At 39.2% G+C, this 127,500-nt stretch overlaps 7 protein-coding genes and 1 non-coding gene across 14 annotated transcripts; 3 read left to right on the top strand and 5 right to left on the bottom strand.

Moving 5' to 3' along the window:
• Positions 1–12,842: 12,842 nt before the first annotated feature.
• Positions 12,843–13,418, top strand: LOC138357052 (high mobility group nucleosome-binding domain-containing protein 5-like). Its single transcript, XM_069313593.1, has one exon. It carries the CDS (start codon positions 12,843–12,845, stop codon positions 13,416–13,418), a length of 576 nt encoding a protein of 191 aa, XP_069169694.1.
• Positions 13,419–23,561: 10,143 nt separating this feature from the next.
• LOC123771728 (mediator complex subunit 6) lies at positions 23,562–52,938 on the bottom strand. Of its 6 annotated transcripts, none has more exons than XM_069313287.1 (12): positions 52,783–52,938; positions 49,732–49,894; positions 47,668–47,842; positions 46,632–46,772; positions 43,535–43,745; positions 41,527–41,670; positions 40,682–41,139; positions 37,898–37,978; positions 37,275–37,459; positions 34,366–34,528; positions 31,600–31,698; positions 23,562–23,657 (listed from the first exon to the last, which is right to left on the bottom strand). In XM_069313287.1, exons 1-6 carry the CDS (start codon positions 52,799–52,801, stop codon positions 41,534–41,536), a joined length of 846 nt encoding a protein of 281 aa, XP_069169388.1. In that variant the 5' UTR covers positions 52,802–52,938; the 3' UTR covers positions 23,562–23,657; positions 31,600–31,698; positions 34,366–34,528; positions 37,275–37,459; positions 37,898–37,978; positions 40,682–41,139; positions 41,527–41,533. The 6 variants fall into 6 exon arrangements, with proteins under 6 accessions (XP_069169388.1, XP_069169389.1, XP_069169387.1 ...); XM_069313288.1 differs by having other exon boundaries at positions 37,275–37,403; XM_069313286.1 differs by having other exon boundaries at positions 37,275–37,978.
• An 8,911-nt stretch (positions 52,939–61,849) lies between these two features.
• LOC138356896 (proteoglycan 4-like) lies at positions 61,850–70,913 on the top strand. The gene is made up of 5 exons (XM_069313284.1): positions 61,850–62,118; positions 62,541–62,847; positions 64,165–64,427; positions 66,108–66,231; positions 66,820–70,913. The coding sequence occupies exons 2-5, from the start codon at positions 62,724–62,726 to the stop codon at positions 68,637–68,639; spliced, it is 2,331 nt and encodes a 776-aa protein (XP_069169385.1). The 5' UTR covers positions 61,850–62,118; positions 62,541–62,723; the 3' UTR covers positions 68,640–70,913.
• An 85-nt stretch (positions 70,914–70,998) lies between these two features.
• LOC123771729 (probable methyltransferase-like protein 24) lies at positions 70,999–83,007 on the bottom strand. Of its 2 annotated transcripts, none has more exons than XM_069313285.1 (8): positions 82,906–83,007; positions 76,023–76,298; positions 74,924–74,964; positions 74,586–74,671; positions 73,548–73,703; positions 72,592–72,729; positions 72,057–72,234; positions 70,999–71,415 (listed from the first exon to the last, which is right to left on the bottom strand). In XM_069313285.1, the coding sequence occupies exons 2-8, from the start codon at positions 76,094–76,096 to the stop codon at positions 71,243–71,245; spliced, it is 846 nt and encodes a 281-aa protein (XP_069169386.1). In that variant the 5' UTR covers positions 76,097–76,298; positions 82,906–83,007; the 3' UTR covers positions 70,999–71,242. The 2 variants fall into 2 exon arrangements, with proteins under 2 accessions (XP_069169386.1, XP_045620405.2); XM_045764449.2 differs by lacking the exon at positions 82,906–83,007 and adding an exon at positions 81,426–81,775.
• A 1,219-nt stretch (positions 83,008–84,226) lies between these two features.
• LOC138349806 (techylectin-5B-like) lies at positions 84,227–90,830 on the bottom strand. Its single transcript, XM_069313283.1, has 5 exons — positions 90,707–90,830; positions 87,866–87,961; positions 86,190–86,340; positions 85,453–85,938; positions 84,227–85,177 (listed from the first exon to the last, which is right to left on the bottom strand). The coding sequence occupies exons 2-5, from the start codon at positions 87,951–87,953 to the stop codon at positions 84,985–84,987; spliced, it is 918 nt and encodes a 305-aa protein (XP_069169384.1). The 5' UTR covers positions 87,954–87,961; positions 90,707–90,830; the 3' UTR covers positions 84,227–84,984.
• A 1,269-nt stretch (positions 90,831–92,099) lies between these two features.
• On the bottom strand, positions 92,100–121,903 carry LOC123771731 (trypsin-1). The gene is made up of 6 exons (XM_045764451.2): positions 121,697–121,903; positions 96,388–96,574; positions 95,271–95,388; positions 94,952–95,111; positions 94,587–94,744; positions 92,100–93,842 (listed from the first exon to the last, which is right to left on the bottom strand). The coding sequence occupies exons 1-6, from the start codon at positions 121,782–121,784 to the stop codon at positions 93,657–93,659; spliced, it is 897 nt and encodes a 298-aa protein (XP_045620407.2). The 5' UTR covers positions 121,785–121,903; the 3' UTR covers positions 92,100–93,656.
• On the bottom strand, positions 107,932–108,003 carry TRNAQ-CUG (transfer RNA glutamine (anticodon CUG)). The gene has a single exon. It is a non-coding gene; the product is annotated as a tRNA-Gln (tRNA).
• LOC123771732 (uncharacterized) lies at positions 118,001–120,279 on the top strand. Its single transcript, XM_045764452.2, has 4 exons — positions 118,001–118,253; positions 118,928–119,300; positions 119,511–119,694; positions 119,927–120,279. The coding sequence occupies exons 1-4, from the start codon at positions 118,167–118,169 to the stop codon at positions 119,964–119,966; spliced, it is 684 nt and encodes a 227-aa protein (XP_045620408.2). The 5' UTR covers positions 118,001–118,166; the 3' UTR covers positions 119,967–120,279.
• Positions 121,904–127,500: the final 5,597 nt, after the last annotated feature.

Below are 127,500 nucleotides of genomic sequence, written 5' to 3'. Positions count from 1 at the left end.
CCACCACAACAACCTCCACCACAATACTCACTGGACAAGATCAGTGCTGACTCACCCTTTTGAAATGTCCCTTTGTGCAGGTACTTCACTACCCCCCTCCTTCAACCCCCCCCCCCCCCCTACCTTCAAACCCCCCTACCTTCAACCCCCCCTCTTACCTACAACCCACCCTACCTTCAACCCCCCCCTCTTACCTACAACCCCCTACCCTCAACCCCCTAACAATCAAACCCCCCTACTACTTGGCTCCAACCCAAGTTCCTTACCTTTAGCCCCTTATCCCAAACCCCACACCACTAAACCCCTAACCCGAACCCCTATCCCTAGCCCCTTATCCCTAACCGCTATAGCAACCTACCCCTTGCCCCTTCTACTAGCCACTCCACTAGCCCACTATTACTAGCCCCTGTCAATACAACAGTTAGGGTACGAGTTTTAAAAATACCTCCAATAAAGGAAGGAATGTCATTATTACAAGCTAATCTAAAACGGAGCAAACACACAAACACAGTCTAGAGAACGAGGGTAAAACCAATTACACATATAGGAAGAAACACAGAACAAATACAAGTACAAGAACAAGTTTACGAACAAAAACAAGAACAACATCTTGTTCTTGTAAAAGTACAATAACAGGAACTACCACAATAGTAAGAACAAATGCAATAATATGAACAAGTAGAAGAACAAAACCGACACAATAGCAAGAACACGTACAAGAACAAGTTCCACCACAAGCGCAAGACTCAAAACCGAACCAAAATGCAAGAGCAGTCTCAATTTCAAGTGCAAGGCCAAGTACAAGAACAAGTACAAGAACAAGGACATATAAAAACAAGAACACTGAGAAAGCCAGGTACCAAAAAAAAAAAAACCAGTAGAGGAGCGAGTACCGGGCGACCGCACCAGAGATACTGGGAGCGTGGTGAAGAGTTCACTACACTTGGAGTGCGGCCAAAATTCATCCAGGTTAAGTACTCTCTGAGCTCTGCTGGGGGCGCTCCCTGCTAGGCAAGCTTACGAAACTAAGCCAGGCGGGGTGAGGGGGAAGAGACAAGCTTAGGAAAGCAAGCCAGGGGAAGAGACTTGCTTGGGAAACCGAACCAAGGGAGAGACAAGCCGAAGAAGTCTAGCCAGAGAGACACGTCAAAACAACCCAGCCAGTGAGAGGTAAGCCATGACAATCAAGCCCATTTGAGGAGCCAAAGTAGCTTCGAAAGAGAGACAAGATAAGGCAACCATGCCATGTAGAGAGAGAGAGAGAGAGAGAGAGAGAGAGAGAGAGAGAGAGAGAGAGAGAGAGAGAGAGAGAGAGAGAGAGAGAGAGAGAGAGAGAGAAGCCAAGAACAGCCTAACCTGGGAGACAGAAGCCAATGCTACGAAGCCAGGGTTTGACAGCCGACAGGCCTAAGAAAAAAAAGGCAGCCAAGCCAGAGAGAGAGAGAGAAGTCAAGGCAATCAAAATCCAGGGGTGCCAATTGAAAGGGAAATCAACCCAGGGTAGGATTAAGTCACAGGTAAACTTAGTCAGAACTAGCTAAGCCAAGAGAAGGCAAGTCAGATGAAGGTAACTAGGAGAACCAAAGCTAGAGGGGGAACCAGTCCAGTGAAGCTAATAGGAAGTCAAACCAGCCTATTAGGGATTAAGCCAGTAAAGTCTTCTGCAATATTAAGCTTGTGGGGGAAAATTCAAGCCAGTAATCACAACTAAGTAATATCCTTTTAATGTCTCATAATTTGCAATATTATTATCAATATTTTCACTTGTTTACAGTGTGAGTTAATAAAACACATATATACATGTAAAGATAATACAATTCTATAATAACGCACCACGCTTATAAAGGCGTCAAGCTTGAACTAGTTGGAAGCTGCTCGCAGCCTCATTGCCTGTACAGCTTCTGGGCAAGTTTTTTTTCCTTTCTGTCGAGGTGAATAACTTGAACTGAAGCCACCTGTTAGAGGGTGGCCTTCTCGAACAGACGGTTGGGGAGGATCTAGACTGTTAGGTAAGACTTTTGGTAGCCTCTTGAGGGTGGCCTGTAGAGGAGGGGACGTATATATATATATATATATTAGGCTTCCATATTAGCTTGCTGCCATCTAGCAAAGTATACCTTAGTTCTGGATTTAAAGCCAGAATAAAGAAAACTCAAAAGTATATACGTCAAGAGGAACATACTTGATAATGTACATATCCTTGTTAATAAAAAAAACTTATAGATTCAGAATGGGAAAACAGTTTCAAGTAGCACAAGCTCTGTACGCCTGTAGTGTATTTGCAAACTATAACCTCATCGTTTAGGTGATATGATTTAACTTTACTGCAGACTATAGTCAGTGCCAAGTGTATTATAAGCAATATAATTTAAATTTGATTTAAGTAAAATAAAATAAGTATATTATCTTAAAATAATAATATATCATTTATTTTACATTAACTTTTCCAGATATTAGTCAATACTTATTTTTAAATAAATATACGTAATTTTGTTGCACTTGTATTTTTCTTATTTGTTTTTATTTTATATTTTTATATATACAAGAAGGTACATTAGGTTTGTAAGAATACATAGCTTTGATGTTTTTACATTCTTGCAAAGCCACTAAAACCCACTGCGTTTCGGGCAGGTCCTTAATCTAACAGATAATTTTAAGTAGGTAATTTGTAGCAAAATTTGTACAATATTACCAGGTACATTGTAAGAAAATTTGAAAGAAAATTAATAGGTACATAATAGTAAAATTTGCTTTCAACACAACAACAATGATATCAGTTGATAATAGTGAATACAATGGTGAACTTGTATAAATATATTCATTACAATACAATGAGTGAGTTACAAAATAAATTGACATTCATAATAGGAAGAGAGACAAATGTATTTTTATAAAGCGTTTCTAGGTAAAGACGTCCCATTACAAAAAATATATATGATCTCAGATACTGCTGAATATCATACAAGATGTACATGAAGAAAATTGACTTCATTTTCTGCGGAGACTGTAAGTGACTCGGCCCGTTAACAAGGCCTCAACTACTGGGTAATTACAGCTGCCTTGTCTCCTGGTGGCTGTACTCGCCAAGGGCGACACAATACCTTAGATAAATACATACTTTAGGGGATATCAACCTTCTGATTACTACATTCCATGAACAAATGTGGAGTGAGAGAACATAGTCGTTAGTAAGGAAGAACAGCGAGAAAGAGAATTAGGAGATACTCTTATTTTTGACTGCGACGCTTGAGGTTATGCAATCTAGTTAGATAAATACTCTTGCCTATTTATGAATTAGATATATTGATATGTATATATTACTCGCTTTCATTGCACATTCTGGACTAATGTGTGTGGCAAGTTATAATCTTCTGGCAGCCTGTCTCAAATTTAAAAAGCCAATTATCTAGCTACATGTCTGTGAACAAATATTTAGGTTTATTAAACATGATTTCAGGAAGAAATATACATGAAGGTCGGTCACGCAAGCTGGACTTTAATAGCCTGCAAGAGTGACTGTCGTCATGCTATATTAAGTTTAAATGTAATATCTAAAATTGATGTACCATTATGTATTAACAGTTGACAGTTAATTATAAATGTACTCGAATAATTTGCAGATAATGCATATAAAATTTCAGAGGGGTGACTAATATGATCCGGTAACATGTATTTCTCGAGTGTTGCCATGAACTGGACACAATATTCCCTGACTCATTCCGATCATTCTAAAAAAATATAGATCTTTCAGATAGGTGAGATTCGAGCCTTTCCTCCAACCCTTCCAGCTAGACGACAAAGAGCGCATCTTGGGCAGTGTTTCAAGAGATTTACCATATGCTAGAATTTTATCTTCGTAATGCGAGTAAACTCCAGGTAAATTTTTGGAATGCTGCAGGGAGATGGAGGAGGTATAGTTATAGAGAAGCGGTGAGGGGAAGCATGGTTAAGAGCAAGGGAGAAGGGGAGGAGGGGGGTTAAGAACACTTAGAGTGCCGGAGGGGAGTGACGTCAGAAACCTGAATACAATCCTGCGAGAGCCTCAAGACACGACCGAGGAGTCTTCGTACCGGACGTACTCGCTCCTCTTCCGTCATTCATCGTCTCCTGAGCAGCCGGAACCCGTCGGGTCCAGCTGTGTTCCACCGGATTCCACACGAGTCCCAGCCGGGTTATATACGAGTTCCAGCCGGGTTCTACACGAGTCTCAGCCGGGTTCTACACGAGTTCCAGCCGGGTTCTACACGAGTTCCAGCCGGTCCACACGACTCCTGCCGGGTTTTACACGAGTCCCAGCCGGTCCACACGACTCCTGCCGGGTTCTACACGAGTTCCAGCCGGGTTCTACACGAGTCTGCCGGTCTCACGTGAATCCCTTGGATCCGCACGAGTCCTGTGTGTCCACACGAGTCCCGTCCCCATGAAGGAAAGAATCCTCGGGACTATAATCCCCCATCAGCCTCCTCCTTATAGGAGTCCTACTGAGCACAGCCTCCTCCTTATCTGAACCCTCGGCTCTACATCCTCTTATCCCCTTATATGGAGGTTCTTGTTAACTTTTTTATTTAGCTTATGCGAAGTTTCCCTCCCGTCACCATCACGTCCATAAATTCCTACGGGTTTCGGCCCTGTTTAGTCCACAGTCTCATTATACTTACCCCATTATAGTTTATACCTCATTATTAAGCTCGACCTGAGTTGCCACAACCGACAAAAATCGGTGAACAAAAACTTGAGACCCTAACTAAGCCCACCCAGGCATATAAAATGTGGTTGTAAGCCTCTATGATTCATAGTTCGATATATTTTGTTCGTTCTGGATTTTGGCGTCAAAATATGATGTATTATCTGAGAGGACAGATTACAGCATTAGTAGCTGAATAAGTATGATTAATATTACGAATATTCGCGGCAATCACAATATATAAGATGATGAGCAAACAAACCCTACTGTTGTCTGTTCCTGTATGACCCATACATAGTAAGATCCGGCTAACATTCGGGAGTTGAAGTCGACACAACAACAACAATATTGTAGGTCATAAAACACGGGCTGTCTCCTGTTGACGAGTGAAGTCTTGTGACGACATTGGGAAAACGAGGAGAAATGCAAGTTAGGATATTTGAAAGGTTAAAGAATTTAATAATACGAGACACCTTGAATTGATAAGAGTCAGGCATATCAAGAGAAAGTGACGTTGAATATGACTATATAGCATTTGGAAGGGATATGAGGAGAAGGAACTGGGATATGAGGACGTCATGAAGGAGAGACTTCCGACTACTTGGATTACAAGAATATGTTAAATTTGAATAACTAGGGGAAATAATTAATATCCAGTAAATGGGATACCGGACCTTAATTTGGAGCTGGGCTGAAGGCCTATCAACTTCTAGAGGATTAGTTGGGCTAACTCAAGTACTTATTGGTCAACACATAAGCACTTTTGTCGTGATCAAAGTTCAAGATTAATGAGAGCTCAATGTAATATACAATAAGCAATAATGAATAAACAGAAATATTAAATAAAAACAATATTTTTACAAATAATCTATAATAATTAATAGGAATAATAATATAAAAGAATGTCATGTAGCGTTTTAAAAGGGTATTGCATTAAGTACAGACAATGGTAGACATTATATAATAGAGCTTGACAGAAGCATTAAAGTGTGGCATTAGACTAAACGCCCGACATTTGTGTTGTATATTAGTGATAAATTAGCAGGCAAGTGGATATATAATTTGTCTGGTTATCACGTTGTTTATGCAATTTATACCAATGTACGAAGGCTCAAGACGAGAAGTTTATTGACAACTGTATGTCTTACTAAGACAAATAAAAGAGCAGATGAATTTATACAATATAGCACCATTAGTAGGCAAGAGGGCATAGTGTGCATGCAGTATGCTTAACAAATAATGTCGTATAGTGTTCAGTAAACATTACATAGTAATATATATATAATTATATATATATATATATATATATATATATATATATATATATATATATATATATATATATATATATATATATATATATATATATATATATATATATATATATATATATATATATATATATATATATATATATATATATATATATATGAGGGCTTACTTTATATCTGGGCATGTTCAGGTGTAAAGTATTCTTGCTGGTTGGACAATAAGCTATTGTGGTGACCTTTATAACCACCCAGAGGCTGATAGACGATAAGCCCAAAACTAAATTAAACCGAATCGCGAACAAATCATTGTACAACTTACGACATCGTGAAGATAGCATTCGCAACAGCGATAAATGTGTTCTAGGAAAAGTAACACCAAACAACGCTAATGTTCTTCAACAAACACAATCTCTCCAGTGAGCAACATTCAACGAGGACAAATCTCACTCCAACGAGTGGAATCAGCAAGGTATTTCCCCTCAAGTGATCAGCATCATCAAAAATCATCTGAGCCATTGAACGAGACCTCCATCCCAACCCTCCATTGGTCGCCCAGTCCAGATCTCCGCTAGCGAACGCCAAGCTGAGCGAACATTTCTGGACCTGTCGGATAAATCACAAAGAGTTCGGTCACCCGCTAACCTATGAATGAACCAACCCCCCCTGGCCTATCCCCCCAACCCCTTCCCATTACCAACGAGAAACCCCCTCTCCCCCCCCCCTTCCCCCGCTTCCACCCCCAACCATGCACCTGCCGCGCGCGCCAAAAAAAAAAAAACGCAAAACAAAAGAATTGCCAGACGCGCGTCCTACAGGGTGCCGTCGGTGGGTCCCCTACTTGTACCGACTGAGTGGCAGATGGCACGTGTGTCACTCCCCCGCCGTAATTAGCCAGTTAGCACTAATCCCACACTTCCTCTCCTTGCACTTGAGAAACGCGCGAGAAACTTTGATCGCCATTGTCCGGATGGTCGCCTACGGCCACGGCTTCCGCCTCGAGATAATAGACTGTGCAATTCCGAACACTCGCCAGAATTGAAAGATAGAAGCTCTTATGAGTGGTTTCCGGAAGTGATAGATGAGTAGGTTAGAAGTCTGAGCGATATATATATATATATATATATATATATATATATATATATATATATATATATATATATATATATATATATATATATATATATATGCAAACAAGCCTGAATGGTCCCCAGGACTATATACAACTGAAAACTCACACCCCAGAAGTGACTCGAACCCATACTCCCAGGAGCAACGCAACTGGTATGTACAGGGACGCCTTAATCCGCTTGACCATCACGACCGGACATAAGGAAGTGATAGCCGAGGCTATTTGAACCACTTCCCCGCCGGCACTCGGATGGTAATCTTGGGCATAGCATTTTATCAAATCACCTCATTCTTTGGGGCACACGTGAGGAACACAAATGCAAACAAGCCTGAATGGTCCCCAGGACTATATACAACTGAAAACTCACACCCCAGAAGTGACTCGAACCCATACTCCCAGGAGCAACGCAACTGGTATGTACAGGGACGCCTTAATCCGCTTGACCATCACGACCGGACATAAGGAAGTGATAGCCGAGGCTATTTGAACCACTTCCCCGCCGGCACTCGGATGGTAATCTTGGGCATAGCATTTTATCAAATCACCTCATTCTTTGGGGCACACGTGAGGAAGTGGGTTCGAGTCACTTCTGGGGTGTGAGTTTTCAGTTGTATATAGTCCTGGGGACCATTCAGGCTTGTTTGCATTTGTGTTCCTCACGTGTGCCCCAAAGAATGAGGTGATTTGATAAAATGCTATGCCCAAGATTACCATCCGAGTGCCGGCGGGGAAGTGGTTCAAATAGCCTCGGCTATCACTTCCTTATGTCCGGTCGTGATGGTCAAGCGGATTAAGGCGTCCCTGTACATACCAGTTGCGTTGCTCCTGGGAGTATGGGTTCGAGTCACTTCTGGGGTGTGAGTTTTCAGTTGTATATAGTCCTGGGGACCATTCAGGCTTGTTTGCATTTGTGTTCCTCACGTGTGCCCCAAAGAATGAGGTGATTTGATAAAATGCTATGCCCAAGATTACCATCCGAGTGCCGGCGGGGAAGTGGTTCAAATAGCCTCGGCTATCACTTCCTTATGTCCGGTCGTGATGGTCAAGCGGATTAAGGCGTCCCTGTACATACCAGTTGCGTTGCTCCTGGGAGTATGGGTTCGAGTCACTTCTGGGGTGTGAGTTTTCAGTTATATATATATATATATATATATATATATATATATATATATATATATATATATATATGTATATATATATATATATATATATATATATATATATATATATATATATATATATATATATATATATATATATATATATCACTTAATCTTTCCATTTTTATTGCTCGACGTTTTATCAATAATGTGACATATTCTGGAGTACTCAGTAGAACTGAGTAGTATAAGTAGAACACTCAGTAGCGCCGAGCTTACAGGAAAAGTTTATCCCTAAAGATATCACATTGCTGACGACAATAAAAATGTAAAGATTAAGCAATCTAGCGTTTCTTCACCCTCCAGATGGAAGAAGATATTTCCGTAGAATACAAAATATCCAAAAGAAAATTAATAATAGTCACAGTGCTGTTGTGTTTAATGATATGTATGTATATATGTGTGTGTGTGTGTGCACAGATAGAGAGACATTCATGTTTTGCTTACAATAAACAGTTTGAGTCCCAGTGAGCGACCCTGAAGCAACACCTGCAGTAAACGGAAGTCAGGAACGGAACGAGCAGCCTGACAAGTTTTTATGTTATTTATGTACCAGACAGAATAAACATTCTTATTTGCTTTCAAGAAGTCGTGACATCATTAGAGACGCGACTAATTTTAAGGTAAATTTGTTTTTTTATTTACATAGAAATCCTTAGTTTTGCGTTGGGCTTAAGGCCTATCGAACTTCTGGAGGGTTATTAAGGCCACCACAAATGTTACTGACCAACCAGCAAGTATACCTTTGTCCTGAACATGTTCTAGGACTAAAGTAAACTCACTATATAAATACAATGAAGCGTGTACACCTTTCAGTTTATATATCCATTGAAAATCGTATCGTATATGTATATGACAGCTGAACAGAGGCTATGATATATTTTCGGTAACTATATAAGATTTTGAACCAGAGTATTTCTGCATACTGCCTGTTCGTGATTTCTTAAGTTAGATTTAGTTGCTTTCTCGCCGACTTGTAAATCTCTGACTGATTCACAAAATTTTAAGGATGATAGGTCTTTCTGTCTCACTCTAAGGACGCGAGCCTGCAACAAAACAATTGCATAATAATTGCTAAAACGAGTGCTACTAGAGTTCAACCCTTACCATATATGCAAGGTTATGTGGAACGGATCTTGTGAACGGAGATATACAGTCCGTTGCCGTTCTCTGAGGGAAACACCTTGCATTAAGGTGAATGTTACACAAAATCTGCCACTGAAGACGTCTGTAAATAACGGCAGTATGTTTTAGATTCAGCTACTCGAAACAAAAAGAGTTGCAAGTAGCACGGGCTATGGTGAGCCCGCAGTGGACTTACCTGGCACAGGAGCGGGGCTGTAACTTGAATGGCAATAGTACATGCAAGTTTAGGTAAAGTGGAGACGACCTTCAGGAATCTCAATAAAGTATTCTTCAGGGATTTGTTCACCAGAAAATTAATTATAGACTTTGTTATAATATGTTGAACAGAAATATAAAGTAAACTCTTATGTATATCCACCCTAACTCATATATGTTTAATCAACGCTTGAAGGACTCCACATGTAAATTACTAAAGAGAAAACACTTGTGTAACTGTTGCAATATGTATGCAATGGTTCCCCGATATTCTCGACAAATTCCCTTCACTTAAATAAATTTAAAAAATATTTAGAATTTATACAAATATTTAATGTCAGAATGACAATATATATATATAATACTTAATTTACTAACACATTTATTTGCTATCGAACGCAATTGTAAAGACAAAGGATCTTAATTAAAATCGCAATGCGCTAATAAAAATCACATTCTTCATAAACAATTAACAACTCCTGCAGAAAATAAATTAAATATGAATTAAACAGTATTAAGATACTAATACTAGAAGAGGCTTGGGTCATCGTCGCTTCTAAATCAACAGTAAACACAAATTTCTAGTTTTTGACTAGTCTCCTGTTTGATTGTCCTCATTTTCTATGAAATTGTTAGCTCATTCTCTAGTAATGTTGAGGAACAGTTAAGTAGGGTCGGAGTCGTTCAGTGGCGCTGTGTGCAGTTGACATTCTGTGGCGGCCATCGATCAATCAATCAATCAATCGGGTGAAAGGAAACTTGCCTAACCGTTTCTGTCCCGCACGGCAATAATAATAATAATTCAGCAAGGATGTGCAGGTCTATCCCGTCCTCAGATAAAGTCCATTCCATCCAGCGGTCGACCCCAGAGACGCATTCATCAATTTTAACATGTTCATTCAAAATAGGAATTTTTTCAAATATAAATTAATAGTTATGTATTAGCATACTGTGCATATTTAGGCATTGGTTAGGTTAGGCATTTAGGTTCTGTTGGCGATTATTTTTATTTGTAGTACGTGGGTGAAGCATTTACAGCATTGTGGTTTGAACAAAAGTCGTCAGCAAAGCACTTGTTCCGGAATTGTTTCGACGTTATCAGTTGAGTATCAACGTTATCAGTTATCAGTTGAGTTGTTATCAGTTGTTTCGGACGTTATCAATGCTTAGATGGCGTTAGTCCTCATTCTTTACTTAGATTTCTAAAGGCAGTAATTGTGTTGGTCAGCCTAGCATAAACCGCTCCTGGTATACGTAGGATGAGGGCTTTGGGAGATTGGTTCGGCGTGAAACCCAATCCCCCAGGTCGTGTCTCTGCGTGATTATTAAAGGGTTTAATCATTCATTTGGTCCCTTGTATCTGGTCTCCTCTTCCTAGCTTCCAGTTTCATTGCTTTGAACTTGTTAGCATTAGACTGCAGTAGCCACTTGTTGGACTAACTATTTGTTTGTTTAGGTCATCAAATAGTTTCTTGCAATCTTCCTTCTCGACGACTCGGCGAACACCCTCCTCAACCACCTCCGCAATTAAATACCCCTTTTTCTCGTCCATATCTTTTCCCCGTCTTTTCTTACTTATCTTTCCTCGTGTTCTTGATCGACTCCATTTACAAGTTCTCCAACAACGTACCACTATCGTTGTGAAAGACCACTCGGTTCCAGAACTAGGCTTCAAACCAGTGCTACCATTCATAAATACTCACACATTGTGAAGGGTGGGCGCTTTTCCTAATCATCTAATGAAGCTGTTCACCTAGCAGTAAATATAGGTGTACCCAGGATTTGGCTTGATGTGGGGTTGCATTCCTGGGGAGGGTCAGTAAATTATACGCTGGGGGCTGGGGTGGGAAGGGGTAGGGGATCTCGATATAAGTAACATGTTTATATATATATATAAAGACTGGCCATGCCCCGACACAGTGAATTATATACATTTATACTAATGATTTGTAAACTTCCATAAAGCTTAAAGCTTCCTCCGCAAATCTATCCACTGCCACAAAAGTTACATAACTTTATCTATTGGTCGCGCCATGATAATTTTTTTTTAGTTTATCATGCTTAATACAAAGCTACCAGCCACAGCGATTCATCCCACTGTGTCCTCTCCTCCTGTACCGTGTTCCTCAGTTAGACTCGAGCTCCTATCAGCTCCAGGAACACGCAAACAAGTCTTGTATATTAATTGACATATTTTAAAGTAGCGCCTTATTTTATGTCGAGTCGTAAGGTGAACTGTGGTAGAATTATCTCGCGCGAGTGGTAATCCTTGTGTAACTTGGTTGTTATATATGGTATACTGCACAAAGCACAATAATTATACGTTGATATAAAGTGTTGGATGCTCTAGTCACATTAACTTCATAGATTAGATTTATTCGTAACATTTAAAATTCATTTTAATTCTGGCTGGACTCTCGGTGCACTGGCCAAGTGTCCTGGCCAGTCATGGAGGGTATTATTGTAATGGGCCAGGTAGTCAATCGTGGATATTCATTTATGGAACAAGTGCCAGTCTTCATATAGCAACTAAACAATCTAGCTTTTCTGATAGAGAGAAACAAGGTAGCAGCTTCTCTGGATGCGTTGTTGATAGAGGATCGTTGTTAAATTTTAGGCCCATCAACCTCGAAAGAAAGGTCATTACAGTAGCTCACTGACCACACAATAAGAATATTTTAACCCTGAACGTAGTCAAGACAAAAGCAGTTTATATATTAAATGGTGCATTTATAAATGCTGTGGCTAAAGTTTCCTTAAGTTATTCGTGCTTATAAAACTGCTCCTTACGGAGGTACAACCCTGTTTTGTTTAAGTGTTTCCTAGTAAATATAATGTCTTAATACACAAAGAACTCCCAATGTGATATCTATTAGAAAATCTTTGGAGCAGAATGGGGGATCGAACCAGCGTCCTGGGTACTCCCAGATACGCACCTTAACCTTTTCTTTGTCTTAATATATGGTTAGTGTCCAAGATAGACCGAAACGTCATCACTTTCAATTGATTTCATGTGTTGCGTTATTTGTTTTAGCGAATTGCTATTGTGATTTATTCCCTGTACTGTCTCGTTATTTCACACAGTTTTAGAGACATTCTACCATGTGTTTGTATACAAGACTTGTGCTGACACTGGCAGCTGTCATAGAAGAGGGATGCAACAATGTTCTAGAGGCTGTTACTCTGTTTTCATAGTTATCTGTAGTTACCTTTATGCGTAAGACAAATCACTGACGCCCTTAGTCTTACAGGTCAGTATGGCTCCAGGGGGGAGAGGGAAGGGTGCGGCCGGTGGCTCATCAATGGCAACCGGTAAGAAAGGTGACGCTAAGAAGGGAACCGACGCTAAGAAAGCAGAGGACGCCAAGAAGGCAGAAGATGATAAGGACACCGATAACAAGGAAGCCAACGAAGAAGAGAACAATAAGGATGATAATGACATGGAAGGAGGAGACGATGAGAAAGACGGGGAAGCAGCTGCTGGTGACTCTCCGCTCACTAAAGACCAGACTGAACTGCCACGCCCTGAGAGTAGTACTGAAGGAGCAGCATCACGTGAAGGTCCTGAAACAGCCCCTTTAGGCAGGAAACAACACACAACACGTGTCATGATGTATCCCGAGGACAGAGACCTAATTCCAGCTACATACACTAATCCAGACATTGGATTTGCTCCACATGGACAGACTCAAACGTTTTCCGAAATGATTACAGAAGGTCAAGGGTCTTCATCATCTAAAGTCACACCTGGGTCACCTACGAAAGATTCGTTCCCCCTCGCTCCCAGGATCGTCATACATGAAGCAGACACACCTGCTTCATGTGTCTGCTAAGGATAGCAGACACATGTACCTGAGTTTATTAAAATCTCGAAGGAATCTACGCAAGAAACCGCTGTAGGTGGATCTTCGGTGAAAGAAGCTTGTATGCCTCTAGGAACAGGTACAGCAGACGATCGCTCGCATCAGTTTCCAGGACTCGTTCCTCCAGAGCATGCAGACATGGCATCTGGAACAACACCCTCTCAACGACCAGCACAAATTCTGCATGGATCACTTACTGGCAGTCATGTACCTACTGCTTCAGGAACCATTACATCTGAACGTGGTCCTCAGTGGTCTCAAAGTACCACCACAACAAAACTAGCTCCATCATCTCTTGAAACCTTTACAGTAGAACATGAACTACAGCAGTCTTCTGAAATCATTTCAACAGGTCACGAGCCATCAACTGGAATCATTTCAACAGGGACCATCACGGCAGGACCTCCTCCGCTATCTCATGGAAACCTCACTGTGGGACATGCGGCACAAACGGGAATCTTCACAATAGGACACGACCTACAACCATCTTCAGGAAGCATGACAATGGGACACGTCCCCTCATCTGGAGTCTTTACAGTAGGACTCCCACCACAAGCAGGAGGAGTTTACCCAACAGGACCCGCACCACAAACAGGAGTTTACACAACAGGACCCGCACCACAAACCGAAATCTTCACAACAGATGGCGCCCCTCAACTCTACCAAAACACGACGTGTACGGTACCTGGCCCATCCCTACCCCCAGGGAAGTACACCTCCACAGACGGTAACAGCTACGTGGTGATGGGAGGCCAACAACGTGCCAATGATCAGGCCGCCGACGACCACGGCGAGACGTCAATTATCAGGAAGATGCTGATGAACATCCAAGATGTGGAGAAGACCACCACTTGGACGGAGATGAGTTACCTGAAGGTAAGGCATGAATGAAACGGGTCGTGATACTGAAGGAAAGTTAGGTTAAATGGCTCCTTCCAGCCTATGTTGATAATGTATTAATTTCCACCTCTTCTTCAATATTTTTCCCCTAGGCTATTTCCTCCATTCCTTACCTTGACTGTTCCGTCGTCGTTGTCAACCCTTTCCACTACTTCTTCTCTCCACTATTAATTTTTTTTCCGCTCTATTCCTCCCTCCCTCAACCTGGCCATTTACTCTTTTTTTTCTTCACCTTGCACAGGTGTCATACAGTGACGTAATCGTGATACCAGAGGTTATGTATGTGCCAAAGTTTCTACGTCTCTACAGCGCTTGTTTATACACGTGAGTATTAACTTCTCTACAACACTTGTTTGTACACGTAAGTGAAGTGTTGTACCACCACCTACAAGTCTTCATCCCAGTTCTACAGCTCTTGTAGAGGTTGCTTTCAAGTGAGGCCTCTGTATAGGTATCAAAATTATAACACATAGTTTCTAGTTTTATCCTAGTGCGCCGGTCCAAATTGCTCCACATAAACATTGTTTACCATATCTTCACCTCTGTTATTAGGGAGCTAGTTCCATAGACAGTCCTTTAATTTACATGGAGTGTTTGCAAAGATTGTCTGACAATAGGAATATCAGATATTTAGTTCTGGTGTGGTGCTCTTGGGTTCCATGAAGGAAGTTTCAGATTTCTTTAAGAGTCGGGGTCCGTCTAATTACCAAAAACTACCACATACTACACACGCTTCAGAAAACTTCCTGGCAATACGTTAGTAATGAATAAATATGATATATTAAGTTAGGCTGACCTAACCTAACCTAACCTATCCTAACCTATCCTAACCTAACCTAACCTAACCTAACTTAACCAAACCTAACCTAACCTAACCGAAGCTTGGATCGTCGACTTGATTTGGCGTCACCAGCTTTTTATTTTCGTCTAATTTCTTTATAAAAAGATACTTTTTCGGATTAAAATTATGTTTTTTCATGTTGTATGTTCAGCACCAACATTGTAATGAGTAAATATATCATATTTATTCATTACTAACGTATTGCCAGGAAGTTTAATGAAGCGTGTGTAGTATGTGGTAGTTTTTGGTAATTAGACGGACCGAAGAGTCGAGCTGAAATTACGAACTATTTTGGTTAATATTTGTATTCATGCAGCACTAAAGACTTTTACTGTTAGTCATAATAATTACTAAATCGTTCTTTCAAGTATTAACTGGTACCACTAACACGAGTAGACTAATATGTTTGGATCGCACAAATATTTTTTCGTGTTATCAAACAGTATATATGTTCCGAACCTTAATGGAATCTGACCCCAGGTCAACCCATGTGTTGCGTTTCCAAAAGGGTCGCCCATGTTAGAATCGGTGAACGCCCTAGTAATATTGTTGAAAACATCTTAATAACTTATTAAACCAAAGGTCTTTTTATGTCAGAAGAACGGCAGAAACTGTATCTATATATGAAAACTCTTTCAGGACAAAATTTAAAGTAAAACTAAAGATATTTGCAGTTGTATAAAAGTTGCATTTTTCATCGGTCGTAGAGCCGGAAATCCGCAATATTCATCTCAGAACAATGCTTATTTCACGCAGAATCGTTAATAAACGTAAGATTTGTATACGTCTCAAGAAAGATAGAAACATAATCTTCATTTTAAATGCCTTACCATGGGCATATTTGTATTTAAAGGGAAGATACGTGTATTTTTCTAATCGGCGAGCTCCGATCCCGCACAGATCGAGCAACGGAGTAACTCTCTCTCAGAACAATGCTTATTTCACGTAAATTCGTTAATAAACGCAAATGTTTTTATATGTGTTGAGAAAGATAGAAATATAAGCTTCATTTTAAATACTTTACCATAGATATATATAAAGTTCTAATGAAGATACATGTGTTTTAATAATCGCCGAGCTCCGACCCCGCACAGACTGATCGACAGAGCAACTCTCTCTCAGAACAATGCTTATTTCACGTAAATTCATTAATAAACACATATGTTTTATATGTCTCAAGAAAGATAGAAATATAAGCTTAATTTTAAATACTTTAACATAGACATATATAAAGCTCAAGTGAAGATACATACGTTTTTATAGTGGCATTCAGTAGCTTGTCGGTCATGGAATGCATAAGCCTACGCACTTGCCAATATAGTGTGTAATTAACAAAGATACGCTTATAAAGCCTAAAATATTATATGCCTTCAGAAAGACAGAGATATGCTCGTTATTGTGAGTGCACCAAAGGAAATATATCTTGTTGGAGGACAAAGATATATCAATTCTAAAATAAGTTTCGACTCTCGCTCGGGCGAGAGATAGCGCGACTCTCGCCCCATCTATTGGAGATTCTGTTCACCTAATGACCCAAAGCTACTCAAAGCCTCCTAGCATTACTTAAATAATGAAGAAATATGGTATATTTATTCACTATAATGTTGTTGCTTAATGCAGAACACGAGAAAACATATATTTACTATAAAATAATATACTTCCATTATGAAATAAGTAAATATGTGGCCTCATAGGAAGTCAACGGTCCAGGTGTCAATGTTGTGGAGCGACTTATCCAAGATATATTGTTGTCTGGAAAGTGTTTGTTGGCGTATCAACCTTCTGTACACAGTGATCCAGTCGTCGCACTTCTCTCCTTAAATGATCGCAAATTTAGTTTATTATATTAACAAGTAGAATACGTATTTCTAATAATATCTAACATAACTAGCCAGAAAATATTTAAGACTTATTGAAAAATACATGTCTGGAAGTTAAATCGACTTCATAGAACAATAGTGTTGGTCTATACTAATCGTTATTCGTTAGTATGCGTTCGCTACTTAAAACATTTACTGTACTGATGTAAAATCTCCCATGTCTCTTCGCACATGGAACACCGAACCTTACACACTCTCTGATATATTGTTTAATTAATAGAGATTCACTAATAAAGCTTATAATTGTATATGTTATCAAAAAGGCATAGATAAAGTCGTTCTTACGTTTTAGTCACAGAGATTAGATATTAGTAAAGTAAAGTTCATTTTATTCAGGAAAGTACATAAATAGTCGATTTACAAACATAATATTGGATTTATAGATAGAGCTAGTACATACAATACCTAAAGCCACTAGAACGCATAGCGTTTCGGGCATATTATTGAGAGAGGAAAGATATTTATATTTAAACAATTTTTTTTTTTTACCGACGCTCTCCCTATTGATGAGAACTACAACCTAATGAAGATAAATGTTAATTTTATATAGATACTGTAATAAACGAAAGTTTTTAATGTCATCAGAGAAGCAGAAATATAGGCAAATTTTAAATCCCTTGTCATAAATATAACTGAAGTGAAAGCAAAGATATATGCATTTTGATAGTTACAAAGACAGCTCTTTAACACGGGTGGAACACGAACAAGGAGAACTTAGTACCCAAATGAGCCACAGAGATATTAGAAAGAATTTTTTCAGTGTCAGAGTAGTTAACAAATGGAATGTATTAAGCAGTGATGTGGTGGAGGCTGACTCCATACACAATTTCAAATGTAGATGTGATAGAGCCCAATAGGCTCAGGAACCTGTACACCTGTTGATTGACGGTTGAGAGTCGGGACCAAAGAACCAAAGCTCAACCCCTGCAAGCACAAATTAGGTGAGTACAACTAGGTGAATACAGCTGAGGGGCGGGACCAAACAGCTGAAGCTCAATTCCCTACGCATAACTAGACGAGTCCATAGGAATTACCGTTTGTCCTGGCGCCATCTATGTTTTGACAGCAGTACTACTAATGTTCCCACGTTATGTGATCGCTATACGGGTGTTACGGTCAGTTGCTCTTCTATATATGTTTATGGACAACGTAGGTGATTTGAGGCAATTTGCGGCCAGAGTGAAGTAGTATCCACGCGGTGAGTGATGGAGGAGGATATATACTGCTGTGTACTCGACCAGCGGGTGAGTTTAAGTCTTTATTTACTAAAGTGGAACATTACATTATGCCTTTAGCTGAACAAGTCTACTGGTGGGGGAAGTAGACGGGTTTTATGAAAGTATTTTACCTAAATATTTGTATTTGGTTAACTAGTTGAGCCGTTACCAGGGAGGGTGTTCCTTTAATCTAATAATTCTAGCCGGACAAAGTGATTAAATAAGCAGCAGTCTCCAATATTTAAGCAGCAGATTAAATATTAGCAGTCTCCGTGGTGTAGTGGTAAGACACTCGCCTGGCGTTCCGCGAGCGCTATGTCATGGGTTCGTATCCTGGCCGGGGAGGATTTACTGGGCGCAATTCCTTAACTGTAGCCTCTGTTTAACGCAACAGTAAAATGTGTACTTGGATGAAAAAACGATTCTTCGCGGCAGGGATCGTATTCCAGGGACCATAGGATTAAGGACTTGCCCGAAACGCTACGCGTACTAGTGGCTGTACAAGAATGTAACAACTCTTGTATATATCTCATAAACATAAGAACATAAGAACAAAGGTAACTGCAGAAGGCCTATTGGCCCATACGAGGCAGCTCCTATTCTATAACCACCCAATCCCACTCATATACTTGTCCAACCCGTGCTTGAAACAATCGAGGGACCCCACCTCCACAATGTTACGCGGCAATTGGTTCCACAAATCAACAACCCTGTTACTGAACCAGTATTTACCAAAGTCTTTCCTAAATCTAAACTTATCCAATTTATACCCATTGTTTCGTGTTCTGTCCTGTGTTGATACTTTTAATACCCTATTAATATCCCCCCGGTTATGTCCATTCATCCACTTGTAAACCTCTATCATGTCACCCCTAACTCTTCGCCTTTCCAGTGAATGCAACTTAAGCTTTGTTAATCTTTCTTCATATGAAAGATTTCTAATTTGGGGAATTAACTTAGTCATCCTACGCTGGACACGTTCAAGTGAATTTATATCCATTCTATAATATGGCGACCAAAACTGAACTGCATAATCTAAATGGGGCCTAACTAGAGCAAGATATAGCTTGAGAACCACACCAGGTGTCTTGTTACTAACGCTGCGATTAATAAATCCAAGTGTCCGATTTGCCTTATTACGAACATTTATGCATTGATCCTTTTGTTTTAAATTCTTACTAATCATAACTCCCAGATCCCTTTCGCAATCCGACTTCGCAATCACAACACCATCTAGCTCGTATCTTGTAACTCTATCATCATTACCTAACCTCAGAACTTTACATTTATCAGCATTAAACTGCATCTGCCAATCCTTTGACCATTTCAAAACCCTATCTAGATCAACTTGAAGTGATAGTGAGTCCTCCTCCGAATTAATTTCCCTACCGAATTTCGTATCGTCGGCAAATTTGCAAATGTTGCTACTCAAACCTGAATCTAAATCATTTATATATATTAAAAACAGAGGTCCAAGGACAGAGCCTTGAGGCACTCCACTTACATTTTCCCACTCTGACTTGACTCCATTTATACTGTTTCCTTTGGTATAGCCATGCCCTAATCCAGTTTAATATAGCACCCCCAATACCATGAGCCTCTCTTTTTAATCAGTCTTTCATGTGGCACTGTATCAAAAGCTTTGCTAAAGTCTAGGTACACATCACAATCCTTACCACTATCAACTGCCTCAACTATGCTAGAATAAAAAGGTAACAAATTTGTTAAACATGAACGGCCATTTATAAAACCATGTTGCGACTCGATTATTTTGTTTTTCAAGATGAAGACGAATTTTATTTGCTATTATAGATTCGAGTAACTTTCCCACAATAGACGTTAGGCTAATTGGTCGATAGTTAGACGCAAGTGATGTATCTCCTTTCTTAAAAACTGGTATCACATTAGCAACTTTCCAAAACTCTGGCACTCTGCCTGACTCTATTGATTTATTAAATATGGTTGACAGTGGGTCACAAAGCTCCTTTTTGTATTCTTTAAGCACCCTGGCAAACACTTCATCCGGCCCTGGGGATTTGTTTGGTTTGAGTTTTACTATTTGTTTAAGAACATCTTCCTGCTAACTGTTAAACTCGTCAACCTGTCCTCGTCCCCACCCACATAGACTTGTTCGGCTGAAGGCATATTGTTAAGTTCCTCTTTAGTAAATGCAGATACAAAATATTTATTAAAAATACTACTCATCTCTTCATCACTATCTGTTATTTGACCTGTCTCGGTTTTTAATGGACCTATCCTTTCCCTAGTCTTAGTACGATATAACTGAAAAAACCCTTTAGGATTTGTCTTTGCTTGCCCTGCTATACGAATTTCATAGTTTCTTTTTGCTTTCCTTATCTCTTTTTTTTTAACATTTCTAACCAGTTGTACGAATTCCTGTTCTAAAGTGACCTCCCCATTTTTAATCCTTTTGTACCAAGCTCTCTTTTTACCTATAAGGTTCTTCAAATTCTTTGTTATCCACTTTAGGTCATTAGTATTCGATCTATTAAATTTGTATGGTATACTACGTTCCTGTGCTTTGTTTAGAATATTCTTAAATAAGTTATATATTGAATCTTCATCGAAATCCCCATTTACGTCACCTATCGCTGGGTTCATGTCTCGCTCCAAGACCGGCCCCCACCCCATACCCAAGACTTTCCAATCAATTTGACCCAAAGAATTTCTTAGGCTATTAAAATCAGCTTTTCGAAAATCTGGCACTTTAACCGAATTTTATCCTACAGGTCTATTCCATTCTATGCTAAATCTGATTTCTTTGTGATCACTGTTCCCTAGCTCACTCCCTATTTCGATGTCATTAATTTGTTTCCCTGTTAGTTAACACTAAATCTAAAATATTATTTTCCCGTGTTGGTTCCTTAATGTGTTGCGTAAGAAAGCAATCGTCAATTAATTCTAGAAAATCTTCAGCTTCACTATTCCCTGTTTTGTTCAACCAGTTTATTCCACTAAAATTAAAGTCACCCATGACGTAAATACTGTTAGATCTAGATGCCCTAGATATTTCATCCCATAGATGCTTTGCTTCCATTGTCTAAATTTGGTGGCCTATATATAACTCCTATTATAATATTATTTGCTTTTTCGTATAATTCTATCCAAATAGTTTCTGAGTGTGACTGTTTTGATTCCCTCTTTGAGACTACATTTCAAATTTGTTGGGAGAAGTGTTGTAAGTAGTGCCTAAAAGCTCTCCTTGGACCTCGGTTATTAGCAAGATTATGGTTTAGACTGCAATAGTTGCAGAATTGGCAAATAAAAAATACCGATGCCCTATATAGTTTTGAAATGGTTAAGACTACCAGATGCAGTTTAATGCTGACAAATGTAAGGTTTGGGGGCTAGGTAAAGATGAGATAGATGGTGTAGATTGTTAAGTGTTAAATTTTTTGCAGGTGGTAAATTCTCCCCGAGCTGGCACTGCTCTCCAGCCTGGGATGTTGATTGGTTAGTCTTCAACTGCCTCCCAACATGGTAGTGAGGTCCTGAGCTGACATGCAGTGAGAACGTGGAAAGCTTCCTGAATTTGCACGTGGTATGCCTCTTTCAAACCAGCAGCTGGCACAAATGTTCCAGCTAACATCAGAATAGTGGATGAAGCCCACACTAAAATGTAAGTGGTATAGTAAATGGACTATATAGGATGTATAGTATAGGATGTTGACTTGAAATGACTATAGCTTTGTTTGTAATTAATAAAAATGGGACAACAAGATACTTAGTGTGCCATTTAAAATGGCAACTGTTAAACTGGTGGTACAGGTATGAACAAAATAACATCACTATGCAAATAACTTTTTAGTAATATTTACTGTTCACATGACAGGTTGTGGAAGGTCCTGGCAACAAAGAGCTGCAGGAAAATACTTGCAGATCTACAGTAAGTAGTGTTGTGTACATTGGAATTAGAGGGTAGAAGTTAATTGCTAAAAACCTATTAAATATTAGGGTATGGAAGTCTAGGCTTAAGCTAGTGGGTACCATATCTGCAAGTTTAGTCCTTTCAGGAATGTATTGAAATTGTGAAAATTGTAATGTGGGGCATTAGATCTTGAACAGCATAGTTGAGGGTGTTTTATTAATAATTTTAATGAAATATAAATCTTGTTTAGTTAACATTAAATGTTTGTTAAATAAGCTTTAATCTATACCCTTAGTTATACATTTAATCATGAGTCCAAGTTAATGGAAGGAAAAGTTTTGTTCCAAGTGATATTTTTCCCTTGAAATTAAAAAAAAAATATTCAATGATTACTTTAGCTTGGTTTTAAATTTATATAGTTTTCCAGAATGTGGTTTGGAAAGTCCAGAAGTTCCTGTCAGTTGGAAGAGTTATCAGGTGAGTTGTAGTAAAGGTTAATCTGAATAGATTTGCATAAAAGTAAAAAATAGTAATAACTTAAACAATATAGCATTGGCTAAAGATAAATGTAAATTGCCATTGAAGTGCTGTTGTGGATAGTTTCTGAAATGACATTTACTGAAACTTGGCAAATTGATGCCATATATATTTATATTGCTAAATTAGATCTTTACTACTGCTACTAGAATATGTAGGAAAGGTAAATTCCTTAAAGAAATTTTTTCCATCTGAATTTGCAAAGTAAAGCAAGATTGGCTTTAAATCTGAAATTAATTTGTTGAAATATTTTTCAGGTGAAAGTGATTATGATGCATGGACTGAGGCTCCTTTACTCTGCAAAAGGACATCTACAAAAGTGGGTGAGTTTGAATTTGATGTTTTAGCTATATCAATGACCTAATCTTAATTCTCTTATCTAGTCCATTTATAGGTGTGTAACCATGTCCTACTGTTACAACCCACAGGGGATGATGCAGTTTGTACTGATCCTACCCCATTTCATAAAAGGGGACCAGGCAGTCCTGCAGACTTCCCTGGCTTGGCTTTTTCAGAGCTTTGCTCTACTACCCATCTAGTAGATGGACTAGATTTGCATAGGTTTAGGGACCCTTAACAATGGTTACATTGTTAATTCTCACAGGGCTTGTTTGCTGAATGGGTGGATGCATCTAAAACTTTAGTGCCTGGCATGCATTGTACAGTGCTTTCAGTAAAGCATATGTACAATGTGTTGATGGCACTGAAGTGGTGGATGTAATGCACCCATTCAGGGAACAAGCTCTGCACTAAAACCAGAGGAAGGGATAGGCCTTGCTGAGCCTATCTTGAAAGATAGGCTGTTAGGATTTTTTGGCTTATTAGGCATTGGTGATAATAAAAGTAGTGTCTCTGTTTAATGTTTATTTTTCTTTTACAGGTGATTGTCTCTGGAGTTGTCTTGGCCTTTTGGATCTGTTCATCTAGGAGCATCTGTCCCACAACCTGAAACAGTAATAAATATTAGATGTATTATAAATACTATATGTAAAACTTATTAAATAAAAATTTTAATGAAACTACTTTATACCTTATCCTGAAATTATGCTGGAAATTATTGTTTACTACTATTGATGCAATGTTTAAACATCTGAAATTTTTTTTTACTTTGAAAATAAATACTTGGTAAACACCTATCTGTAACTTGTTACATAGGTGCATGCAAAATGCATTGAAAAGATGTAAAAGTGGACTACCTAGTCAATTTACATAAACTGACAAATATTGCAAATTAGTCTGAAATATTAAAGAGGAAGAAACTTTAGTCAATATTTTAGTTTTCATATTTGAAAGTAAATTTAAAGCTATGCAACACCTAAGCTTTGTACAAATTATGATTAAATTAACTAAAGATCATTGTTAAATTTACAAAACATTAGAAAAGTGACACTGAAGCATCTATACAACATGGTTTTCAGTCTTTATTAACTTAAATTTAATCAAAGCTCTTAAATGATTTGTCTGCCAAACTTCTGAAATATTTTACCTAGATTAAAACCATCATTGTTTGAAAGGGCAAAACAGATTACTGTCAATTAGTTTGACCTAACATTTGCAAGGTCCTGAAGGAATGGAATTTTTTGTAAAACTTTGTTTGCTAAAAACAAACCCTGCCTAATGAACCTGCTCATTATTTTTAGAAATGGTAATTGCAACATTACCAAAGGCCATTGTTTTAATAGCCAAAGTACCAAATGAAAGGCCAAGAAGCAACAAACAGGTACATGGTAGAAAGGACAAAAGAATGGTTATGAGGACCCTTTCATTTGTTAAAGAAATGACTGGGAAAAATGCTGTCATACCACAAGGGGTCTTAACCCTTGTCATATACATCACTGACTAATCTAAATATTATCAACCACAAAAATTGCTGATAACATGTTATAAAAAAAATAAAGTATAATATTGAGGCCTTAATGCAGATCTCTAACTCAATATAAGTCTTGTTACTATTTATAAAGAAATTGCCAAACAGAAAAAAATCCAAGACCTTGCACGTGAGCCAGAACAATCCATATCACAACTACCACATTAAAATGAAACAACAATGAAGGGAAGGTAAGGTAATTACCAAAAGAAGGCACCAAACCCGGAAGGCCATGTCGCACCATCAAAGTGCGAAATAATCAGAGGGCGCTAAATATCGCCAAGAATGCCAATACGAGAACAAAAACGCATAAGGCGAACGATATCAAAAGTATCCGATTCACCTAGAATTCTATCGAGGGACAAGTGACTGCGAGGGACGGTCGGAAAGCAAGACACACGCTCGTTCTGGAAGTCAAGACATTCAACAAAGATATGCACAACTGAAAGAGGGACAACGCAATTCGGACAATAAGGAGCAGGGCGGCGCTCCATTAAGTTGGTTGGTTGATCAGTCCGGCAACCAGGAGGCCTGGTCGACGACCGGGCCGCAGGGACGCTAAGCCCCAGAAGCACCTCAAGGTAAGGTGCCAAAGCAGTGTCCCACCGCCGGTTACTGTGGTAGGAGGAAGGCCACGGGGACACACTAAGTTTGAGAGTACGCAGCTTGTTACCAACCACAGGGGACCAACAACCCTGCCAACGGGGAAGAATGAATAACAGGATAAAAGTCGGAATACCTTTACGGGAGATGGGACAAGAACGGATAGTTTCCTTAGTGGCAGCATCCGCACGCTCATTGAAACATCAATATGGCGGGGAACCCAGCAAAACTCTACTGATTTAAATTTACTAGAAATAAGAAACAGCCAATGTTGAATCTCAATGACCACCGGATGGACAGGATTAAAGGACCCTAGAGCCATGAGGGCACTACGAGAATCAACTACAACCACAAAGGAGGAATGAGAATGAGAAAGCAAGAGACGAAGAGCATAGAGAATAGCATAAAGTTCTGCCGTAAAGACGCTAACCTCCGAAGGGAGGCGACACATGTAAGTACGGTCAGGAAAAACAACAGAGTAGCCCACACCATCCGCAGACTTAGACCCATCAGGGAAGATGGAAATAGAGTGGGAGTGCGAAGAAAAGTGCTCAAGGAAGAGGCTTTTCAGAATTGTAGGAGGGGTAAAGGCTTTAGTAATACAAGTCAAGGACGTACAAAACTTGGGAAGGGGGACTCTCCACGGAGGTAATGAAGGAACAATACGAGGAGAAACATTAGAAATATGAACAGAAAGAGAATCCTGTAAGCGAGATAACTGGACAGAAAGTGGGAGACAATGAAGAGGAACAGGAACCACAGGAGGAGGAAAAGTCAATGCACGACAGAGGCCAGAGGAAGGATGTTGGAAGGACCGCGCAAGATAGCGAAGACAGTAGCGATCACGGCAGTCCTGAAGAGAGAGAAAGCCAGTGTCAACATACAAACTAAGGGCGGGAGTCGAACGAAAGCCACCAGAGCCGAGATGCAACCCAGTATGGTGCAAAGCATCAAGACGGCGAAGAGTAGAAAGAGAAGCAGAAGAGTATGCAGGGCAACCATAATTGAGTTTAGACAGGACGAGAGAGGAGTGCAAATAGAGGAGCGTGCGCCTATCCGCTCACCAAGAAGTATGGGACAAAACCTTAAGGAGATTAAGGGCCTTAGAGCATTCAACTCGGAGGCAAGAGATATGGGCTGACCAAGACAAACGAGTGTCAAAGACTAACCCCAAAAGCTTCGCGGAATCCCTGTACACAATGAGATGACCATAAAGCAACAACAATGAAGTAAAGGTCCTTTCAGTAAGAATCTATCATTCACTGAAAGTTGCTGCAGTTAAAAATAAAAGAAAATACAAGTCCCTAGAAATAAACAAGCAACCTTTTTGACTAAGGAAAAGAAGGTAGTTATTCTACTGTATAAATCTAAGTATTCACTTAGATAACTGTATCCAAGCATAGAGGTCCCCCCCCCCATTCCTTTCAGAAAAACATCTACTTTCGAAAAAGTTTAACATTGGCCAACAAAAATGATTCCAGAACTAAATTGCCTAATACCAGGAACAACTGAGAGCCATGACAAACACTGCAACCCTCTCCTACCCCCAAGTCTTATGCTATTTATGATCCTAGGTAATTTGAGATACTATACTGTACTTCCTACAGACGAGTCTAGTGAGAGGATGATCTCCTGGCGATTAAATTGAAGCACGATACAGGTGTCAACGAACATCAGTCAGCCCACTTGTCAGCACAGTGGATAACTAATGACATCATAATCTGCAGTGTTGTATGCCTCCCTGTGGCCATTTAAATCAATAAAACACAGGGTTGTGGCAATGTTTACAGCATAAGGCAAGGTATAGAGGAATCCTGGAATGCCATGTAATGTGTAGTCCTTGAATGTGCTTTAGGCAACCAAATTGAATAACAACATTTCTGGTGTTCGGCTATATAATCCGAGTTTCTCATTCGGTATAATGTTTTAAACCTAAATAGGAATTCACTTTAAAGGTCAATTTATTTGGAAAGTGCTAACCAGATTCCAAATTACTGAGCTCTGAAAGTACTACAAGGCAAGTTTAACCGAATGAGTGTTTGCCTATCCATACCCCCATGAGGTATGTGACAACACTGAATAAAGAAAGGGTCTTTGAGCATTCACCGTGCAGGTATTTGACATGACCAATATAGCCAAGTGTTAAAGATCATTCTAAGCAGTTCTGCACAATCCATTTACTATCAATTAATATAATTGTACAATGGTGCTTGGTGGATGATATTTCCTATTAAAACTCATTGGACAACTGTTTGTATTAGACATTTTAAACCTACAAATGCTAGCCCTTGATATCGCACTACAGTATTAATTACAAGATGAACAATGTAAAATCAATACCACAACAGCAAAGGATGACGGCTTTTCAACAACCGACAAACACGCAGGTCTAACACCAGCCATCCCGAGAGAGGACGTCCCAAGCATGTACACCCCACAACTTTACATCACCTTTGCTACCTCACGCGAGCACGCAACAGCATGAGGATGCCATACTCCCAAACCAACTCCATGCACTTTGAGGCTTTAACAACTCAACATTTAAAAAGTTGATTTAAAAAATCAAACACCTGAATTTTTCCCTAATTAAATTTACTAGGGAAATGCACACCAAGCTATGAAACTTACAATGAAGATGAACAAACTACATACAACAGTCCCCAAACTTCCACATACCACCCCCCCCCCCCCTCTCACTCCTGCCCTCCCTCCTTAGGTGCTCTGATTGGCTGAGCACCTGAGCCACCACCACTCACCTCTTGTTGTGAGAGCCTAAAGCATGTTTGGTTGCACTTTAAAAGTTCCCGAGTGTACTCGCCTAATTGTGAGTACCGCCTGCCCAGTTCACCGTTTTGTTTTTCAATCTACCTTAATTTACCCCTTTACAGTCAAATATTATGCAAAATTCTGTTTAAGACTTGTCCCTTCTTAACTAAAATAACTGCTTTGGCCATCTGCAATCTTTCTAGGTGGGTAAAAATGACTCTTGAGGCCAGAAAGGACTTATCAGATGGCGATCATAACAATACGGTACACACACAAAATCACAACCTGATATACACCAAGCAGAAAATCCACTGGAGCTGTGAGGCGACGTAAACCCTTGCCCAAGGCACTGGCAGCTGCATACTCTACCACAGTATATTACTGACTTTGTAAAAGTCTTACAACCAGATTTCCCCATAAATCACAGCAAGTTTTGAGGCCCCTCCTTGAGTCAACGTCTTACGTAAGACCTACAAGCACTCGGGTGAAGGCTGAAGCAGTTCAACACCATACGCCCCAACTTCAAATACACAGTTGAGAGGCGGGACCAAAACGTGATTTTCTGTGTGTGCCTGAAGTTGGGGCATACGGTCTTGCTTCACCCTTCACTTTACCCTTCACCGGCGTACTTCAGGGGTTTTATTTAATACTTGGACTGGCTTCAGTAGGGCCTCCAGACTTTCTGTGGCTTCACAAGTGTCACGTGAATCCCCTGCATAGCAGTGGAACTGCCTTTTCCCTTCACCTTCAATGCCTCTGCACTGGAAGTATACATCTACACCAGCCCAGAAGAGTCATCAGTCCTGCCACCTCTCCATACCCCCCAGGGCCTGGCACGGCCTGGTACGACTCAGAGGCAAGCCAGGCACCACTGCTAACTGGCAGTTTGTCCCCACAAACAAGCAGTTAGCCGCCTTCAACTGACAGTGGTACAGCTCAACACAAAGGCACCGCCAGCCACAACGAGCAGTTTGCTAGTTGACCAGATGTCCACCTCGTGTTGACACTGGATGAGTCATCACCGCTGGACTATATAAAGAGCGCTGCCTCCCTGGAGAGGCAATCTCTCCCTTAGTGCTCTAGGATCACCTTGGTGTCTCTAACCCGTCGTCCACTTCCAGCCAACATCATGTGACTGATGCCATGGTGGTATGGTAGCTGTCTTCAGAACACCAGTATATCTTCTTGAAGTTATCTTGAAGTTATCTTGAAATGATTTCGGGGCTTTTAGTGTCCCCGCGGCCCGGTCCTCGACCAGGCCTCCACCCCCAGGAAGCAGCCCGTGACAGCTGACTAACACCCAGGTACCTAATTTACTGCTAGGTAACAGGGACATAGGGTGAAAGAAACTCTGCCCATTGTTTCTCGCCGGCGCCCGGGATCGAACCCAGGACCACATGATCACAAGTCCCGCGTGCTGTCCGCTCGGCCGACCGGCTTCATACTTTTATTCATTGCTTATAGTTTATTTTTTGCATTTAAGGTCATACTAACTTGTTCACCTTTGCATTACATGATAGTCAAGTATTGTCATGTGTTATTTTTGTTCATTACTATTTCAGTAAATTGTTTAATTATTTATTTGATAATTTTCATTTGTTTCCATCTGCAACTTACACACTGCAAGGCCAATAGCAGCATTTCTTTCATTTATGTGAGGGAGAGCCATACCATCTTGGTTCAGTATAGCTGTGATACCATAACCCGTCACACAAGATATCCAGTTGTAAGACTTTTACCATCAGTGGTGGTAGAGTATGCAACTGGCAATGCCTTTGTTACAGGTTCGCTTCATCTCACAGCCCCAGTGGATTTTCTCACACATTTGAATACATGAAACAACTTTATTTGATACATTCCAAACCAAAGTACTGTACAGTACAGTACAGTAATTATCAAACCATCAAATGTGTGGGATAATCATAGTGCGCTAAATATCACTAACGTCGCCAATAAAAGAACAAAAACGCATACGGCGAGCAATATCAAAGGTATTGAATTTACCAAGAATTTTATCGAGGGACAATTGACAGTGAGGGATGGTCGAGAAGCAAGACACGTAAGTCCTGGAAGTCAGGACATGTAGAGACAACGGTTTGGACAATAAGAAGCAGGGCAGCGCTCCATTAAGTGCCCGTGAGTTAAACGTGTATGACCACTATACAACCTCGCCAGAGCCGTTTCCCACCACCGGTTACGGTGGTAGGAGGAAGGCCACGGGAACACACTACTCTTAAGAGCACGCAATTTGTTACCAGTAACAGAAGACCAACAACCCTGACAACGGGCAAGAATGGGGAAATGAATAACTGGGTAAAAGTCATTATAAGGAATACCTTTACGGGAGATGGGACAGGTGCGGATAGCTTCCTTAGCGGCAGTGTCCGCACGCTCATTTAAGAACACACCAATATGGGTGGGAATCCAGCGAAATTCCACTGTCTTAAATCTACTGGAGATAAGAAACAGCCAATGTTGAATTTCAACTACCAAAGGATGGACTGGATTAAAGGATTCTAGAGCCATGAGGGCACTGCAAGTGTCAACTACAAACACAGAGGAGGATTGACAGCGAGAAAAGAGTTGATGAAGAGCATAGAGAATAGCATAAAGTTCTGCCATGAAGATGCTAGTCTCCAGAGGCAGGAGACACAAAGGTGCAGTCAGGAAAAACAACAGAGTAGCCTACACCGTCTGCAGACTTAAGACCCATTGGTGAAGACGGAAATAGAGTGGAAGTGTGAAGAAAAGTGTTCAAGGAAAAGGTGATTTAGAACTGTAGGAGGGGTAAAAGTTTTAGTCATGTGGGTCAAGGCTTACAGAATTTAGGAACGGGGACCCCTCCATAGGGGCAAAGACGGAATGACACGAGGGGAAATATTGGTAACACAAACTGAAAGAGCATTTTGTAAGAGAGACAACCGTATAGAAAGAGATAGGTGGTGAAGGGGAACAGGAACCACAGGATGGGTAAAGGTCAAGGCATGACATAAGCAAGAGTGAGGGTGCTGTAAGGACCGTGCAAAGTGGAGAAGACAGTAGCGATCATGGCGATCCTGTAGAAACAGGACGCCAGTTTCAACATACAGGCTTAGGGTAGGTGTCGAAGGAAAGGTACCAGAGCTGAGCCGTAACCCAGTATGATGCAGTGTGTCCAGATGGTGAAGGGTAGAAGGAGAAGCAGACGAGTAAACAGGGCCATAATCGAGTTTAGACAGAACGAGAGAGGAATGTAAAGAGAGGAGCAGTGTCGATTAGCTCCCCAAGAAGTATGGGACATGACCTAAAGTTAGTTAAGGGCCTTAGAGCATTCAACTCGGACGTAAAAAATATGGGGCGACAAAGACAAACGAGTGTCAAAGATTAGCCCTAAAAGCTTTAGCAGATTCTTTGTACAAAAGGGGATGACCCCTGTTACCTAACAGTAAATAGGTATCTGGGAGTTAGCTGTTACAGGCTGCTTCCTAGGAGGGTGCGTGTGTGGGAGAAAAAAAAAATTAGTAGTTAACCACTGAACTGCTCTGTCTCCAAATAACACCCTGGTGCACAAGAAATAAATTCTTTCCAAAAAATTTTTTTCTCTTCTTATATTGTTAAAATGCAGAGTCTGATCACGGGGAAACTAAACAAAAAATATTGTATGTGACTTACTTTAGCTGCGATGGAGCTGGGAAGTTGAGCAAATTATGGGCGCTGAGCGTTGGAGCGATGGGGGTCTGTCGGCCCTGCCACCCCGTGCGACGGCAGTTGCTGCGAATAAAATGTTGCGCAATTATTTTGAAATTTCTCATTCATTTCTTCTTTTTTTTTGCGGTAATATTATTTAAAAGTGTGTAATTTGTGGAATTTATATAATTCAAAGTATAGAACATCGCTATGCTCAAAATTATGGGCCTCATATATGCGACATATTCTACAATCAAACAGTGTTTTTGCTGTTATTACACTATATATAGATGATGATACTACTAGATGATACTACCCTCATTTACTCCAACCCCAACCCACATACACTAAATGATGTTGTTAATAATGATCTAAAAAAAGTCCACTTATGGATGTCAACCAACAAACTAACACTTAACATAGAAAAGACCTACTACATCCTATTTGGAAGCAAATCTACAAATGCAATTCAGCTTCAGATTGACAATGTAAACATTAGCAATAAAAATGATGGAAAGTTTCTTGGCATATTCCTAGACAAGAGACTCAACTTCAGTACCCACATACAACACATAACTAAGAAAGTCTCTAAAACAGTTGGTATACTCTCCAAAATCAGATATTATGTTCCTAACTCTGCTCTCATCTCTCTATATTATGCACTAATCAATCCCTATCTCAACTATGGTATCTGTGCATGGGGTTCAACCACTGCAAACCACCTCAAGTCCATCATCACCCAGCAAAAATCTGCTATCAGAATAATATCAAATTCTGCTTTCAGACAACACACAGCCCCCTTGTTTAACTCCCTAAACATGCTAAACATAATCTCACTCCACAAATTCTCTTGTATCAACTACATTTACAAAACCCTATTCTTAAATGCAAATCCTTGTCTGAAACTCTTCCTGGACAGATGTAATAGGACCCATTATCACCACACCAGAAATAAATATCTCTTCGATATCCCCAGAGTTAAACTTAATTTGTGTAAACACTCTCTGCAAATAAAGGGACCCAGTTTATGGAATTCACTCCCTCCTGAATTGAAAAGCTGTCCAACTTTTACATCATTCAAAATTAATACTAAAAAGTACCTAATTTCATCTTCATAGATTTTCTCTTTTTGCCTTAAAATTGCACTGTATCTATTGCTACCCAATCTCCCAACCTTTTTGTTCCCAATTTGAACATCTTTACCTTTGAGATCATTGCTGTTTTCTTATATGTGCTGCCATTCTATTGTATGGTGTTTATAAATCTTGTTTATCTGTATCTTTTGCTACCCAGTCTCCCAATCTTTATGTACCCATTCTGAACATCTTTACCATTGTGATCATTGCTGTCTTATATGTGCTGTCAATCTGCTGTAAGGTGTCTATTAATCTTGTTTAAATTACTAATCAAGCTGTCAATGTAATCAATCAGAGCTTTAATATAACAATGTGCTTTAATATACTTACTTATCTCTCTCATCTCATTTTTCTCTTGTAATGTATCTTTCATTTATCAATTCTGATTGAACTTACCTACTTAAAATTATCTGCTAGATTAAGGACCTGCCCGAAACGCTGCGCGTACTAGTGGCTTTACAAGAATGTAATTACTGTACTATCCAATGTATTCTCACAAACCCAATGTACCTTCTTGTATATATATAAATAAAAATAAATAAAAATAAAAATAAAATAAAATATACACACATTGTATATACCCATCTACGTATGTATTCACCATAACGATCCACTATGTTGGTATGGTGAGCCCAAAAAACATGAGTGAGCTGCCACACCCTGCCAGTCCTCCCTCCCTCCTCCAACACATTACTCGCCAACATTCCTCCTCCCAAAATACTGTTATTGTGTTTATTACACTATTTACACACGTTATGTATAAGTATGTACATGTTTTATTCATGTACATACGTACATACTTGCCATCTCCTCACCTCTCTCTCTTGCCTACTTAATGCTCTTGCTTCCTTCATCTCATCACAATCGACTTTATAATGGTCCAGGACGGATCGAAATGTCGTCGTCTATTCAATTTCCAGTGTGTGGTTTGGTCAACAATGAAATCTTCATGCAAGATCTTATAAAGAAAACCCCTAGAACGAGTTTTGCAGATACGAAAGAGTTTAAGGTGAGTAGGGGATGGTTTGAGAAATTTTGAAAAAAGACGTGGTATTCATAGTGTTGTGAGGCATGGTGAGGGTGCCAGCTCAGACAAAGTAGGGGCTGAAAGATTTGTTCGTGATTTTAAAGATTTTGTAGATACTGTACTGTATTGATGGATATATTCCACAACAAGTGTTTAATTGTGAGGAGACATGGCTATTCTGGAAAAAATTGCCGAAGAGGACATACATTACCCAAGAGGAGACGTCACTGCCCGGACACAAGCTAACTTGGGCTAACTTGTGTCAGGATAGGCTAACTCTTGTGCTGTGTGGCGATTTGAAAATTAAACCCTTGCTCGTGTATCATTCCGAAAATCCAAGAGTTTTAAAAAATATATAACGTGCAGAAAAACTGTGATGTGGAGTGGTTTGCCCTGCCATCAAAAAATATCTTCAAGAGAAAAGTTTGACACTCAAGGTCCTGCTTCTCGACAATGCTCCTGCTCATCCTCCAGACTTGGAGGATGCATTGTTGGGGCCACTTTTTTTTTTTTTTAGGGATATTCCTACATGAGCCCTGAGTTTCTGGCTAATGCACCAATGACATGAAGGAGGAGTTTTCAACCTACCTTGTGTTAGGTGTGCAGAGGTCAATGGTTGAACATAATGTCAGGAGCAAAGGGGGGCGTTTGCCTCTTCGAACACAATTGCGACCATCTTCATCTCTTCGAACTATCCTAAATGCTCTCTTCACCTGTCTGACCAAATTGGGTGTCCAGACCACCTTTGAATCTGAAATTGTAAAATTAATAGTAATTTCAGAATATTCAGTCCATTTATACTAACAAAATTATACATACAGTACTGTAATTGAAATTTTACAGAATGATAAAGGCAATTTAGCAACTTTGTTAAAATGCACATGGGGGAAATACATGAAAATAGGTTAATATTGTTTGTAAGGTTGATGGGAAACGTTTATTACTTTTATGATTTAAAAGATGAATAGCCCTAATACTCCATCCTGGGTGCATTCCACCAGGTAATGACCACAGCAAAAGTTTTCCACGAGGCTCTATTGTCACACAAACTTTTCACATTTTCAAACTTGATTCATCTTTTTCCCCCTCGTTCCAGGGGTTTTCTTTAAAAGGTCTTCATGCAAATGCCTTGGTTTCTCACAAATGATGGCCTCTGAAATGCTATCACCTGCTAACTCTTTGTTGTGTATCCAAATTAATAAAAACTTTTTAACATCCTCAAGTGTTTGTGTTCTTTGTTTCGGGATTGTTGATATGCCTTTTGCCACTTTAATGTTCATAATGTCCTTTTTCTTAGCAAGTACAGTGCATATTGTTGACATAGATTTGTTGTACTGCCTAGCTAGTTCAACAACCTGTGCACCATTTTGATGTTTATGAATGCTCTCTTGTTTTTCCTCTATGGTCATTCTCACATGTGTTTTCTTGGCTTGAACCTTACCACTGGCTTTCTTGGGACTCATGGCAAGATATATCATAACAAATTTTATGTTCAAATAGCCAAAAATCCCAAAACAAATGTAATGCTTTACAAAGAATTCTGGCGCGATACTTACTAGGCAGGAGACACTGGTAAACTGAGGCGCGATCACCATGCCACCACGCGCTAGGTCAGCCCATACGTATATCAACAAACTCCTTTCCCGAGGCAAAGTTTGTAACCCGATTCAAATTTTTCGAAGAAATTAGGCTCGTAACCCGAAAAGTTCATAAATATTCATTCGTAAGCCGAGGTGTCACTATATATAACTAAAAAATTAAACTCAGGATTACTTTCAACCCCCACCCCTTTTGCTCTACTCCATCGCCACCTACCTTCACCCCCCTCTATGATGTACTCTTCCATAGACACCTACCTTTGCCCCCCTCCTCCCCTCTACTCCTCCATCGTCACCTACTTTCACCCCCCCTCCGCTCTACTCCTCCAGGGTCGCAGACAATTTCACGAGCGTGAGAACTACGAGTTCTCTAACCACTCTCACACTCCTACTCTCTCACCAGTGAGGGGGAGGGAAGGAGGGAGGAAATGAAGGAAGAAAGGTGGGGGAGAGAGAATAGGCAGGGGGGAGGAGGGCCTAGATACATTTCATCCATATAGCTAGGTAGACTGAGGGAGAGCTGCTTGCCAAGAGCCCTATCAGACAGGCTTCCTATTCCTCAACCCTCCCTAATATGCCACATCCTGGTCAGGACAACTTGCTCGATTGTTATTCTTGGTGTGACTCGAGAACTGACCTCGAGGCGGGGCATGGGCATGGATTATCTCCCTGGGGCACGCACCTCCCTGCCCCAGCTCTCTCTCTCTCACATAATCTATCAAGGGTCTAACATGAGGTCATTGTGCCTACCAGAAGTGTATATGTCCAAGGCTGGCCACCTGTCTGGACCATTCAAATGTATAAACACGTAATTAGTCTATTAAAATTATATATAATGCTACAATTATAAATTAATTTGTTCATGGTCATTCGTTTATCACTATTTTAATATGAGGTATATATACGCATGTATGTATACGTTGACGTACACATATATGATTATGTGTATAGAATGATTATGATTATGTGTAATCATATATGATTATATCTAATGGAATGCATTAGTAAGTAATGTGGTGGAGGCTGACTCCATACACAGGTTCAAGTGTAGATATGATAGAGCACAATAGGCTCAGAAACCTGTACACCTGTTGATTGACGGTTGAGAGGTGGAACTAAAGAGCCAGAGCTCAACCCCAGCAAGCACAATTAGGCGAGTATATGAACGAATGCACATGTACACTTTCAAATGAATTAAGATACCTTGAGATACACAATGACTTAGTTTAAATAGTTTAAACACATTATGGTACTGATTTTGACATGCTGATGTCTGGAAGGGAGAGGGGGTGTGGGGGGTTATTGTCTGAGGTGGCGGACTAGAGGAGGGGGTCAGTGGAAGGATGGTGGCTGGAGGGATCCATTGTTCTAATGGTTATGAAAACAATTATTGATGGCAGGAATTCAGTGGGTGTGTACTTCACCCGCACCATCACCATACTGTGCCCTGCTACAACCCCCCCCCCCACTCCACCCATGCTGTGCGGGGCGTATTACACATTATGGGATAACCGACAGTCTGTCCATTCCTGTCTGCTCGTTATGCTGCCCTTCCTTTTGAAAATTGTCTGCTTTATCGACTTCCTTCAAGACCACACGTTAGCCTCTTATCACGCCCTCTTACCACTCTCAGGGAGCCGGCTCTTCTATACAATAGTTACCACTCAGTCCCCAAGGTGAAAGAGTGTCCGGGCATATGACTTGTTACGTGTACTTATTTGCGATTCGTTTGGGCTGTCACGTGTGGTGATTAGTGTTGGGTAAGGCTAGGCCAGGTCAGACTAGGCTAGGTAAGGCTAGGCCAGGTCAGGTCTGGTCAGGTCTGGTCAGGTCTGGCTAGGCCAGGTCAGGCCAGGCCAGGCTAGGCAGGGTGAGAGAAGTAAAGCGGCAGGTACTTACGTTTCCGAGAAAGTAGCGGCGGTAGTATATTGTTGATTTAGATTCGACGACATCCTGAAGCTAGTAGGTGGCGGCCTCATCGCTCTCGAACTTCTTCTTGTTGTAGGGGATACGAGGCACACCCACACCCTTACATTGATCACATCGCACACTAATATTTTTACTATTTCGGACACCAGATTTGTCTGTTTCGTATATGTATAATTGTTCAATATTAAAACCACAATAGAATGCTCTAAGTACTTTCGTATATTAATACATCTTCAGAAGGAATGGTTCGCTCTGAAGATGTATTAATATAAGAAAGTACTAAAGGAAATTCCTGTTTCAATTCTTCCTCCGTGGTCTGAAACTCTTATTATATATTGTATATACTGAATTATATATACTATGCTTATATAATATATACTGAAATATTGTTACATTTAACGTATGAAACAAAGTGTATATCTGTATTTTTAATAAAATATAAAACATTAATATTTATCAACGTATCTCTGTGAATTACATAATTTATCAGTATTGTACAGCCTGTGATCTCCACCTGGCTGGCCACTGATACCTAAGTAGCTATAATGTAGGAAGCATTGAATACACAGTGCCTAATGTAGGTGGATACATACCTGTTGGTTAGCTTGCGACGATTTCGGGGCTCAACGTCATCACGGCCTGGTCCTCGACCAGGCCTCCTAATATTGTAAGTGCTGCCAAATAGTCATCGTATAATATCATAATGTGTTTACTTTGTTGGTTTATACAAGATTTCATTATATGGTTAAACTTAACCAAGAATAAGTAAATGCACTGGATGTTTATATGATTGCACGGCATTTTTTGTTTACTTAAATTTACATCCTTGCAATATATATACATTTTTTTAAATTAGCAGGCTTGAGTCTCATTTATGTGTTTGAACCTGTCCGATTAAATCTGCCACCCCCAAAATGCCTACATCCAACCCATATCTTCCTTGCCCCCTCACTATCCTTTCAATCTATCCTACCTCACCATTGCCACCTCTCTTCATACCCCTTGTTCTAACACCTTCACTCCCATGTTCAGTTCCACCTTTCAGAGGATGTGTGTGTTTCCAATTCCAAAACTAAGAAAAACCTAAGTAACTGTATTGGGCAAGATGATTGTGTAGAAGTCATTCTAATGGCAACACTGGATAGTGTCAACTTGTTCACCTTCTGTTGCAAATGTGCATGTCTTGCAACTATGTCCCAGAACAAATGAACAAATCCACAAGGGCCGTGACGAGGATTCAAACCTGCGTCCGGGAGCATCCCAGACACTGCCTTAATCGACTGAGCTACGACAATTTGTTCATTTAATGCATCACGTTATTGTGATCTCTGTGTGTGGTATGTCCCAGAAGTGCATCACCTTCACTTCTGGGACATGTGGGTGTTCATTCATATATATATTATTGTCAGATATGCAGGCATCCACTTTAATGGAGAACATGTAATATTTTTCCTTTTTGTAACATGTGCTTGTACAGTATTAAGCATGTTCTCTACAAGTAAGTGGTATTAATCCACTCCTATTTTTGTGTAGAGTTTGTGGGTGTTATTGCAGAACATTTAGGTTTTCATCTGTATATATTCTCTTTCAGAATATTTCTTTTGATAATTATAGAATTGTGGGTGCTTACATGTTTCTTTTTCTCTGAGAATTTTCTTGTGTTAATATGTTCAATTTCTCTTGCAGAACATGTGGGAATTCGGGCCAATTTTCAGGTCACTAAGGACTGTGTTGGCCATGGTCTATTTCTGCTCGGTTTCAACAATGCTGTCTGGAGTGTTGGTCCTTAAAGAACTACGCCACTGAGACACATGCACACCCTAATACTTGTAAGTGCTAAATACCTTAAGATAAGGTTTAACTTCCACAATTACTTTCAAATATTCTACTGTAACAGTTTATTTCAGTCAGTATTAGTTATAGATTTTGGTAAAGTCAGTCTTGTTTAGAGGTCTACCAAGACAATAAGTCGGTTTCCTGTAAATTTAGTAGAAGGTTACTACTGGTTTTGGCTGCATAATAGTTTTTTGCTTTTCATGGGGTCAATTATGAGATTTTCTTGCCAAACTTTAAATATTTTCTTTATCAGGTTACTCATTACATTTGTGTGGAAGTCTTAACACAAAGAAATAGTGCTGGGTCAAGCCAGCACTATTTCCTTGTGTTTGCTTCTGTTGCCTGCTTGATGCCAAGTGTGGTGACTGGTACTACAGTACTTGCAGCAACTATATTAAGAAGTAATATACTTGCTACATACTCATTAGGTTCATGACATGAGAGGTTATGTAGAATTAACAGATCCATATCTCTAAGTGTTCCACATTTCCAAGAAGTTGTACGCTAATTCTTGGTCCACTAATTACAATTTCAAAGTGTACAACTAACTACAATTATTCTCTTCCCAATCTGCTAGATGTTGGTCAGTTTGGCCAAGGTGGCCAACAACTAGCAGGTTGGGAGGAGAGATTAACTGTAATTAGTTGTAAATTTGGAAAATGTAATTAGTGGACCAAGAATTAGCGTACAATTTCTTGGAAATGTGGAACACTTGGAGATATGGATCTGTTAATTTTACATAACCTCTCATGTCATGAACCTAATGAGTATGGAGTAAGTATATTACTTCTTAATATAGTTGATGCAGGTACTGTAGTACCAGAGGATCAATGTCCTGTTATTAGGATCGATGTGAGACGACGACGACACATCCACAACTTTTTTAACGTTCAATTGTTTGTTGCATCTCTCATGCATGTTCTAGTGAGTCCAGCCCCAGTTTTCTAACACTTGGGCTGCACTAAGTGATAGTGGCACTAGAATGCATTATACAACCCAAAAATAACTTTACCAAAATCATGTACTGATCGAATAGACCCCTGTACCTTGAAAGAAGGCCCCTACATTTGTACATGTTATTAGCAATTGGCAACAGAATCGAATATCATCCCAAGCAGTGGTGCCAATAATTGGCAATTGGCCTTCCTTGAAAACCCTCACACTTACCTTTTTCTACCATATGGTAAGTGTGTGTTAGTTTCAAGGAAGGCTAATTGCCAATTATTGGAACCACTGCTTGGGATGATAATAGATTCTGTTGCCCACTGCTGATAACGTGTACCAATGCAGGGGCCTACTTTCAAGGTACGGGGGCCTATTCGATCAGTACATGATTTTGGTAAAGTTATTCTTGGGTTATATAATGCATTCTAGTTCCACTATCATCTAGTGCAGCCCAAGTGTTAAAAAACTGGGGCTGAACTCACTAGAACATGCTAGATAGAGATGCAACAAACAACTGAAAGATGTGACAAAAACTATTAGGGTTATCAGCAATTTAAGACCTAAATGCTTCTAGCCAAAAATAAAAATTGACTAACATTTTTCTGCAGGTAGCGTTGAACTGTGATGTGAATGAAGTCACGTGTTGCAGGCAGTTGCCGGAGGTAAAGTTTCCTTGACAACTACAAAAAAAATCTGTATTCTTGACAAGAAAATGGAAATTAATAAAATATTTTATTGGTCTTTTGAAATGACAGTATAAGAACGTCAAATAAAGCAGATTGTATGGAAGTAACGTTGGTTATTGTCCCCACACGCCTTGCTTTCTAGATCAATATGATCAAAATTATTACACTTGATTTGCCCTAACAAAGCTCATTACTGTATACATGAATTATATTGAAATTCCAAGAATTATAGTTACAACTTTGTTTGCCATGGGGAATGATTTCAGGCATGTGAAAAACAATTCATTTAGCAACGTTACTGGCAGCCGTTTCAATAATCTTGCACACGTGGCTCCAGAGGCAGCTTTTTAAGACATTACTACACAGGGCTGTAAATGTAAGAATATACATTAGGATCAAACCTTCAAATATTATTCAATATGGTAAGATGAAGAAATCTGCTTGGAACATTTTACAAAGATAATGCAGTTCAAAAAATACTCAATACAGGGCAAAATCAAACTAATTTGTAATTAAGATGACAAAATATGCACCCTGGATAAATATGCCTTCAATACTAGTGTTGGTATCTCCTGTCACAATATTAGACCTTTTTATAAAGTTTTGAATTAACTAGATACATTTAACCAGTGACTGGTGGGGAAAATCAGGTGTTAGCCATTCACGCACATGATAAAGTGAATAATGGTTTTCCATTAACAAATAATCATTCTAAGAATGTGTGTAGTGATTAAAAAAATAAGAATACAATTTACCCAAGGGCTAGGGTCCAGTACGCTGTCTCTTCTCCGGTGGAGGCTTGACAGAGCGCTGTGTCACTGGCTGTGATGACGGTTCGGTCTTCACCTCCACTTTCACTTCAGTCTTGATATCTGTTTTTATGTCCGCTTTGGTGTCGTCTGTATAGGAGATAAACCAAAATTTTATGAACACTCCAAAAACTTTGACTGACAAAGCCTTGGAGGAAGGGAGCATGGGCAGAATTACTCGGGTCCATACAAGCCATCAAATCTAACTACCATGCATTATACTCTGACCTATTTGCTCCAAACATACAGTACAGCACTACCAATTTCTATGAAGTGATGAGAAGACAGTCTGTCCAGAGAAGCTAGACTAGCAGTATTGGGTAAGGAGGTTAAAGATACCACCCATCCAATTACATCTTCCACACTCGCCAGTCACATTATCTCCTGTCTCAGAAGGCTCGCCAGCAAGATTGACCCTTCGGAGACTACGGTCTCTGAAGGGTTCACTGTGATTGTCAGCCCTACAGAGACTACTTTCACATTGATGAGCTCGTCAATTATCAGAGAGGATAACCTAAATTGACAGTCTGTACGACGACAGATTTCAGCAGTGTTAATACCAAGTATTAAAAATTTTAACTTTACCAGGGAGTTACATGAAAATGCCATGCTTAGTAAACTTGGCTTATTACATATGATAAAACAATCCACAGAAATCAAGAATCAAATATCTAAGTCAAATATGCACAATACAAACATCATTTGTACCTGATATATCCTAATTTTTCATGATGTGAATGTCTGTCTCTTATAATTCATCATTTTCTAATATTTTTAAAATCTGAACCATGCCATACAATGAATCAGTCAAGTAGACTGATTACATTAGGTTATATGGAAGCCATGAGTGGTATCATAGCTCAAGAGCCACAAAATGCCTCATGGACTAACCAGGTTGTAATGGTGATGTGGACCTACAGGCTGCTCCATGCAACACACTCTTAGATCAAGTTATTGTAAAACGAGCCTGGTCCCAGAGTAAGCATGGAGACTACAACAACTCTTGGAACTGACTCCAAGTAATGATATAAAATCCTCAGGTCAAGCTACATAATAATGTTGCTGCATATTTCTTTATATTCAACAGCTCTCGATGGTTTTAACTAATCTGTCAAGTGCCAGAGGTACCATTTGCCTACCAACTCATTAACAGAGCTCTATACAAGACCTAGTACTCTCGTTAATTCCCTTCAATAAAAGCTTAATCCATGCATATGAATAAAATGTAACTGATGACTTGATCCAACCTTGATGTTTATCAAGTCCAGGACAGACATCGTCACTTTCATTTGCTATGTGTAGGTTGGGATATTTGTTGCAGCCATGTTATTGTGAATTATTCTCTGCACTCAGTGGCTGTTATTAATAGTGCTGCTAATGTTTATTCTATTAAGAGTAGCTTCTGCAAGACAATCCGTTAGTAGCTACAGTGTGGCCATCTCTCCATTCAGAAGTACCACCTGACCTGTAGTCAGTTTATGCTAGATGCCAGACTAAAACTGCTATAACCATTTATCATTATTATCATTATTACGGTAATGCCCTGCCTAGCAGTGGGCTGGCCTGTTCCTTTACCGCCTATTCACCAATGTATCTACATGCTTCAACATCAACAACAACAATACATGCTCAAACGCATTGGGTGTCTAAATACACCCCCCCACCCCCCCTCCTCCTTCCACCTGAGTAACTGGTCAGGGGCCCCAGAAGCTACTCGCTAACCACTTGTTTAACTGACGGCCGATGGGTACCCACAAGGTTCGCGCCATCTCTGATGTCATTGGCCCGTATATATACAGCTCGCCGGCGTCCAGTCATCAGAATATACTTCGTGCTCGTGACTAGATGCCATATGACCATAAACTGATGACTAGTTATTTTATTTTGAATATAAACCACTTGATGGGCTCTGATGAAAAAGCAAAATCTTACTGTGCAAATATGGACAAAATACCTGTCTTCACACCATCCTGTTGTGTTGGTTGCTGGGATTGCTGTTGCTGCTGTGATTGCTGCTGTGCTGGTTGTTGTGCTGACTGCTGTGCTGGCTGCTGTGCCTGATTTGGGAACTTGTATGGAAATTTGGCATGAAGGTCTTCTAACAGAGAATCCACCCGTCGACGCTGGAATGCTGATCCTGGGTCTACCCGCCTTCCCTGTCCAACCTGAAAACAGTTTTTGGTACTGTATTTTGGTACAGTATTAACAGTGAGCTTATGGACAGAACCTCGAGAAAACCTTCATCAAGGAATCTTGAGAAAACTGTGAAGACAACAAACTGTGCAGAGCAAAGCTCTCAAGTTAACCAATGATAACTAACTCACGTTAATCAATACACCAGAAATCTTGTTTGCAAAATGAATAAACAAAAAAACCATACTCTGCAACTGGTGTTTTTCCACAATCTGTCTAAAGTCAACTTGTGTTTAGGATCAAGAATGCTGATAAAGCATTTAGCTATACAGGAGTTGCAACCATTGTAGGCATTAAGCTTTTTGACTAGTCACAACAAGAGTACAGCATTCAGTACTCCAATGTATGGATGAAAACTAAGAACCTAGGTACTAAAACCACAAGGTCAATTAGATCCAACAGAGTACATGGGATGCAAGAAGAATGGAATTGAATCCTGTTTGACTCAAAATGCATGAAAAGGTTCAGTAACACTATTTTAAAAGTTTACACAGTTAAGTGAAATATTACCTTGAGTCTATCACTAGCATATGAACGTGAGCAGTGTACAATGGAAGTATTATAGACAAGAGATGTGGATATGTGTATTAAACTAAAACACATCAGCCTAGTAATTGATCAACATGTCAACACTTTGGGTATAGAATGGTAATGTGCAATTGAAGCAAGAATGTAGGGGTGGGGGGTACCTAATGCATGTAATGTGTATGACCCAGGGAGTGGGGCATATTATATATGTAAGGATATTCCTAACAAGCTAAGGAATCCTAACTAAGGAATCCTAACAAACTAAGGAACATCCTAAGGATGTTCCTAATATGTAACGATATGTTCCTAACAAACAGAACCCAGAATGTAATAGTCAACAAAGTAAAATCTGAATCATGCACTGTTAAAAGCTCAGTTCCTGAAAGTACCATGCTTGCTCCGCTACTTTTCCTCATCCTCATATCTGATATAGACAAGGATATAAAATTTATAATACTGTACCATCCTTTGCAGATGACACTAAAAATTTTCATGAGAGTAGACAATATAGAGGACATGGCACACTTCCAATCTGGTGTTAATAAAGTCTTTCAATGGGCCACAGAAAATAACATTTAATGAGGATAAATTCCAGTTACTGCATTATGAAAAAACAAAAACATCAAAGCAGAAACCACTTGTATAAGTCAAACCACACTATTGAAAGAAAATGTGATGTGAAAGATTTAGATGTAATCTTGTTGGAAGACCTTACATTTAAAGAACACAGCAAAGGTTGTCACAACTGCAAGAAAAATGACAGATTGGATAAAAAGAACTTACCAACAAAAAAAATGTCATGACAAACATGATACTCTTTAAGATGGTGCTCGCTAGAGTGGAATATTATTGCACACTAACAGCCCCATTTAAAGCTGGAGAAATTGCTGACCTGGAATGTGTGCAAAGATCTTTTACCACTAGAATCCACTTGCTAAAACTTCTCAATTATTGGGACTGCCTAAAAACTTTAAATCTGTATTCCCTAGAGTGCAGGTGGGAGATGCATAATAATTTACATTTGGAAAATATTAGAAGGGCTGGTTCCAAATCTGCACATAGAAATAACACCGTGAGATCAGAAGGCATGTCAAGATGAGCAAAATAGCTCGAGTGAAAAGCAGAGGTGCAATAGGTAAGTTGAGGGAGAACCCGATGTTCATCAAATGCCTAAACTTTTCAACACTCTTCCCCCTATATGAGGGAGCCGGTCGGCCGAGCGGACAGCACACTGGACTTGTGATCCTGTGGTCCTTCGTTCGATCCCGGGCGCCGGCGAGAAACAATGGGCAGAGTTTCTTTCACCCTATGCCCTCTGTTACCTAGCAGTAAAATAGGTACCTGGGTGTTAGTCAGCTGTCACGGGCTGCTTCCTGGGGGTGGAGGCCTGGTCGAGGACCAGGCCGTGGGGACACTAAAAGCCCCGAAATCATCTCAAGATAACCTCAAGAAGGAAAGGGGCGGGTTGCACACAATTTACATTTGAGCAAGGCATGCAACATATGTGGGGTTAAGTATATAAAAAAGTGCTGTATATACCTGTAGTAATGTCTTATGAATATTTGATAAGCATGAAGAACAAAATGAGTTGAGTAAATGTTCAATGAGTAGTTTGTGCAAACAAACAGTATATATGTGTCAGCAGTACTCGAGATGAAGAGTGTAGTGCAGAACCGAGAGGCAATGCAAGCAAGTAAATGACCTAACATAAGTTATACAAACACGACAGGTAGTCAGAAACACCAGTCCTGAAATTTTTAAAATGTCTTGAATTTGAAAGGTCTTTGAAAATGTGAGGAGTTTAGTGATCTTATTAAATGCATCACTAGGCATCAGACCCAATAAAAAGTAAAAATGAACTTTGGAGAGTTAATTTTTCAATTTCCTGCTTCAGTGAAGAAAAACATGAACAATGTGACTATTCTTAATTTTCTTTTGGATATTTTCCATTCTATGCAAATATCCATAAGCAAATTCCAGTTAGTTATGGAAAGAAATTCCTATTGGTTTGTATAAATAAAATTATTTTAATAAATGTGCTTTAATTAAGGAAAATAAAAATTGAATTTGAAGTAACAGCTGATACAGTAGCTTCATTAACACAAATTTCTGGATAGTATTAAGAAAAATGCAATATACGAAAACAGGAGCTCTATAGGGGATAATTTTCTCAATCTTCCGAGCCTTCTCAAATACGTATGAGATGTACATACACCTATCTTCTACCTCCACCCTTCCCCTAGATGCACATATACGATGACCTTTGTAAACACAACATATACCCAACATTTAGCAAATCTAATCTAACACCAAGATAATGTTTAAGTTACCTTCTTCTCCTTATCCTTTTTCTGCTGCTCAGCCTGCTCTAACTGATTTCGGAACTGCCACCAATATCCGCGCGATGGGTGATAGTGTGAGAAGGACTGCATCTCTGTGAAAGCGCTTGTCAGGTTGCTTACCGCTGCCAGCTGTGAAGGATACATTTATGACAATAATGATAGAAGAGAAGCAAATTACAAATGAGAAGAATTAAACAAGAATACCTAGTAATGATGTAATCAAACAGAAAAGGGCTACAAATATAAGAAAAAGTCTTTTGTGGTAAATTCAATGAAAGAAGAAGAGAAAGGATAAGAAGGGGAAAAGGAAGAGCAGGAAAAATTATGAGCAGGAAAAGGAAGAATTGGAGGAAGAATAGAAGGCAGAACTTCAAAACATAGTGTACCAAGAAGTTAAATTAGCCAAAGCTTTGCAATAGTTAACAGTAAACAAACTCAGTGTAAGCACTGATCAGAGGACCTCAATATGACTAACAGCCTTCCTGTCCTTGACAATGGTACACCACAATCAATATAGATATATAAATATGAAGTACAGTAATGGTAAATCCATTAAATAGATTTACCATACAGTAAATCCATTTAATATATGGTAAATGGATAAAAGGGTATAACCAAAGGGGACATAAATGAGATTTTAAATATATCAATACAAAAAAGAACTCAAAACAAATTATATTAATTGCAGACGTTTAGACTAAAAAAAAAACTGGGTAAATACTGGTTTGGAAACTGTGTTGTCAATTTACAGAACAAATTGCCAAGCAACATAATGAATGTGGGATCATTAGATTGCTTGAAGCATAGGTTAGACATATATATTAGAAGTTTGGGCAGAAATAAACAGCAGTGGCCTCATGTAGGCAAATAGGCCTTCAGTTCCTTGATTCTTATGTTATGGGTGTAAGTATGAGTGTATCAAGTTTTGAGAAAACAGGAATGGTTGGATACTCCCTTCAACTGCCTACCTGCATGCTCTTGTCAAGCAGGAAATAACATACTGGAGACAGAGATATTATCTCACCACTCTAGAGTTGATGACAGAGCCCAAATCTGGCGTCTGAAATACTTGTCCGCCGATGATGTGGTAGTTGGCAAGAGGATTGACTTGTGTTGGGGAGAAACGCTGCTGCTTGCGGATGATGTAGAGAATGGGCTCCTGTGTGTGCAGCAGCATATATTCCACTCCCTGCATGTGGCTGTGGGGAGAAGTGAACATATTTTATACTGCATTGCTCCAAGTAAAAAGTATACAAAGTTGTGCAAAGATGCACTCAAACTAGGGGGGGGGGGGAGGGTCTCGACTCAGATCTCTCATTTTCAAAATCAAGCATGCTAACACATACACCATGTGCAAAGTATGCTCTCTAAATGATTCCTCAACCTCTTCACATTCTTCTTCTTCCCCCATTTGCAAATGATGGAACTTCTTCAGTAAATATGTGGGGTAGATTCTATTATAGTTCAGCCCCTCAAAAATGGATAGTTCTAGCAGGAGCTTGACATCAGACAGAACAGTAGAGTCCCAGTTCTGTGCAAGGGGATTTAATATAGACTGCCTTCATGCACCTTTAAAATGTAGATGATTGATTAATTTTAATATATAAATTTTACCTTGTACGACTCCGATATAAAAAATATTTCAATATTCTCCTCTCCATATGCACATACCAATAGTTATTTTGACTTTCTTTTTTTTTCTTCCATTTAATGACTTGCATTCTTAAAATATGTGGCTATTAGTAATTCATAACTTCTTTAATGTTATATAATTACCATTGTTGGGGGACAGGAAGACTGTATGTATGTACCTTAGGCTTGTATCAAAGTCCCCTTAAGTCGAACTACTGACCTTTTCAAGGGTGCAACCCCATATACTGTATATCTTACAGTCTGCAGTCATTGTTGTTTACTCTTTGCACACCTTATCATCCATCGTTTCATTCTCAGGAAGCAATCGCACTTTCCCATTCAAATCACCTGTAACTGATTCTATAACATGTTAATATCAAACTTTTTTTTTCCCATTCTCACTTCTGATGTCAAATGGGACAAATGCAATCATCACCTTTTCAAATCTGAATATTATGCAAAAAACACCAAAAACTACACCAGTGACATTCATTGCACTATACCAATTTTAATTTATTAGGAGCCCAACTATCCCTCTCCAACTCCTACCCATGTACTGTATGTAAAGAAACACCTAATTTCAAAGTAGACTTTATTGAAGTTGATTCGCCTGTAAGGGGTTTCACTGTTCTCTTTATGTTGCCTTCCATGAAGGTGACAGATTCCTCATTTCACTCTTCATTCTTATTTCCTCCAGGCTTTGCTTCAAACACTTTACCCATCAAACATTCCCCCCCCTTAAAACATTTCAACACTTCCAATGCTTTTGGTTCATTTATTTCCCTCACTCTTCATACAAGCCTGCTGTTATTTTCTAGGGCTCAGACAGGCATGAGCCCTAGAACAGAGGCTAAGTTTACTATTCGTGTGAAGAAATTTTGAAAGACGAGTTCTCAAAACAATCTCCCCAGCTGAATTTTGGTGCAAGTTTAAAAGCCTGCATATCTTACTTCACTTCCGGTAACTAATGTGTTAATAGATAATGTTAACATAAAAAAAAATAAAAAAAGTACAGTAATTTAGTATACAGTACAGTATTTGGTAACTTCTTCAGTACATTCTTGATTACCTAAACTAATCAAGACTTATCAGTGCAACAATACACAGTACATATAATCTGGAGAATCAGAAAATCAAAAAGTTTCCCAGTCGAGGCTCTCTCCAAGATACCCTACCACCTTTCACATCTCGAGACCCTAAACAAACTGGGCCCCACTGTCTCACTAGGTTATGATACCCTATTTATCCAAATTATCTTTGAACATTATCCATCCACTAGACGGATGATCTGGAGACCTTACACAAACCAGACACTGGTTGGTTATTCTAAATATTTCTAGAATCAAGTACTGTACCTGTATAAATATTTTCATTATTAAAATGTATAAATACAGAAATAAATTTCTTGGATCAGAGCTCATTTTTATGGGGTTGTAAAAATTAAACAAAAGCTTACGTGAGCTGATCGACCCTCGTGTTTTGCTGCATCTTGATGAATTCGTTGTTGCAGTCCCTTGAATAGAAAGGGTTCGTCCTCTCACCGAAGTACTCCATGATGTTGGTCGAGTTAAGGTGAGGCACCCACATGCTGTCATGCCACGATATGTGTAATGGGTTGTCTGCCGGGGATACAATGTCTTACTATTCACATGACTCATTAAATACTAGAGACCAATTAAAATTGAATTACAACAAAATTAATAAAATACCTAATTGAAAGATGCAATCATTTTCTACTTTTCTATAATTATTAATAAATTCAACCATATTTACTGTATTATAAATCTCATTGTATTTACCTTAACATCTGTACAGTATATGAATCAATCAATCTAAAGCTGTCCAACTTTAAGCTTCTCTCATTCAGTGTTATGTCACTGCCAGCTGGATGTAACAGTTCTGCCAAAATCTTAAGTTTAATAAATATCCAATTTACCTTTTTGTCACTCTAGTGGATGAGAAGGAAGGAAAAGGAAGAGAAAACCAAGGCTAGCTGTAAACACACTACAGTATTATAAAATAAATGCGACAAGATGAACTCTTGACTTGAAGGCTCAACACAGTAACCTGTCAGTCTCTCAGTCTATGATTATGCCTATTTGGAGTACAATAAAGTAGGCACAAATCCAATTAGACAATATGCAGAAAAATTGTGTGCAGAATGCATGACCAATTTCACACTCCCCTAAGAACAATGTCATATGTTTATAATGCTTTTTCCTCAAATGCCAGAAGCCTAATAAATAAATTTGACACATTGTGTACATGTACCAAGGCTCAGAATCCTAATATTATTGGTATCAGCAAACATAGGAATGAGAAAAGATAATGGAAGGGAAATTCTATCTACGAGGCTACCACTTGCCTTTCCAAGAGCTTGACTGCAAACAAGAGCATTAGGATTTGACTGCAAACAAGAGCTGGATTACTTGACTGCAAACAAGAGCTGGAGGACTTGACTGCAATCAAGTCCTATTACACTTATATAAAGAGGAACCCCGCCCCCCTCCAAAAAAAAACTACATTATGACCCTTGAGATGAGAGAAACCAAGTTATAATCGACAACAAATGGCAGCCAACATGCTGAAGGAATACTTTACCTCAGTATTTGCCATAAAACAAATGACATCCCAATACCCACACACATGTTTGAAGTAGAAGAGAATAAATTAAGGGCTAGTCATATAACATGCTTCATACCTACCATATTAGTAATGTGAGCATGTGGCAGATTGAGAAAGATAAGAACAGAATTATGCCACCAGTCATTTCAAGTTGCTCAGTAAGTCAAGAGCTGAAATATAAAACAATGCCAAAAATCCCTTAGGAATAATGAAACGAGCCATTGACTTTAAAGAAAAGAAAGTGGTTATTGAACGGTACAGATCTCTGGTGCACTCCAAAGCTAAGCCAACTCTCATACACGGAAAGGGTGAGGGCTTTGGAATTAACACTAAAAATCATGTATGACAGGGCTGATCTCATGGCTTCCTTTAAGTACATTTCTTAGGAGGAATAGGGGGGAGGGGGATTCTCTGACAAGTTGTCAAAGCCATAAATAATAAGACGGCACTCCGGTTAAAAATTCTACTGGTAAAATGTCTTGAGAATAATGAGGGAACCTTTGACAAGCTGCCAGAGTCCTCTCTCCATCTAGGCCACTGGAGATGATGGCTCTCAGGTAAATTCAGGTAAATACAGTTTTTTATACACTGGTCATATCATTCATAAAACCTACTTTTAAATACTGTACTATAAATTTCATATTTTGCAATATGAATTGCAAAATAGAGCTATTAATAATTAGAAGCTTTATTTAATTTAGGGCAGTCCCCGTGGGGCAGTGGTAAATCACTCCCCTAGCACTTCACGAGCACTTTGGCCTAGGTTTGTATCCTGGCTGGGAAGGATTGACTGGGCCCCAATCCTTAACTGTAGTCTCTGTTCACCTAGCAGTGAATTGGTACCTGGTTGCTAAACAATTTGGCGGGTCATATTCCGGGAAAAATTACTATTAAAGACCTGCCCGAAATGCTATGCGTGCTAGTAGCTTTACAAGAATGTAAGAACTCTTGCATATATAAATAAAATAAAAAAATAAAATAAAATATGCAACTCCTGTACCTTTAAATTTACTTCTAACAATCTTATATATATATACTGTATGCATATTTTATGAATAAACTATTAGTATTAGTATTATTATCTATATTATTAGGGTTGGTAAGGTCAGGTTTTAAAATCTGTATGTGAACTGTTACCTGTACGAAGCAGCTCGTATCATTTCCAGTCTGAGGTCAGCTCTAAGACCGAGTTAAAAATTTCAGATTCAAGCCAACCTAACCTAACAAAAGATATACATTAGGAAACTGTAATCATTAGCCAGTTGAGTGCTCGATGAGTGGGACGTCAAATCGTGTATGAGCATTTTGAGCAAGCTCATTTTTCTATTATTTTTATATTTTGTTTATTTTTTTTAAATTGTTAAAAAAATTAATCTGTTTAAATTTGATGCTTTTTTCTTAATTGTTAAAACTGCATATAAGGCTGGCTAAGCTAAGACTTTGTAAGGTTGGTGAGGCTTTAAAAATCCCTTGGCTAACCACCTGGAGAATGAGACGACGTGAATCCTGACCACATCCCCCCCAAAAAATTTACTTGGCCTCAGCCGTGTCTCCCCCACACCACAATTTATCGCACAATGGTTACCTTGAGGTGTTTTCGGGGCTTAGCGACCCCATGGCCCAGTCCTCGACCAGGCCTGGGGTCTCCTATGTTGGTTGGGAACTAACATAATACAACTAAATATATCCCCAATTATATAAGAGTTAAAAGAGAGGGAGAGATTCAATCGGATTAGGTTAACTGACAGTGAAGGAAGGAGTCAAAAGGAAAGAGAGTCGAACCCCAGACCAGGAAAAACTCGGGTCTAAAACACCATAACAAAAAATAAACGAGATATTGCTGTCACAACATCATAAGATTGACATTCCAAGTGTTATTCACCTTTAGATTGGTCAGCCATGATCGCAGCTGTGATAACTCGACTCTTATGGCGAGAGATGTATGCTTATACAACAGGAAGCTGTTATTGTTGTTGTATGTGAGTTGGGGGGGGGTATAAGTCACTTGGTACACAAGACGAATCGTACACATATTTGGTTATCATTTCGGACTCAATATCTGTATGTTTCGTATAAATATGATTGATCAATATTAAAAACCATAATGCTATTAACAGTTGAAATCTTCTAGTTAAAAGGTGTATAATTATTGAATGACGTTGAGTGATGGACATACTCATAAGAACGACGCTCGCCAGCGTTAACATCACTCATCTGAAGGACCACAAACATGATCGAACGCACAAATCACTAGACTGTGGGCAGTTTTTTTTTATTTATATATACAAGAGTTCTTATGTCCTTGTAAAGCCACTAGCACGAATAGCGTTTCGGGCAGGTCCTTAATCCTATTTTTTTCCCGGAATAAGACCCGCTAAATCGCTTAAAACAACACATTCACTGTTTCAGAGGTATGCCACCAGACTAGTCCTAGAACTGAGAGATATGAGCTACGAGGAAAGGCTAAGGGCGCTGAATCTCACATCCCTGGAAGACAGAAGAGTGGGAGGAGACATCAGACAATTCCATGATGACATGGAATTGACAGAGTGGACAAAGACAAACTATTTAGCACAGGTGGAACACGCACAAGGGGACACAGGTGGAAATTTAGTATGCAAACGAACCATAGAGACACTAGAAGCAATCTTTTCTCAGTGTCAGAGTAGTTAACAAAAGGTGAAGTGATGATGTGGTGGAGGCAGACTCCATACACAGTTTCAAATTTAGATATGAGAGAGCCCAGTAGGCTAAAAAATCTGTACACCTGTTGATTGACGGACGGTTGAGAGGCAGGACCAAAGAGCCAAAGCTCAACCCCCGCAAGCACAACTAGGTGAGTACTGCTGGGTGAACAGAGGCTACAGTTAAAGATTAGCGCCCAGTCAATTTTCCCCTGGCCGGAATACAAACCCCAGGTCAAAGCTCTCGCGAAGCACCGGAGCTGAAACAGAATGTCATAACCTGATGTTCTGTCAGATACCATTTCTAGTGTGGGGTTTATCTATTGATAGATATTAGGATACTAGATAGACAACTTGTAAATATTGCATATTGCACCAAGTAATGCCAAGAAAAACAAAAAAAAAATATATATATATATATATATATATATATATATATATATATATATATATATATATATATATATATATATATATATATAAGAGGTGGGTGAGGGCCTCATTGGGAAAACTAGAGACTCAAGAGCGGCCAATTTCATGTTGAAGCGCCTCAGTGTCGCAGTTCAGAGGGGAAATGCGTGCTGTATCTAGGGTACGCACCGGACCTCCGAAGAGCTGGACGAGGTCTTCAAACACTGATTGTTATATAAGTGTGTGTTCTCTGTAAACTGTAGCATTGCAATAAAATCAAATAAAACTAAATTAATAAAATATAATAGGCGTGGTTAGAGAGGAAAAGATTAAAGTGTTCATTGAGTGATCTGTGTATTTGTACTCACTGAATTTGTGAGTTCCTTGACGGACTTGAAGAAGAGGGGGGCAGAAATAGCCTAAGCTACTGTATTCCTTTGAGATAGAGTAGCATCCATATCAGAAGATATTTAAAAAAATTGTATAACTCCCTTTCCATAAAAATCTATTACAAAATCCACCATGAGCTCTTTTTAATGGCAAAATTTAGCCATTTTGTGTAGCAACTGTTATAATCTCATACATTTAATAATCATAGTAATCGAAATATTCATATTTTTTATATACAAGAGATGAAACAGAAAGCCATAAGCTAGATCTGTGTGTCGCTCCTGAGGACGTCAATAAGGAGACGAACTTTTAGCAAATACCTTCCTGTGATTGGCTGTTGCTGGGAATGCCAACACTCTTTCTATAAATTATATGCAAACTAAGAAATAAGTCTTTTTGCACAACAATCTCTTTATTCCAAACACAACCTCTTCGTTATGTACAAGACAGAAATTTCCATCTAACTGAATAATCGAGTTCAATTAGAGAACGGATCATTGTATCATCAATATTAATTGCGTGAGGCAACCCCCACTGATGACGTCACAAGTCAGGTAGCCAACCCATGTTTCTGTAACACCCGTTACATCCTGCAATATTTAATTATCACTTTATTAATGCTTATAAATACTTAACCCTTCACTTTTTAGGTCGATTAAAGTTGAAACAGAATATCATAAGCAAGGATGGTGTGCTGAATAAAGATGATTTATTAAGTGGGTGGAGCCTTTACCTGATCCCTTCCTGTGATTGGCTGTTGTGCGAATGTCAACAAAGAATATCTACCAATAATATGCCATTTATTATGCACCCCATACCATCTTGGGGCGGAGCTTGGAACCTCCTACCCGAGCACAACAACCCGCCTTATGGGTTGCTGTTTGGCTATTTATAGTGCGTTGGAAAAAAAAGAGATGGCGCTAGTTGTATTTTGTGGAGTAATTTGTTATAAGTGTAATTTGATGTCAACAGATGGCGTAAGCTGTATCTTATGGCTACTATTGACCAGCTAGTTGTTAGTGTTCTCTTTTGCCGACAGATGGCATCAGCTGTATCATTATTACTTCCGATTTCCTTTTAAACACTGATCTGCAAATCCCGTAGCTTATATTAAATTTTATACTATTCTGGTATTAGGTAACAATTACTTTTCTTTTATCTGCCGTTGAGAATATTATTATATAACGTCTGCTTAGGATGAACTGTTCTTTGTTGAGATGGCCGAAATATTATTAAAATAACAAATGATGCATAAAATAACAGCATTTCACACTAAAAATACTTTGATATATTGAAATTTGGTAATAAATTCCAATCTAGGAATCTCTTATGACGAAACTGTACTGTGTTCGCTTTAGCCAGGTATACTGTATATAGTAGTTAATATAATAATAAATCATTTTGTAGGGGACAGGCAACCAGTGTATAGCCCGGCCGGGGCCAGACTTGACTTGTGAGAGTTTGGTCCACCAGGCTGTTGCTTGGAGCGGCCCGCAGGCCCACATACCCACCACAGCCCGGTTGGTCCGGCACTCCTTGAAGAAAATAATCTAGTTTCCTCCTGAAGATGTCCACGGTTGTTCCTGTAATATTTCTGATGCTCGCTGGTAGGACGTTGAACAACCGTGGACCTCTGATGTTCATATAGTGTTCTCTGATTGTGCCCATGGCACCTCTGCCCTTCACTGGAGTAAGACTGGGTGATGCCGGGGCTGAACTTTATCACCCTTACAAGCACAATTTTTTGTTAAATCTTCACAAGGAAGAACAACTGTAAACATTGGAATAGTTTATTACAACATACAAGCTAAAGAAACCAGTTCAGAAACTGAGGAAATAATGCTGCCGAAAAAAAACATTAAAAAGTCCACTCATGCTGATTGGTAGACATTTTGGTCAAAACAGGAATTTCACACTGATCTTAATGCTGATATGTTGATGTGATTATCATAATATAAAGATGTTAAGGCAGGCTGGTCTAGTTCATTTATTATGCACCCCATACCTATCTTGTGGGCAGTAGTGGAAAGGGTTACAGAGGCACATAATGGGCTCAGGGACTGAACCCCACAATTAATTTAGCTAAGCAAGTAACAATCTTGATGAGCTAGTTACAAAATTCAATAGACATCGTCACATTAGGAAAGCCTTTTATTCATTAAATTGTATAAGAACAAATTAAAAGAACCTAACTTAATTTGTGTTGCTAATTTGTTTTGCTTACGTGGCTCCAAAAAATGAAGTGATTTGATAAAATAACTATGCCCAAGATTACCATCATAGTGCCGTCGGGATGATGGGCAAATAGCCTCGGCTACCATCGTTTGTTGTACGGTCGTGATGGTCGAGTGGTTAAAGTCTTCTGTACACCAGTTGCATAGTGCACCTGGCATTATGGGTTCGAGTCACTTCTGGGGGTGTGGAGTTTTTAGTTGCATATATGCCTGGGGACCATTCAGGCTTGTTCGCATATATATTTTACAATATTACAACCCTCGTTAACAGGCATATAGTTATTAAATGAAGTTGAGTGATGTGATGGACATAATCTTGGCTTAATAAGAACGACGCCCGCCAGTGTTTACACTTAGTATCTGAAGGCCCACAAACATGGTCGAACGCACAAAACACTTGACTGTGGCCAGTTTTTGGGTAGACTCCTATTACATTTACTGTGTGATAGTTATACTTATATATATTAATATGTATTAAGAGTAAACGCTTAACATGTAATATTAATTAATAAAAACAAAGTCAGAAGCTACACGCCTGTCTCTCCATGTATTATGTGGTAATTTTGGGCGCTCTTGTACTTGTGCGCTAGCTGGCGTTCACAACTGATTTCGCCTGCAAGGACTAGATTTAGTCAATCATAATGATAATAATGTGCATTTATTTAGGGGAATACATTTTTGGGCCCATTTAGAAATAATCGAAACATTATATTAATTCATTTTTTTTGTATTAAAAATATAAATAAAGCCCATTGGTACTCTAAATATGAACACTAGAAAACCTTCAATACCACAGGGAAACTTTGCATCTACTGCAGATACATCGATAATATATTCGTATTTGTGAAAAAAAACCTCCTAGAATTGTCGCTACTAAAGGATCAACTTTTCCGAGTTAACTTTACTCATGAACTAGGCGTCGATGGTACACTCCCTTTCCTCCATGTCTACGTGAGAACCTAAGACAACTTTCACTACAGAAGGTTATACTAAACCCACCAACACTAGAATGTGTATGAATGGTCAGACAGATATAAGAATAGTGTAATAAACGCAATTATACTGAGAGCCCTTACTCATTGTGCTGAGAGAAGCCTTCAAGTATTAGCTACACAAATTGAGAAGTCAGCACCATTAACTGTTTAATAAATATTAACATAGACAAGGATTTACTCCTAAAATATATTATTTTTGCAATGTTAAATGGGATTCTTGTACTGTGATTTGTGTATCTGTATTCACTGAATTTGTGAGTTCCTTGACGGACTTGAAGAAGAAGGGGGCAGAAATAGCCTAAGCTACTCTATCCCTTTGAGATGTATTTTTTCTTGTCTCAATAAACATACTTGAACTTGAGAAGTCAACACCCATATCAGAAGATATTTAAAAAAATTGTATAACTCCCTTTCCATAAAACTCTATTACAAAATCCACTATGAGCTCTTTTTAATGGCAAAATTTAGCCATTTTGTGTAGCAACTGTTATAATCTCATACATTTAATAATCATAGTAATCGAAATATTCATATTTTTTATATACAAGAGATGAAACAGCAAGCCATAAGCTAGATCTATGTGTCGCTCCTGAGGACGTCAACAAGGAGACGAACTTTTAGCAAATACCTTCCTGTGATTGGCTGTTGCTGGGAATGCCAACACTCTTTCTATAAATTATATGCAAACTAAGAAATAAGTCTTTTTGCACAACAATCTCTTTATTTCAAACACAACCTCTTGGTTATGTACAAGACAGAAATTTCCATCTAACTGAATAATCGAGTTCAATAAGAGAACGGATCATTGTATCATCAATATTAATTGCGTGAGGCAACCCCCACTGATGACGTCACAAGTCAGGTAGCCAGCCCATGTTTCTGTAACACCCGTTACATCCTGCAGTATTTAATTATCACATTATTAATGCTTATAAATACTTAACCCTTCACTTTTTAGGTCGATTAAAGTTGAAACTGAATATCATAAGCAAGGATGGTGTGCTGAATAAAGATGATTTATTAAGTGGATGGAGCCTTTAGGTGATCCCTTCCTGTGATTGGCTGTTGTGCGAATGTCAACAAAGAATTTCTACCCCTCCTACCCGAGCACAACAACCCGCCTTATGGGTTGCTGTTTGGATATTTATAGTGCGTTGGAAAAAAAAGAGATGGCGCTAGTTGTATTTTGTGGAGTAATTTGTTATAAGTGTAATTTGATGTCAACAGATGGCGTAAGCTGTATCTTATGGCTACTATTGACCAGCTAGTTGTTAGTGTTCTCTTTTGCCGACAGATGGCATCAGCTGTATCATTATTACTTCCGAATTCCTTTTAAACACTGATCCGCAAATCCCATAGCTTATGTTAAATTTTATTCTATTCTGGTATTAGGTAACAATTACTCTTCTTTTATCTGCTGTTAAGAATATTATTATATAACGTCTGCTTAGGATGTACTGTTCTCTGTTGAGATGGCCGAAATATTATTAAAACAACAAATGATGCATAAAATATCAGCATTTCACACTAAAAATACTTTGATATATTGAAATTTGGTAATAAATTCCAATCTAGGAATCTCTTATGACGAAACTGTACTGTGTTCGCTTTAGCCAGGTATACTGTATATAACAGTTAATAATAAATCCTTTTGTAGGGGACAGGCAGCCAGTCTATACATACATGTTAGGCTTATACCAAGGTCCCACAAAGATGGAACTATGGAGTAAGACTGGGTGCTGCCGGGGCTGAACTTTATCACCCTTACAAGCACAATTTTTTGTTAAATCTTCACAAGGAAGAACAACTGTAAACATTGGAATAGTTTATTACAACATACAAGCTAAAGAAACCAGTTCAGAAACTGAGGAAATAATGCTGCCGAAAAAAACATTAAAAAGTTCACTCATGCTGATTGGTAGACATTCTGGCCAAAACAGGAATTTCACACTGATCTTAATTCTGATATGTTGATGTGATTATCATAATATAAAGATGTTAAGGCAGGCTGGTTTAGTTCAGTTTTCTGCACCCCATACCCATCTTGTGGGCAGTAGTGGAAAGGGTTACAGAGGCACATAATGGGCTCAGGGACTGAACCCCACAATTTATTTAGCTAAGCAAGCAACAATCTTGATGAGCTAGTTACAAAATTCAATATAAGTCGTCTCATCAACAATGGGTTCGAGATCGACCACAAGTACAGTTTCTAAATTACGCAACTGACATGTGGAGAGGTAGTGTCAAAATTGATATGTTTGTCCTGCACACCGCCCCCCATCCAGTGGGCAGCGGTAGATAGATTACAATCACTTAGTTACTACCTACAGTTAGCAAACTGGGGATATTTGGCTAAAATTTCTGGTAGCAGATCATTTTGAATGAAATATTTACACATCGTTGGAACATTGGTTATAGAATTGTCTCTAAATTCACGTATCTTTTCGCACTCCATCACATAGTGACGGAGGGTGTGCGAATAATTTTGTTGACACAGTTTACATTTGTTTCCATATAGTGAGGAGGGCAGATAAGATAATAACAGGCCGTTTGATGTAGTAATGAGCAGAAATAAACGGCGAAATATTCACAGACAGAGAGACAGTGAGAGTGAAGATGAAATAACAAAGAGACCAAAAAATGAAACCCTACTCAGCAAGACTCAAGAGAAGCAATTTAATAGAAGGAAGAGGCTGTTGTTCCCTACAACATGCCGACTGAACTTCCACCAAAAGCTGGAGTGGACGGTACGTCTGGCTAAGGAGTGTATGGAATATGAACCACTCTTCAAGGAGGGTTTTCACCGGCCCTACATAACAGTTGGGACAGAAAAGGCCGTGGAACGCCTCACGACGGTTGGTTTTCAGAACATTGTGTTGGTTACTCCGGAAGAAGGTATGGTGCACACAAAGATCATAGTTTTTAAGTATCCAACTTATTTGGATCCTGACTGTCTTCTTCTCAACAATGATAGTGTTGTATGGGTAAAGAGGAACAGTGTTCGTGGTGACAAACAAAGCCAGGTTGTTGCCTTGGTAAAGGGTGAGGCGCCGGAAAGAATTTTTGTGCAAGGACTAAGCTACAGGAAAGTTGCAAAATACATTGAGGAGCCCATATTATGCATGAAGTGTTCACGTTGGGGACATATGGCATAGAAATGCCAGTTTGACCCCAGGTGTCGGTATTGTGGTAAGAAACACGACTCGCGAGAGTGTAGAGTCAAGATTGAAAAAAGTGAAAAAATCGTCCCAGTTTGTTGCAGCAGCCACAATGCTGGTTCCTATCTATGCCCCATGAAGCCTCATCTGAGAGAGACTAGGACGGGTCCTACAAGCAGGATACATGTATCCTCGAAGGAAGGAAAGATCGTGCAGCAGGATATACATAGCGTCGAGCTAATGATAGACATTCTGCAGCCCGTCTCACTAAAAGATAGTGCTTATAGCAACCATTTGGTCAAACGTACAAAATTTCACTATTACTGAACAATTTGGAGGACGGTGATCCAGACAACTTCCTCAGAAAGTCAGATATAACGCAGACAAGGAGCAGCTGTTTCAAGCTCATCAAGCCACGGTGTAAGACTGACAACAGGAGACGCTTTGATGATTGATTGATTGATGAAGATTAAGCCACTCAAAAAGTGGCACTGGCATGAATAGCCCGTAAGTGGTGGCCCTTTTGAGCCATTACTAGTGTCATACTGGAGATCTGTGGAGGTGCGACTGCACCCTGAGTGACGGGAGATGTCTCCCGTGTGAGGAGGAGACACTTTCTTACCCACAGGGTTATAAACCCATGGAACCGCCTACCTGCCGAAGTCGTAAATGCCAAAACTCTGCTAAACTTTAACATTCAGCTTGAAAAAAAATAATCATGGCAAACATGGAGACCTTTGACAAGCTCCTTGTCCTCATCGAGGCCACTAGGGTGTTAGTGGCCCTCAGGTAAATTCAGATAAAGTACTGTGAGGGTGCATGACATTACATATGGGAATCAGAGGGAAGTGTCGAAGGAAGTCGTACTCACACTTTGACCTACTGGAGGTCAAAGGTCACTACTAGTCGTCAGGGCTCTCCTCGAGAGTTCATACATCATTATATCAGATCAAGGAACACCGTATTGGAGGTACTCGGCCGCTACTGGAGGTCAAAGGTCACGGTGGGAGGTCAGAGATCAGGCTGTGAGGTCAGAGGTCCCCACTGGATGCCAAGATCACCGGAGGAGGCCAGGCGATAAGGGGCCAACAGGAAGGGACCGAACCGGGGTCTAGTGAAGGAAGCTGGAGATAACACCGACAGACGGAAACAGGGCGTGGGGGAAAACCTTAGTTAGTATCGAAGAGTCACATTATCTCGGAGGTTCTCACCATTCTTGCGCGACGTGGTGGCTCTGGATGTCTGTGTGTGCGTCTGTGTGGCCTGTGAACCACTTTGTGAAAACAGGAGATCCGTCTCTGTGAAGATAAACCCGTGCTCGGTCGTTGAAATCGTATCTGTAGGAGGTAAACCATTTTGTGATTTATATAAATCAACTGATCGGTTTTAAGCCCCGTTTTGTGGGGGGATTTATAAGTTCGCTCTGTACGATCTGTAAAATTTTCGTTCCTTTTATAAATCAATCTCCATTTAATTCTCCATTGTAGTAGTATGAATTCATGTAGCCTATGAATCAAAGGTTCATAGCCTATGAATCAAATAGGCTACATTCAGATTCTACAAAGATCCATGTAACCTATGAATCTTTGTGTGAAGTTTATAAACCTCTTTGTGGGGTTTGTAAACTTGTGTATGTGTGGGTTGTAGACCTATGTGTGTACTTCTCCGACGTTCTCGCTTGGTCTCGGAAGAAACCATCCCCCAAGTCTGACTCGGCTGTTCTTTGTGCTAGAAACCTCGGTGAACAATCCCTTTTCCCCTATTCCAGATCTAAACATCCGTCCTCCGACTGGGTTCAGGTATTATTCTTAACAACTCTGTGTTGTTATTCACGCGAGAAAATGCACCTATAAACTCCCAAATGAAAGCTTGAACACACCTCTTTAAGTGTGGATGAGTGGATAGCCGGTACAGGTGTGTGGACAGCTGGTGTAGTGTGCAAACAGCTGGCATGGTTGTGCGGACAGGTGGTGTGGGCGTGCGTACAGGTGGTGTGGGCGTGTGGATAGTGCTGGTGATGGTCGCGTGGTGTCAGTCCATCTCTGAAGTCAGAGGAACATTCCAAATTGGAACTTGTAAGTATGGTTCTAATTTATAAATTTACATTTGTTATATTTTTTCCTTCTAAGACATTTCCTTCCTATACCAGCTGGTCTTCACTCTTTCTCACATTTGTCAGACAGTATAGTACAAACAATATATATATATATATATATATATATATATATATATATATATATATATATATATATATATATATATATATATATATATATATATATATATATATATATATATATATATATATATATATATATGAACTTGTGTCCTCTGCACTGGGCCACATCCTCTTCCATTATCCTAATTGGATAAGAAACCAAAAACATAAAGTTTTAACTCGAATATTATGACTTATTTCATAAAATAAAATGTATATTTAAACATAAATGAAAATTCAAAAGACTTTCATGAGAGGTTATAAGAACCTATTAACTGTTATGTTGTATTAACATTATTAAATACATCCGTATATAATTTTTTAAGCAGTCTTAAAATAAGACATACATGCACTAGGAATGTACCATAGTAAGTAGTGCATATCTGAGTCGTGTGTAAACCATTTTTATTCATAAACAGGGGGTTTGGCGGGTGCAAGGAATGGACTTTGGCCGTAGTTTATGAGGACGGGCTGGCTGATTGGTCTTGTGGTTTCTGTTGAACTTTGTCTGCTTTTCTTGAAGCCATTGTTAGTCAACATGAGTTATTTTTGTTTGAGATATTATCCATAAGATATTCTGAATCCTATATTGTGTGCATTTATTTATCACATTAATGATTTGTTATCAATTTTTATTATCTTATAAGTAAGGCTTTCAAGGGCTTGAATCACACGAAATTACTTCTCGTATTTTGTTAGTGTATTGGTAGGTAATTGTTATGCAGCTAGTTCTGTGCGAGTCGCAATGAGCCAGTGGTGTAGTAAAACGCAAAATTTGTGTGTATGTGTAGTTCTGTCAAATTTATCGACTGCTAATTGGGTTTAAGGCCTATCATTAAAGGGAGCACTTTCATAGTTATCACAATAGTTTACTAACCAATACGAAGGTATACATATGTCCTGAAAATTGTCCTAGACTAAAATAAACATAAAAGTGTTTAGAATCCGAAAGGCATGTTATACATTGCGTTTTACTTAGGGATGCCAATTTATCTCCAATTATTTTAAAAAATTTAATAAGTTTATATTGATTTTATTAATTAGTGAAAGGTAGAATCTCCTTGTTTATGGCGTAAGCATTTTGTTATATTTATGTTTTATTGTGTGGCTCTGTTTATAGTTAAAAAAAATCACTATTTTTTTTACTGATATGAATTTATGCTTTTTTTTTTAGCGTGTGGGTACAATGTATCCCATTTGGAAAATTTTCTTGTGCCAACATCAGGAGGTTGGCTCTATATCATCAGTAACTCGACACTACAGCCAGAGAAACTTGTTCCTATGGTGGGAGGTAATCTCAAATTCAATAATCAGCCGACACAGGAGCTTGGGAACTATGCTGTGAATACAGTGAGATTACAGCACCAGGTCATCAGTCATTCTTCGCCCGAATTTAACAATACAGAATGTCTTATTCCAAGCGAAGCAACGTTAAAGGTACATAACTTTTGTCTGCTTAGTTCCAGTAAGGACCATATATTGCTAAGTAAACAAATTTGTAACATAATCATAAAACTATTTTGAGAGTTTTCTTAACTAAATACATTATATTGTACTGTTTCTTGGATATACAGAACTTCACATTAATTAAATTCTGATATCAGTTCCTGAACTTGAAATTTGTATCAAAAGGTATCTCTTAATTTTTCCATTTAACTTTTTTACTATCACGAGAAAATATGCATAACAAAATTGAAGTACTTATTTTCAGACACGAAGGTGTCAAAATGCATTTAAGAATCGACTTCTTATGTATTATAACAAGATTTTCCATGGTATTAGATTATATTAACTATATATATCAGATTTTGATCTTGCATACTGTTATAGAACAATTGATGTATGTTGCAAGATATGGGTTAAACACTTGGAGATGTATAGGTGGACATGTAGTTGATTATAAATTTTAAACACGCATGTACATCATATAAACATTTTAAAATTTGCAATTTATATTATGTCATCTATATTTGAAAACAATGTAATTGCTCTACATATTGGACCTGCACAGTTATTTTGGTCACTGAAGTTAGATCTGTTACTTAATGCTGTCTGTAAATGGTTCGCAATATTGATGCCGAAACGGTAATCTCAAAAATATTTTTAAATACTCTGAGGAAGGGTTATTAAGTCTAGCAAAAAAAACAAGAGTTTCGTCTTTGTCACAGTCGAAATACTGGAGAAAATGTATAAAATAATACTTTTATCTTGCATAGGCCTCTCCAAGAAGCTTTGTGGACATAAATATGATATATGCCTAAGAAACGAAATATAAGACCTTATATTTTTCATTCGTTTGAGTTAAGGTAGTTTTTCATTTATAAGGCGCTACTGTTTTACCAATAAATTAAATATAACGAATTGCAAAAGGGGAGAGAGATATATGTTCAAAAGATGTATATATATACAATTTCATAATGTCACTGTTAATAAGTGTATAAAATTAAGAAAAAAAATTCGCTAAGAAATAAATATATCATATAAGTAAACAAAACGAGATTACCTTGCCCATATCGTCAAAGGAAGTCCATGATCTGTATACCGGATCGCCGACTTCCTCTGACGTTACGGCGCCTTCTATTTTTCTCTTATTTCGTAAAAATGGTCATATTTCTCAGTAAAATTTCTAGTTTAAAAAAATCTACATTCATTTTGTTATAGTATCATATGGTTCATATCCGTATCTATCTATAAAAAGAGCTTGTCAGTTCGAGGTTAGAGACCAGACGCTTGTGGCTAGACTATTTTATTTTATGGAGAGTGTTATAGGAGGGTCGGGGTCGTCACCCATGCATCCCTTGAATGTGATTCGATTCCTATTCTCTCTTTACAAAGTCGAGGGATATGAAATGTGCCGCCCAAAGTCTATCGATTTTATAAAAAAAAAAATATTAGCGTATTTTAGATAGTAACTTGAAAAACTTATGTTTGGCAAGTTACTCACACAACCAAAAGGCACAATCTTTTGGTTGGGGGAGACTTGGGCCACGCCGGGTGATCCAACTAGTTTGATTTATTTACATAATGAAAATTGGAGTTGGATCTATTTGAGTACATTTGCAGGTGGGGTTGGGTAATAACAGAACTTATAAATATATATCTCCTTGTTCTCTCCAGATCTCCGCGAGTGACGATAACGTCAAGGTGTTCAGTGTTGAGAACACAGTGAACAAGGAGAGACTGTGCCTTTTCACCCGGGAAAATGTTCTTCGGGTGAACGGAGGCCAAGCTCTATTTTCTTGTAAGTGGCAAAGTAATCACGAGTGAAAACAGGGAACTCGATCGAAGTAAGCTCCAGCAAAAGTGGAAAAGCATAAACAAATTAATCATATTTTAGGAATGTAATCAAACTTAAATTAGGTATGTAAACTTTAAGGAAGTAAGCAAAGAAAGTAACATTCAGAAGCAAAGTAAGCATCAGTAAAATAAGCTTAAGCAACGTAAGCAAGCTTTAAGAAAGTGAGTTATCTTTATGATAGTGTGCCTGATCGTTTATAGTTAAAATCTCGGTGAAGACGCCAGTGGTCGTAGCCTATCTAAAGAGAATGCAAGGGAACCTTCCCGGACTGTTGAGTGTGTATCTGCATGAGCTTAGACGATCTATTCAGAAGTCTATGCTCTCTAAACGGATAAATCTTCATGGACTACAGTGTGACGTTGTGCATTAGGATTTTAAAATCTCTTTCGAATTTATACATGTAGGCCAACCTTCGAGTTATCCTCCGTGTATTTGGGGCTGTGTTAGACTTTAGGATGTAATATCAGATTAGTGTTGGCCGTGGATTTGAGAGATTTATACACACTAATATTGTCTTTCTGCATGTTCCAGGCCGTGAGTCTGTCGTGGGGGCGTTGAATGAGTTTAAAGTCATGAAGCAGACAGTTGCAGCCTCATTGGGACTGATAAACAGAGAGGGTAACGCAGAAAATCTCACGTTAGCCGTGTCGACGGTTGAAGCCACATTCGCTGATCACATTGGTGCCTTGAAACGGGTCGAACCAACGATGAAGACCTCTCCAAATGTGGCTTCCTCGTCAGGAAGGGACGATGAGGTTTCCTCTGTATCAAAAGGAAGTGCAACGGACACACTCACAACTTCCGTGGCAACCATTACTACACCAACAACATTGCCACCAAAAGCACTAGAAACTCTACCACCAGCAGCAACACTTGCACCAAAAACTTTAACGTCAACATCACCTGCATCAAAAGCCTTACCACCAACAACAACAAAAGCCTTACCACCACCAACAACAAAAGCCTTACCACCAACAATAGACTTACCACCAACAACAACAAAAGCCTTACCACCAACAACAACAATAGCCTTACCACCAACAACAACAAAAGCCTTACCACCAACAACAACAAAAGCCTTACCACCAACAACAACAATAGCCTTACCACCAACAACAACAAAAGCCTTACCACCAACAACAACAAAAGCCTTACCACCAACAACAACAATAGCCTTACCACCAACAACAACAAAAGCCTTACCACCAACAACAACAATAGCCTTACCACCAACAACAACAATAGCCTTACCACCAACAACAACAAAAGCCTTACCACCAACAACAACAAAAGCCTTACCACCAACAACAACAAAAGCCTTACCACCAACAACAACAATAGCCTTACCACCAACAACAACAAAAGCCTTACCACCAACAACAACAAAAGCCTTACCACCAACAACAAAAGCCTTACCACCAACAACACCTGCACCAAAAGCCTCCCCAATACCAAAAACACTACCAACATCATCTACACCAAAAGCCCTACCAATGCCATCAACACCAGCTACATCACCAAGAACACAATTAGCACCATTATCATCACCAAAACCAATAACAAAATTAACACCACCACTATCGACAAAACTTCCACTAACAACTCTCCTAATATCAACAAAACTAGCCCTAGCAACTGCACTAACGTCAACACTATTACCACCAAAAAAGGCACAACATCCACAAGCATCAATCACAACCATAACACCATCAACAACCACAGCCTCAACTACAACAACAACCACATTTCCGCCCCACACCGCGATACTAGCTACAACCACAACAACGATCTCGACTATTGCCGCAATTCCAACTGCATCCACAACCCCATCTACAATCACAACTGCCAAGATTCCAATAACAACAAAGAACCTAACTATAAACCAAATCACACCACCAGCAGTGACACTTCCGTCCAGTTGGTCACCTCAATCCTCGCTGATCCTAACCAGCCCATCGCAGACAACATTTGTCCCGAATCCCGCACCAAAGAAGTTCGTCGCTGCCGCCACCATTGGAGTCCTTGTTACCCTAGCCGCTATAGTCGCCATTATCGTCTACTGCCGCTACCATCATCAACAACTCAAACCAGATCAAAGACAGAACATGGAGCTTATCTTTATACCAAGAAATGCCCCCACAACCTTCCGTGACACGATGGAAACCTCTAAGTCTTGCACGCTGGCAGACCTACCTCCTCTTCAACCAGCTTCAGTCTTCGCATGCTCGCCGGGTGACCCAGAGGGGGAGGAAAACTCCTTACTGTTCGAAGCCTCCATTTGTAGAGCCGTCCAGGTGGAGATGGAGGAGGAGCTCCCACCAGCACCACTTACCACATTCTTGCAGGTGTAAATGTTTCTATTATTGTATACGAGTTATTTGTTACTTTCTGTGTAAGTTTGTTACCTGCCAGTGCAAACAAAACTCACACCTAAAATTAATTCTAACATTATTTTATTTGTGCTTTATTGTACAAAAATGTCTGTAATGTGGAATAGTATATGTGTTTTATATTTTTGTTAAGATGTACTTTGAGTATTCGAACTAGCTCTTGTATTAAGCTACAAGGCAAGTGACCTATGGCGGAGATTAGGCCAAGGCGCCCTGTTTATTCTTGGACAATGGTCATTCCTAAAGCTATGGAAGAGAAAATGCAGTATAGAGTAAACCTTTATCTACCAAAGTGTAACAGAAAATTTACCTTTTGGGCAGGTATTAATGATGGCAAATGGGAAGCATCAAGGTAGTGTATACTAAGAGTGAGACTGTGTCTGTATACAAATTAGAATAATTCGTATTAGATTTGGTTTAGTGATACTTTCCTAGGCCTAATACACGATATCTGAGGCCTAATATAGTACATATTTGTGCTATACTAAGCCTAGGAATACGTGTTTTCTAGCTTCATTTTTTTAAGAATTCCTTACTAGTCAGTATACTATCTAAAAGCTAAGTACGTACGAATTTGTGACTATTGACGAGCGTCACAATAGGTACTCTCTAAACAGGAGGATGGACGGTGTATTGTATATATATATAAATCATTTTTTTTATTATATACAGAATTAATATATACTCATTGTTGGTAGTCTGTTGTATATTACCTTTCAGCAACACAATCAAGAAGCTGCAATTACAAAGACAGGATCTATAATTATATCTATAAAATTGTTATAATTAATGGATCTGTAGTGTCACCACTAACATTGTGACTGCGGAAGAGCTGTTGGCCTGACTAAGTCTAACAAAGCCATAAGTGTCTTGTGTTTAATAGTGTTTTTCAAATTGTATGTTTGTTACTTTTTGTAACAGTTTGTAATTCACGTACATCACATGCTAACAAGTCCATTTAAATAACAGAATAAGAGTTATTTATTGCACTTCCTTTATGTGTGGCTTTATCACCCACTTAATGGAAGTGCACAACTTGAAAGTGTTGAGAGAGGTGGTCATGCTAGTGAAACTTTAGCAGTGGGTAGGTGTGTACAGTTACCATACTAGTGACTTCAATTCGTTTTGTTGGGGACAAGAACCCTGTGTATATGTATATATATACTTTAGGCTTGTATCGTGGTATCGCAAGGTCGAACTACCGACTCCCATGAGGATGAAATAGTTGCCCAGCTCCCGGGTATACCTATTTACTGCTAGGTCAACAGAAGCATTAGGTGAAAGGAGACTTTCCCTACCGGGGAACAAATCCGGGATCCCCGATTGTGAACCGAGAACGAAATCAACTACATTACGAGCGAGTTGGTGTACAGTGCCGTACTATTGCCATTTCAGTGAACTTTACTTGAAGTGGCCTAGTAATTTATGATTGTCTATATAATTATCAGAATTGATCAGTTTTATTTTTAATCTGTCAATAAAGTAAGAATAGGATGCGAGTGTTTTTATCCTTTCACATAGGCTTTAATTGTTTTTTAAATACAATTTTGATCTTTTATAAGCCTTTTCTCAGGCTTCTGATGATGCTCCATCGAGCTTACTTCCTGTGGTAAGGGACATTACTCACCTGCTGCAGCGTCTCGCCTCACAATTCCATGGATTGAGAAATGAGCATGTTTAAGGGTCTGTGCCCTGTAGGAGGTATATCTTGTAGCTTCCTCCAGTCGTAGACACGGTTAGGATGTTTCTCGGTATCTTATATTCTACGATCATATTCCATTTGAGAATTTTTCCAATATAATGGATTTGCGACGTTTCGTCATTCTTCACAGCACATTCAGTTTGGGGTTTGTCTTGACGGAAAATCTATCAATTATTTTAAATTTGTATCATATTTAACAAGATATAGGCTTCAATCTGGCGCTGCATATTTTAATATCTGTTCTACATATATTGTTAAATTATTATGGTACGTGCAATATCCTCAACCAGACTTCTTTTTTTTGGCGTTTCCCCTTCATATGGCATTATCTACTGGCCTCATTGTATCCAGCATGACAACACAGACAAGGCAGCTAAAACTGCATGTCAAACGCTGTGAAACACAGCGTTTTAGGCTTTGGTTCAATGTTGGGCTCAAGGCCTATCATCCGCTGAAGGGTTATTAAGGCTATTAGATGCCTTTTGTGCTCCATAATTGGACTTGCTTCATATGATCTATAAGATCTATTGATCTTCATATGATCATACAAGCCTATATCACCAATATCTATATCTTGTATCTGATTTACTATTATACCTGAAGGAATAATTACCTGGATTATTATACATTTTTATTTAATATAAATCCTTTTATATATACAGGTGTAATATTTTTTTCCCTGGTGATTTTGATTCTAATTATTTTGTATGTACGTAACTACGGGTTTACACTGGTTACACGCGGTTAGATCCATCTTATTCAAGTCCCAAGACCGTTAATTTCTTGTCTCTGTTAGTGCAACGAGCCGTAAAGTACAGTTACGTTACACTAACTACCCAACCCCTGTACACTAAGTAGCCAACTACCAATGGTCAGCGCGGGCCCACAGGACCTCGTGCCATGGAGAGTTTTCTCTAGCGTGGACCAGCCGAAAGCCGAGGCATCGCAGTTCCTGGAAATGACTCCAAAAGAGAGGCAGCGTACTGGTGGGGCTCAGAGGTCCCACTCGTGGGGGCTTCTGGTCAAGACCTTCACCTGTGGGAAAAGGGTGGTAGAATGAGACCGGTATTAAGATGATGGCAGAACTGAAGGGTAATGTCTCAAGCCCTCATTTAGGAGGGAGACGCAGATGTGATGATGATGATGCTATTGATTGATGGCGATTAAGCCACCCAAGAGGTGGCACGGGCATGCATAGCACGTAGTGATGTCAGGGAAAGAACCAGATATATACCGGTGTTTCATTACTATCGCTTGTGGCACAGGTGTGTCTACAGGCAATATTTGTGTTACCCAGCACAGGTGTGTACACAGGCAATATTTGTTACCCAGCTCAGGTGTGTACACAGGCAATATTTGTGTTACCCGGCACCTGTGGATGTCACAGGTACACATTTTAGTAGGATAATGATTTTCTAGTTCGTCAGTAACCATGAACTATTGGATAAATTGCGTCATTTATATTGAAAACCTGAAAGAGGTATATACATCTGTGTTCCTAAATGTGTATACTTGTAAATGGGAGTCACTCAACTATGTTGGTGCTTGTTGCTTCTTTAATATCTGAGAGACTGTGGTTCTAACACAAGCAATCTGTTTCATAATCCATCCACCAGTCGATTGACCATTCGCATTATACATCCACGGAAGCACCCATCTTTGAGACCCAGACTCACCGTTATAGCCGTGGTGGATCTCCATGGCTATCTGGCCGACGTTGGTAAGGTAGTGGGGGTTGTTCCTCAGGACGTCCCTGAGGAACTCCAGTTCACTAAGTTCCACATCCATCTTGAGGTAGTCTACCCTGGCATCCTGCAGGCCCAGCATGTGCAAGATGTTCTCGTAGCGGTCCACCTGACGAAGAGGAGGCGGAAGTGAGGACAGAAGGAGATAAAGATATATAGAAGAAGTATCTTTATTAGATTAAGAAATATGGGGAGTAGGCTGCGTTTTATGTGGTATATTTGACATTATATGAAAATATGATATCAAGTAATAATAATAATCATATAGTAATAATATTTAATAAAAACAAAATAGTCAGAGGCTTGATATCCGGAGCAGGAGACATGTTGTGAAAGATGAGTGCATGATATCAATGAGAACCATGATATGGATATGGAGGCGTATGGGACACTCGAGGCAGGATGACAATATATCGCCCTAGTCATACTGGCTTAGCGGTTTGTCTTGAAAATGATTTGACTTTACCTTGAAGTAGTCAAAGTCTTGACCCATGCCTACATTTCTCGTACCCTGAATGTCGCCGATGCCCAGTCTGTAGAAACTGATGCGCTCTGACCTTTTGTTGTCGTTTTGCGTTTGCATTGTCGGATCAAAAGCGTACACCTGCAAATACAAGCACAGTTGTAATGGTCAGCACAGCTGCTCCACACGACTGACTGGCAAGGAAGGTACACACAAACACACACATGGTTATTCCAGGGGGAAACGATAGAGCTAAAATGGAGTCAAATCAGTGATGCCAACAGTCGCAAGTGGAGCGCCTCGATCGAGTCTATATCCCGGAATCACGTCGAATTTAGACACTGGAGTGAATGGCAACTTTAGTAAATTTCCAAATGGCACTGATATTCGACGGGAAATACGACAAAGATTCAGATACGTTGAGAAAGACCTAAAACGCTAACGAAATGAATTGAAGACGGAAAGCCTCGTGTTAGTGTTGATCAGTGTTGGTTTTTTTTAATACTTCATCAGGAACATGAAATAAAAACCAGGTACCAGCTAAATAATATCGAAATTGTTAAACCTGTTTGCGAGAAAGATCTGGAAGTCATCATTAGTAGTGATCTAATGTAAAATAAATAATGTTAAAAATAAAAATCATAGTACTAAGATTTATCTAGAAGCGTTTAGTAATAATTACAATTGTCATTAGACATTAAGTTCTAACAACGTCTCGACATGTTAGAAAGTGCTAACCATACTTATAAACACACTTGTCGCTGTGAGGCGACCCTTGGATTATACTGTCCCATACATCTTTGATCTCCAACCATTCAAGAACTTAACGTTTCATTAAAGTTTGCTTTCAAAACAATGAACGTTTCATTGTTTTGAAAGCAAACTTAATTTTCCTTCTCTGTTACGTTGCCAAGTTTGCATTTGCAATTACCAATTCTACAATAAACACTGGTACTCACTTTACATCCGTAGTCATCCATGTCGTCCTCAAACTCCCACTCATAGTTAACACCGAAAGAGAGGACGGTACAGGCGTTACGCTTTAGCCCAAACTTCTCGTCCAAACACACGAACTTGGCCCCATCCTCCCGCAGGGGACGCATTCCGAATGGTTTCTAGGGAAAGAAATGGGAATGAGAGGTGTGGTATATAGGATTCCCGCAAGAAGTTCAAGAGTTTAGGCTAAGTGTGTGTGAGTGTGTGGTTTGACCAGGGTGTACATGCCGAGTGATCTCTGAGGGAAGATAGCTGAGAACGAGCATAAGAGTTGTGGTTTTAGGGATCTCCAGCCTACAGCCTCAAGTCATGAGCTATTTCTGAAAAAAGTAGGGAGTGGGGAACTCAAAGAACAAGGCTCAGGCCAAATGGTTTCTGGAAAAATTTATGAAATCAATTGAGTTAAGAAATTTCAAATGAGTTTGCAATATTCTCGCTACCTTTTGTGCTCACTGTGTATCTTTTTGTGCTATTGCTCACAGGATGAGCATGGGCTGCACAACAACTTACCCGCTTCTGGCAGTAAAAAACAATTAAAGGACAAATCCATAGCATGAGTGGGGACAGATTGAGCGTACACAGGTAAAAATTGAAAGCTCAAATAGATTAGAGCACCATAAAGAAGTATTTCTACAGGAGCTAGAGCAGTGGTTCGTAACCTGTGGGTCGCGTCTCTCCCCAGCGAAATGTTTTTTGGTGAATCACAACCTAAATTCCGAATCATCGAGAATTAGCAAGTGGCGAGGATTTTTTAAGATAAGTGTGGCAGGGAGTCGTAGGTCTTTTAATTATTATAAAATAGGTTCGAGATTCCAGAAAGATTGGGAAGCACAGTCATCAGAGTACCGAGAATTAGACGAGGAGACACTGGAGGTTTCATGACTAAGTTTAATTCGCAAAGATAATCTGGAGTCATTACATCATATGACCGATAACTAACAGGCGGGTCCCCCAGAGCTGGAGGAAATTTCCCACGAATTAAAATAGGTTAGATCGCTCACCAGACTGTTACACTTGTACTCGATCTTCTCGAAATAATGATAGAACTCCGAGACACTTCTCAAGGGCTTGATGAAACATTTGCGTCCTGGAAGGAACAACACATGTATTCGTTAAAGCAACATTATTACATGTTACAAGGTCAGGTAAACTATAATTTAATCTCAAGATTAAATACTCAAATACTTTTGATTGTGTGTATAGAATCGGGTCTAAGATCTGAGGAAACTTTCACCACTGTCATCGTATCTACTTAAGTTATGCACAAGGTGTCATGTTACAATGTTGCCATACTTTCAACTTGGTTTAAAGTTAAGTTACAGCTGTCTGGTAGACTTACCAACGTGGCGACGAAAACGCGTTTTTCGTGACTGATGACTCCTAGGGAATGAGATAGAGCATGAATTCAATTTCTTTCTTTATTATGCACCCCATACCCATCCCGTGGGCGGTGGTGTAAAGGATTACAGAGGCACATAATCGGTTCAGGAACTGAACCCTCTAGTTTGTTTAGCTAAGCAAATAACAATGTTTGACGCATAGAGCATGAGCCGTACGAAAATTAACATACTGTGACGATATGAAAAATTGGTTTACTGAGAATTATATATAAATATAGTATATCCCTGTAAATTGATAAATACAAAGATCATATTTACATTATTTAATAAAGAAAACAAAATCGTATCAGTGATTAAACACGTTAAGGGGAAATAAATTTTAATTGTAAATTATTATATAGAAATTTGAATGTTGAATTAATAAAATAACTTTAAATTCAACATTGTGTAAAATTAACCCTTTTGAATTAACTTTGGTAAATATATGAATAAGGGGAAATTAAGAATCAGTAATTTAACATCAGGTAACTTATCAAGTGTAAATCTAACAATGTGGAAATAACATAAGTGAAAATTTACCCTGGGTAAATAACTATGTGAGAACATTAATATTAGATCAGTTAACATTGCACTGTAACTTGTTGAATTAATAACTTCAATTAATAACTTCATCATTGGAAACTAATAACTTCAACATTGGAAACTTAAACCATGAATATTAAAGAAAATATACGGTTGAAAATATGCGGTTGTATATTAAACTTTGACAAGTACAATAGGGGTAAATTTAAGAATGGATAAAATAACTTTGGGTAACTTACAGCGGACAAGTCTAATAATAATGGGGAAATAGCACTGAAAGTTTTATCGTGGGTAAATTAACACTGTAAAATCAGTAAAATGGGAGGAGTTTAACATTGTACTTAGACAATGGTTTATAAAATGTAAGGGCAGTGCAGAGGCTAAATGTTACTGATAGAAGGTAACAAATAGGCAATATACATTTATTAAATGAAATAAACAGCGAACAAAAGAAGCGACAGGCATATTATTTATTATTATTATTATATATTTATATACATAGACAGGTATACTCACATTGACAGGAGACATAGACAGATCACTATCATAATCACCCCCATTGACACTGTTGTAATAATTCTGCTGGTCATCTTGGAAAATTCACGATCCTCCAACCACACAATCAGGTCGCTAGTTACGCCCGAAGTCAGTTAGCCACACTCAACTACGCTAGCAACAAGTCTGCAGTCGCACCCAGGACCCAACACCAGCGACGCCTTCGGCTCTCTAGTCAAAGACGGGCTGCCAGCCTCGCCTCCAACAGGCTGTGACCAATGAACTCCTCACATTCGTCTGTAAAGAACGTAAAATTTCAAGTAGTTGCCTCCACTGTTTTGTGTATATGTATACATACGGGAGCAGACATACTTACATTGTATCTATGTAACACAAGTAACTATACTTTCTTCTCCTGACGATGTTACATAAGATTTTCTTCTCTTCCCCTCTCTCTTGCCTATTTATTGCCTTTGCCTCCTTCCCTCATCCTTACGGGCTATTCATGCCCGTGCCACCTCTTGGGTGGCTTAATCTGTATCTATCAATCAATCAATTTCATCACAGTCGACTTGAGAATGGTCCAGGACGACCGAAACGTCGTCGTCCCTTCACTTTCTAGTGTGTGGTTTGCTCAACAAGTAACTATAGTTGATGATTAGATAATCCTATGTCCGTTTTAGACTACCGGTTACTGCTTGGGGCAAACCAAAACCAGGAGGCTAGTTTTTTTCAGGGCAGCGAAACTGATATCAGAGATAGAGTGCAGTAAATAAACAATAATGACTAAATAAACAATAATAACTAGAGTTTCGGTGTGTGTTTTCTTGAGGGGGGCAGCTCTGTTTTTTGTTTAAGTTGTTGTTATAGATTCAGCTACTCTGAACAGGTTCCATGTAGCATGGGCTATGGTGAGCCCGTAGTGGACTTACCTCGCACAGGAGCCGTGCTCGGGTTTGTTTAAGCCTTACAACCCTTATATATAGTGCTAGGGTTAGTTAACCGCTACTCAACACTAGGTATCGCCCCCACCTCCCCTAACTGTTTCAGAATATTGCCAAGCTATTTCTTCCGCTATATTTTTAATTAACTCTATCTTACTTCTAAATTATATATTTCTAGACTTGAATCCTCTGTCACTTCTGAAGATGTATTATTAAAATTTATATATTATTATTATTTATATATATATATATATATATATATATATATATATATATATATATATATATATATATATATATATATATATATATATATGCAATTGACGATCACAAAACACTGATCATTTTATGCGGAAAATCCACAGAGAAATATGAAATGAGGTGAACGTTTCGGCTTTGTTAAAGCCTTTGTCAACACCAGACTGACTCAAAACTCAGACTGACTCAGTCAGTCTGGTGTTGACAAAGGCTTTAACAAAGCCGAAACGTTCACCTCATTTCATATTTCTCTGTGGATTTTCCGCATATATATATATATATATATATATATATATATATATATATATATATATATATATATATATATATAATTATTATAATGGACCTAAACATTCCCTCTAATGTGTTGAGTGGTTTCCTCCGAGGCTAAGGGTCCCTTTCTTTCAGCCAGAGATGATACTCCCTTCCCTTATATATATATATATATATATATATATATATATATATATATATATATATATATATATATATATATATATATTAGTATATTTTGGTAGCAGTCTTTCCTGTAGACATATATTATTAAATATGACCGAAAAAGTAAGATTAATAATTCTAACGCGAATTTTCTCAATCTTTCGTACATTTCTTTTCACTGTTGGAGGTAAATCAAAAATCAATTCTCCAAAATTCATTTTTATTTCTAGTCTGACGCGACACGAGCGCGTTTCGTAAAACTTATTACATTTTCAAAGACTTATAGTTCACAAATACACAACAGTTGTGTATTTGTGAACTAAAGTCTTTGAAAATGTAATAAGTTTTACGAAACGCGCTCGTGTCGCGTCAGACTAGAAATAAAAATGAATTTTGGAGAATTGATTTTTGATTTACCTCCAACAGTGAAAAGAAATGTACGAAAGATTGAGAAAATTCGTGTTAGAATTATTAATCTTACTTTTTCGGTCATATTTAATAATATATATATATAATATATATATATATATATATATATATATATATATATATATATATATATATATATATATATGTCGTACCTAGTAGCCAGAACTCACTTCTCAGCCTACTATTCAAGGCCAGATTTGCCTAGTAAGCCAAGTTTTCCTGAATTAATATATTTACTATAATTTTTTTCTTATGAAATGATAAAGCTACCCATTTCATTATGTATGAGGTCAATATTTTTTTATTGGAGTTAAAATTAACGTAGATATATGACCAAACCTAACCAACCCTTCCTAACCTAACCTAACCTATCTTTTTAGGTTAGGTTAGGTTAGGTAGCTGAAAAAGCTAGGTTAGGTTAGGTTAGGTAGGTTAGGTAGACGAAAAAACATTAATTCATGAAAACTTGGCTTATTAGGCAAATCGGGCCTTGAATAGTAGGCTGAGAAGTGCGTTCTGGCTATTAGGTACGACATATATATATATATATATATATATATATATATATATATATATATATATAATATATATATATATATATATAATATATATATATATACACCTGTCTCTGCAAAGGGACAGGTGGAAACTTAGCACCCAAACGAACCAGAGACATTATAAATAATTTTCCCAGTATTAGAATTAAAAAAATAAATTCTTACAGTTCAAATTACATACTGTAATTTTATTTCAGTACATTATACCTACATATGTGACATTAACAAAGATACAGCTTTTGTTTACATCTATTCTGCCTTGTTTACTGGCCATCCTGTTGTGGTGCCCAGACTGGACGAGCAATGAGATGCTTTTCCATCCCTCAGCCAACTGGGCTCTCTGCTGTTTTTGATTAAGCGCTTTCTGTTGTTGCTGCTGCTGGAGATGCATTCCTCGACGTTTAAGGAGAGCAATGCTATCAGAGATATTGTTAATTTCTTCCTTGAGGTATGCTAGCTTCTATGTGTATACACATACTTCACTAAACAATGTTGGTAAATTAAATGTCTTTGCTTCCTTTAATCTTTCATTTTCACTTCGAATCCCTTCAGGTAGAACTTGTTGATTCTGTAGTTCTGTAAGTTTTACTTCAAATATGCCGATTATGATGCTGGTGTGCATATATTGTAGACATTATTGCAGCCAATGATGGTGGTATTTGAGATTTCTTCCACACCCTCTATCGCCACACAATTCATTACAGTCACATTCATCCATTGGTAGATCAGGTTCCATTATTTTGCTATTTCTGAGAGAAGATGCTCGGACCACCACTCACTCCTCCGCTGGTCTAACTTTCTTCCAGCACCTCACTCCTCACATCTTGCCGTCAATCAGTCAGTTATTAACAATTTGAGTACACTAAGCAGTGATGTGGGGAAGGCAGACTCCATATACAGTTCCATATATAGATATGGCAGAGCCCAATAGGCACAGGAACTTGTATATCAGTTGACTGGATGTTGAGAGGCGAGAACAAAGTTAAATCCTTGCATGCTCGGCTAGAAGAGTACTTTACAGGTAACGGGAAACGATTATGAGAGTCTTCAAGCTGTAAACGTAATTACCTTCCGTTATGTGATCGTTATGGAAGCAGTGGCTTTTTTCATTTTTTTAAACACATGGTACAGGAACAGACGACTTCTGACTTAGTCAAGTTTAGAACTTTCCCTTCTCATAACTCATCATTAGATTTACCCCTGCTAGTTTACTATTGTTGTTGTGTTGAATTAAGGGGCGACGACGATCGCTAGTTTACTATGGAGCACACTAGGGCCATCTGCTTCACCCAGGTCCAATTTGTATAATTCTCCCCAGCACCAGAGAGAGGCAGGCAGGCAGTCACCGAATCACGCAACCGGTGACTGACTGCCTGTCTGCCTGCCTGGTAAAGTGTAATTTAGATCTCCTTCCTGGGAAGAGCACCGTATGTCAACATAGATCAGTTGGATCTCAAGAACGTTCCTGACACCATTAACGGTACTACCGCTTGATGGGAGTTCGTCTGTATGCGTCCAGCCTGCTCAAGCCACAACACACCACGTTAAACAAACTTCTAAAGGTTTCCAGGTAAATGTCTTCAAATTGTATTCTCTAGAACGCTGGCGAGTGACATCCTTATCAACATTTGGAAAATATTTAAATGATTATTGGAAATGTACACACTGACAGCCTCACGACACCAGGAAATCGCCGAATGTGCAAAATTTTGTTTCTCTATTAAAAAAATACTTTACAAACAAAATAACCAAAACATCCTCACTTATCAAACTACACAGAGCAATACAACTATTAAGTACTTTGACATTAAGCGCAGACAAAGACAAAATCAAACATCATGAACACTTTATAAGCCAATACAAGTAATACAATACACCCCATTCAACATGTGTACAATAAAAACAAAATTACCCTACACAAATTCAAGAAAATCAACATATGGAAGTAACATGATACAACTAAAACACATTTCCCATCACAAACGCTTGAATAGGACAGACTTAAAACACATAGAAATATAAAACAATTGGCAAAGAAGGGAAATATTACATTATGCCTCCTCCCCATTCAACCGAATGAAAAAATAAAAAATAAAAAAAGGGCACAGAAAGCGAAGGAGTCAGAGCCAGCCAATACAATTACAGAATAACAAAACCACAATCCAGGGATAGGAAGTATTAATAACATAAAGAGCAAAATAAACCATAATAAAACAGTCACATCAATAAACACATAATTATAACGTTATACAAAATCTCAAACTATAGTACAGCAGAAGTTACAAATCCTTAAATCGAGAACAGTTTCAAGCAAACTTGGTAACAAGCGTAAATTATAAGTCACCTCACATTAACATTCATTGTGGAAACGAGTAAAAAAAAATAACAATGTTAACGATGCACAGTTACACGTGCAATTTAAACAACAACAAGGGGATGAAAGCAAAACATAACTAATATATTTACATAACTATCTGTAAAATAAGTCCCATATCATCCCCAAGCCTTGTACTGTACCCTACCCACCAAGAACTGCAGGGGCCTAATCCACAGAATATCTCTCCTGTAACCCTATCCAGAGGCAAAATGTATAATCCGACAGTAACACCGCCAATATCCATGGGCAAAATAGCCTCAATTAGAGTATTGTGCCGCCACGTTCAAAGGCAATTTTATAAACATTAAAGATAAGTTTTTTAAGGGCCCTTCCCTCTTCCTCCTTTATATATAAAGAGCATAACTAGCCGACCTCTCTCTTCCGGCGTTCACGAACTTAATAAAACACTTATAAAGGGTACCTGATCAATCGGGCCTGCGATCCCTACGTCAGACTGCGTGCAGCTGAATTCAACAGCTTGGTTGATCAGAATATCAACCGTGAGGTTTATTTGGAGACCGGGCTGCGGGGACAATGATCGTCTGAACCAGCTGAAAGTAACCATATAACGTCTGGAGTTTGATAAACGTTCAAAAACACAGCTTCTGTAGATGATGTTAGAGTAGTTCCTTACGTCTTCATTCACAAACACGGTCCTGTATATATATATAAACCACGGGCATATATAATGCTATAATAAACACGGACGAGGATCGCATATAGCCGTAACTGCTGCCGTCTCGTCTGCGGACGGAATGACGCCTAATGACTGCCTCGGCTGCCTTTATATAGCGCTGGAAACAATTCTGTTCCGCCACAATAGCTTTGACGTACTGCTACTGTCCAGAAGCCGTTGTAATGATTACCTAAATACGCTTCCGGTTGTTGTAGTCCTATTAGCAAGAGCGGCTTTGACGTGTAGTTTCTTTAAACCCGTGATGATTACTTTGTACGCTAACAGCCCAACAAGCACTGTGCTGCATTTTGGTCTCGTAGAGGGTTCGGACTTTCATTTTTTTTATATTAAATATAAACAAATTGTATCCATATATATACCTATTCTTATAATGAATAAATAATAAATGGTCATTAAAACCGCAAATAAAACAATTTTTTTTTCTAATTTTTTCCACTAACTTAAAAAATATATTTAATAATAGTTGTCGATGGCTAGTTAATTCTCATGTATTTTTATTAGCATATTTTTTTCAACATTTTAATGTCTATTCACCTAGTCTCATTGTTTACATAGCTATTATTAATAAAGATATATTTTATATATTTCATATACTGCTGACTCGTCTCAGACGGGTGCTTTAAAGACAAAAGAAAAGTAAATGAAAACAGATTGAAGTAACAACCATTGCATGCTGCAAGGCCAGAAATTTTTATACTATTTATTTATTAATGTTTAGTCCATATATATTTTTAAAGCATGTCCTCACAAGAACCTTAGTAGTTGATTGCGAGGACTGATCACCGCAACAGTGCTTAGAAGATCGTAGTCTAAGGAACGACTTTTGTTTGCCCCACAACACACCTGAAGATATCGTCCGAGAATAAGGACGACCTCTACACGACAAGGACACTGTCGGAGGCATAGCGAGGGAGCAGGAGGGACTGTAGCTTAACACCACGGCACAGTAACTTGAAAGCATCGGTGAAGGGATGACAACAGCAACGTTTTGCAAGAAACCCGAAGGACTGAAAACTGGAGTTTAACATGGACGAGAAACGTAGTAAGGGGTGCACCAACCAGGACATCTGTGAAGCAGACAGATAGACAGGCACACGCACAGTACAAACATAAGAGTGCAATCGAGTAAATCTATACGAGTACACCCGGCAAGTAAAAAAAAGTTAAGCACATTCTGGCGAGTACCAGCAGCGTGCAGACTCACCACAAAATTCATGATGCCTATGAAACAGCCACAGAACGACGAGCAGCAGCAGGGCAGACAGCAGCACACCAGGGAGTTGTACACCAAGGCCAGAGTCACTCTAGAGGGAGATATGGTAGATAGGTAGGGGCGTGAGAAATCGAGAGGGTAGAAAGGTAGGGACGTGAGGGAGCGAAGGGAGGGGGCAGAAAGGTAGGGGAGAGAGGAGAAGGTGGGGGTCGAAAAGCAGGGGCGAGAGATGAGGGAGAGAAAGGGGGGGGGTAGAAAAGTAGTGTCGAGAGAAGAAAGATTTTTATTAGCTCACATTTTGTGTGGGTAAAAGGCTCAAATACTTGCTTCAATTAACTATATCAAAATAAATGCAAACGACTATAGTTCTCACCTGTAGCTGAGGTAGACCAGGTGACTGGGAGAGAGTGCAGCTGGTGGGGATCGTAGAACACCACGCCGAACTCCATCTTCAGTGAGTGCAATAATATATCACTTGTAGAAACCTTTCCCCTGACGATCATTTGATAATTTATATGTACTGCAAATTACTTCTACCATCACTACACCCTCTATAAATGTGCTACAAATACCCAATGAAGCACTACAGCTATCTACAACCCCCAAAAAACACACCCACAAGCACCACAACACACTACAATCCCCCAACAACAGGGGTTTTCGTTTACTCCGGCATTGCCTGCTACCTTTTGGAAATAAGTTTTGAGGCTGGGGACGTGAGAAATATAGATGTGGTTAAATTTTGTGCAGACATGTTCATTCTGTAGTTGTTTATTATAGTATAGATTGAAATGAAAATATTGTTAAGTGAAATTAGCCCATTGGGCGTGGGAAATGCATCCAGGAGACATTTCCAGTTGCAATGAATACCTCACTTCAACGAACTTGGGTTGGTCCCATATAGTTCGCTGGTTAAAATAAGGTTGTACTGTATTTTCCGTTTATTAAATAGTGTATAAGCACCGAATCACTGGGAGGGTGTTTATAATAATAACACCATTTGACTGTGAAGTTTCGATGCACGTAAAGATTGAACAAAAAGATGTACAGGTTTGTAAATAGATGCCTGTTGAATCCTGCCCACCAATTGATTGACAGTGGAGAGGCGGAACTAACGAGCTGAAGCTCAACCTCCCGGTAAACACAACTAGGTGAGAGTATATATACACAACCCCCCACCCACACAACATGGTCTTAATCTACCTATTGAACTTTCCCTTGCATTAAGACTCAATCCATTATTTCCAGGGGTCTTGAGACTTCATTCTTTATTTTTTTCACTGACAAACTTTAGATTGAGATAATAAAAATATTAATATTAATAATTTTATTCCCAGGTATTCATACATGTATAATTACAATCATAGATAACCTAACCATTTATTCACAATAGGTTATTATGGGTTCAGTACTCACGACTCATCTAGAATGATAGGGAATCAGGTTAGGACAAATTTAATAAGAATAAAATACGGTAGACTTAGACTAGGACAGGAGGGGGTTTAGTTTTTGTTTTTTTTGAGATATATACAAGAGTTGTTACATTCTTGTACAGCCACTAGTACGCGTAGCGTTTCGGGCAGGTCCCTGGAATACGATCCCCTGCTGCGAAGAATCGTTTTTTCATCCAAGTACACATTTTGCTGTTGCGTTAAACAGAGGCTACAGTTAAGGAATTGCGCCCAGTAAATCCTCCCCGGCCAGGATACGAACCCATGACATAGCGCTCGCGAAAGTTGTAAGCTTTCGTTGTAGGATTATCGTCTTTGTGATTCTGGGGCGAAATGCCTCTCGATGATGAATTTTAAAGTCTGCCTTTCGTGGCTTCACGAATATTAGTGCAGGTGTCTGGAGCCCTGGCTGGCCTCCTCTAATTATAAAAACTTCACCTACCCTAATACGTGCAAGGGTTAGTGGCTTATAAAACATACAGTACACAGCAACATTGTTATATAATTTTTTTCAACCTCTTTCTAAGCGTTAAAATAGTACACCAGTGGATTAATTGGTAAGAACTAAATCAGCGTTAACTGAGGCCCTAACTTTATGGAAAGATTCTCGTGTCCTGTGTCAGTTTCTTTGGCATGAGGGAGCGAGAGTATCCCTAGGCCGGACCTTTATCTCCGTCATCTTGAGGGAGTAGTTATCTCCCCGCCAGAACTCCCAGATGATTCCTTGAGAAGTCTTGTCGGTGGGCCCGTTCAAGTACTCCCCGTTGAGGTTGGTGTTGTGGCAGCTGCCGTACCACCACGCGCCCTTGTACCTGTGGACAACACATCACGTAGATATGTTATATCAATGGTAATGGGTGATATATATTCCTGTATTGCTTAAGGTTTGGATATTATTATTTTTGTGTTTATTAGGTAAAGTTATCAATGGAGACATGATGAGTACTGAGCTAGGGGTTTATGAGGCTTGCCACTTATGAGTAGTGAGCTGGGAGGCATAGGAGGCTTGCCACTCACCGCGAGTACTGTGCTGAGTGTGTGTGGACAGGTAGCAAGTTCAAGTTTTGTGACGAAAAGTAAAACTTACACGGCTGCGCAGTTTGATGAGTGATCATCGTTGTCCTTATCCATAGTAGAGAACTTTCTGCCGTTGTGGTGTTCCATGGCGTCACCGGCGTCGCCCGAGAATGCCCCAAGCTCCAGCTTGTATAGGGATTTCGAGTCGCCGACGTGAATTCTGTCGTATTTGGCCAATCGTTTGTTGCCATCAAAGTCTCCGAGATCGAACCTCGCCTCGTTGATGGTCTGGTTCGTGATGGCGTGAATGTGGTCGAGTCCCAACCAAAACTCCCCCGTCAGGTTGCCAAAGCCATTGACGTAGTGGGTCCACGTGCGATAGAAGTCTTCCTGTTGGTCAAATTTATCTCTTCGCTGGATTACCGTCCACCCTCCACCATCTGCTTCCATGTCACAGTATACCTGTACTAGGCGTTCTGGACAGCACTTATAAGGCGCGACTGTGTACACGCCGCTGATCTTGTGCCCTTGTTGCTCCTTCACCTCCAGGCAGTTCCTGTCCAGAGATAAACTCAGATCACTAGTTGTATAGTAACATATTCACATTGTGCACCGCTCCTGTGCCAGGTAAGTCCACTACGGGCTCACCATAGCCCGTGCTACTTGGAACTTGTTCCGAGTAGCTGAATCTATAACAATAACAAACATCAACATGTTCACAGTTAGTAGCAACTTCTAGGTAGTGCGAAAAAATCTCTCATGCTAATTCATATTTTGTCATTTTCATATCAAATAAATTTGATGTACCTGGCCCTCAGATCACAAAACTGGTTTTGGGTGCCGCCCCCAAGATTGACATTGATCTTGTGACCTGCGGGGGTCATGAGCAGCATCAAGGAGGTGGCCTGGCCGCCTCCAGTCGCTATGGAAAGCGGGACAGGACTTGAGATGTTAATATCTGAAAATATTTTGCATTATAAGTGGTTGCTAAACATGTGAGTTAAGAGGGAGTGACCAATGCTGAACACGTGAGTTCAATGAGACCACTGAGCAAGAACATTATGATCATTATCCATTCAGGAAGTCAAAGATATATATTCACAGAGAGGTATACCACTGCTTCTCGGTGTATATATACACTGAGTGTACTTTAGCCCTGGATAACGTCCAGGACTGAGATATCCTTGATGGCTAGGCAGTAAACGCTTGTATACACACTTTGGGCCTTAATAACCCCCTAGAGTTTGATAATCCATAAGTCCAACACTACCATACGAAGACAAAGTTAACGTCGAAATACACCAAAAACACAACGTAATTAAAATATTTTTTTACGTTTGGCAATGTAAAAACGTTCGCTCCAACATTGTGTGTTTGCTGGGCCGTATTCTCATAGTGTTGATAATAGTTTAACATTATTTACGCTACTACTCGAGCTTGATACACATCCAAGAGGTAAGACATTTTAAAGACAAGATATCCTAGGGGACAAGACAATCTAGGGACAAGATATCCTAGGCACAAGATATCCTAGGGGACAAGACAATCTAGGGACAAGATATCCTAGGCACAAGATATCCTAGGCACCAGATATACTAAGGCCAAGATATCCTTGGAACAAGATATCCTAGGCACCAGATATACTAAGGCCAAGATATCCTAGGGAGAAGCCATCATAGTCAAGCCATTATAGAGACAAATTATCATAGAGACAAGACATCATAGAGACAAACCATCATAGAACAAGTCATCATAGAAACAAGCCATCATAGAAACACTCACAGAGGTACACCATCATAGAGACAAGCCATCATACAAACACGGTATTAGAGATCATTACTATTATAAAATGTGCTTAAAATATTGTTCATTTACACAACTAGAGAACCAAAACGCACCAGGTGGTGAAGCCTAGGATCAAACACCTGCCCGACCAAACTCAGGGATTCCCGGATCCTAAATAACATGGAACGCGCCCAAGGACACCAGGGTAAGTGCTAGGTGGCTTCTGTTCTCTTGGGTGTATTCACCTACCTCTGCTTTTTAGGGGGCTAGGCTTAAGCTCTTGGGTTCGGACTATGGTACAGAGTCCTAAAACTTGTGGATTCAATTATATATATACGTTTGAAACTGAGTATAAACTTGGTCTCCACATCTTTGTGTATTGCGTGTACTTGCCTATTTGTGCCTTCTGGATTGAGCTTCAGTTCTTGGACCCCTGCCTTTGTATCCGCTGCTTGTCTAATGCAATGACTCCTACTTTCGCGTGTTCGAGTACGCATCACTATAAACATATACTAATCTTTGCATAAGAACTTGACGAGTGAGTAGCTGAAAACCTTCATCTTTTCATCCATTAATATACAGTTAGAACATTAATATTAAAAGTATAGACCCACATACAATCTAACTGGTAGCAGTAAATTACTATGTATGAATATTTCAATGAGGTGGCCAGACTAAAGTGAACTTCAGTACCATACCTGTCGTTGATACACTGAAGGAAGAGATCTGGCGCAGCAGCAGTAGCAGAGCCCATGCCGATAGGCCCCGCCATGAACTTTGAATCATTTTGATACCTTAAAAAAAAAGTTATATAATTTTATCTCATTGTGTGGCTGAAAATGGCTGATAATGAACGTGTTAATATACGTACGTGTGCTGTTGCATGAATGTAATGTGTATGAGTTAGTTCAACTGAGTGCATCTTCCGAAATTGCGTCACTGCATACGCTAACTACGAGAAATAACAATAATCCGGCAGATAACGTAACTAGTGATTTTGCCTTTAGTTCACGAGTAGGTACTTGTGTAAAGGAGGAAATTGTATATGTTTATCTCTCAGAATGTTCGGTAATACGTTTATTACTTGTGATGTGTGTCTATGTATGGTATTAACACGATGTACTGAACGGGGTGAGAATAGCTTGAGCTACCACATCCCTTTGTATGTATTTTACCTCAAACTTATTTAAATTTAAATTTCAATTTTCAATTTCACGAGTAGGGGTCCCCCATATTGCAGGAGGTACCGGGAGCTACAGAACCTTCAGGAAGGGGCCGGCAGGATAGGAAGTTTACGGAAAAAACTATTGAAAAAAAAGGAAGTCACTTTCTTTCTCTTCTATTAAGTATCCAAACTTAATGTTCAGACACTTACAGTTAATTCCTCCCATGTTGTACAGATAATGTTTTCGAAGGAAGTGTAGCTGCAATACATACACTCCTTACAAAACATTAGTCTGAATAACATCAAATATATATCTATTGACACATAATCATGGATACTGCCATAGTGATAGATTAATACTGTTTCTGGACAGTTTCCTACTGAACTGTTGTTTGTACTTCATAGAATACTCATATATGGATACCTTCACACATATATATAACCCATCATAATGAGACAGACATTGCAGCCAAATTAGCGTGCAACAAAGATGAAGTTGAATTAGATCTAGGTATCCCCATCTCTACTGTCAAAACTGTATTGATCCAAACACTCAGGTCTGATAGGAAAGAAATTACTGACTCCCAACGACCTGAAAGTACTAGTATTAAAAGCTGTGATTTGTTCAGATCTGAAACCTATATCTATGGGCAGCACAAAACGTCCACCAGACTGTGCGACACAGTGGTTGCCAGGATCAGGTTGGGTTACCGTTACCTGTGGCAGGTGGCTACAGGTGACGGATCTCCCAATCCTGAGCACTCCAGGTGCAAACTCTGTGAGCAGGAACTGCGGCACGATCTCCCACAATACATCACCCAGTTATTAGACCTTTCAGACCAGATGGCATGAAGTACCTGGAGCTTTGCAATTACTTTATTCACTCGTATTCTTGAGGATATCTTCATATTGCACCCAAAATTTGCCAGTGCAGGCTACTAAACATATGGTCCTGTATGACTAACCATCCTGCGAGATGGGGACTTTTATTACCACTGCTGCCTTATTCACTCCTGTGTTGATGATATCCTCAAAATACATCTGAAGTCTGCCAGTGTTGACTGCCTATCACATGCCTCTGTATGACTAACCATCCTGAGTGATGGGGATTTTTTAGCATCACGTAGTTAGCTTTTTTGACACACTGTACTCCACTTCATATAGTCTAGGGTAGCTGCTCAAATGCAGATGTACCTCATGTATTAATAAAAAAAAATACTGACAGTGACACGCAAAGAAAACTTGTATAGAGCATAGAAAAAGTTCTCTATCCTCTATAGAGAACTTTAACCAGAATTTTCCTCGCTAATTCGCGATTGCGCGAAAGTCCCTAAAGACTTCAATTACAATATATATTTAACGTTTACAATTCATTTTTCCCATCCTTAATTTTAACATGAACCTCGTGAAAATTTTGGTGTTGGGCTTCTTGTTGTTGTCATATATTCAGCTAATTGGAACAAATGTTCCAAATAGCACGGACTATGGTGAGCCCGTAGTGGACTTGTGGAGTTGGGCGGTAAATCAACCGCGGGAGGAACTATCAAGGTTACCGCAATAGCTTAATGACCAACAAGGATGTGCACTGCCGCGTAACGTAGCACAAAACTAAAGTATAAACTTTTTTTTTTACATACAAACATATATTATTACTGTTTATATTCATTGCAGATGAGTGTTTTGTTGTTTTATTTAACAGCCTAATTACCTTTGGAGGGTTATTATGGTCATCATAATTACATATTAACCAGTCGGAAAGGATACTTAGGTCCTGAACAAAGACAAATGAATATACACACAGCGTACCGTGTTTTAGGTTTCAATGAATATGTGCCATTATGTTTAAACTGTTGTTGTTATAGATTCAGTTACTTGGAACATAAAAGTTCCAAGTAACACGGGCTATGGTGAGCCCGTAGTGGACTTTAAACTGATGGATGACTATATTATATATTCAGCAACTGCTGACATGCAGTTACTTTCCATTCCCTTTCCATATTTAGGTATTTATGTCAAATTTGATGTCTTAAGGCGTCAGTTCAAACGCGCCTTAACATTGGATGACTCAAAGGTCTCGTAGACCCATGTACAATTGGTTTCGTTCTCTACTCATAATTGGAATTCCCGGGTTCGATTCCCGAGCGGCATAGAAATGGTTAGGTACGTCCCTATTCACCTAATGCTTTTGTTTATCAAGAGCTGAATTATATATATATATATATATATATATATATATATATATATATATATATATATATATATATATATATATATATATATATGTATATAATCTTGAGTAAAAACAAATTTAGATTAGAATATTAAATACACAGTATTTAAGCAAATCATTGAATATAAGTGGTAACTGACTTACCGAGGAATTAGTTGCTTAATTTGTCCTGCGAGCCCAACCTGTTCTGTGAACTGTGTTGCCGTGACTGTGGTCGTGAGAGGTGTGGAAGCCACAGGCAGTGCCGACCACTCACAATATCTTCACCATTCTCGTGAGCGCGCGCACACACTTACACCCCTCCCCCCCTTCCCCCCAAAACAATCACCCTCTCTCTCTCTCTCTCTCTCTCTCTCTCTCTCTCTCTCTCTCTCTCTCTCTCTCTCTCTCTCTCTCTCTCTCTCTCTCTCTCTCTCTCACTAACGTACATCAATGCCCAGTTTTTCAGTATCCTATTTTCATTGTGTGTTCACGAATTGCAGTTTTTCAATAGCTGTTGTCTGGGTTTTCCAATTACACTTACAGTGTGGTGTTCATATGCAGCTGAGCTTGTTGGCATTGTGCAGAGTTCCAAGTGGCCATTGAACTCCGAGCAGCTCATAAACAAACTTTGGTTAAGCTAACATCAGCTCGTTATGGCTGAGTGCTCCAGCCATGGCCAAGAGGACCCCTTGACCCACGTCGTCTGCCTGTTCCTGCATCTTTGATCACATCAACTGCTTGCTCCTGTGGCTTTGACCGCATCAACTGCTTGTTCTCGTGGCTTTGACCGCATCAACTGCTTGTTCTCGTGGCTTTGACCACATCAACTGCTTGTTCTTGTGACTTTGACCGCATCAACTGCTTGTTCTCGTGGCTTTGACCGCATCAACTGCTTGTTCTTGTGGCTTTGACCACATCAACTGCTTGTTCTCGTGGCTTTGACCGCATCAACTGCTTGTTCTTGTGACTTTGACCGCATCAACTGCTTACTCTTGTGGCTTAAGGCCACAAAAGTGCTTACTGACCAACCCACAAGAGTACTTTAGGCCTCAATATGGTCCAGAACTAATGCATATTTAGTATACATACTCCAAGAAGATGGACACTTTTCTTGGTGCTGTACCCTTAAATGATATACATTCGCAAATATATATAAATATGTTGTTGACATACAGACACACTGAAGACCTTCAGGTAGGAGGTATAGATGCAAGTCATTTTGTTTTTATATCCCATTTTAGCTTCTGATATCCCATTTAGTTTTGATATCCCTTGTTGAAGCGTGACAGGTTGAGGTATCGTCCTGTCAAGTGTGTCTCACTACAGTTGGTTTACAAGGACGTAACGCTCTGCGACGTCTGCAGTAATATTATTACTGCAGACGTTAATTGATTACTATAATTAATTTGTTATTATAAGTAAAATGTGTTTTTTGCAGATAATTAAATAGTCAGTTATAGGATACATATTTATTTACATTTATTTGTTAATATAAACATTTGAGCAAAAGTGCGTAAAATGATTACATAGAATTTTAGCACTCTATAAAAATATATTTATAGTTTTACAGATGATCATTCCATTACATACAATATTCGTTAAATGTCATTAAGATAAATAATTGTTAATGAGATCATTTGATAGAAACACAATACTGACAGCATTATAAGAAACAGAGATCAGGAGAAAATTATGTATATTTAATTGGCAAAAATCATATACACTACAATTTTAAATTATCAGATCGAGTGTATGTAGAATGACTTTTAATTGTGGCGTTAAGATCAAAGAAGTATTTTCATAAGACTTTTCTAAAAGCTTCACATGTAAAAAAAATTCTGGGGTCAGATTCATGAAGCAGTTACGAAAATACTTACAAACGTGTACATCTTTCCTCAATCTTTGACAGCTTTGGTTACATTTATTAAACAGTTTACAAGCATGAAAACTTCCCAATCAACTGTTGTTATTGTTATAAACAGCCTCCTGCTGCTTCGGAGCTCATTAACTGTTTAATAATTGTAAACAAAGCCGCCAAAGAATGAGAAAAGATGGACAGGTTCGTAAGTGCTTGCGTAACTGCGTCGTGAATTTGGCTAATGGTTTGGCGTTGAACTTGAGACCTATCAATCGTGAGGTTATATTACGGTCACCACAACATCTTAATAACCAAGCAGTAAACACAAGTTGTACCTAAAGACTGCAGTAAACTATCACTATGTACATTGAGGAAGAGTATACAACTCCCTCAGGCTACGTGGCTTTCGAAAACCATTGGTTTGTTGGTGGGCTTAGGTCCTATCAACCCCGGTAGGGATAGTAATGTCACCACTACTGTTCACTGACTAGCAGGTTGAGTAATGTTAACCTTGAACGTATATACTAATTTTAGTTTTAAAGTACATGTACTTCTTAAAATTTTGCGTAATATATATACTTGTGTTATTAAAAAAAATTGGCTATTGTTATGAAACCTACTGAAGAGGTAACGGTAATTCTTACATATTAAAAAATATATATAAATTTGTTTATATTAATTTTAGTGGGGAAACTCACTACAATGCCGTAGTGACGGTGAAAGAAAAACCCAATATATATGTATAAATGTATTCAAAAGCGAAAATTGAACTTTTAATACACATTTACATATATTGGGTCTTTTTTTAACCATCATTAATTTTAATATTAGCTTTTTAGAAAACCATACCTCGTAAATGACTGGGATTTCGACTTGCTTTTAGAATCAAGTTTCTATTTAGACATGTAATGTACTATAGAAATGTGCGGGTTGGTTCTACTATTTCTTGAACCATTAATGAACTACTTGACATACGTACTAAACTTAATAATCGATAATGATTAAAAGATTCCATCTTAGTGCACTTCTTCGCCGTGAATCTCAGGAGTGGTCCCAGCGAGGTATGATCTTGTTGATTTGATTAGATATGATTCTGATGAGGAATGGTTCAGGTGAGATATAATCAACGTGTGGTATATTCAGGTTCTATTGAGTCCTATTGAGATCCGGTCATAGTGAGGTATCGTTCTCGATATATATCGTCCTGTTGAAGTCCGGTCCTGCCGAACCTTGACAGCAATTGACTTTTTTTTTCTAGAGCGAGACAGTCACTCCTCGCGACCTGAGATTAGTTGCGATCCAGTCTATGTACCTGGATACTCTAGTATACAAGCCCGGAAGTCTTGGTCGCCCACAGCCGATACCTGCTGATACCACTCCAACCGTTACCATACGTCCATCCCTATCAGGCGCCGTCAGCAGGGGGCCTCCGCTATCACCCTGGTAGAGAGACGATGGTAATAACGGGTGTGGAAGTATAGGAATGATATATAAAGAACAAGGCTGTAAAATGAGAAAAATTGGAAATAGAGATCCGCAAAAAACACACTATACGCAATCTGTATTTAACGAATCTACATTCTACAATCACTAATGCTCACAGAAATTATACCTTAACATCCTTGATAAGCTCCACTTTCGCCTTTGTTTAGTAAGCCATTTCACCCTCTAAACGTATTTACCTAAACTCACCTGACCAAGCATCCCATCACCTAAATTGGCATTATAGCATGAAAAGTCTTTTGATATTTTGCACGCTCACCTAATTATCACTTCCTCAACAAACATCAACTAGTCAAAAATATCAAGCATACAATACACATTAATATATATATTAATGAAAGCCTTATGCTTTCACCTAAAATCCACCTCTACATCTCTAGCTCCCAAAGCAGCCCGTCCTCCTAAGGTTTGACAGCGTCAAGAAAACGGTGAATTCAAAGTGTCCTCTCCTAACCTACCAGAGGTCCCAAAACAGAAAGCGGGACAGTACGTCACTTTCGCGAGCCGCTTCTGTTTTCTAGTACGACAAATTTTGGCCTTATGTAATGCATACGACCGAAATGCGACGTTCTTTGTAGGAAGACATTTGCCCAAAGAGCCTTGTACCCTTCCAAAATACAACTACCCACTACCTACTTCCCCCTTCCCCCACCGCCATCACCAATATAACTCTTTAGTCACCTGACAAGCGTCCTTTTCGCCGTTCTCGAAGCCAGCACAGAGATGAGTGTCGTAGAGCACGACAGCCTTGCCGGCGTGGCTGGAGTACCAGCTCTGGCAGTCAGTGCGGGACACCACCTGCACCACCACCTTCTGCAGCACGTTGACGTGATGGCCACCTGCAGGGGATCAAGATCAATATGGGAGAGGATCAATATTAACATGGGAGAGAAGATAAGTGAGGGGGGAAATATGGGAAAGAGATGCAGGGGAAAAGGCAGGAAGGAGTGAGGGGAAAAACAATATTCATAGTATATAAACAAATTCAGTAACACAAAAATAATTCACCCCAAAAAATAAGGACAGCGTGTACATTAGAAACGTACCGTTCGAAGCCTCGTCCGTCATGCCCCAGCCTGCGACGGTAACGTTAAGGGCGTCAGTGACGCCATCGGTGTTGAGATCAGGGAGGCACAGCGGCTGGACGTATTTACTCCACACGACGTCCTGTCCGAGCTCTAGCAGAGCTATGTCGTGGATGTATCTCTGTAACACACACACACAGCAACATTGGTGAATCTATGTAGCACATACAGCAACATTAATGTATCTATAACACATAAAGTAACATTGATGTGCACAATAAACAACCGCTCTCAGGATGAGTAAAGCTGATTGAAATAGTCTCATAATGGTTTGACTAACCTTGGAGAAATCTGCGTGAGAGATGATATCCTTCACTGGCAGGACCTGCCTAAAGCCATTATTGGGGGCATTGAAGTCGTGTTCACCTGCCACAGCCACAACGTATTTGGGAGAGTTCCTGTAGAGGTTAGAGTAGGATAATGTTTCTATAACGTTCGTTGTTAGATAGCAACATTTTATTGATAATATTATAAATAAATTAATTGTATCATTATATTATTATCAACTATTATTTTAATACTATTGCTACTTATATCGTATAATGTTGATAACATTTATTGTTTGTTGCAACTGATATTGTTGAGATCAAAGAAAGTGATTTAATTTCCTTTATTTGTAATTAATTTAAATTTTATATCAATTTATGTTAAAAGTATACATAAAAAACTAGTGCATATTTGGAATTGAAAATAATGTAAACTAATACTTACTTTAAATTAAAATTTAAGAAAATATTATTTAAAACATTAATATATGAGAATTTTCTATTAACAATTATTTATCTTTGTTTACATTGCTAAAAAGATGTATTCAAATACACTTCATGAGTCACAAATAAATTTTGAAAAAAATAATGAAAAAAATGGATGTAATATTTCATTAAGTCAGCAGTAAGTGTTGTTAATTTAATAAATTTTGAAAGTTATATAATGTGTGTTCAGTACATTAAATTATGTTCAAGACTACAATAAATCTAGTGGTGTGGTAGAAGCTTTGGGTAACAACCTTTCTGTATCCCCCGGGGAGTAAAGGGTTGAATCCTAACACAATTCTATATTCGACAGGACCTACATACTGTTCACAGGACCTATCTACGGATGTTACAAGATACTGTACACAGAATCTTCCTGTGGAAACAATAACATACATAGGACCTATCTATGGAGACAGTTACATACTGAAGAACTACCTTGAGAAACTTACAGACGAAATCAAACCTGTGGAACGTAGATACAAGAAGACTTGACCTACCTACCGACGAGCTAAAGCAGATATTATGTGAACTTCCTACAAACGCAGCATCTTAAAGTACTTAACCCACCTATGCACTCAGAATGTAGTAACTGAGAGAACCTGATATACCTACAGACACAGTAACATATAGGATCAGACCTACCTATGGACACAGTGGGCGGCGGTGAGGACGAAGCGCTTGTGTATTAGAGCCCCTCCACAGTAGTGAGCGCTCATAGCTCCAGCAACCCTGATGGAGACGAGCCAGGGGAACTCTCCAGGGCTGGCGTCTTGTCCTCCCTTCACTCTGCCGGCTCTTAGCTGTGCCCGCCCGCAGGCCACACCCGACACTGCAACCCCAGGAGATAACGTGAGGCCGGTCTCCACACACCATACTACTCTAGCATCTATAGTCTCCCCACACTAGTGAACTCTATAATTTAGTCTTTTCACATCAGAGAGCTCTAGAATCTAGTATTTCCACACGGGAGGGGACCGGAACCTAATCTCCTCACCTGAGAACACTGGAATCTTGTTTCCCTGCACCAGAGAACACTGAAATTATGTCTCTCTGCACCAGAGAATACTGCAATCTGGTCTCTGTACCAGAGAACTCTATATTCTACATTTCTCATGTCGGAGAGCAGTAGAATCTAGTCTCCCCAACCCAGAGAACCCTGGAATTGGTCTCTCTGCTATAGAAATCCAAAGAATCTAGTTTCTCTTTGCACCAGAAAACACAAGAATCTAATCTTCCCACGCCAGAGAACACTAGAATCCAGACACTCACACTAGATAACTCTAGATTCCAGTCTCGGTGTTTTTTTTTTTCTTTTCGTTTAAAATAAATAGAAAGTGATTTGCATTTAGTTTACGTTAAAAAACCATACTTGTATGATAATTTTGAAAAAAGGGCTAAAAAAAATAATGAATATCACGTATACAAATCGCTCTTAACATGAAAGTTTCAAGAGATTTGATAATTATTAAAAATGAAAAAAATTCTTTTCTCTCCTGACTTGTGGAGCACAACTATGAAACCGACTTAAAAGAAAAATATATGTATATCAGAATTTATAAATACTAGAAATTAAAAAAAAAATCATTCATTAAAACAATTCATCGTTAAAAAAGGATAGACATGGAAGAAATATATTATTTTTTACTAAATGCATGATATAAATCTTTTTGTCCCAGTGCAAGTTGTGAGGAATTTTTTCTTTATAAAGAGTCAAAATAGGACAGCAATACTCACCTTACTGGGCGTTGGTGGACTTACAGAAGGTGGAGAGTTGAGCACTGGAGTCTGGCTTCATTGACTCGAATATTCCACAATATTCCCAATCATGGAGGTTCGGACATCAGAGTTAAGATAGTAGCACTGGACAGAGAAAGCTATTTAGGACAGGAGAAGAGTGCTGGACTAGGTACTAAAGATACAAGCTTAGATAGTGTAGTTTATGTGAATGAGAGCTTAGTTCTGGACTACGCAAGATTTTGTGAATAACAAACTAATTCTGGACTGTATATTAAAGTCTGCGTCCTTGACAGGAAAGTGAGAAAAAATCTAGCGCGTTACCAAGCATTAGAAGCCTATTAAACCATATTCTAAAAGGCGAAAATTGTCTTGAGTTTAGATTTTAGGGATAAAACTTTAATATCAAACATTATTTGCAACTTAGATTATGAGACAGGGAACTTAGCACCAAATGTTATTTTGTGGAGTATCGATTTAGTACATATTACACCATAGACCAGGTGTTGGAAGCTTGGAACTGAACTAAATTTGAGAAAATTATTGGAGAAGGACGAGGATTGAACAAGGGTCCTGGATACAAATATATATATATATATATATATATAATATATATATATATATAATATATATATATATATATATATATATATATATATATATATATATTATATATATTATATATATATATATATAAATTGTCAACCACACGATCTTGTATATATATATATATATATATATACTTGCAGGAGTATCAATATAAGCTATAAGACATGCACGCAAGAATAATACGTGGGCAAAGAGATTTAAAAAAACAAGTGACACGAGCAGGAAAACAGTTGTTAGCATGCGATAAATCTGGCGAGTTTGACTGGAATGTGGCGAGTTTGTTTGGGATGTGACGAGGTTCGCTGAAATGTGGCGAAATTATCTACAAAGTAGCGAGACTGGCTGGGTAAGTGGTGGAATTGTCGTGGATGTGTGGGGAAATAAGCACCATCTCATGGGGAAAGAAAGATATGTGTGGATAGTGGAAAAAGGAAACTAAAAAGAAGCGGAGGAAACATGTCTTAAGGATTAGAATCTGCTTGCCTTATTTTAGAACTACGTTATTGTGGCTTATTGTTTGAATATATAAATTCTGATATGTTCCGTTACTGTGAACAAGTTTGAGATGGAAGACACATATTAATGACAGAGCTGGCAATTACAACCCTAGGCGTTAATATTTAGTAAAAGACCCGTCAGTTAGGAAAAGTCTTATCTAACCATAGCTAATGACCCGTCGCCTGATAGCATATATTGGCCTACTACGGCTACCCGGTCCCAAGAAACTTAACGTGTTTTGTAACTCGTTTTTTATTTATTGCCGCCGGAGGTGGTTAGTTTATTGTGAACCCAATACTCAACCTGTGAGCGGTAGCGCTTTCGTTGCGAACATAAATCCTGTTGTTGTTCGCTTTGGCTTAGGTTCTAGGAGACTCGAGCCGCCGACCCCTCGGTGAGAGGCGGAAGCTCTTCCACTGAGATATCGGGTGGCCCAGTAGGGATGATCTCAGAGACAGGAAGTATACCTCCCCCTGAGGTATACTTCCATCTACTGTATACTTCCCCCGCCTCCCTCTAAGCACATAGGAAATTAGTGCTCCACGCCCCATGTCATATAAATTGTCAACCACACGATCTTGTAATACTTTTCTTTTTATGTTATTTTTTTAAAGAAACTTTATATGTGAATATTGTTTTTCCTTCAGCCATAGGCTTCATGCCGGTTTTTAAATTTCAGAACTATAGCAATTGTGGTGAGAATTTTGTTTGTATTAAAAATGTCTATGACGAAGATCCGGCTGGAAATTCCATCTTTTCCAGCATTTAATTAAAAACTCCTAACCTGTGAAGGTATTGATCAATGCTGCCAACCATCTCAATTCTGTTTTTTCATTGTTCACTAAATGCCAGCGTTTTCAGGGATCATTTTTCTAATAGAAAAACGTGTCAACGTTTCTCTAAAAGGACTAATGATATATATAAACTTTAAGTTATTGCTAATCTATATTTATGTAGCTAAAACCTTTCTGAGGACTTAGTAGATGGTAAATGCATTTCCATTCGTTGCTTATTTTGAATTAAGTCAACTGAAATTGAGTATTCGATGATAAATTTCCAGTGACTTGACTCTCTGAGACGAATCTGACTATCTGAACGTAAAATAAAAATCGGCTTGGAATAATATACTGATTCATAAGTTCCCCCAGACTGTGTGAGTTACTTAGTAACATGCTTACTTGCATACAGCCCTGACTCAATAAATCACTTGTCGTAACTGGTTTATCGCAAGTTAACTGATACTTGCTGAAGGATTTCCTTTCATTTTTTGCCTGACAGACAAACTTACCGACTTCTTAATTGGTTTGACTTGGTTTTCGAGTGAGTGGTTTGAATACTTATCTGTCTCCTGATTTGGAGGGACTCGTACTCCAAAAAGTATCGAACGACTGACTGACTGACTATTGACTGACTGTCTGGCTGTTGACTGACTGGCTGGCTGTTGACTGACTGACTGACTGGTAAGAAGAAGAGCTGATTATCTGCATACTTACGAAATGGATGACCAGAAGTTCATCTTGATAAAAACTTCACTTACCTATCACAAATATTATTACCAGAAAAACACCTCCACGACTGATCAATATGCCGTTCGAACGGACATCAACTGAGCCTTCGACTGCCTTACCGACTGAAGTGTCCAAATGAATGGCCCAATGCTAACTGAAGGTCAACTTGTTGACTTACAGACTTGTTTTCCAGAGTGAGTTGACTGACTTAAAGTGGGCGAACTTCCATGTGTTTGATTGATTGTTGGTGAGGATGACTGACCGTTTAAACTACCTGTTGGAGTTGATTGTTCACTGTCACTTAACTTTTTGTCCTATTTGCGACACGTCAACAGAGAAAGCTGACAGGAAACGGTTTTCGAAAATGCTTGCTATAGCTTTATTTTTGGATATGCGTTGTTAGTGATGTACTGTACATACGCACCTGTAACTATATGCGCACAAGTGGCTACATACATATATACGCATGTGCCTAAATGTACACACAAACACACACACACGTGACTATATATACATACACATATGTGACAATATACACACATATGGCCTGATATGTGCACTCATGTGTGTCTATTTGTACACAATAACATGTGACTATGTGTACCTGCATTCGTATGCAACATATGTACATGCGCATATATTAACACACGCAACAATTCAAAGATTAAATTATAATTGCTGTAACTTATTAAATTTATAATAAATTTATACAATTTATACAGTATAACATAACTTTAATATTTAAACTGTTCTTCAATTTTCTTACTTCATACTTTTCCATCGGCCAGTAAAACATTAGTTTTAATTTCCGGGTAAACTGCATTCAACCAAAAAATATTTAATAATGATGATATAATTTTGCAAGATATTACCGCTATCAATTATACTACTGGTATTCGAATTATAATCATTATAAGTCTTAAGGCAGCATTCTTCCGTTGGCAAGTCGCATAAACCACTCACCTGCGTAAAAAGCTGCACTTTATTCTTTGAAAAAATGAATGTCCAGCCTTAAACGATACTCCAGAAGAGTACATACAAGTTTTTGGGCCTCAAATTGTCTAGACTTGGGTGAGATTCTGAAAAATCTCTCATCAGTTAATCCTCATCAATTATTATTTGTGAACTCTGATATGTTGTATTTACAAAAACACTATTAACTTGTTTATCTTTTCTTCCTGAGGTGAAATAGCAGAAACCCACAAATTTGACTTTAATTTTACATATAACCCAACAACGTATATGAAATGAAAGTAAACAAAAAAATATTTACATTTTATTGCACTTCATATATGTGGGTTGGATCATTTTTCAGTCACGTTATTGAGGCTTTGTATTACAATTTAATATATGTTTTAAGTATATATAATTGAGAGGTTTTTCCGATGCCCATGTTAGTAGCAGTCCTCGTCAGCACCAGGTAACCTGAGAAGCCAGGAACACCTCGCTCCGCCTGCAAAGCTTAGGTAGAGACTAGTCAGACATGATAATATATAACAGAGGAAACGGAATTGCATCAGGAATTAAATTACAGTACATATCAATGTTTTCAGTTGGTGCTTGTCATGGATGTGTGTATATATATATATATATATATATATATATATATATATATATATATATATATATATATATATATATATATATATATATATATATATATATATAAATAATATATATATATATATATATATATATATATATATATATACACCTTGAGGTAAATCCCGTGTCTTGAGTGGATATACACAGAGAGTTTGCTTTTTAAACTATGTTCACGGTTAAAATTAAATTAGTTGTTTGATCAGAAAGCCGTTGTGGTCTTTATTAATAACCTTTTCCCGGTTAATAGGCTTTTAAGTCCAACACGAAATCAACTCCTGGAATTGGACTTAAAAGGCCTGTCAACGTCTGGAGGGTTATTAATACCATCTCTTCATCTTAGTGACCGACGAGCGAGTATGCTTATAACAATTCCCGTTGTCGGGAACAGTAATATATAAATATATATATTGCGCTTTTGCCCGCACTGAGGAACGACGCCCGCCATTGCCCCTAATGCAAATTTGCCAGGAAGCAAGCGGGAGTCCCCCTCTAATATTTAACTCTCAATATATATGAGTCAAGGTAGGAATTACACCTCTCGGTGTATATATATTTGTTGGACATGTAACTTGTCTAAGTGTAAAGTGCAACAGAAAACGAAAATTACACGTAACAAAACAAATGAGTATCATGTAATTCATTTAACACTGGTATTTCGATTCTCATTAATTGGGATGGGAAGCCTATTTTACTTATTCATGTCCCACCCACTCCCTAGGTCCAAAACAAAGCTTTCCCTATAAGGCAATCTGTTAACTGCTTGGTGAACAAAGTTTCAGGTGCAAGGAAACCTGCCCAGGATTCGAACCCGGGACCTTTCGTATTCGATTCCCGTAATTCTATGTCTGGTTAATAAATGAATAGTTACACTATTTCAACAAATCAAATTATTTCGCTGATATCATTAAAGGATCCAGAATGTCTATTTAGGTATACCTTTCTTTTAGGTATTCAGTATATATCGAGTTTACTTTAATCCTGAACTATTTTTTTAATTAAGATATTTTTCCTTATAAGTTTGTAAATGTTAATGGATTAACCTACTAGAATCTGTAGACCTCAAGGACAGTGCCAGATCTATGCTATCACATATCTACAAGATAAATGTATATGTTGATATATACGTTTACAGTAGAATTTGATAATAATTATAACACTGGCAAGTTATGTGATAATTATAACATTGGCAAGTTTTGTTATATAACAATTTTGAATTGAAGCTACATAAGATATAAAATTACATAAGTTAACTTCCCATTGGACTGTGTGACAGAAAATGCAAGAACATATATTTTTATATATTTGATCTGAGAGGTTTAATATCAGACAACCATCATACACACACACAGAATCATTATATAATATATAATGATTCTATTATCATTATATGTATAATGAAAAGGAAAAAAACATAAAGAAAAGTTAATAAAACTACAAGAGATCTATAAATCACAGCTATGCAGTCATATAATACATTTGTGATGTACTAGATACATCCAGATACAACTTATTATACATATTAAATATAGTTTGATCTCAGTCTTTACAATTATTTTATATAAATGTTATAAACTTTTGGATAAGATTCTTGGCAAGTTAGTAGTGTCGAAAGAAAGAAACTTGAAGACTTTCCTTTAGGTCCTCAGTCTTGGGTCAAGGATTTTTGTTTTCATATATCAGAGTAGAATGATAAGAGGGATCAATTTAGAAAAAGTAAGTCAGAGATCACTAACGCTATACAGAGGGTCAGAAGATAACGGAAGCACTAACGTAGCAGAGAAAAAAATCAGCAATGCCTTACTTACACTTGGGAGTTAAATTAATGGGGATATGTTAAATATCCCCAATAATTTACCTTGAATCCCCCATTCAAATTTAATTTGATATATAACTAATGTTATACAGACACAGTCCAATGGCGAGAGATAAAGCGATCAATGTCGTATTTACAAAGAGAGTGACAAAGAAGACAAAAATATTATTAGAAGTCGTGTGTCTGTGTGTTTGCACAATTAAATGTTTCATGGTCAATTATTAGCTGCTAATAATAAATTATTTATAAAAACAGAGCGCTGGTGTTTGTCCTTAACGATGAATTGCTTGGGTGCATCAGCCTTCTGTTGTGATAGAAGTAGCAGCAGTTGTAGGGATAATAGTGGTAGAAGTAGCAGCAGTTGTAGGGATAATAGTGGTAGAAGTAGCAGCAGTTGTAGGGATAATAGTGGTAGAAGTAGCAGCAGTTGTAGGGATAATAGTGGTAGAAGTAGCAGCAGTTGTAGGGATAATAGTGGTAGAAGTAGCAGCAGTTGTAGGGATAATAGTGGTAGAAGTAGCAGCAGTTGTAGGGAAAATAGTGGTAGAAGTAGCAACAGTTGTAGGGATAATAGTGGTAGAAGTAGCAACAGTTGTAGGGATAATAGTGGTAGAAGTAGCAACAGTTGTAGGGATAATAGTGGTAGAAGTAGCAGCAGTTGTAGGGATAATAGTGGTAGAAGTAGCAGTAGTTGTAGGGATAATAGTGGTAGAAGTAGCAGTAGTTGTAGGGATAATAGTGGTAGAAGTAGCAACAATTAGAGTGATAACAGTAATAATGTTGAAAGAAGTAGTGTTATTAGGGGTAGTAACAGCTGTTTGTTGTGGTAGTAACAGCTGTTGTTGTGGTAGTAACAGCTGTTGTTGTGGTAGTAACAGCTGTTGTTGTGGTAGTAACAGCTGTTGTTGTGGTAGTAACAGCTGTTGTTGTGGTAGTAACAGCTGTTGTTATGGTAGTAACCGCTGTTGTTATGGTAGTAACAGCTGTTGTTGTGGTAGAAACAGCTGTTGTTATGGTAGTAATAGCTGTTGTTATGGTAGTAACAGCTGTTGTTGTGGTAATAACAGCTGTTGTAGTGGTAGAAATAGCTGTTGTAGTGGTAGTAGCAGTAGCTGGGTATAGTCAGAAGTATTTACTTGAGTAGTAGAAACAGCAGTAATATTAGCAGTAGTAAAAGTTGCAGGAGCATCAGTAGTAGACGCATAAGTAGAAGGAAGTAGTATTTATTGTAGATGAAGGAACGAAAGAAGTAATATCGCGTACAATATAAACTAGTCTAACAGACTTCTTGACATGAATATAATAGTATAGATTATAATTGTTTTTATTGGCACTGGTATTAAACAAAAATTATTGGTAATTGTAAACAAAACTGGAATCTGGATATATACAACAAATATTTGATCTGCAGGAAGTTTAAATATTGAGTGTTGGTGTTTGATTTAGTGTTGGGCTTAAGGCTTATCAACTTTTAGAGAGTTATTAAGGTCAACCTAAGTGTTTACTGACCCACCAGTAAGTATGCTTTAGTCGTGAAAATAGTCCAGAACTAAAGTAAACTCTCAATATATATATATATATATATATATATATATATATATATATATATATATATATATATATATATATATATATATATATATATATATATATATATATATATTGAATTTATTGGTGACTATCTCTCTCTTCTCTCTGAATTATTGTGTGATCTTTTCATTTTTTGTTTTCCTACGTGCTTGTATGGTAAAGAAAAGATAATTATATAACAGTGAATTGTATAAATTATTTGTAAACTAATATAATTCAAAGAAATGTTTTTATACTTATAAAAAAAGACATGGAAGATTTATAATAATATTTATGTACGTCTGTGGCTTTACTAATGTGTACCATACTTTACCATACTTTTCATGAGCACAATTCTCTTTGACAGAGATGTAGCTAGGTCGTTGGTTCATCCCACATTCTTACCTGGGAAAGAAATAATAAATTATTAGTAATAGAGTTAATTATTATAATTGATAATATTATTGATATTATCTCATCTAAAGCTCTCCTGAACACGATCTTTCTCCCCGGTGACCTAACAGCCCTTCAGTACAGATTTAAACTGGATCTTCCTCTTCAGTTAACTTACAATTTCAATTTCTTCCTTTAATATGCACCCCATACTCATCCAGTGGGCGGTGGTGTAAAGGGTTACAGAGGCACATAATCGGTTCAGGAACTGAACCCCTAGTTCCTTTAGCTAAGCAAATAACAGTCTTTTGACGCTAGTTACACAATTATTAATGCTATATATACATGTACACATACTCATATTATATATATATATATATATATATATATATATATATATATATATATATATATATATATACAATCACCTACACAAATACACACATCAATAATCTTTTACAAAGCCATCAAAAGTCACAGACTGTTACAGGTCGTTTACCACAACAAATACAGTACTACTTATATAATTTATTACGAACTCCAAGTCCCATCTAGTAGGTGCTAAAGGAAGGGCTGCAGATATGGAAATTGGCTAAGTTCCTGCAGGAGGCCGAGTTGCAATGAAAGTGTGTGTGGCACTGCATACGTCAGACGAAGAAATATTTTAATATTGCCCCGAAGGACGAATTTATTAGGCAGCGTCATTTATCCTGTGAGTGAACATACCGCCAGAGAGAGCAAGTTATCACTGAAACAAACCCTAGTTCTCGTAGAGAGCAAAAGAACTCGAGAATGCGTATGAGAGAAAAGGACCAGTAAACAACTCAGCGATTTTCCCTCCTCGATGCCCTTAGAGTATTAGTGGGCCTCAGGTAAATATTAACAATTGTGGGTGTTATGATTTCCTGTCAGCGTTCCACCTAGCGCACCCGCCATGTCCTCTGGCGCCACCGCCCACAAAACGATTCACATTGATTGTCAAGTTTACTTGCTTAAAGCGTATTATTTACTAACAATCTCTCCTTTTTCCTGATTTGTTTCATCATATGTGCGGGGAATGACCATAGCATTAGTTTTCAGCTTGATATACTGGTGTGAGTCAGGTTATTACACTTTAGGAGAAGGATATATTTAGAATATATTAACTTGTCTGCTCTTCCTCGTCTCCAGTATGTCTGGCCGAGTCTCCCCTGTTATGAGGCGCTGCTGGAGTGGGCGGCCGAGTCTGCCCTGCGCTGCCACTCACTCGCCACTCGCCTTGTCAACACCACCTAGTAGCTATATAAATAAATTTTGCATGCTAAAATTGCTGCTAGTAACCTCGAGCTGTATTCTGAGGAACGAAGCGCAATGAACGAAGGTAAACAACAGGTAGAGTGTGTAGTACCCACCACCCGCATTACCCACCCCCCCACCCCCTCTGCTTCCTCGCACCACACACACACACACACACACACACACACACACACACACACACACACACACACACACACACACACACACACACACATGTGACCAAAGAGACAAAGCTCAACCCCCGGAAGCAAAACTAGGTGAGTACACACACACAGGCCAACCCAGTGTACGAAACGCATTTTTGTCTCATTTTAAAAATGTATACAAATTGCTATTTACATATTGCTTCTTTATATTATATATATATATATATATATATATATATATATATATATATATATATATATATATATATATATATATATATATATATATATTCCCTTACACGTATGTACCTGTACCTATGGTAAATACATGTACCTACGTACCTATAGGTATATATAGGTACCTATGTATCTATATGGTACATAGGTACCTATGGTACCTATGTACTTATACCTATGGTACCTATGCATGTACCTATAGCCTGAGCTTGTAAAAGCATCTTAATCACCTTCAGTGGTTAAATGTTTAATATCACCTATCTTACCCTGTCAAAGGGTACAAGAATGTACAAGAATGTAAGAACTCTTGTATATATCAAAAAAGGTAGGAGAGACATAGGTGTATGTATATATATGTGGATATGTGTAGGTATATGTGTATATATGTATATGTGTGTGTATTTGTATACAGGATATATGGAAGCTGGTCAAAATTGCATTTCTCCTTTGTAAACGCACATTAATGACACTATGTAAAAAGATAAATCTATGTATTTATGTTTGTAGGTTAGCTTAGCATTTTATAAGCACTACAATCACCTTCTGTGGTTGATTGTTCAATAAATCACTAAATTATATGTTTAACAGATCTCTCACTCTGTCCATGGAGGGGCAGAAGAAAATGTATATATGCTGGTATATATACATTTTCTGTATGTAATGTATAATACACTTCCATCTCAGGGTGTAGATAAAACAAACCCGTTTTCAATTGTATTTACACACGTTAATCCACATAAATACATAAACATTGAAAACGGATTGAAAAAAAAAACGAAGGTCCCACCGAGACTCGAACTCGGATTGTTGGATTCAGAGTCCAAAGTGCTAACCATTACACCATGGGACCGCTGACGTGAGGTCTCCCTCGCTCTCTTTGCACGCTTCAGTCAAGTATGGTCTTCCCTTACCTGTTAATTATTATTGATGTACTATTAACTATGAGTAGTAATGTACATTTATGAGTATGCAATGTTAGTTAAGTGTCTGTATACTGTGAATATTTCAGCTGTGAGTCAAAGTTTGTAGTAAACGAGAAGAATTGTTGTTTAGTGGGTAAAGCGAGGGAGGGAAGGGTGTTGCAGGACCCAGGTTTATGTTGGCCTGTTTGCCAGTGGGCCGAGCGTGGAGCGAGCGGTCGGTCTACGCTGGCCGAGGGACATGTGATGATGGCCGCGACCTGTATGATGCCGCCACCACCTTCTGTCTGGCTAGAGGCCCACTGTACCCCCCCACTCGTCCATCCCAACCCCCCCGAAACACCCACGATGGCTCCACCTTACACCTGAGACTCACCTGAGCACTCGAATCATCATCAACATGGCTTACAGACATACAGGATTTTACACTCAGATTTTAGGCATTGCAGTTATAAAGCTAGAGAGTTACACGGGGTTGCTCTATCTGCAACAACATAGTGTAAGGTCCTGTAGGTTATATAAAAAGCCCTGCAGAAGCGTTCACACTTGAAGACACGCGCGCACCGGACCTAACTCCGCCCACAATATCCAACAGGACATCATAAATCACCTAAGTCTAGCTCAATTTCCGGTTGATCACATGCAGTTTTAGCTGCCTCGTTCGTGTCATGCTGAACAACACCTGAGATGGTATCCATACAAACAAAATTCTGAAACTCTCGATCTGTGAATAGTACACGTATCCACGACGAATTCTTGCTCTTAATGATGTAACTGTAACCTTCAACCCATCGCCCTATTAGTGTCCGTAATAAACAGTCTGGTGCCTTTTATGGAATTATATTATGTTGTGTGTGTGTGTGTGGCTCAGTGAGCTTATACGGGCAGTTTTTAGTGGTTAGCAGTAGTTTATGTAGTGGAGATGTCATTGTTGTTATAGATTCAGCTACTCGGAACAAGTTCCAAGTAGCTGAACAAGTGTTGCTTGTTTCTGTTTTACTTGGGCGGAGTATGAGTATTTATGACTCGTATGGTCGCTTCAGTAAGATTTTGCCATATGTGTTTAACAACTTCTGCACTGTTGAATCTAAGTTGAAATCTTAATGGGTTTGTAACTATGCACTGTGTTAGACAATGTTCCAGTGGTCTGTCAGGCATTTTTCCATAGTGCTGACATTTCCTCTCATCTTCCGGAACCTGTAAGCCTATTTCCCATGCACATGGGTATCAGCTATTAACAATGACTCGCCAGTTCCGAGCGTTTAATAATGTCTGGCTAGATTTGAGGTTGTTGTTATTACAGATTCAGCCACTCTGAACAAGTTCCAAGTAGCACGGGCTATGGTGAGCCCGTAGTGGACTTACCTGGCACTAAAGCGGATTTTAGGTGTTTCTTATAATAATTATACTAAGTAAGCACACAAGATACCATCTCAGGTTATTGTATATCCATATTTTAAGGCCCCTCTTAAGGGCCGGATATCCAAACTTCATATTGGTCATAAATGATAATATTTTTGTTTATTATTTTTACATTATCATAATTAAATGTTATTTCTTTAATTATTTTTAAGTGATATTTTTGTCAGTTTTAGAAATAGTGATTTTTATTATTATCAATTATATTATAATCATTATTATTATTATTTCAATCATTACTTAAGTTCATTTCTATTGTTTTTGCTATGGTGATTACATCATTAAGGTTTCTTACGACCAATGAGTTCTGAACATTGTCCAGGAATGAAGTAATAATATATCGGTTATCTCTGCACTCGTGCCTGGTGCGCATACCATCATATAGCGGGGGACCAAGCAAGGTTCCACAACAGCAAAACATAATTTGTTTTGTTCAACAAAAACAAAACAAATATGATGTCTATCAATTACATCAGAACTACGAGGCTCATAGCTATTCCTACGCCAGTAAAAAATACAAAGACCTCATTTTCTAGTTTCTGCCCCCGAAACGCTACGCGTACTAGTGACTGTACAAGAATGTAACAACTCTTGTATATATCTAAAAAAAAACATAATATACCTGCACTCCGTTGGCGATATGCCATACTCGCTTATCGTCAGATTCAATGGATACATGCCACGTCGTATAAGAAACGATACGTCAACGGATTTTAAAACCTAGCTTAACCTAACCTAGCCTAAACCAACCTATACTAAGCCAACCGAGCCCAATATGCAGCCTAACCTAAGCTAATACAGTCTAGCATATCAGAAAACGAGTTTCGTCGAATCATCTCGTGTCCGAAACGACCATCCTCAATTCAAGGACCTGTGACAAGCCGCCAGGTTCCTGTTCCCGTCTAGGGTATTGCGATAGTGGCCCTCCGGCAAATTCATGTAAAGATAAGGTTGAGAAAAGATGTGAAATATGATGTGAATAATTTTTCGATTTTCATTGCTGATGTCCAATGTCAAATGACCATTGATGGCAAATATATTGATATGAAGACGTTGTCTGGCTGATGCTCCCACTTTTTATTTCAAAATTGTTCTATAAATTATAGAAATGGTTAAAATTCTGACTGGATTAAACAGGTCTACAGCAGTGTAAATCAAACTTACATTTTTAGACATTAAAATTTATCATGGGTATCAAATTTATTATTATGGGTATTGGGTACACTACCACTTACAGGATGGGCATGAGGTTCACTCACGAGATGGGTATGGGGTGCCCTACCACTCACAGGAGTGCTACGAGATTCACTATTATACACAGGTTGAGTTAGTCCCATTCACCTATCTCAGGCGAATGGAACTAACTTCCCTTCATCTGATTACTTTTCCTTACACTTAATGCCGTTGTTCACCTGGTAGTAAATATAGAGAGATCAGTCGTTGACTCCTGGAACCTGGATTGCCTAGCAGCCTTTCTGTCTTCACAAATAAGAAACCTACAAATTAATTTATATGGCATGAAAGAACATCTATCAGCTACATCAGAACTACGAGGCTCATAGATATTCCTACGCCAGTAAAAATTACAAGGACCTCATCCCATTGTCCAGGTCCAGCAGTTGTTCCTCGACTCCTCGACCAATCAACCATTGGTCCGTGCCTCGCCAGTCGACCCCAGGTCATCAGAAGAATAAGCTCTGGCACTATCAATCCCACTAAAGTCTACTCCCCTCCTCAATCTATTCTTCCCCTCTCACCCAGTGGGTAATCTTGACTATATGTAAGTATAAGTTACCAGATCACCCCAGTAGTACCACCACAGAGCAGCTATAGAAGTTCCTCTAACGCGCCTCGGTCCAGCCATCGTACCAGATGGAATTAGCCGGTAGCCTACTTTACCATACAGCCTGCTCGTAGTCCTGTTTTACTGTGTATATTATTCCTAATATACATGTACTTTTCACCATATTATGTTTACAAAAGTATATAAATTTTGACAAAGCCCCTATGTCAGATTAGTATGCACAGTGTTTAGAGTAAAACTACCTATAGTAGGAAATTCTGGGATATTCGGTAAGATTTGAGGTTCTGAAGTGGACAGTAAGAATTTTATGTTAGAGTAATTAAAAATAAAATATTACATTTTGTTACAGACTTTCGTCCCTTTATATATTTGAATCATGTCAGCCCTTGGTCTCGGGGTAACATAGCAAGGTAGTTGTTGGCATTCGCGACGGGCTTCGGATTTTCACATCTTTCAGTCTCCCCATAAATGCAACAAAGAAAACTATATTATTTTTATTCTTGTAAATATCACATAAACTAATTTATATTAGTATCAATATATCTAGTAGTGTCCCACAAACCAAAAGCAAGGTCGTATTTACGACTCCATTCGGTAACCAATCCATTTACTGGCCAGACCCGACTGTGATTCATATTATTGAATTATATAATTGATCGAACAAGGCGCACATCATCCACAGCGCGATGACTATGTATCGTAAGTATTTACATAAGCCTACACATCCTAAGTACAATATCACCATGCAGTTGATCGATCAAGAAGAATTGGGTTACACTTCTTAGTGTACCCAAATTCTCGGTGTAAATACACCGAGAATTTACTCTAGTCCTGGACTATGTACAAGACTAAAGTATATTACTGAAAGTTGGTCAGTAAGCACTTGTGGAGGCCTTAATAACCCTCCAGAGGTTGATAGGTCTTAAGCTCAATATCAAACCAAGCTAGAATAGAGATCTTCATGTTTGATCTATGGAATCTCGACTCTCAAGAGTCGATTAATATAGTCAATAAATAAAAGGTATTAAAGACAGCTCCTTGTTAACCACCATTATATAGTGATAAACAATTAAACGTTCACAACCTCCCACGGGATGAGTATGGGGTCCAGTACCACACACGGGATGGGATATGGGGTCCACTACCATCCACAGGATGGGTATGGGGTTCATAAATACCCACGGGATTGGAATGAAGTACACTGCCATCCACGGGATGGGTATGGGGTCTACTACCACTCATGGGATGGTATAGGGTGCATAATATAATAAATATAAATAGTTGATAGGCTACCTTAAAGCCCTAGGAATTCCTAAGCCCTAGGCTTAGTTAGGTTAGTGGAGATTCACCCCATACCCAGCCTGTGGGTGGTAGTGGACCCCCATACGCATCCTGCGAGTGGTTGTGGATCCCATACTCATCATGTGGGCGGTAGTGGACCCCATACCCATCTTGTAGGTGGTGATAGATCCCATACCCATCCCGTGGGCGGAATAAAAAAAATATAACAGAGGCACAAAATGGACACAGAAACTGACCCCCGAAGTTCATTTTGCTAAACAAATTTCAACACTGATGACCTAGTTAAAGAATTTTAAATAAGACATCAACACTATTTACAGATTAAGCTAATTTAGCTAATGTAACTAATTCGATTATAGCCTGTTAATTACATCACCTCCAGTAAAGCAACTCAAACTGTAGTGTTTTACTAACATAGTTTACCTTTAGTCAGCTCCACATCAGCATGTGGTACAAACTCCCAAGGATACTTATAGCTGAGTTTACACCAGCTAAGACTGTTTATTTTAAAGACAAAATACCGCAATGCCAACAACTAACTTGCTATAGTTACCCAGAGACCAAGGAGTGACATGATTCAAATATATAAATGGACGAAAGTCTGTAACAATAATTAAGATTTTAAATATAACGGAACAATGAATAAAATGTTTGGAAATAGGATTGTTTATGGAACAAATTACTGTGTAACAGAGATGGAATTGATTACTTGAGTGTTTCATGCGTAAGTTAGACATATGCATGGTCTCGTATAATTACAACAATTTGGCTATCTGCAGCTATTCTTATGGTCACACACACCACTGCAAGATCAGTGCTGTGTGTGTGTGTGTGTGTGTGTGTGTGTGTGTGTGTGTGTGTGTGTGTGTGTGTGTGTGTGTGTGTGTGTGTGTGTGTGTGTGTGTGTGTGTGTCCTCACGTGTTTATCAGACACCTGGCTCAGACGGCGACACAGCTGACATCACCCAACAGGAAGCCATAAACACCTACGCCTTTCTTTTACAGACCCTTGCAATAAACGGCAAACGGAAGCTCCTATTGTTACTATAACGGTAGCCTCTATATCCACTATAGTGGAAGTCACTGTAACTCCCTATGATGGATTAAGTCACTGTTCTCACTATAACGGCAGTGGATTACTGTAAAGGCGCCATAACTACGTTGCGTATTTCATATAACAAATATTTTTAATACTTTCAGCCATTCGTGAATGCAGAACGAGCTTTAGCTCTTGGTCCCACCTGCAGGTTGTCGATCACCTACTGCAATGGTTCTAACCATCTTGCTTCGTATCTTAGAAACTATTTATGGAGTAAATTTCAGTGTTCCTTCAGGTCGTTGTGAGGGGGAATTGCAGTTTAATGTACTCACCTATTTGTGCTTGCGGGGGTTGGTTTGGCTCTTTGGTCCCGCCTCTCAACTGTCAGTCAACTGGTGTACAGATTCCTGAGCCTATTGGGCTCTATCATATCTACATTTGAAACTGTGTATGGAGTCAGCCTCCACCACATAACTCCACTACGGGCTCACCATAGCCCGTGCTACTTGGAACTTTGTTCCAGATAGCGAATCTTTAACAACAACAACAACTCCACCATATCACTGCCTAATGCATTCCATTTACTAACTACTCTGACACTGAAAAAGTTCTTTCTAACGTCTCTGTGGCTCATTTGGGTACTCAGCTTCCACCTGTGTCCCCTTGTTCGCGTACCACCCGTGCTGAAGAGTTTGTCTTTGTCCACCCTGTCAATTGCCCTGAGAATTTTGTAGGTGGTTATCATGTCTCCCCTTACTCTTTCTTCTGTCTTCCAGGGACTTGAGTTTCAGCTCCTTTAGCCCTTCCTGCTAATGTGTTCGAGACATTGTGAGGGGAAATTGTAGCCTCATGTTTTACAGGTCATTGTGACGGGTCGTTGTGAGGGGAGGGTAGCTGAAGTAGATTTCTATACTTCATAACTTCCTGGGGCGAAAACTAGTCAAAATAATAACACTAACATCAAATAATATGTATTATTATATAATAACTAATTTGGAGGCAGCAGCCTCGTATAATCCGGGCGATAATAACAGTTTAGTGGAACATTCATCGACGCTAGTTTGTTGTCATCTAGTTTGTTGTTGTTCATCTGTTTGTCTCCCGCCGAGCCGCGCCATCCGTGTGAGTGAGACACCAGAGACCAGCCCGTCAGATGGAGCCTTCCCTCAATAGTGTTTCATAAGCTAGACTCCCTCCCTACGCCTTCCCTCACACCTGGCCTTCCCTCACACCTGGCCTTCCCTCACACCTGGCCTTCCCTCACACCTGGCCTTCCCTCAAACTACACCTTCCCTCACACCTGGCCTTCCCTCACACCTGGCCTTCTCTCAACACGTGCCTGACCATCCCTCACACACCTGGTGCACTGTGCAATAACGAGCTCGAGGGCCAGGATTCAACAAGCATTTGCGTACACTTACGAAACCACTACATCTTTCCAAGATAGATGGCAGTTAATTGGCACAATACCCAAGGCTGACGTTACTCTTGGATTCAAGGTGGAAAGGTGTACATGTTTACGTAGCAAAAGATGAGAGAGGCTGCGTATTCTACCGCGAACAGCTAACACAGCGTGGAATTAAAATTGCTTTACAAATGACCCTTACTTTTTGTGTTAGGGTAACGAGGATGGTGGAATTTTAATGAATTATGCATCTGTCTGCTAATGTGTCATCGTTGTTCGACCTTAACCCACTTAGTGCGCCATGCTTGATGCTCGTTTTCTGTTCATTATAATATGTACGGGATTTCTACATTGTTTCGGTGTTATGTCGAGTCACTTCATTTTTATATATGTGTTCCGGGGTAGGAGAAAGGTCGTAACACCTCCCATTCCATTATAGAAGTTTAATTTGAAGATGACAACCATTTAGCTTATATTGAGAGACTTATACTACTTAAGTCTTCATGAGACGGACTGATTATTGTGTATGGCTGATTTACGTCTTCGAATAGAAATATATATAATTTCATTGCTTCGTTCTACCGTCATATTATTTTGCCTTTTGCTTTACTTCACAATAATTATGATTTGCCTCGCCAAACCACACAGCCTAAACCAAGACTAATTCAATCCCTCAATCTTAATATTTTAATTAATTTGAATTACATAAGTTACCCATAACATAAAATAATTGGGCTGACAAGAGACTATTTTTCTTTGGAAATCACCAAGATTTGCCCAATATCGCGCGAAATTTACATAATGTCCAATTTTCTGTTCGGGGCCCTCTGGTAGATTAGGATAAGGCACTTATTTACGATAGTATCCTGACGCTGGAAACGCTTGCGAGAACGGGCTGTATCGGAACCTGTCCTCAGGCTAGGCTCTTTAAAGGGGCGGGTGACCCCCCAAGGCGCATTCATAAATTTTAACGTATTGTGTATTAAAAATAGGTTTCTTCTCATTTATAAAGCAATATTGATATATATATTCAGGTTCTATGCATAGTTAGGTTAGGTTTTATTTCTGTTGGTAATTATTTGTATTTGTAGTACGTCGGTGAAGCATTTACAGCGTTGCGATTCGAACAGAGGTAATCAGTGAAACACTGTTTCGGAAATGTTCGAACGTCATCAGTTGTGAATCGTGTGTAAACCGTTTAACTTTCCTTCATAAACAGAGAGTTTAACGGCTAGATTAACAAGCATTTGGCCTTTGTTGATGAGAAAAGATTGCGATATCATGTACAACGTGCTGCAGTAGAGGGTTGCTCTCGACTCACAATCAGGAATCCTGAGGTTCGAATCCCGGGTGAGACAGAAAAATAGTTGGGCGCGTTTCCTATCACCTAATACCTCGGCTCAGCTAGCAGAACAATTAATACCCAGCAGTTAATCAACTGTAGTGAAATTGCATTCTGGGGAGAGAAATAGTAATTCGGCCTTGGGGGGAGTGGGGACTCGATATTAGCCTAGAGTAAATGGGTAACTCTAATTGTTATAAATAGAGTTACCCCATTTACTATGATTCGTCGCTGCCATGTCAACAGAGCACCATGCAGGAAGCCCAACAGCCAATAATGCAGGAAGCCCAACAGACCACCATGCAGGAAGCCTAACAGACCACCATGCAGGAAGCCCAACAGCATGTAGGAAACCTCCATAGTATCCGCTGTTCCTCGCGGGCTCACCAACTCTTGGCAATGACCTTGTGAAGCTTCCCCTTGACAGCGACACTGACACTGACCGTGGCAGTGGCCGTGTTCCATCTATCTAGGCAACAGGTGTTTCCGCCCCAGTACCAGAATAGGCATGGCCTTGGCCAGGGGTGGGGGGCGCTAGGCTATCTCTCATCTCCACTGAATGTTATGGGGCTCTTATGGTATAGCATGGTGTTGTATGGTTCGGTATGTCATTCTATGGTATGGTATACTATAAACTATTAGCCAAATTCAAGTCTATATCCATGACAAATCTATCTGCGTGGACATGCATTTATGACACGAAACCAATGCGTTTTTTAAACAAAAATATACTGGTGGACAGGATGTATATTATATATTATATATATATATATTATATATAATAATATATGCAACTGAGTTTTCAGTTGCATATGTCCTGGGGACCATTCAGGCTTGTTCGCATTATATATAATATACGTAAAACAGCATAACGTACAACATCCTTCAACTATAACATGGTAAACATACAAGTTTTTAATAACATAACTTCCTAATTACCTTGGTTTGGTGTTGGCCTTAACGCCTCTCAGCCTATGGAATCTTATCAAGGCAACAGCTTACTGACATCGAGCAAAAATATTCCTGGACTGAAGTAAACTCTCGGTGTATATATATACTCAGTGTATATATCCCTTCGCTAATTTCTTTCTTGGCGTCGTATTTTTCATCTCTAAATTAGATACAATACACTTTTTCCCCGAATCTTTATGTATTGTCTACCGTATAAAAATAAAAATCACTATGTACCACGAATGTAAATTCTAATATGCAAAATTTAATTGTATATGTCTATACATAACTATTCAGTCAGGAATCACAGCATAAGGTGATAAGACTCGTAGTATAGAAGGGGTCGTGTGGACACTCGCTAATTATTGAATTAAATGTATTTGTAACAAGCAAACAAGCATGATAATAACACATGCACCCACGTATGTTTCTAGACCAATATACACTAAGAGTTTACTTAAGTTTGAATTATATACAGGACTAAATAGCTCCTGCTGCTTGGAGAGTGAGCTAATATCACAACCTCAGTAAGCACTCGGAGATTATGAGCTTCTCAACAACACTACCATCAGCAGCTAACGAGCACGACCTGGAAGCCCTGGCGAGGAGCAAACGAGCCTCTGACCCGAGGAAAGGTGAAGACGAGGTTAGGCGGGAGGAACGGGTCAGTGGTGGTCATAGACGTGCAGTGAACGGATATTTATTTTAGCTTGTGGTGAATTCTGGGTTGATTTTATTCAAGGGAGTCGTGGTGCTGCATTAGATAGCCCAGTGTTATTGTTTTGGGTGTATTTTGCAGTTTTGGTTAAAAGAAATAGTTCGGATATTAAAATGTCTCCTGTTAAATACTGTTCTTCCATAACGCGTAAGAACTTTGTTATCGGGATCTTGCTGCTAATGGCGTGTACTTTACCCGTGGTAAGTATCCTGCAACTTGTTTTGTCTTCTTAAAGGTTGGGGGTGGGAGTGCAATATTATGGGAAACAACATTTTAAGTTGTGCGTTATTGCATACTTGTGGTTTTACAGGAATTGTAGCTTCCTGTAGACAGACCAGAATGGTCTGATTAACCCTACGCAAGATCCTCAAATAGTTTAGTTTTTAATTTGCTCCAAATATTTGGTTAATTATTAAATTCCAATTTGATAATGGCTGGAAAGACTAAACTATTCGGCCTTCTCTAATTGAGAACTTGACTATGTATTATGAAAACCAAACTGGCATGAAAATGTAATAAAATGTTACTATAATGACATGCGAAGTTCACAAATTTGTGCACATTAACGTTATTTAAACTTAAAGTGGAGGCAGGCGGGGCGGAATGTAGATATACGAACTTGACTTGGTTGATTACCTGGTTGAAACTTGGTTTACTACCTAAACTTAGTTTAGACATTTACTCTAAGATTTGGGAGGGGGGTGATATCCTCGCGTGAACCGGTTGTCTTAATGCTACAAGGTTTAAGTTTTTGCGTAGTATAATTTATATATATTATATAAATCTTGTGTGCAGGATACCGGGTTTTCCTCTAAATCTCCCCCACCCCCAAATACTTTAGTTTTTAACTATATAATTTTTTTTTTTTTTTCAGAATGGTGTCTGGCCTCTATGGAACCCGCCAGACAGATCGACAACAGTGTCTCCTCCTGTCGATGACAAAGTGTCGTCGCCAGAGCAGGCTGTAGCCTCGTCTACGCTGGTCCCACCTCCAGTCCCAATAATATGCACAACACCCGCGCCAGTTCTCACCACGCAGCGCTACAATCCCAATCGCGCTGGGGATGTCCTTGTTCCTGGATCCTTCGCGAGTCCCAGGATGAGGCTTGGGGTAGTCCTGGCTCAAGAACTGTTGAGGTTGTTTATGCACTACACTACAGCCCGTTTCAAGAGGGACATGTCGCGAGACATCAAGCCTCTCGCATTGGTCAGGGATTCTCTGAAATTTTGTCTATTGGCTTACATGGGTGAGTATTAGTGTATACAGTAGACAATGAAATGATTTAAGAGCTATTAATGCCCGTGTCACCTCTTAGGTGGTTTAATCTTCATCAATCGCTCGAATGACTAGCTTGACGCTTCCAAAATGACATACAATGGCTTAGGCCTACGTAGACGTTAGATATTTGAAGTTTTGTTTTAATGCATAATTTAACTAGTCTTTGACTGCTCTTCAGGGTATCACAAAGAGCAAGAATGCATAGAGCGAGCGGCATGTGAGGCAGGAGAGCTAATGAGTCGGTACATTCCTGGAATGCCTCTAATGTTCGTAGCCCTCGACTACATCGTCCCTGGACAGTACCGTCCACTAGTCAGGCTGGCGAAAGATGCGGCGGAAGGCAACGTATGCGTCTATTATAGGTATGTGCCTTCAAAAGAGTAGCATTTGATGTACATTGCAAAGTTGTGAATATGCAGTAGATTAAACTCTGAAGTTCTCCGTATCAAGAGTTGCGTAACCCTCTTAAACTAGGGTATTTAATGCAACAAATGTTCCTTGGTGAAGGGAAACCACATTTAAGTTTCTTAAACGGTTTAAGATTGACAATTTCGGATTTGGGTAAAATGTCTTAATACAATGATTTGCCCACAGATGCGGGGTCTTGCCTTACGTACCAGACAGGCCGCAATAGGCGTCAAGCACAGTTGGTGGAAGTTCAATTGGACTTGTCAAATTCTGCATGTAAATAAAAAGCCTAGTGTACAGTTTTTGCCCAAGTTTATGAAATAACGTCTTTAGTCCTGCCTTCTAAAACTAGACTGACAGCACTTGCAAGGACATGTTAGTTCCTGCATGTGGAGAAAGAACTGTATTAGTATGTAAATAAGAGTAATGTTACTGATTTATTTTTTTTCTTTAGACATGACATTTTGATCTACTCAATTGTGTGGTATGTTAGTCGGTTTTAATTTTTACTAATGAACTTTTAATAAAAGGCAAATTTTTATGGTTATTTATATCCCATGGTGTAAGTTTAAAGTCGCTCATTGGTTTTCTTTAAATGCCTGAAAGATATTCAAAGACTAGTTCGTCTGTACCGCCCCCTGATTGTAAGTATTCTTAAATTTACTTAGCTGATCAACCATGGAAGGCTTTTTATAACAAGTGGCTGCGTACATTGACCTTTAAATATATTGGCTCACCCAATCTTGAGTTTTTCATTGCATATCTATTTTATTGATCGTAATCCCTAGGTTAATTTTTTTTATTTCGGTCTATTATTCTTACGTGCTAAGAATTCTTTCTACGGAAAAGTGTATTGCGAAAAGTATTACGGAAGTACCTTTCTACGAAAAGTACTTGCGTAATATTGATTGGTATTCCTTCATAACAAAGCGGAAACAAACTTTACAAAATACATTGGGTGCTGTAAATGTACGCTAATATACGTGGGGGAAAAATACGCTACGATGTCGCACCTGGATAAGGACTAGCTCAAATGACTTAATCCGGTAATTTAGCTTTAATTAGTGCCTGGTCATGCTCTACAGTACTTCCAGGCTGAAAAGTTTATTTAACCCTCGGTTCTCGGATGGTAGACAAATCTACACGAGACAGTAGAGCCCATCAGTGACTTTTAAGCCGACCTTGAGTAATGTTAAGAAAATTCTACGTAAGACTCCGAACCCTCAAACTGTCTCCCGCTCGAGCAACTCTCTCGGTAATACTCTAGTTTGGCTTCCGTTGGTTGTGTCCCTGATACACCAAATATCGGTAGCACTTTTAACTTGATGGTACGAATGCTTCAAACTTGACCATTACACAAGAAAATGTACTGAAGATCGGAAAGTCCAGCATCTTCTCAAACACTTAAAAATGCAAAAACTAACTTTTTCTAAATTTCCACTTTAACATTCTTTTGGGCGGTTGTCTAGTGTTTAAACAAACTTGTTCCGTTATTTTCACATGTTACCGCAGCTGATTGCGTTAATATTTGGCTTAAGCGCCCATTTGTATAAATCCCGTGTCTGGCGACAGGAAGCATGAGCAGAGAGAGATCTCGGCGCAAACACCACAGAGACTACGTGAATAGGTATATCAGATGAAAGGAAACTTGCCCAACCATTTGTCCCGCCAGAGGAAAAATTATGGGATCCTAGACAATCGAAGCCTTAAGACAACTGTACGCCATAATTCTGTGCATGGAGTAAAAGATGTACAAATGCTTAGCAAATAAACCTTAGCCTAGCAAACATTACACGGGTGGAAACGGCAGCCTAAATTTGTAATCAAATTCATAGGCCTAACAATAGATAATTCACATGGTTAGCGGTTACTCTTAATGTTTCGTTAGATCCAAAAGCTGAATTGTTGAAAGCCAGTAGAAATGTAAAGATCTTGAACGATAGTATCGGTACTCACCGTCGAGGAAGCTGGCAGCTTGCCCCACCACACACGCCCAGATAAACACCGCCATCAGAGATGTTGTTGATGATGCCGCCGCCGCCATAGCTAAACACTAAATATCACTTAAGATTCGACCTGAATATTAGGTTAATTACGCAAAGGTAGATAATTAACAGGCGAAATTCTCTCTATTAATAGTAGGAATTTTTTGGTGTGCTTGGAGCGCGCTAGACGGTTATGGGTGATCACCACAAGCGCGGCTGTGTTTATGTACCTCGACACAAGGTCTTGTTTCCCTTTACGTCACTCATGGTGGTCGCATGACCTTGGCAGGGAAAGTGGTTAGGGTGACAGGCAGGGAGTAATATGACGAATGCATCACAGACCCGCTACCCCCCCCCCCCCCCACCCACCAAGGGAGGTCATTTTTCACCACAGATCCATCACCCTTCCTCCTCCTCCTCCCTTTTGGTGTATAATTTTGGTGAAGTTGACCGGGATGGGATGGTTGGGAGATGCTATACTGGCCATGCCTCCCATCTCCCTCGTCTGTATTCCCCCCTCTACATCTCCGCCCTTCTACAGCGCTATTTGCCCCCTCTACAACGTCCCGTTATTATTACCAGTATTACCGTTATGGTCGTCAAAATGTAATCAATATTGCTTGTCGGGGGTGAGAGCACTGGGGGGTCGTCCTGGTAGTGTGGGGGACACTAAGAGGTCCGCCTGGTAGATTCAATGTGTGATTGGATGGTGTGCGGAGGGAACCGCTGTCCATGTTTCCAAGAATAAACTGGCTTTGTGAGGAAGATTCCACCACCACTAACAACCTGTCCTCCTACAAAGAACGTCGCATTTCGATCGTATGCGTTACACAAGGCCAAAAATTGTCGTACCTAACAATGGAAGCGGCTCCCGAAAGTGACGGACTGTCCTGTTTTGCGTTTTGTCTTCTGATAGGTTAGGAGAGGACAAATAATTTGACCGGTTTTCTTGACATTGGGAAACCTTAGGAGGACGGACTGACCGTCGCCACTAATTACTGTCCATAGCCACCACCTTAGCCAAAGAATCTGCCTTCAAAGAAGCCTCAGAGCAACAATACACAAAGAACTTAAAAAAAATTGTGGATCAGAGGCAAAGTGAAATCTACGCATGCAGTTCCATTTATCATAATGCCATCACGCATGACTAGTCGAATATCTATGGATTGACCAATAAAATCAGAAGACGTACTACTGTTTGGCTTAGACTCGGTTATAAGTATCTCTGGGAGTTTGCATTGCACACCTATGTAGATCTGGCCAAATATAAAGTCAGCAAAATTATTCGCACACCCTCCGTCACTAATGTGATGTAGTGCAAAAAGATAACATGAATTTAGAGACGGCTCTATAATACATGTTCAAGTACTGTGTAAATGTTTAATTAAATATCTGCCAGAAATTTGGCCCAATTATAATCAGTGTGCTAACGTAGGTAGTAAATGCGGGTGATTGTAACCTTTCCACCACCGCCCACTAAATGGAGAGCGGTGTACATAAGCAAATCAAATTACAAAACTGGCTCATTGCAAACCTAAGTTGCTTAGCTTAGAAACTGTTCATGTAGTCGTTCTCGCGCCAATTCTTGATATATACTTTAGGCTGCGTGACAAGTTTATCACGACTGTAACTGGCTTACCAAAATATTTTTTGGAATACAGTTCCTGAGCCCATTAGTGTTTGTGTTGCCTTTTCTACTACCGCCCACGAGATGGGTATGGGGTCCACTACCACCAACGAGATGGGTATGGGGTCCACTACCACCAACGAGATGGGTATGGGGTCCACTACCACCGACGAGATGGGTATGGGGTCCACTACCACCGACGAGATGGGTATGGGGTCCACTACCCCGCACGGGATGGGTATGGGGTCCACTACCCCGCACGGGATGGGTATGGGGTCCACTACCCCACACGGGATGGGTATGGGGTCCACTACCACCAACGGAATAGGTATGGGGGTCCACTACCACCAACGGAATAGGTATGGGGGGTCCACTACCCCACACGGGATGGGTTTTCGGTGCATGATAAATGCACTAAAACTAAATTACTATTCACTGGTGCTAATCACTGCGAATAAAACTACCATCATTTTTTACAATCGCTGTTATTGCAATTTTTACTTCTCAACGTTGATGCAAAATGACAATTGCAAGTGTCCATCGATGACGTGAATTAGTCAACTTCCTCAATGTTTAAAAATTCTGAAGGCTGCGTCCTTGCATTGTAGTAAACTTGTGTCCATGGTTATTGCAAGGCTTTATGGGAGGCAGAGGATGCTCATCATTCCCCCCCTCTTTTCCCATGAATACATTCCTCCCCCCCCCCCCCCCTCTGTGTACATTCCTGATCCCCTCTTAAAAAAGGGTATATCCTTCTCCCACTCTTACATATTTTAAGGTTGATATATTAATTTGATATACATGAGTATAATAATCATGTGGGGATATATTAAGAGGGGAATATATCGAACTGAAAATATATCGAGGAATATATAAACGAAGCAAATATAGCCTAGGAGGGGGATATTCCTGGTTGAAATTTGTCAAGGAAAAGGTTCATATCCCTTTATGGGGAAGGGGTGTTTAATATAAGGGAGAGATGGTTTTAATACGTGGAGATAGGATGTTTAACGTGTGGGGGAAGGGTTGATGTGTGGGGTTTATGGTGAGGGTACGGGGGGTGTTACTAGGAAAGGTTGAGGGAGGCCCCATGGACCACCTTCCAGTAACGTATAATACATGCGGGCGAACGCACATATGATTAAAAACACGATTTGTTATCCACGTTAAACGGGTAGATTTTCTTTGATCTGAAGTGCTTGGCAGCCGAGTACCCACTAGGAAATACTGTTGAATTAGTCTTAGTACTATGAAAAACTGATGACTTACTACTGATAAAATATTGTGGTGTAAATTACTTGAACCAGAAACTGAGATCAAACGACGAGGCTACTGACTACCTTGAGGTGTTTTCGGGGCTTTGCTTCTCCGCGGCCCGGTCATCGACTAGGCCTCCGACTACATCACAGACGCTGTAAAGCCATGAAATGTACCAGCAGACTGTAGTGGTAGCCTAATCCGTCCTCTCGTGTTGTCACAACACCATAAAAATGACGTACTGAATTGCCCGAACCTAACCCAGGACCCATGGATAGCAAACGAGACAAGCAGTCCATTTTTTAAGCACCTCTCAGTGATTACCAGGAGACAAGGACAAGGAATACAATACTAAGGAAGAATAGGAGCAGCGATCATACTCACAGGATTTCAACCAAACTGAGACAGAATAGAAAGCAAGCTTTCTAGGAAAGTTAAGCAGCCCAGATCTCAACTATTGCATATAATTCCCGTTCTCAGGGACAGGACGCCTTAATTTAAACTTTGAGATCCACTAGATTAACTATTTACCTTCCCAGGATGCAACACACGTCCAACTCCTGGGTATCTGTTTAACTGCTAGGTGAACAAAGGCTTTAGGGAACGGAAGCGAGCTCAACCGGGTTTCTAAATTGTAGACTGAGGACGTCGACTACTATGCTACAAGACTCCACGAAGACTATAAGACTATATAAGTAGGTTCAAAGTAGCTGAAGCTCCTTCAAGGGCGGACTACGAGACAGAGAGAGAGAGAGAGAGGGGGGGAAGAGAGGGAGGGGGGGTACAAATACCAGTAGTGAAAGTGTGCCAATGGAAAAAAACAGATAAGCAGGAGAGAAGCACATACAAGGAAAAATATGCTTTTATATAGAAAGAAAGAATATGAACACATCCGGGAATACTTAGAGAATATACATGCAGTGAAACACAGAACTAAGAGGTAAACACATCCGATACATGAGTATGCATGATAAACAACTGTTCAAAAGGCACTAGGCACGTAAACTCAACAAAGGAATAGGGTATTGGTGAAATAATTCATAAACAAATTTGGGTAAACCCAAGAGGTTCATAAGTACCTAGTGCTAAGAAAGGTACTTTAATATGGCCGATTATTTTCTTCGAAAATTAACTCCTAATTTTCCCTCCAGACCAGAGGAAAAAAATAATAATAGTCGTGAAACCCAAACTGGAATATATTTATAATATATAGATAATATTGAAATCAGGCAGAGTTGGTATTTTATATATATATATATATATATGGACAAAATATAGATAATATAAGGGAAAGGGGGTCATATATGGAACGAATAATTGTTATGAGGATGCGAGCAGTACAATGAGGAAGTTACAAAGTTTAAATGGAAATTTAAGTGAAGTAATAGCGGAAATAGGATGTGTAATGGAGACCTAGGTCATGTAGAAGGTGACTAGGGGGCGGTTTGAGGATACAAAGGGAGGCTGGGGATACAATAGGGGGAAGATAAAGGTGTTATAGGGAAATGCGAACAGTGATGAAATATTAGACCCTCGGAGGTCCTCGGACCAGCTGGTACGATAAAAGGTCTAGATTTCCGTGAATTGAATACCCTTTTTTGAGGTGTGGGGAGCGGATGGGGGGAGATGGGGTGATGTGAAGAAGATGGAAAGGTACAGGTGAAGGATTAACTTTTTAAATGGGAAATATAATACGAGTTATGATTGCAGACGGGCCGTCCGCCTTGCTGACACGATTTGCGTGGGTGTGTATATGTGTGTAGGTGTGTATGTGTGTGTGAGGAACTTCATATGTATTTCAACATATATTAATGTCTGTAGATGAATACTGCGACATTTGGGACATATGACAAGCCGCCGGCTTCCTATCCTCGTCGAGGCCACTTAAGAGCGTTACATACACGCTCCGATGCTTAGTTACATGTTATAATTAATGTTATTGTTTAGAGTACTTAACCGGTTCCAGTACTTAATAGGTTGGTTAGTGTAAAGGTGGGGGAAGGGAAGGGGAGCAAGTTAACAAACGGGGAGGGAGTTAACAACGATTCTTCCCGGCGGGGATCGTATTCCAGGGACCTGCCCGAAACGCTACGTGTACTAGTGGCTGTACAAGAATGTAACAACTCTTGTATATATCTCAAAGTGTGAGGGGTGAGGAGTGGTGAGGGTGAGGAATGGCAAGTGTGAGGGGGTAGCAGGGATGGGGAAGAGAGAAAGTACCCACAAAGGTTACCCAATCTTTCCATGCCAGCCAGGTAGGTATCTTGCTCTTCAGCCTTACTCTTCTCCTTCATGTTGAGGCTGGCGAGAGGTGAGGAGAACCCGCTAGGACGTGTGTGTGTGGGGGGGGGGGGAGAGGGAGGGAGGGAGGTAGGAAGGAAAGGTAAATACTGAAATGAAGAGGGCTGGTCGACCTTGTCCCAGTGCTGCTCCCCTGATAACTGGGTTAGCAGGTGAGGGGGCTGTGTTTGTGTACGATCACGATACCGCACGCCATCATAACATTACTCAGCCTCCTCTGAGCAGTAGGGTCTAAAACCTGTATCTGTATGCGCATCATGACGTCATAGAGACGTCGCCCACTTCGTCGTCGTCGTACATAACACACAACATTTTATCTTATTTCCTTTAGGATGGGGTTGTCTATGGATTGAGGAAAGTTGTACACGTTCGTAAGTACTTGCGTAACTGCTTCGTGAATCTGGCCCCGGTCTCTATAAGTCTAAATGCAGGCTTCCGGTCCCCAACAATGGGATATGTCATCTCTCATTCAGTGTTGTGATAAGCCAACTTTCTTCGTGGAAAGTTGTTCAGCTTAAACACACAGATATCACAATAGCGTGATACATCAAATGAACAAATCTGCAAGGGCCGTGATGAGGATTCGAACC

This window comes from Procambarus clarkii, chromosome 75 (genome assembly GCF_040958095.1).
Source record: "Procambarus clarkii isolate CNS0578487 chromosome 75, FALCON_Pclarkii_2.0, whole genome shotgun sequence".
NCBI lineage: Eukaryota > Metazoa > Arthropoda > Malacostraca > Decapoda > Cambaridae > Procambarus > Procambarus clarkii.
This window is presented reverse-complemented; position numbering and strand designations above follow the sequence as displayed.

Excerpts from the sequence above, each read along its gene's own strand:
- LOC138357052 (XM_069313593.1), top strand. The coding sequence starts at position 12,843 with ATGGCTCCAGGGGGGAGAGGGAAGGGTGCGGCCGGTGGCTCATCAATG.
- LOC123771728 (XM_069313286.1), bottom strand. Across the intron at positions 46,773-47,667 it reads CTGTCATCAACTCTAGAGTG|CTGGCAGCGGTAAGCAACCT; the intron begins GTGAGATAATAT and ends TATCCTTCACAG. Across the intron at positions 41,671-43,534 it reads ACAGGATGGTGTGAAGACAG|ACGACACCAAAGCGGACATA; the intron begins GTATTTTGTCCA and ends TCTCCTATACAG.
- LOC138356896 (XM_069313284.1), top strand. The coding sequence starts at position 62,724 with ATGGTTGTGCGGACAGGTGGTGTGGGCGTGCGTACAGGTGGTGTGGGC. Across the intron at positions 64,428-66,107 it reads CAAGCGAAGCAACGTTAAAG|ATCTCCGCGAGTGACGATAA; the intron begins GTACATAACTTT and ends TGTTCTCTCCAG. Across the intron at positions 66,232-66,819 it reads AGGCCAAGCTCTATTTTCTT|GCCGTGAGTCTGTCGTGGGG; the intron begins GTAAGTGGCAAA and ends TGCATGTTCCAG.
- LOC123771729 (XM_069313285.1), bottom strand. The coding sequence starts at position 76,096 with ATGACCAGCAGAATTATTACAACAGTGTCAATGGGGGTGATTATGATA. Across the intron at positions 73,704-74,585 it reads AGTACAAGTGTAACAGTCTG|AAACCATTCGGAATGCGTCC; the intron begins GTGAGCGATCTA and ends TTCTTTCCCTAG. Across the intron at positions 72,235-72,591 it reads AAGACTTTGACTACTTCAAG|GTGGACCGCTACGAGAACAT; the intron begins GTAAAGTCAAAT and ends CCTCTTCGTCAG.
- LOC138349806 (XM_069313283.1), bottom strand. The coding sequence starts at position 87,953 with ATGATTCAAAGTTCATGGCGGGGCCTATCGGCATGGGCTCTGCTACTG. Across the intron at positions 85,939-86,189 it reads TTTTGTGATCTGAGGGCCAG|GAACTGCCTGGAGGTGAAGG; the intron begins GTACATCAAATT and ends ATCTCTGGACAG. Across the intron at positions 85,178-85,452 it reads TCATCAAACTGCGCAGCCGT|GTACAAGGGCGCGTGGTGGT; the intron begins GTAAGTTTTACT and ends TGTTGTCCACAG.
- LOC123771732 (XM_045764452.2), top strand. The coding sequence starts at position 118,167 with ATGTCTCCTGTTAAATACTGTTCTTCCATAACGCGTAAGAACTTTGTT. Across the intron at positions 118,254-118,927 it reads TGGCGTGTACTTTACCCGTG|AATGGTGTCTGGCCTCTATG; the intron begins GTAAGTATCCTG and ends TTTTTTTTTCAG. Across the intron at positions 119,301-119,510 it reads TTGTCTATTGGCTTACATGG|GGTATCACAAAGAGCAAGAA; the intron begins GTGAGTATTAGT and ends ACTGCTCTTCAG.
- LOC123771731 (XM_045764451.2), bottom strand. The coding sequence starts at position 121,784 with ATGGCGGCGGCGGCATCATCAACAACATCTCTGATGGCGGTGTTTATC. Across the intron at positions 96,575-121,696 it reads AGCTGCCAGCTTCCTCGACG|TGTCGGGTGTGGCCTGCGGG; the intron begins GTGAGTACCGAT and ends CTGGGGTTGCAG. Across the intron at positions 95,389-96,387 it reads GCCGCCCACTGTGTCCATAG|GAACTCTCCCAAATACGTTG; the intron begins GTAGGTCTGATC and ends TAACCTCTACAG.